Source organism: Podarcis raffonei, chromosome 2, assembly GCF_027172205.1.
Source record: "Podarcis raffonei isolate rPodRaf1 chromosome 2, rPodRaf1.pri, whole genome shotgun sequence".
NCBI lineage: Eukaryota > Metazoa > Chordata > Lepidosauria > Squamata > Lacertidae > Podarcis > Podarcis raffonei.
Genome location: NC_070603.1, coordinates 43278119 through 43416602, shown reverse-complemented (window position 1 = coordinate 43416602; position 138484 = coordinate 43278119). Strand labels below are relative to the sequence as shown.

General features: G+C 46.6%; 5 protein-coding genes across 14 annotated transcripts; 3 read left to right on the top strand and 2 right to left on the bottom strand.

Annotated features, from left to right (window-relative positions):
• The first annotated feature begins 1524 nt into the window (after window positions 1–1524).
• Window positions 1525–39563, top strand: STXBP2 (syntaxin binding protein 2). 3 transcript variants are annotated; one of them, XM_053376282.1, is made up of 20 exons: window positions 1527–1802; window positions 4455–4595; window positions 24057–24106; window positions 25382–25463; window positions 25808–25884; window positions 26268–26346; window positions 27009–27112; window positions 28555–28703; window positions 29204–29288; window positions 31779–31909; window positions 32048–32155; window positions 32740–32797; window positions 33135–33200; window positions 33898–33978; window positions 34198–34336; window positions 34618–34724; window positions 35284–35379; window positions 36807–36892; window positions 37784–37941; window positions 38678–39563. In XM_053376282.1, exons 3-20 carry the CDS (start codon window positions 24083–24085, stop codon window positions 38755–38757), a joined length of 1710 nt encoding a protein of 569 aa, XP_053232257.1. In that variant the 5' UTR covers window positions 1527–1802; window positions 4455–4595; window positions 24057–24082; the 3' UTR covers window positions 38758–39563. The 3 variants fall into 3 exon arrangements, with proteins under 3 accessions (XP_053232259.1, XP_053232257.1, XP_053232256.1); XM_053376281.1 differs by lacking the exon at window positions 4455–4595 and having other exon boundaries at window positions 1528–1802; XM_053376284.1 differs by lacking the exons at window positions 4455–4595; window positions 35284–35379 and having other exon boundaries at window positions 1525–1802.
• A 6016-nt stretch (window positions 39564–45579) lies between these two features.
• On the top strand, window positions 45580–63188 carry PCP2 (Purkinje cell protein 2). Of its 2 annotated transcripts, none has more exons than XM_053376280.1 (6): window positions 45580–45673; window positions 47677–47739; window positions 48024–48200; window positions 57789–57912; window positions 59512–59675; window positions 63020–63188. In XM_053376280.1, exons 2-6 carry the CDS (start codon window positions 47728–47730, stop codon window positions 63023–63025), a joined length of 483 nt encoding a protein of 160 aa, XP_053232255.1. In that variant the 5' UTR covers window positions 45580–45673; window positions 47677–47727; the 3' UTR covers window positions 63026–63188. The 2 variants fall into 2 exon arrangements, with proteins under 2 accessions (XP_053232255.1, XP_053232254.1); XM_053376279.1 differs by lacking the exon at window positions 45580–45673 and adding an exon at window positions 45682–46314.
• A 9705-nt stretch (window positions 63189–72893) lies between these two features.
• Window positions 72894–75347, bottom strand: LOC128407649 (protein PET100 homolog, mitochondrial). Of its 2 annotated transcripts, none has more exons than XM_053376278.1 (4): window positions 75275–75347; window positions 74351–74437; window positions 73293–73325; window positions 72894–73072 (listed from the first exon to the last, which is right to left on the bottom strand). In XM_053376278.1, the coding sequence occupies exons 1-4, from the start codon at window positions 75299–75301 to the stop codon at window positions 72995–72997; spliced, it is 225 nt and encodes a 74-aa protein (XP_053232253.1). In that variant the 5' UTR covers window positions 75302–75347; the 3' UTR covers window positions 72894–72994. The 2 variants fall into 2 exon arrangements, with proteins under 2 accessions (XP_053232253.1, XP_053232252.1); XM_053376277.1 differs by having other exon boundaries at window positions 75248–75322.
• An 89-nt stretch (window positions 75348–75436) lies between these two features.
• XAB2 (XPA binding protein 2) lies at window positions 75437–91178 on the top strand. Its single transcript, XM_053376276.1, has 19 exons — window positions 75437–75625; window positions 76617–76765; window positions 77127–77250; window positions 78166–78363; window positions 79752–79886; window positions 80051–80215; window positions 82126–82270; window positions 82627–82778; window positions 83413–83532; window positions 83932–84063; window positions 84662–84793; window positions 86288–86401; window positions 86896–87058; window positions 87633–87823; window positions 88417–88539; window positions 89068–89239; window positions 89350–89476; window positions 90531–90640; window positions 90980–91178. Exons 1-19 carry the CDS (start codon window positions 75452–75454, stop codon window positions 91039–91041), a joined length of 2688 nt encoding a protein of 895 aa, XP_053232251.1. The 5' UTR covers window positions 75437–75451; the 3' UTR covers window positions 91042–91178.
• Window positions 91179–92241: 1063 nt separating this feature from the next.
• On the bottom strand, window positions 92242–137334 carry CAMSAP3 (calmodulin regulated spectrin associated protein family member 3). Of its 6 annotated transcripts, XM_053376269.1 has the most exons (19): window positions 136924–137334; window positions 118141–118406; window positions 111609–111743; window positions 109780–109878; window positions 109104–109136; window positions 108047–108094; window positions 106178–106316; window positions 105884–106023; window positions 105245–105338; window positions 103674–103725; window positions 101717–101790; window positions 100537–100609; window positions 98611–100339; window positions 97443–97579; window positions 95596–95828; window positions 95313–95409; window positions 95007–95125; window positions 94629–94747; window positions 92242–94039 (listed from the first exon to the last, which is right to left on the bottom strand). In XM_053376269.1, the coding sequence occupies exons 1-19, from the start codon at window positions 137069–137071 to the stop codon at window positions 93737–93739; spliced, it is 4038 nt and encodes a 1345-aa protein (XP_053232244.1). In that variant the 5' UTR covers window positions 137072–137334; the 3' UTR covers window positions 92242–93736. The 6 variants fall into 6 exon arrangements, with proteins under 6 accessions (XP_053232244.1, XP_053232245.1, XP_053232246.1 ...); XM_053376270.1 differs by lacking the exon at window positions 109104–109136; XM_053376271.1 differs by lacking the exon at window positions 108047–108094 and having other exon boundaries at window positions 136924–137333.
• Between the last annotated feature and the right edge of the window lie 1150 nt (window positions 137335–138484).

Below are 138484 nucleotides of genomic sequence, written 5' to 3'. Positions count from 1 at the left end.
AAAACACAAGTGGCACTCAATGCACATAATGCAGTTGCATATTGATCTAGTCTCCTGGTAACTGAACCCTCAAAGGGAATATATATTGTTCAGCAATCACATTTTTAGGGGAATTAAAGTGCTCATCCCGAAGTACTTCATATGGAGGAAGGGAGGATAGATTAATACACTATAGACCTTCTGGGCCCAAGCAGTGAAGTAAAGTCTTCAGTTTGGCATTTATCTGAATGGTAAGGAGATAACAGTAATTGCAAAAGTGGGCCTTGCACTGTTTTCAGGAATGTGGAGGTTCCCAAGGGTGGGCAGGAAGAAAAGTGGTGAAAGTATGTGATTTTGTTGGTGGAGTGGCAGGAGAAGCTGCAGCAAAATCAAGGAAATGCAAAGGCTCAAGAACTGAAATAGGGAAGCAGCAGCTGCTGCTGCTACAAAGAGCAGGAGATCCCTCTTGAGGCCTTGCACTGTCATGAACTGGGAGCAGCTGCAGAAAACGACTCAAGGGCTCAGAAGTTTAAGCAGAAAATGCAGGTGGGAAGCTTAATAATAATAATAATAATTTTATTATTTATACCCTGCCCATCTGGCTGGGCTTCCCCAGTCACTCTGGGCAGCTCCCAGCAGAACACTAAAAACACAATAAAACTTCAAACATTAAAAACTTCCCTAAACAGGGCTGCCTTCAGATGTCTGAAGCTTGTTTCCTGTGGGTTTTTAAAAGTCCTATTTTCCCCCCTATTTACCTCTTTATCTAGGAAAAAGATATTCAAAAGATTCTTATGGAGATATTAATAACAAGTCACAAGTTATTCAAGTCGCAATCTCAGTATATATGTTTTCTCTGCCTCCTTCCTCTCCCTCCTATTTTCCCCAACTACTGAGTCCTCCCCAGGACAATTTTATTAAACACAGACATATACTTAGTAGAAAACAGTCCTTATTGCACTATATTCCGGCCAGGGGTTGCCACCTTCAGTTTTTCAAAATATGCTTTTTACTTCTCTCAGCCTCAAGGTTCCACCAAACCTTGCTGATACATCCCTCTTGTTTCTCTGTAGTTTCCTTTTGGTCCCAATCTTGTCAGCTGTGTTTACTTTTATTGGGCCAATAATGTCAAAATAAAACGTGCCTTTGCTTCATTTCAGGACCTGTGAAACCACCAGATGCACTGATTCTTTTTCCTCACGCTTTTCCTGACCCATATCAAGAGGGGCAGATCATCAGATTTGTATTGATTTAGAAGGGGCAGCTCCCCCTCCGTTCTGCTTGGCTATGCCCATGACGGGGCTTACCCGGACCCCCAATATTTTATTCGTAGTATTGACACCCCTGGACACGTGTCCGCCGCGAGCTGGGAGATGCACCGCGCCCTGCCACGCGTCCTGCCTGGCGCCGCCCCGCAGGCCGCTGCGCGAAGTGCATCTGTGGAGCCATCCTGTTCCGGCATCGGGTTTGTAGCCCGATCCCGTGCACGGAGTTGGGCGGCACTTCACCTGCAAGGGGCCGGCCATCCTGTCAGAGCAGGAAGACAAAGAGAATCAGCCTTACCCCCCAGGACAGGGCTGGCCGTCTGAACCAGCCTGCGTGGTGCGCAGGTGCGCTCGGGCAGCCCCTCCGCGCGGAAGCAGAGCAGCCAGCCCTGCCCGCCCGAGGTGCGCCTCCCGCAGGCCGGCTCACAAAAGGGGCGAGTCCCGAGGTCAGCTCCGCCCGCCTGCAGACGCGGAAGTGTTGGCCTCTGGGACAGCAGGAGCCGAAGCGGGACGCGGGAGTCATGGCGCCGGCGGGACTGAAGGCGATAGTGGGCGAGAGTGAGTGGGGACAGGCGGCGGGAGGAGGGCGCTCGCCCGACAGGGGGCACGACACGCGTGCCCCACACCCTGTGTGTATCCACATATATTTGCGTGCGCGCGCGCGTGAGAGTGCGCGCAGTTCTTGGCTTTCGCGGGGTGGGTGGGAGGATGAAAGGTTGTCGTTTCCTCCCTGTCACACAGCCTTTCGCGGAGAGCGACTCTGCCCAGTCAAGATGGGGGACGCTGCTGGGCCCCATCTTTCCCTCACCCCACCCCATATTTCATATTGTGTCTTCCGGGGGAGGGTCCCAAATGAGATCTCTGCGCTTTTTGGCTTAGTCACAGGTGCCTCGGTGATAGCAGCACTCCCTGGCGAGGGCAGGGTACCGACTCTCTTCTCCTAGAACATGAGAATTGGGCTTTAAAACTCCGGTTGGTGTTTCCTAGGCAGTGCCGTCTGAAGTGTACGCATTCTTCACCTGTGAGACTCATTAATCTCAGGGGGTCAAGGATTCGAGCCCCACGTTGGCCAAAAAGATTCCTGCATTGCAGGGGGTTGGACTAGATGACCCTGGGAGATCCCTCTCAACTCTGATTCTATCCATTTATTCTGAATTAAGTGATCATGCATTGCTAATGTAATCTTCTGTGGTCACTGAACCCTCCTCTCTAAGAGATTCTTCCTTATCTTTTAAAGAGTTTCAGCACTAAACTGTTCTTAGGATGCACCCCCACCTCCGCCACCCTTAGTACACAAGACACATTATGTCTTATCATTTAAAAGCATTTCTTTCTGTCTGGTCTTTAGTTCCTATTCGGAATATGTAATCGTGCTCCATCTTGATGATGATGATCTTTTAAATATCTGAAAACTGCCAAAATGTGTCCCCTCTGCTCAGTTTATCTTTTTTCCTGTACTAAATATACTTGGGGTTTTTTGCCCTGGTATCCTTTGTTTTGCTTTCTCTTCACAGTTGTTTGCTAAATCTTTCACAATTTGGCAGCATCCTTCCCTGAATTGTAGCAACTTCAGAGTGGCACAGTTTACTCGCAGTCTGCTTGAAGTTATCAGTTTACTCTGTTTACATTGAGATGCTTGATGGTATAACAGAAACTGGGACAGGTTGTAAAAACAACAACATCATAGATCGGACCCAAAGTTTCTGTCAACAGCAGGGATTGGCCAGGGTGCTTGTTATTCCTCATTTGTATGATAATTCCTCACAATTAAAAGTAGTTTGAACAGTCAAGGGTGGTTTTACTCCTAGGTGACAGTCCTACTATGCACAATTAACCTTGAGCTTATTCCTGAGTAAACATCTAAGAGTGGGCTATAAGTTTCTTGCTTTCTTGTTTGGCAGCAGGTTAAGACCAGATTTAATCAAGGCAGGTGATACAGAACCAGTTAGCTTGTAATGCTAATTTTACATAAATGTGCTGAAATAAGGTAAAGTACAGTGGTACCTCAGGTTACATACGCTTCAGGTTACATACACTTCAGATTACAGACTCCGCTAACCCAGAAATAGTGCTTCAGGTTAAGAACTTTGCTTCAGGTTGAGAACAGAAATCGTGCCCCGGTGGTGCGGCAGCAGCAGGAGGCCCCATTAACTAAAGTGGTGCTTCAGGTTAAGAACAGTTTCAGGTTAAGAACGGACCTCCGGAACGAATTAAGTACTTAACCTAAGGTACCACTGTAAACTGTTGCCTCTATTAGTCAACTGTTGTGTGAGAGAAGATGAAAGATTGCTCTAATAACTCTTGTACTTTCTTTTGATGCTTGTTACACAAAGTGGCTGCATTTTATGGATGTTACCTCTGGGTACTAATCCCTACCTGCTTGCAGTGGCGAGGGGAAAGGTGTGGAGAGGGTTGGAAAAGAGATAGGGTGAATCAATTCCTGCATTGGTCAGTGAGCCTTCTGAGATCTTAACATTCTGCACTTCTGATGGCTTGTATTGTTGTTTTTAAAGGAGTGTATGCAGGTGTTCGAAACACTTGTTTATAAGCTCTGAAAACACAGGAGGTTCAGTGGGAGGAATGAGGGGAGTGATAGCAGAGACAAATTACAGTCATACCTCGGGTTAAATACGCTTCAAGTTGAGTGTGTTCGAGTTGCACTCCGCGGCAACCCAGAAGTAACGGAGCGCGTTACTTCCGGGTTTTGCCGCTTGCGCAGATGCTCAAAATGACGTCATGTGCAGAAGCGCCGAAAAGTGACGCGCGCAGACGTGCCATCACTAGATACGTTTACCTCTAGATGCGAAGGGGGCTCTGGAACGGATCCCGTTCGTATCTAGAGGTACCACTGTATTTGAATTCTGGACCCATCCAATCCCATTCTGCCTACTGGGGTGGACAGGACACAGGATCAAACCAAATAAATCCAAAGATAATGGTGTGGAACCAAAATATTACTATTTTATTTTTTCCAGTAATTTATATGCTGCTTCTTAAGCATTGTCCAATGAGGTTTTCTTAGTGGGGCACAGCAAGAGAGAGAATCAGGTAGACTTCCATTGTAGTGCTGCAAGCAACTAAATGCATAAAACTAATGACTTATGCAAGAAAGCTTGTGCCTGCGAGCACCCCAAGATGGTGTTTAATTAAAGCATTGTATTAGTAATTGGCTAATCTTGAAACTGTTGCACACTCTGCTAATACTTACAGGTGCTTTGACTGTCATCACTGGGTTGTTCCATGCATGATGCAGCAAATGAGTGTTGCTTCATAGAAATGTGACAGGTAAAAGATAATCTGTAGGATGTTACTACTGCTTTAGAATCCCTGCCCTTCAAATTCTAGTTACAGGTAGGTAGCCGTGTTGGTCTGCCCTAGTCGAAACAGACAAACAAACAAACAAAATTCCTTCCAGTAGCACCTTAGAGACCAACTACGTTTGTTATTGGTGTGAGCTTTCGTGTGCATGCACACGTCTTCAAATTCTGACAGCTTCCCCTGCTACCTGTATGTAGCAACTAGGCCACTGAATTCCCAATGGATGAATGAAGACTGACTGAATTAAAACCCTCCCTTAAGGAAACATCAGGTGATTTCCTAACTCACCTACAAGTAGTAGTATGAAGCAATCTTAATTAGAAGTGTGTCTTACAAAATCCTATTGTTAGTGATAGTGCCATGAAAGATACATAACTGTTGTTGCTATTAACAACTAGGGACCTGAGGTTAAGAAAGAGAATTTTGCTGGAAGCCGCAAAATGAGTCCTTAGGAGAGGTGGGGCTTTAACTGAACCTTCCCAGAGCAAATTCCAGGGCTTCAAGTGCAATGTGAGCAAGGCATGTATTTAGGTTTGTTTTCATTCCTACTGGATATGTGAACAGACCTAATACATTTATTCTGCGGAGAGAGAAGATGATGGAGGTGGTTTATGAGCGTTATGAGACTCTGACCTTTTCTTCCTGTTTGAATTTACTGACAAAGGTTTCATTCTGACACTTATTAAATCTACTAAAGTCTAGCAACTATGATAAATACCAGAATCACAGTGCTCTGCACACTTGACATAAAAAACTGCCGAGAGCCAAACCTTGTGGATTTGCATACTGTAAAGCCTTCATTCTTCATGGCTTATGTACAGTGATAACTACTGGAAGAAAACGAACATTTCAAATTATTAAGGCTTTCAATCAGTTGAAGAACTTTTGTTTGTATAATAGACATGACTTTCAAAATTACTTAATGTCACATGTTTAGAAATGCACATCTTCCCTTTGCACTTTTTTGCTGTAGAAAGTGATGTGAATTTAATAAAACATACTTGTTGTTTGAAGTGTGAATTGGTTCTGAGTAAAGGGGAAGCCTTTACTGATAAGAACAGTCATTATCTAGACTGCTTACACTTGCCGTTAAAGATAATAATTTTGTAAGTCTTGCTTCTTCCTTTGCTGAAATGTCAAGCCAATCACTGAGAATTTGCAGGTGGGCTCTTATTTTGAGACACCAGTTCCATTTGCAAAAGAATAACAGGTATGTGATATGGAGTCCTCAGAATAGTTCTCATCCACTTGCTTCCGGTGAGAGTTTGGTGCAATAACCACTAAATCAAGTTTCAATCTTTCTCAAAGGATTTGAGGATAGCTTTTAGTCTCCAGTATCTAAAGAACGAGAACTGTTGTTCTTCTACTCCATACAACACAGTATAAGTAGCTGAGTAGGGACAGAATGTGGAGCTTACTGTCTGCTGAGTTCCACAGCATAACCGTGTGCCATTGTTTAACTCTGTTAGTTTGATCAGCTCTTCTGTAGATTTTGATTTATTTTTTTTAAGTTTACAGTATTACAAATTCCAAAAGAGTGGCTGATTCTAGAACTTCTCCAATAAACATAGACTTAACATCTGGAAGAGGAGTGAGATCAGACCTAATAAGCTGGTATTAGCTCAGTTGGTAGAGCATGAGACTCTTAATTCCAGGGTTGTGGGTTCAAGCCCCACTTTGGGCAAAAAATCCCTGCATTGCAGGGGGTTGGACTAAATGACCCATGTGGTCTCTTCCAACTTCACAATTACCTGATATATGATTCTGTCACCTTTGTGTGTTCTACTGTGAAGGTCTGAAAAGCCATTCTGTGCATCTAGAGCAGTGATTCCAAAACCTTTTTGGGCCACTGCCTCCTTGGTTCCATAAACTGATTCCCAGTGAGTGCCCCCTACCCTACCATATTAAAAGCATTATTCAGAATAGCAGTTTGTACAACACACTAAGGAAGATAATAACACAATAAAATTCAAAAAGTAACAATTAATTGCCTATTTATTAAAAATCCAGTTTAAGCTATTTAGTTTAATTCAGCAGAATTCATGAATTTGCTTTTCAAAGTCTGATTGTCATTTAACAATGTCTTAAGAGTACCACATATAGTAACTACTTCACTGTTCAGTAACTCATCAGTGCAATGGATGGGCTTGATGAAGTGATACCAGTTTCCAAATGTGTGGTTTAAAGTCACTTAACAGGAGTCTGTGCTTAGTAATCTGGAGTTGATTCCTTTGCTTGGTGGCAAGTTGTATGGCCACACTAAAACCATGTTCCACCAAATATAATGTTGCAAATGAAACAGTGAGTTCCTTAACTACTGTTCATAGTGCAGAATCCTTCAGTAACCAAAACTCTTTGTACAATTTCTTAAACTTTGACTTCAGCTTAGAGTCATTTCGTAGCTTGGTTAGTTCTTCCTCCATTACCCCAACTTCCATTTCCCCCAGAAAATGGATTTATCACCCAATCTGGAATTACCACCAAAAGAACATCCCCAAATCACTCAAACATATATGCAGTATATCCAGGTGGTAAAATAACCTTGCAGATCATCATTTCTTATCCCACCTTTCTCTTCTAGCTCAGACATATATGGAAATTGGTGTCACTCGAGACAGCCTATATTGTGCTTGAATAGAGTTAACAAGAAATATTGACTCCGCATTTGTATCTGTTTCTCTTTGCCTTGCAAATAACAACTCTTGAGCCAAACTTTCATCTTTCATAAAGCGCACATAAGCGAGAAGCAAATATTCATTGCCTGGCGGAATTGACTCATCCAGGAATAATGTGAATTCTGTTGTCCTCAGTAAGCTGCACAATGTCTCTTCAACATTCTCAGCCATTTCATCTATGCGTCTTTGCACTGAATTGTTGCTGTGAAGAATAATCTTAATTATATGGTGTGGTGACTTATGCAAAACAGTACTCGGAACCTCACTAACTGCTGGTAGGAAGAGTTCTTCACCAGCAGTATTTGGCTTTCCAGACTTAGCAATCAACAATGAAACAATCAACAATACATTGTGAGGAAGGTGTTTTGCCCCTCAGGGAGTGGTGCCCACACACTTTGGGAACCATCAGTCCAAAATGTGCTCTTCATGTGACTGGAAACCCTGGGGCAATCCATTTCAGTTTGTTTAATCTGCTGCAGCCTTCTAGAAATTAACCAGATTGTCATGGTATGAGGTTCTTATAGGTAGAAGCAGTCCACTGTCTCCAGATTTATGGACAGTGTTAGAATCTCAGCTATATAAGCTAATCACCAAATGGCACCTTAAACCTAGGTTGTGGTCGCCAAACCAGAATGTCTAGGTTCCTTTTTTCCAATGAGATTTTTAAAATTATTTTATTCATATTATTTCTGTACCACTTTATATTTTAAAGGGGAAAAAATCTCAAAGTGGTTTAAAACATCAAATAAAACAATCCAGAATACAACAAATTCAAGCTTCAAGGGAAATACTTCAGATCCTTCTCTAAGTGACATTTTGCTTTCCCCATATTTATTTACCTTTTTAATTTATATAGCTGCCCCATAGCAGAAGTACTCAAGGAAGCTAGTGTGGTGTAGTGGTTCAAGTGTCAGGCTAGAACTTGAGAGATCAGAGTTCAAAGTCCCGCTCAGTCATGAAGCTCACCAGGTGACATTGGGCCAGTCACAGCCTCTTAACTATCTCACAGGGCCATTGCAAGGATTAACTGAGGAGGGGAGTGAACCATGTACTCCTTGGGGGGAAAGGTGGGATATAAATGCAATAAATAAGCTCTTCTGCTAACCTGCTTAGGAAAGCTGGAGAGGCCAGCCAGTTGGAGATGTCAGTCGCCAGCCTGGCATCCAGAAATCTCTGTTTAGTCGTTTAGTCGTGTCCGACTCTTTGTGACCCCAGGCACTCCTGTCTTCCACTGCCTCCCGCAGTTTGATCAAACTCATGTTGGTAGCTTTGAGAACACCATCCAACCATCTCATCCTCTGTCGTCCCCTTCTCCTTGTGCCCTCAATCTTTCCCAACATCAGGGTCTTTTCCAGGGAGTCTTCTCTTCTCATGAGGTGGCCAAAGTATTGGAGCCTCAGCTTCACAATCTGTCCTTCCAGTGAGCACTCAGGGCTGATTTCCTTAAGAATTGATACATTTGATCTTCTTGCAGTCCATGGGACTCTCAAGAGTCTCCTCCAGCACCATAATTCAAAAGCATCAATTCTTCGGCGATCAGCCTTCTTGATGGTCAGCTCTCACTTCCATACATCACTACTGGGAAAACCATGGCTTTCACTATACGAACCTTTCTTGGCAAGGTGATGTCTCTGCTTTTTAAGATGCTGTCTAGGTTTGCCATCGCCTTTCTCCCAAGGAGCAGGCGTCTTTTAATTTGGTGACTGCTGTCACCATCTGCCCTGATCATGGAGCCCAAGAAAGTAAAATCTCTCACTGTCTCCATTTCTTCCCCTTCTATTTGCCAGGAGGTGATGGGCCCAGTGGCCATGATCTTCATTTTTTTGATGTTGAGCTTCAGACCATATTTTGCGCTCTCCTCTTTCACCCTCATTAAAAGGTTCTTTAATTCCTCCTCACTTTCTGCCATCAAGGTTGTGTCATCTGCATATCTGAGGTTGTTGATATTTCTTCCGGCGATCTTAATTCCTGCTTGGGATTCATCCAGCCCAGCCTTTCGCATGATGAACTCTGCATATAAGTTAAATAAGCAGGGAGACAATATACAGCCTTGCCGTACTCCTTTCCCAATTTTGAACCAATCAGTTGTTCCATATCCAGTTTTAACTGTAGCTTCTTGTCCCACATAGAGATTTCTCAGGAGACAGATGAGGTGATCAGGCACTCCCATTTCTTTATGGTCACAATTGGACCTGCACCAGTCGCAAAACACACCTGGTGCCTGGCTAATTTCTAACACTGTTCATGAAATGAGGCAGTAGGCTTGAGTTGGAAGTACAGTGGTACCTCAGGTTACATACGCTTCAGGTTACATATGCTTCAGGTTACACACTCCACTAACCCAGAAATAGTGCTTCAGGTTAAGAACTTTCCTGCAAGATAAGAACAGAAATCGGGCTCCGGCGGCGCGACAGCAGCAAAAAGCCCCATTAGCTAAAGTGGTGCTTCAGGTTAAGAACAGTTTCAGGTTAAGAACGGACCTCCGGAACGAATTAAATACTTAACCCGAGGTACCACTGTACAGTGATGTACACAGGCCTCTTCTTCAATCCTCAATCTGTATGTTGACTCCAACCATAGTAAACCTGTTTATATTAAAGCCTCTGTGGCATTTTTGTGCCCTTCTCATTGTGTTGCAGTCTACTTGAAAGGGACATTAAGGTCACCTGTGTGTGTTTTCTCCCCTTTGCCTGCCCAGAACAACTCCTCTCTAGCTTAACTCTGCATGAGTGTTCTGTTCAAATCCTTCAGAAGCAGGACAGTATAGAGGGAGCTCCAAGAAGAATTGAGCAGCAAAAATAGATCAGGTCCTAGTGACCTCAGCAGGAAAGGGTCTGACTCACTTAAGAGGCTCTTATTTTAATTTGTGATGCAGCCATTTAATAGATTCAAATAGGTCACCTAATGTACTGTTGGCTTCAGCCCTATTTCTAGCCATTTCCCGCTGTGATTCTCAGAAATGTGGTTTGTTTTGTTCCCACTTCACCATTTTATTTATCTGTCCTCTTTTAAAGAAAATTGGTTAAAACAGCATGCATATATATATATATATATATATATATATATGGGAATAGGCTGCTCCTCATCTCTGCTCCTGCCCAATCTGATTCCTACTCAACCCCCATGTTTCCGCTACTCCCAGGTAGCTGGGACTAGTAGTGGGCATAAAGTCATGCCTGCAGTCTCCCTAGAGTTGCATGCATCTCACTGTAACAAGCCACTGTATCATCTGCATGCTGAACACTATCGCTGGCACCTGCAGGCAGTTCTTGTCTACAGGCAACCAGCTAGGTTATTTTTTTTTAATTGAGATTTGAAAATAGTAACTGCAGAAGGAGCACTAGCTAAAAAGCAGTATTAGTGTTTGTGGGACTTGTCTGAACAGGGAATGGGAGCCTGTGAACTTCCCAGTTTCCATCCGTCTCTGCATGGATGACCAATGGTCACGAATTATGGCAGTTACAGTCCAGCAATATTCCCCATCTCTGAGGTAGAAAAACAAATAGCAGTATCTGGTTGATTCCATTAACATTTATTAAATGAAGATGGTATTTGACTCTCATGCTGCTGTAATAGTGCTATTACGGTTGTTTTAGTTCTTGAAGTTCCAGTGATGTATGAAGATTGTTGTTAGGGTAATACCTCGTTATCTAGTTTTGGATTTGTGTTGTCGAGCTGTTGTTTGATTCCAGACCACAAAAGGGAAGGGTGTAACATAAACGCCAATGTTTTCCAAGTTTTCCACCCAAGCCTCGGGTTTGCTTGGAATTTGTTGGTTTACCCTCCATTGTGATGGGAGATTAGGATTTGTTACTTGCAATTATTCTTTCCAGATTCATCTAACATATAGACTTGTTCAGAGAAGGGTGGCTGTGAATTGAAAGTTTTTTTTTAAAAAAATGAATTTGTGACCAAAAGCTCTGGAAAGTACTGTTGCGTACATACCCTTGCCTTGCCTTTTAATGGTATGACATGGGCCAAAGTGGAGATGTACTGGACAATCTCACATACTGGCTTCAACATACCGTAGATCCACACTAGGCAACCATGGACAGCTTGGGTTATGAAGCAGGCTTGTTTCAACAAATCGGCACCAGAGAAGGGAATGCATGAGATAGAGACTGATAGCAGCTTGTTCCTATGATTGATTGATTCTCTGCCGCTTTCCGTTCAAGTCCATCCCACAGTGGCTCATAAAAAATAAGTATCAGCAGCAGCAGCAATAAATTTAATAATAGAACAGAGAACAAAACATCTCATCTCAATGAGATGAGACCTTTATAAGCTGATTCTACAAAATCATATAATTAAGAATTAACAATAAAACGATTATAAGCATAGCTTACATTATATGCAAATGCAGGCATGGACAGTTTATATATTTAGACTAATGAAGAAGGGTCTTTCTTCATTCAGCTGGTAACATTCAAAGTCCAGACTGCTAGAAGGCGCTTGAGATTGATTGCTTCTTGATAAAGAGTGCATTTTATAGTTATGCATTGTAAATGATGATCAATGGGCCTCATGGAGCAGGCTGCCATCATGCTTTTTTAAAAATGTGAAGGAGGAGTTCCAGTTCTCTGTATGGTGCAATGCAGTCAAACTGGGATCCCCATTAAATGATCCAAGATAGTACCAAGGAAGGTTGGAGGTCTCTAAACAGAAGTCATGGAATGCATTACTTGTGAAGGGAGACTGGGGGAAGTAATCCTCATCTCTTAGCTGGGAGCTGAAGCCTTGAATGGCTTCCTTGTTGTTACTTTGGGACTGTTGCTGGAACTGAAACCAGGCATCTAAAATTCCAGAGGAACAAAATAAGCAGTACCAAAGAAGAGAGAGAAATGGGACTGGGGGAGAAAAATATCCCTCAAGAGGTGCAAGGAGAACAGTTTGTTACATTTCAGATATGAAACTCTTGTTCAAGAGCAACTTCTTTATATATTGCACACTGGTGCTTATGAACACACTTAAATGCTCTTCTAGCATGTAGATTCTTTTACCCCACAGACTAGGGTCAAACCTTTTGTTCCATCATTAATGTCTGAATGTGTCTGGGATGAATATTGCAAGGCTGGCGAAGGGTGGCTGCAATCTAGAGCTTATAATTTTTGGGTACTTAAAAGTAATAGAACGGTAATCAGGACTGAGTATAGCCTGTTCCTTTATCAGTTGTTCCAAGAAATGCTGAAGCTTGGATAAATCATAAAAATTAAGCCAGTTTTTTCCTCCCCCCACAAAAAAATGGTATGTGTATGTGTAATTTGTTCTTTTGCATGCATAATTTAGCACCTCGTCCTTTCTGTAAGAAACATAGTGTGCCAAACCTATTGCTATCCCTCCCTAGAATATCAGTTAAGAGGTGGCAACTGTCCCAAGGCCACCCTGTACATTATAAGTGGGCATTATAGGCCTGGAACTCCCCAGACCAAAATCAGTTTTCTTCTTGCCACCATTCATTGGCTCTCCGGTGCTAGATCTGGGAAGAGGTGCAGGAAGAACAGAAGACAAGGAAAGCTGCTCCACTAGCTGCTGTAATCGCTTATCTCCCCTTGGGCTTCTCAGATTTTTAACATGCATGCATTCTTTCAAGCCTACTTTCCCAGAACTCCAAACTGGTTTTGTTTTTGTTATTCTAGCAGTTCTGCTGAATTGTACAGTGCAATGCTGAAGGCTACAATGCAGCAGGAGCCACATTAACAAATGCCTTGTACACCTTTTAGTTGACAGCACACATTGTTGACAGCCTGCTAGTTTTCTGAATCCTCTCTCAGGGAGTGTGAAAGCCGCTATCATGTGTAAATTTACTGAGAAGGCATCATTTCATCAGGCTTTCCTGCCACAAATGGAAAGTCTTCTGAACACTACTAAGAAATGAAAGAACTTTCTTTGGGCTTCTGTTGCTGCCCTACATTGGTGCCTGTGTAGAGGCTTGCTTGCTTGATAATTTATTTATTATTTGAACTTTTTAGTCACTTGTTACACTCTAGGCAGGGGGATTATGGGTTCAGAATCTTATTACTCTCTCAGTGAAATGTGCATGTAAATAGGCACTTATTTTGGATAAGTAACAGGTGCCTGTTTTAGTTGAGTCAAGAATGGAAAATTCTAGTTGAGCTGCTGAGTATCTGTACTGGGGGGTGGGGGGTCTGTTCTGCTGAGTTCCTGTGCTCAGTGTGGAAGCCAGGCCTGATTCCCCCTTGCCCACCTCAAAACTAGTTAAGTACATAACTGGTTAAGTACAAAATGGCCTCTTTTTCTAACTGGAAAAGTGTGAAGATTTAAATGCAGTTGGCTTCTTTCAGTGGTAATTGGCAAGAGAACTGTTTCAGCAAGATGGTCGCAAGTGGGTAACTGGGAACGCTTTTTTGAGCAGAACCCTTCTTAAGGACAAAAGGAAATGAGACTGAGAAATATGAGAGCTTATTAAGTGCTGGATTAACTTGCCAGCAGAGCGACAAATAATTACTCTAGTTTTCACAAGTCTTACAGGAGAGCTCCATGGGAGCAGGCCTGTCTCAGGCAGAGCTAGGAGAAAATGTGCTTTCATGATTATCAGAAGGAAGACAAGCACCAATTTAAGCCTCTCTCCTGGAAAAATCTGTGAGGTAGATGTTTCCCATTTGATCTATTTTTATATTCCCCTTGGAGTGCACAATACAGTTCTTGAGTCATATTGATTAAGTTATTACACATTTTATCTGGATTTTTGCTTTTTTGCCGTGTTGATGTTTAAATATAGGTTTGTGACCCCCACCCCTTTTAAACTTTTTTTTTGGGGGGGGTCCTTATGTTTGTAAATGCCAAAGAGTCACAATGTGAATATGTATACAAATTGGACTTGTCCAAAAATAGAAATAAAAGCAGGAAGTGTGATATTCTGACTAAATCCAGTGACTTCACCATGAAGGCATAGTTGGGCCATTTTGCATAGTGCCTGTACTTGATTCTGATATTGCAGAATAAATCTGAAGCTTAGTTTGCGCACCAAGTAGGCATGTGAAATGATTTTATACTGATTCACTCCCCTCAGGGCCGGCAGCTCACCAGACTTGCTGCCCATGTAGCCTGGTAATTATTACCTAACGGTGGGCAGGCTAGGAGGAGGTGGAGAGAGAAATTTTTGTACTTGTAAAACAGCTTCAAGGCCACAGACATCCAGTGACTTGAGGCTGGATGCATTAGCAGCAACAAACTGGGCTTTATATGTCAAGGCTAAACCATGAATTTTAGAAGTGATCTTCCCTCACCAGTTTTCCTAGTAAAGCAACCTGCTCGCTCTCCCAACTGGTGGTGAATGAAGGTTTCTTGGACTGAGATGCTTGACTGGCCTCTTTATAGTATTGGTTACTAGATGTTTATAGCAAGAGCTGTTACTGCGTGTCAAGGCTGGCACTGTTGTAAGAGGGTTATTTTTCCTGACATGAGGAAAGCAAGTGTTTGTAAGATGCAGCAAGCAGGCCAGACTGGCCTGTTCCTTTGTGATGATTCACTGTGAGACAAAATTTATTTTACTGGTCTCATACACATTGAAGAGAAGAGAATTGGTGATCAAGGAAGTTTTCTTACATTTCTGTCTGGGGTAGTTTCTCTGTTTTTCTTAATTGGGGACGTTTTTCTTAATTGGGGACGTTTATGTATGCACCTTGGATACAGTGTTCAAGGTTTACCAGGGTGTTGCCCTGTGTCTGCAAATGTTTGTTATCTTGGGTTAAGGACTGTACTAAGTGTTTGTACTTGCAAGCTGATTTGTGGGGTCAACTTGCTCCTTTGTTGCTTGGCAACAAATGCTCTCTCTTGCTTTCTTTATAAGGTATGCTTTTTGTAGTTTTTGATTATATCAGCTACTAAAAGGTTCAGAGAAAGAGCATTCTTTCCCAAAGACATGTTTAACAGATCAGTCCCCAACCTTTCTTGAAAACATCTAAGGAAAGAGAATATGCTGCATAAGTGGCTGCATTTTGAATTTTCACTATAGTATCAATTTGCTTCCCTTTAGCTGAAAAAAGGCTTCTTTCATATGCTCCGTGATGTTATTCACATTGCAAGACTGTGGACAGTCTCCCCATGTCACATTCTGGAAACTCTATTCAGTTGTGATTTAAAAGTAGAAGTTGGAGAAATGAGGCCTTCAGACTTTCTGAAATTTTGTCCCATTGCCATAATTGAAGCTAGATGTGATACACAAAGCCTTTCATTTCCTCCACTACCCACAGTTGTCATCCCTGTCCTCTAGTTGGGATGCAGATAGCTTTGCTATATTAATAGTTTGGCACCAAATGTTGTGGACATCTGCAATTACAAGGTGTTTCCTGGTAGATTATGCAGGGTTAGTGGGTGATCCTCTGGCAGTGCTCTCTGCCAAAGCTGTTAGTGCATTATGAACTTCTGCATCATCAGTCCACCATGCGTGTGCAGTGACGCTGGTGTGATGGCACTGGTGCCTCTCATCTGCCAGGCAATCCTTACAGCACAATCCTATGCATGTGCGCTTGGAACTGTTCAGCTGAGTTCAGTGGGGCTCACTTCCAGATACTGTATTTTTCGCTCCATAAGATGCATCTGACCATAAGACGCACCTAGTTTTTAGAGGAGGAAAACATGAAAAAAAATATTCTGAATCGAATGTGGTACTAAACTATTTAAAGCAGCAAAGCGGGATGCTCCTGTCCGCTTTGCTGCTTTAAAGTGAGCCACGGAGGAGGGATGGACAGGAGCCATGGCTCCCCTTCCTTCCCTCCTCTGTGGCTCACTTTAAAGCAGCAAAGCAGACAGGAGCCACTTACACGTTACTCCTCCATGCAGCATTCGCTTCATAAGACGCACAGACATTTCCCCTTACTTTTTAGGAGGGAAAAAGTGTGTCTTATGGAGCGAAAAATACGGTAAGTGTGCGCAGTTTGTAGCCTAAGCCCCTTTTCGTATCTCTGTCTTATGCTAGCACTTTCTCAGACAGAGAGTAGACCCAGGCTGCCTCTTGCCTTTTTTATCTACATACAGGTGCTTCTTGTTTCCCAGACATGGTTAATAATAATAATAATAATAATAATAATAATAATAATGATTTATTATTTATACCCCGCCCATCTGGCTGGGCTTCCCCAGCCACTCTGGGCGGCTTCCAAAAATATATATTAAAATACTACAGTATTTTACTGTACATCATGCTTTTCAAAGATGCTATGTGAATTTTGCAATTTCCAAAGTCTGATTGGTCTTCGTGGCTAAAAGACATAAAAGAAACAAATGTGTTTCATTTAGAGGAACTTGGTTGCTGTATGGATTCAAGGCTTCTTTTCTACTGCGGTGGAAGGTTGGAAGACTGCCCAAACCTTCTTTCCCTGAGAAGGCCACTTTCTGTTACCACATTTCAAGGTTGGGTCTCTATGGAGAGGGATCTCTTTGTTCACACTTTTTCTTTACTTCTGAATGGCAGTCCATGATTATGTCAGTGACACCTGCTGAGTTGATTTTGAATTGCTTGCACTCCCCATCTCCAGTTTGGGCATGAAGACAGTTAGTTGACTTCCATAGCTACCTTTACTGTTATTTAACATTTTGGATCAGGACAAGAATATGTCATATGGAATAGAACAGATTTGCAATGATATCCACTAGTGGAGAGTAGAAATTGCCTCTGGAAGGCTAGGTAAATCAATTTTCGTATTACACATGCACACATCCCATAGGGCCATATGTCTCTCTTGTCTCCCTTCTAACATCCAGTCAGGGGTGGGGAATGTCTGGCTCTTCAGCTGTTATTGGACTCCAGCTCCTGTCACCCCTGACCATTTTCCAAATTGGCTGGGACAGATGGGAATTGAGATCCAATAGTATCTGGAAGGCCACAATTTTCTACAGTCTGCCTGTAAAAGTCAGTGTGGTTCTTAGTTTCTGACTTGGTTCTGTTTGACGAATACACTCTGATTGGTTAGATTCCCATTGGCTTAACAACTGGCTTCTGGTGTCTGCTTCCTAGAACTTTGTTCCATGTCATTGTTGCCTGTTGAGATTCTGTGCCACTTGAAAAAGCATTTGTTTTTCAACAAACAAGGAACAGATACTTATTTTGGGATGATTTTGGAAGTTTCAGGCTAGTTATAAACATACTTACCAGAGAGTAAGTTCCAATGGGTGGTATACAGTGTTAGTCCTACTTGGAACATACCCAGTTAAATGACTGGACATGGCTAACTTAGATCCTTGAATTTCAGTAGGTCTCTCCTGAGTAGAACTTAGTTTCTTCCAAATTCTATTGGTTGTATCCAACTTCCTTCTGAGTAAGCATGTTTAGGATTGCATTGTGTATGCAATAACTGAGCAGATAAAAATGTAGCTCTACACTTCTAGTCCAGCAATAATCACTTTCAGATGATTATAAGTCACTCTGGAGACATTCCGTTCCAGTATAACAATTCTGGTTTTGCAATATCTGAAAATGTCCTTGGAGAAAGCAACTGTGCATCTCAGCTTCCCTGATTAGCTATGTGGACTGTGTCCATGCCATTATTGCTATGTTGCTATGTTATGTTCTATGAAAACTGTTTGTTGTAGCAAGTTAGCTAGTGCCTTTGGTGGTGATGGCATTATTTATTACATATTTTTCCATTGTGGAACTCAAAAGCTGTGCACATGAGGTTCTGAAGAGGTCTCCCATGCAGCCACTGACCAGACCCAGACCTGCTTAGCTTCAGCAAGGTGGCTGCATCAGGTGCCCTCAGACCATGCCTTGGGACATGTCTAGAGCAGGTGATATTGAAAACTGATCGTACAGGAATGGGAGCATTTCCAGTATGCCTTTCATACTCCAAAAGGTTCAGTTTGACTAGTTCTCTGTTCTGTTCTGCTTATCATGTTGCCTGATGCAATAAGCACTGCAATGCTAGCTGCCAGGTGTGGGTATGATAGCAGCCTTCCCTTCTTTCTCATAAAGCAGGTGTGGAATGGAAACTGTCAAGTAGCAGAGCTGAGCTAATTGAGATTGGAGTTGAGGCTAAACTTGGTTAATAGAAGAATAGAGAAGCTCTTTAATTATAGCAGCATGATTGACACAAACAGTTTTCCATTGCCCCACGTCATTCAAACAAGGACTTAACTGTGGCTTAGAAACAAGCTACAAATTGCATGTAGCTGTCTCTGTGACTGCTTTTCTTGATGCATCTTTGAGATGAGCCCATAGTTGGAGGTTAGGGATGAGAATTGGTCATTTTTCTACTCCAAGCCCCCTCCTACATCTGTTCCCTCTCTCCTCTTCCCAGCCATAAGGTTGCAAGTATGTGTTTACCCGTGTTTTGAACCCTGAGGAAAGGAAACGGATGAGGAGTGAATTTCAGAGGGGGAAGTGGCCAGTGGGGAAAGGGTTAAGCACCCCACCCACTGCTTCCTCGTTTGGAATGCCTCCCTCCCTGCTTTACCAGAAACATTTTGTGTGCAACGGGCAGTTTGTATCTTGCATAGAAGATAGTTTGAAAGAGGATTGCTCATGGGAATTTCTCTGACATGTCCAATTAGTATCACAAGGGCTTGCTATGATTTTGGTTGTAACTTGCGTTATCTGTTCAAGAATAGTAAGAGACATATGTGACGTAGTTAAAAATAAAGAGCAAGGGTGAAGGGCGGATTAGTTTTGGGGAGTCACCTTCTTTGCTTTTCCATCCTGCATCTGATCCATGCTACCTTACAGTACAGTCCTGAAGTCGAGAGGGCCACTCTGTGGCCAGAAAGTCCCATGTTGAGGGCACTTCTTAATATATAGGATGCCCGGGGTTGGGTGTTATGGAACTCATCTTACAAAAGGAGAGTGCCATGTTTTGGGGTTCACGTTTGGAGCGGGGGCATACTTTGCAGACCGTGGGGGAAGACAGCGGAATCTGAAGCAGGTCCTGTGAGCTCATATAGTGTCAAAAAGCCCAGAAGAGTTTTAGCTTCTTGTCAGGGGAGAAGCATCAATCATGAAACGAAATGAAATTATTTTTTTACAAGCCTGAAACGCACTTAAAGGATTGTATTTCTCAGCAGACATTCTAATCAGTAGCAAATACCAAAGTAGTTGATTAAATGACAATTCCTGTGGCGTATTATTAGATGCACAATATAGATGAGATGAATAAACAGTAGATAATTGTATCCAAAGTCAAATTACCTAGCCGCAAGGTTGACATAGGAAGTTGATCCTAATATGCATTTGCTTGTGTTAAATTTCGGCACTCCCCACACACCCCCTCCATTACCAGATGCTCCCCAGCCCCAACTCTTCACTGGCCTAGTCTTCTCACCCAATGCTGATAGGAATTGTCCAAAGTGATTTGCTTTTTTACACTGTCTCTCTAGTCTAGCCTCTTGGCTGCCCTGAGCCTCTTGTCTTCAAGATTGTGATTCACAAGCACATAGTCCACTGACATGGAGCATGAAACAGACCACCCACAGTTTATCCAAATAATGAAGTCTCTCCAGCTGTGTGTGCCTTCTGTGCTGTTCATTTTCAGCTCTTGCCCGCTGCCCAGCTTTGCCCCTCCTGAAGTGTTATGGCATTGTCCTGCTCAGAACATGAAGCTTATAGCCAGCATTCTGAAACAGTCTGCCATACCCACCGCCACTCCGATTCAGCAATAAAATGCAGGGGGAAGCACTGGGACACACACAAACACCACACTCAGACATAGACCTGTGAAGCCCAGACCTGTACAGTGGTACCTCTGGTTGCGAACGTGACCCGTGCTCGTTCACAACATGAAAAGAGCGCAACCCGCAGCGGCGCGTCTGCACATGCACGGGTTGCGATTCACCGCTTCTGTGCATGCACGTGATGTCATTTTTTCACGTCTGTGCCTGCGCGAGCGGCGAAACCCGGAAGTAACCCTTTCCGGTACTTCCGGGTCGCCGCGGGACATAACCTGAAAGAACGTAACATGAAGCATGACTGTACCTAGAAACTCAGCACAAAAAGAAGTGTGGATGAGCCCTAACAGACTTGCTGTTATGATTCTGTTCATCTTAAAGATACAGCCTGGAGTGTGTGCGCAAAGGGGCTGCAGAATAGGAGAGATGAGGAGGCACGGAAATTGGGGGGGTGTCCTGTGCGCAAGGGAAAATTGAGAAATTGAAGAGAAGGAAGAGAAGGGAGTAAAAGGAGTGGAGGTGGAAAGGGGGCTTGCAAAAAAAAAAAAAAGAAGGAGTAGGAGGCACGGGGAAAGGGTTTGAAGATGAAAGCAGGGACATGAAAGGATCTGAAAAATAGGGAAAGTTGGATTCATAATTGAGCAAAGGATGAAATGGATGCTTAGTAATTTCAATGTGTGGGAAGAGGAAAATACATGAATTTACCATGCAGGTGGGGTTGCACAAAGAAAGGAAGAGAGGAGGCATAGCCATGGGGGTGAAGGTGAAAATGGGTGCAAAACAAGGCTGTGGAATAGAAAAGTGGCTTTAGAAATGTGGCTGGGAAGGGGACAAGCAAGGTTAATAGTTGCATGGGATGGGAAGGGGAAGCTCCATGGAGTTAATGTGGCAGGAATGGTAAGGAGCTGGAGAGCAGAGCAAGCAGAGGCACAGCCCCTAGTATATACCTGGGTTTTTTGTTTTTAAAAAAACATGAATGGTTTCTGAGGCAGAACCATTTTATTTGTATTGTCTGTGGTAATGTGGCCGGTGGCATATCCAGGGTCTTTCTGACTTGGTTGCCCCCTTGTGTACTTTTCGCTGCCTTTTCTCAGTCAGTGCTCTAGTTTGGCAGCTGGATTCCTCCAAAGAATTTTCACTTTGTCACAGCTGGTAGTTTTATAGCCTTGTTTTCTTCTCTGCTCATTGTCACAACTCTTTTAAACAAGTATTACCAGTTACTCTTTTTAATTCAACCTGTCCAGTTACTGTGTTTGTGTTCATTTATGTGGTTTTGGGCTGGGTACGTGGAGCATTCAAAGCACCTTGAGTGTCTAATTTAAAAAGTCTTAGCACTCTATTAACATGTGACACTAATTCAGAGGCATCGGTTTCAGGCGTCTTGGATTTAGTACCCCAGATGAACTATGTACACACACACACAGAAGAGAGAGAGAGAGAGAGAGAGAGAGAGAGAGAGAGAGAGAGAGAGAGACATTGTCAGAAAGAAAGGATACCATATCTCATTCCCATCCATTAATTCAATTTTGGGTTTAGATTTTGAGTGAATCATCAGGTTTATCAGCATTACAGCTCATGAGATCTGATTTAAACTGGTGTGCAGTTGCTAAGACAGGAAGCGCTTTTGGTTAATCCGGGGGGAAACTTCTGCCACTTAGAATCATTGAATTGTAGAGTTGGAAGGGACCTCAAGAGTTATCTAGTCCAACCCCCTGCAATGCAGGAATCTCAGATAAAGCATCCATTATTTTTTGAAAATAATTTTATTAATCTAGATTTTCAGGATAGCCTGCAAAAGAGAACCATAAAACAAATATAAAACAGATCAAAAACATCAGAAACAAAAGCAATAATCATAGTAACATTAAAAATACAAAAAAGCAGTAGATATAAAACCAGTTAAAATCCTGGACAATTTTTTTTTTAATGTCTAAAACATGACTCTTTGGGTATCTATGACAGATGGCAATCCAAATTCTGCTTTAAAACTTCCAAGGAAAGAGAGTCCACAACCTCCCGAGGGAGACTTGTCAGTTTATTAGAGATCAGAGTAAGTTTAGAAAATGGAACTGTTTGCTCTTGTCCCCCCTCCCCCCATGCCATGGATGAACTAGTGTGTTGCAATGAGGGAGATACGGTGTGGGATAAGGTCAGCTGAACTAGAGTACTGAAGATCATTTTACTGCAGAAGAAGCATTTTATGTTTTCTGTCATTTTGTGCAGGCTACCTCCCCACTGAGGACATCACTTCCTTATGCCATATGACTGTCACCCGTGTTCGTCAGCAGCATTTATCACATAGCTGATCCTAGAAAACTTTGACCCGTTTTTTGTTTTTAGCTTCTCTGGCTCAGAGGGTTGACCCCACATGCTCTTAGGCTGGCAGTGACCCTTTACCAAAAGAGTGGGTCTGCCCCTCACTTTGTCTGACTGGCTATTCCCTAGGTCAGGGGTGGATAATGAGTGGCCCTTCAGGCAGAGTTGGGCTCCGGCTTGCATCAGCCCCAGCCAGCATAGCTAGAGTAGTCCAACAGTATCTAGATGGAGCACAGTTTCCCCATCCATGGTCTACAGCAGTGAGAACAAACTTTGGCCTGTAGGTCTGCCAGTCCCCTCCATCTCTCCATTTGGCCTTGGAGACTGTGATCTACCTCCACCCACTCAGGTTTGTTTGCTCAGACATCACCAGAGCAGTGTAGGTCCCAGGCAGAGGTAATCAACCACCACACTGCGCCTGTAATGTATGAATCAGCCCTTAGTGAATCTTGCTTAAAAACTACCTATATCTGGTGAGCAGTGCTGGAGCACAACAAAGATGTATTGACATTGCAGTTCTGGGCATTGTTGGCTCTCCACCTGCCAGTCCTCTGTAGAGAGCAGTCAGGCTCATGATTTGTTATCTTTATTGCCAGTAAACTATCTGTAGTGAGCCTTGCTTCTCTCCCACTGATGACCCCAAAGTATAACTTTTGAAGAAGTGTGAACACCTGCAGTTCTTGGTTCAGCATCAAGGCTCTTGGTAGTTTAAAAAAAAAAATAGTTACCAACTGAACACTTAATGAGGGAGAATGCAGAGTGTGTTCCAATTAGAGAGAAGCGCCTGTTTAATTTCCTGGTGACTGATGCGCCTTACTTTTGTCCCATTCATAAGTGGAAATGTCGTGTTAGGGGACTCATCCGATCACTTTAAAACATTTCAGACCCAGATTTTGAATAAAATGTTTTCAAAGTACGGTGCGTGCTTAAAACAGTGATAAAGCAGCAATTAAGCAGTATAGTGGTACCTCGGGTTAAGAACTTATCGTTAATTTGTTCTGGAGGTCTGTTCTTAACTTGAAACTGTTCATAACCTGAAGCACCACTTTAGCTAATGGGGCCTCCTGCTGCCACTGCACGATTTCTGTTCTCATCCTGAAGCAAAGTTCTTAACCCGAGGTAATATTTCTGGGTTAGTGGAGTCTGTAACCTGTAGCATATGTAACCCGAGGTACCACTGTATTTTCTAATGGCAGCAAACTCTTCCAAAGCACCTGGTGTCTAAATGATGTTAAATATGACACAAGCTGAGCTGATAAGGGGGGAAATCACCATACTTGAAGCACCAGCACTGAAAAGGTCCAGCCCCTGGTAGACGCCGCCCCACTCCCCTGGTTCACCTGACATAACAATATGGGAGTAGGCCATTTTCTTAAATACCCTGGTCTCAGACAGTCTGAAATGAGGAAGGCAGTTGCTCTGTGGGAACAGCATATGCTCTGCATGCAAAAGATCCCAGGTTCAGTCCACAGGTTGAGCTGAGAAAGAGACCTGTCTTGAGAGCTTTTCCCAGCTAGTATATGTAGATAGCTAGATGGAGCCATGGTCTGATACTATTCAAGGCAGATCTCTATGTTCCTACTCACTCCACATCTTTCCCCTGCACCTCCGAAACCTGGAAGCTAACTGCTCCACCAGGTTAGGGGTACAGTTCTCCTACTGCCTTCAAAACTGCTGCTCAGAGGGCTCCCCCACAGGGCATGTAAATCCACTTTGTCTTGCGTGGACAGTAAAGTTAGACTCTGCTTATTGAATGTCACAGAAGATGTCTACACTGGGGCGGTCAGAGGCATTGCTTATCACTCTCCAGCCCAGGAGTCAGCCAGTTATTCTAATTGCATCTAGTAGTTGTCTCGGTGCTAATTCAGAGCTTTCCTTCACCTTTCAGAGATCTTGAACGATGTCATCCGCAGCATGAAGAAGGAAGGAGAATGGAAGGTAAAAATGGTTGCTGCAGCTCAGAGCACTGCATGTGTGGGGTGAGCTACACAAAGTCTGACTACAGGGTTCATGTTGCCTACAGATCAATGATCTCTCAGCCTACTAATAAAAATTACCTGCATTTCTACTGGGCACTGCAAAGTTGCTTAATTCAGTCAGACCATTGCTGTCCACACTTAATCTGCAATGTAGCAAGTGTGTCGTTATTATTTGGGCCATGTGTTCACTGTGTCTTCCGTGGCAATTACCATTCCTAGAACTCCCCATAACTTTTGCTGTCATAGGAGGGTGCATTACCAGGTCAGCCATGAAATTACTGGCTGTCAACAGACCAAAGAGGTTATTGGAATAAGCTTTGCTTCACTGGTTCTCCAAGGGCTTGTCGTGACTTCTGTAGAGCTGACTTCTAATTCTTTTCTGATTTCTTCCTCCAGAAAGGGAAAGTATTAGATTTCTCAGTTGCCCCTGTAGACTGCAAATATGACTGAGAGAAAGAAAGAGATCCCTTTTTGCTGTGTCTGATTATGTGTTGCAGCAGCTGAAAATCTTGTAAGGGTTAGAAAGCAGACCTGGGAGTTACCCCCTCCCCACACCACAAACATCAGGAAGCTGGTTTGTGAGACTCAGTGCATCCTGAATTGATGTTTTGTAGAGCTTTCTTTGGTACAAGTGAAAAGGTCTTTAGCACCTAGAACAGAGATGGGGAACCCATACGTTCCATATATTATTGGACCCCAACTCCCATCATCCCCAGCCATGCTGGCTGCAATTAATGGGATCTTGAGTCCAACCCCTTTTGGAGAGCTACTAGTTCCCCATCTCTACCCTAGAAAACCATCTGATGCTCCCATAATCCTGAATGTAAGAGCTGGTGGGGATTCTGCGTAAGGTTAATTCACTAAATTGTCCTCTTTGGAATGCTTTAGCCAGCAGACCTTTTTACAAGCAAAATCTATCTCCAGTAGTCCACAGTGGATACTCCCAACTCCATCCCAGAATATGTAAGAATTGAAAGTTTTCCATGCTCATTTCTAGAAAGAAAGCAGAGTCTTAATAGCTTAGAATGGACAGGATAGGTGGGTTGATAATTCTAGAGCACAGGAAGAAATGGGATGGAGCAAGCATGAACTTGTTGATTCTGCCATGCTGCCTTTTTAGTGGTGTGATTATTTTGATTTTTTTTAAATATCTTTTCTCAGTTAAAAATGGCTTCCTTGTGGACCACCAGATTTGTGTTCACTCCCATTGTTCTTCCCCTCTTTGTCCCTGCAGGTACTTGTTATGGATCATCCGAGCACCCGCATTCTCTCATCTTGTTTTAAGATGTCAGACCTTTTGGCTGAAGGAATCACAAGTGAGTACTTGAGCAAGAGCCTTGTATGTTCTGTTTTAATCCTGTTTTAATCAGAGGCTTATACTACTTTGAGAAATGCCCCTATCCTCTCTCTGGCACTGACACCTCCCTTCCATTCCAATGAATTATATGTGTATCAGTTGAAAGTAAGGTGGATCTGCAAGTTGCTGCATAGTGTAATCCTGGAACAAAATAGAAACCTGCTCCTCTAGGCACCTTCATGCTTTTAGCCAAGTCAGTGAATCTGGTGTCGTCGTTCTCCTCCTTTCTTTCTTTCTTTCTTTCTTTCTTTCTTTCTTTCCCTTCCAAAATTCAGACATCTCAAATACATTTCCTCTCTCCAGTTATTGAAGACATTAACAAGCGCAGAGAGCCCCTCCCCAGCCTGGAAGCAATCTACTTGATCAGCCCCATTGAGACGGTAGGTCCTTAATCTCCGCATACTTGGGCAGACACTGAATTGGTGAGATCCTCCAGATGCCACTTGATAGAGGGGGAATCCCATAATAGTCACCCAGTTCCTTATTTCAACATGTGGCATGCTGCAGGCCCTTAGGAAGGGAGGAAGTTGGTGGGAAGAACTGTGGGCAAGTGGGGCACGTGTCATTGGCTGCCTGCCGCTGTTTCCTGAAGCCCTATTATCCCCATAGGCCAGGAAATCTGCTCTTCCCATAAATCTCTCCAATTTAAGTATTCCTGGTATGCCTGGAGTATCCCTGTTTGTGAAACCAAGGTGAGGGAAGCTAGCGGTGGAAGCTCAAATGCACATATAGCTGTTGCTAACAATCCATTTTCCTTCTGCAGTCTGTGCATGCTCTGATAAACGACTTCAAATCCACTCCTACCTTCACCTATAAGGCTGCCCACGTCTTCTTCACTGACAGTAAGTTCAGGGCCTGCTCCTAATCAAACAGGAAGGCAGGTCAAGGCTTGTTCTGGGAAGGGAGAGAGATGAGCAGATGGTGGGATAGAGGAACACTCCATAATCCTACTGAGAGATTTGGCTTCGGTCCCGTGGCATTTCCAGTCATCGAGGGCATTCCTGGCCAACCTGAAGGCCTTCCTGCCACAAATTCCACTCGTACCTGTAGGTTTTGGATTGTGCTCCAAAGCACATACTGTTGCTTGACATATTATCAACAGGGTTCAATGTGTTTTGGCCCCAGTGAGCATGTGCATTTTGGAAGACTCCAAAAGTATGTCCCTGAGCCTCCCATGTCACATGGCTTGGAGAGTAGTTGATGCTTCTGCTTGAAGAGGAGAAGTCTTGGTCCTTCTCAGTGCCCTATTTGTGAACTTCTTGGAACTTCCCATGAGTTGTCTTGTCAGCATTGGGGAGAAGTAAAGGAAGACGCTGACCAGCACTGCTCAGGGTGGCCTCCAGTTCTGGGCCCACATGTCACACTGCAACCTTTTGTTTTCCCACCTTGGTAGCCGTCAGAGTGGGGTGGGGGGGCTATTACCTAAGGAAACTTGCTGTGCAGTTAGTTTGGTGAGGGGAATGGGGAAGATCAGCATAATTCCTGCCTCCTCCTTGACTTTCAGCCTGCCCCGAGAACCTCTTCAATGAGCTCAGCAAGTCGCGAATCACCAAAGCCATCAAAACACTGAAGGAAATAAATGTTGCTTTCCTTCCCTATGAATCACAGGTGAGGAGACGGATGAGCAGAGGGTGGACTAGAATTGCTTGCAAATGGAGGGGCAGCGGCTCTGTCATTGTAACGTTTTGCATGAGGGATGTTGCCATTGTTAAGAACATGTGGCACCACATGCAGGAATTCTTGTGTGGGAGCTTTCTGCAGTGGCTGTACAAAATTTGAGGTGGCAGCCTTGCAGTTGAGATTTCTCGAGGTGTGTGATGTATATCCCACAGACCTCCCTCAGGAGTTTATACTTTGGCCACATCTTGGTAGCTGGGAAGGAACAATCCAGCTGGGTAAATCAGACTTACCAAACCTGGTGTGCTGCAGTTGTCCTTGGACTACAGTTCCCATCATCCCTGACCATTGCCCATGCTAGTGGGGACTGAAGGGAGTTGGATTCCAACCACATGTGGAGGGCACCAGGTTGGGGAAGGATGGAAGAAGCCATATCTGCTTAAAGTTGAGGACCGCTTGTAGCTTTGATTCCTCCATGTGGCTGGATGCATGCTTGTGCCTGCTCCGATAATGGAAGCTTAGCTGCTAAGTAATTGCAGAAGAAGTATCAGACTGTCACTTAAGCGACCATTTCAGCTAGTAGAGACTAGCAAGAGAATTTATATTTCAATTATTCTGCCAAACTATTGAGAACAGCATCTTGCCTAATAATGCTGATGTTCACTTCTGCTGCTTCTCATAGTTTATTCTCAGTATTGGGGTGCAGGACTAGATTTGAGTGGATGGGTGGGTTAACAGGCAACTCGTATAAACTTTTCTATATTTTTTTAAACTATAGCTATTTTATTAAAAGGTTAACTAGAAGTTAAAAGTTTACAAAGAAAGGGGAACTGAGGTTTAGCAATTACTCCTCGGCTTTCATCAAATCATCTTGCATCTGCTTATAGAGCTTAATATGCTCTCATCACCTCAAGCAAGTTGCCAGATGAGTCTGTCTTGTGCTAGATAGTCCCTGTACAAGGTGATGAATGAGAGCCCCAAAGAGCTTGAGGGAAGGATGCCAATTGGAGGCCTGTATAGGTCCAGGACCTATTACAGCACTTCAGAGGCTTCAGAGAACCAAGAACCCAGCAGCTTTTAATGACCTTAAAGTGTTGCACGTTCAGAGTTCACAAATAACCATTAGCTCTTGCCCCAGTGATGATCGTGTGATGTCCTGGATTATGAGATTATGATGAGATGGATTTTAAGATACAGGTTGCCCTGTCATGTTTGCACCTGTTGACATACAGTGTAGGAGGTGATGTTTTCAAACACAGTAATCCAGGGAGAGGCTGTTTTCAGAAAAATATTTCTTGGGAAATGGTGACTTCTGTGATTTTTCTGGCAGATTGTTGTGAAAGACCATTGCTAGAGCACGGTGTAGGTTCCTGGTGGCTTCCTAACAGACCACTAGTGTATTATTCCCTTTCTCCCATTTTTTCTCTTTCTAGGTGTACACCCTGGACAGCCCACAGAGCTTTCACCATCTCTTTAGCCCTTACTGCAGGGAGGATAAGAACAATCACTTAGAAAGGATGGCAGAGCAAATTGCCACGTTATGTGATACCCTCAAGGAGTATCCTTCGATTCGCTACAGGAAGTCAGTACCACTGCATACTGAGGAGTGGGAGGGAGGGGATGGGGAACGTGCGATACCAGGAGGATGTGGACAGAAGCATAGCAGGCCATAATGCTTTGCAGAGAAGTTGGTGGGGGTCTTATATTAGGAGTTACAATGAGAGATAACCCAACTATTCATTACACCAGCTTTTCCTGGCATCCTGTTCTCCTGAGGTTTTGGAGTACACTGCCATCAGCACAGTACTCCAAAACATCAGAAGAGCACCAGGTTGGGGAAAGCTGCGTTATGGCGTGAGGAAGTGTCCTGCAACTTATTGTTGGAATGGTAAAGAATCCTTGGCCACCTGCTCCGGATGGGGGTTCACTGCCAGGTGCCTGTTCTACTACAGAAAGAGGGGGTGAGAACCAGGGTGCTTATCTGTTGATGAAATAACTGGCTCAAGACCTCGCCTTGTTGCCATATCCAGTGCAGGAAGCAGTGCTCCTCAATAGCCTTACCCTCTTGATGTTTTGTTGTAGCGGCTCTGAAGAATGCTGCCTGTTGGCCCATGCAGTGTTGGCAAAACTGAATGCCTTCAAAGCGGACAACCCCACTATGGGAGAGGTGAGTGATCCCAGCATTTTTGCCACAGCCTGTGGAGCAAGAGGCTGAGGCAGTGGGAGGTCAGCTGCTCTGATACAATTTCAGAAAGCCCTGCAGCATTTCACTAGAAGAGCATGAGTATGATGACTTGAGGAGAGATCTGGGGAAACTCCCTTGAAGTGCAGGAGAATGCAGAAGTGACCTTCCTCCACGCAGAGATGAAAAACAACCTGGGGCAGGGTGGCTGATGGCTGGCTTTCAGCTTTGTGACTAATTCATGGGTGGACAATTGGATGTGAAGCCTGACCACTTTACTGCCTTCCTCTCCTCCAAGCCCTGCCCTTGATGGCTAGCATGTTCCATTTAACTGGATGCCGGGTGTCTTGCCAAACACCCACAAGATGTGCTCTTTGCAAAGGCTGCCTGTGAGAGTTTAAACATGTGCTAAGAACCAAAGTAGATGGGCAAAAAGTTCCCCATCATTTTATTTCCGTTTGTTATTAAAACTAAAACACAGCAGGGGGAGGCTGTGAATTTTATCGCAATAGGGGCTGTGTGTGTGTACAAGTGCATGGGTGTTTTAGCCCCTTCCCCACGGGCCGCCTTTCTACACTGCTCTCCACAACCTTCTTTTTTTCTCATGAGTGAAAAACCACTAAGGAGGCATGTGTATGACAATCCAAAAAAATGGTCTACAGGGAAAGGGTTAAAGCACACACAGTTGCACAGGTGTATACACAAAGTGCTGCTCTGATCAGGCCTCCTGCTGCCGTATTTCATTTCAAAAAAAGGTGAACGAAGCAAAATACCTAGAGAGATGGTTCACATGTTTCCCTCCCTCATCATTTAGTTTGGCACTGAAATGTTCCATTTTATGGAACCTCACTGTTCGAAGGCTAAGATGTCCTGTGCAAGACGACTTCCAGACAGGGCATTTCCCTCTGGCTTTGAGTCCCATTTCTTTCTGATGTTGCTGCAGTAGTTCTAGGCCAGGGTGCCCTCCAGATGATGTTGGACTACAATTCCCATCATCCCTGGTGGTTGGGCTGTGCTGGCTGAGGCTGATGGGAATTAGAGACCAGAACACCATGTTGGCTCTCTTGCAATGATATTCGAATTGCCATTTATAAAGAAAGGGGGCAGACCAGGACTGGTCTTGCTTGCTGGAAAAGGTTGTTTTCCGCAAGTATGTCAGGAAATGTTATGTTAGCAGGAATTAGGGCTAACTTCTTCATGTTCTGGGGATTTCAAAATTGTGTGCATAAGAGGGAAAGGGACTTTTGGCTCACTTCCAGCTGATGTCACAGAAATCATCCGTTATGTTCCCATGACATTGATGGAGCCACCACCTCCAGCCCAAAGGATGTGCTACTGCAGTGCTAGTTGCAGGGAACAATTTGCTTTGAAGCAGCTTTGCCCTCAAACAATAATGATCTCACTGGGCAGGGAACAAGAGGTACTGCCCACGATCAGCAATAGTTCTACCGTTTTGGGAAGACTGAGGGTAGCCTTGACAGTGGCTTCTGTTCTGAAGGAGGTGTGACCACAGCAAAGGTACTGCAAGTGCTTTTAGCCCAGGGGGTGCCTTTCAGGTGTTATTGGACTGCCAACTCTTATCAGGTCCAGCCAGTGGGCAGCGATGTTGGGACCTACAGTCCAACAACACCTGGGGAGCACAACGTGGGCTACCCTTGCTCTGTGTTATCTTCCTTGTCTGCAGTGTTCTTTGATTCATCTGAAAAGAACCATCTATAGGACACTGCTGTGTGTTTGTGTGGCCACCTCCTGGCATAGGAATGTACTGCACAAATGTGTAAAGGCACACTCCTGTGCTCATTCTGACTAGGCTTGAACATTGCTGGGAAATGAGACTTAGTGCTGGGATTTGAAAGCCTGGCTTGGGCTGCAATTTTGGATAGTTTGTTTTTAGCCCCCAAGCTGCTGTTGCCGCTGCATTCATAGAGATATTTTTTCCTGTCGTCAAGGCAGCCTAAATGCTTTGGAATGCAGTGTCTCCTTTTTTAACTTGCAAATTTGGCCTCATCCAAGCTGACTTCTAGTAGATATCTGTGAAAGGATTTATAGGCAGTCCCTGTTGTCCAAGCAAACCCTAAATAACTTTTGTAAAAGAGCACCAGAGGCAGAATTTCTACCCCAGATAACAGGTGGGTCTGTGGCTCACGGTGACGGCTTCTTTCCTTTACAGCGTGCACAGCCTGACATGTTTTGAGTCATCTCTGCACTAATGGGATTGTGCACTGCCAATTGGGAAGGGATTTGGTACATTTTAATAATTGCATTTCTGACCATGCCCTCTGCCCTGAGCTTGCTGGAGAGGTTGCACGCAACTGGTAGCTAGTGCAGCAGGCAGGTTTATGGGGGGGGGGGTGGAGGGAGGAGGCGCGAGGCCCAGGGAACTGGAGCACACAGCCTTTCCTTCTGGGCTGCTTGGTGCTGGCCTCAAATGGCAGCTAATCTCTCTCCTCACCTTCCCTTTTCCACTCTTCTCAGGGTCCTGACAAATCTCGCTCTCAGCTTTTGATTGTAGACCGCAGCTGTGACCTTGTATCTCCGCTTCTCCATGAGCTCACCTTGCAGGCCATGGCCTATGACCTGCTCACCATTGAGAACGATACATATAGGTGAGGTCCAGTGGTGGTGGTGGCAAGAACGCAAAGGTAGAAATCCCTGGAGGGGGAGAATGCCTCTTTGCTCAGGTAGCAGCCATGTGTGTCTTACCAAAGCCTTTTCCCCCTCTTGCCTTTCCTCAACCCTGCCAGGTATGAATCCACAGGCATCAGCGACTCACGAGAAAAAGTGGTACTGCTGGATGAGGACGATGACCTGTGGGTGGATCTGCGCCATATGCACATTGCCGACGTCTCCAAGTGAGAACTTGTTTGTGTTTGCGCGCAGACACACATACGCGTTCTGCTTCCTGGTTGCTGGAAGTAACCCATCCTAGATGTGTCTGAATCAATTATTTTGATAGCTGTTGCCTCACTTCCCAGGTCCACTTGGGTTACAACTTATGTCTACAGCCAGACTGAATCAGGTGGTAATAGCAAATACAGTCTTCCTACACCGGCACTGCTGCTGCCCCTGATATTAACATCCCTTCTGCTGTGGGGAGCTCTGACTTTTGCAGCCTGCATGGAGCACTGCTGTTTATTGCAGAGGCTGAGAGTCAGATCTCTGCGAGTTGTTAGGAACAAAGGTAGCTGCCTTATACTGAATCAGATCATTGGGTCCCTCTAGCTCTGTTGTCTACACTGATTGGCAGCAGCTCCCCAGGGTTTCACGTGGCGGTCTGCCCCAGTCCTGTCATGTTGGGGATTGACCTTGGGACCTTCTGCATGTGAAGCAGATGCCCTACCCCTGAGCTATGGCCCTTCTGCTTGCCCTCTGTTTGGCTGTAGCTCTTCAGAGAGCCCATTCCAGAGCAGGCCATGAATGTGCCTTTCTTCCACAGGAAAGTGACTGAGCTCCTGCGGACCTTCTGTGAGAGCAAGAGACTCACCACAGACAAGGTGAGGCTGCTAGGCTGATGCCTATGTGTTACTCTTCTAGCCGTTCTTCCCCTGGGGAGTTCAGAGAGGCTTCCTGGCAGTGTCCCATCCAGCAACTTACCAAGGCTGGAGATGCTTAGCTGAAACTCCCCACCACTTGAAGTTTCCATGTTCACTTTCATGGAGATCTCAAGTGTTGCTGGCTGGAAGCTCCAGGGTACGTGGGGTTCGGTAAGAGTTGAATGAGTTGGGATCCCCCAGCCTGCAGATGTTCTTAGTGTAGGGAAAGTTGTTTTTGGTCCATATCTCTGATGCCATCTGATCTTGGCATTGCTGGTCTCTCCATTTCCCTTTCTAGGCCAACATTAAAGACCTGTCTCAGATCCTGAAGAAGATGCCCCAGTACCAGAAAGAACTGCACAAGGTAACAGATGCAAGGCACCAGGACTGTCATTTTGCTTTGAATAGTCTATATTCTCACCACCACCACCTTTCCACTCTCAGAGCACCTGCCTCTCATGGAAGTAACAGATAAAAAAAACAACCAGAAACCATTCAGCATCAGTTAGCAGGAATTAAAATACCAGAAGTATTTCAGTACATTTCCAAATTGTTTTTAATTGCTTCTACCTGGCTTTGGAAGGCTAGGAGAGAGCAGGGCCTCCCCAGAAGACCAAAGCATGGCAGCCTCACATGGAAGGTGACAGTCCTTAAGAATACCTAAGATGCTTGCTTGAGGCTTCAGAGTTCAAAATCAGCACCTTGGGACTTACAGATATGCTGCTTGTTCTTTTAGAAGAGCAGTATTTTTATATTTATTGGTTTGTTTATTGTTCTTACTGGTCACTTTTTAAAACAAAAAGTGGACTCAAAGCGACTTACAGTATAATGCAAACATTAAAACAAACATGAAACTAAATAGAACCTAAAAGCTAGAAGCCTTTGCTTACATAAGAGGTGCTCTGTTGCATCCCATCCAGTAAAGGAGGCCCCAGAGATTGCTGCTTGCCCATTGAGGTTTCACTGTGAGGCAAGGAGAAGGGATGGTCAAAGACTGGTTGGCTGAGGAAGTAATCATTGTCCTACCTCTCCCCCCGTTCCCCACCTCCTTCACCCTGCAGTATTCCACACATCTGCACCTGGCAGAGGACTGCATGAATTCCTTCAAGGGCACAGTGGAGAGGTTGTGCGGTGTGGAGCAGGTGAGCATGTTAAAGAGTCTGCAGCAATGTAGGAGGGGCTGGATAGCCTTACCTCCCCTCCAACTTCGCTCACTCAGAGCTCAGGCCATGGACAGACGCATAGAGCAATGGACAATCTCCCCTTGCTTTCTTGAGTAATGTTGTCCTGTTATCTTGGGAAATGGCTCCATGAGAGCAGCCAAGCAGAAGGGGATTGATGGATGTCTTCCCTGTCTCCAGGACTTAGCCACAGGTACAGACGTTGATGGAGAGAAAATCAAAAACCCTATGAAGACCATTGTGCCGATTGTCCTGGACACCAACGTGGCTGCATTGGATAAGATCCGCATCATCCTGCTCTGCATCCTCCTCCAGAACGGTACTCCCTTGTCCACTTCTTCTCCTCCCTTGCGTCGTCCGCAGAGACCTAGGGCTTTCCTCCCAAGACATGGTTTGAGTTTTGCCACTGTTGCCTTGAGAAAAACTGAGGCATGGGTTCATGGGAATATTGTTGGGGCTCTTTCTCAGCATCCAGCAGCACAAGTGGGTGGGTACATATATCTTATGTACAGCTGCTTGGGGCAGGTGCTGGCGTGACCCTGAGGGCCACGTCTAGCATCCTGGAGTGCTGTTTTTCTGAGCCGCATTCTCTCTGCATAGGCATCAACGAGGAGAACCTCACCAAGCTCATCCAGCATGCCAACATACAGCAGGACAGGGACATCCTCTACAACATGCACTGCCTGGGGGCCGCCATCATGCCAGAGGTATCTCAGTCCCATTCTTTGTTGCAATCTCTGTGCAGGTGGCTTGCGGCTGGACCAGCTTCCCCCAACCTGGTGCCCTTAGAGGAGGGCTTGCCAATGTGGTGCCTTCTAGATGATGTTGAACTCCAGATTCCATCGGTGCCAGCCCATCTGGATGATGGGAGTGGTAGTCGGCAACATCTGGAAAGCACCAGTTGAAGGCTGGCCTAAGCTGTTATGGCTGGGTCAGGTTGTGCTTCTGCTGTTGCCGGTGTTCTTTGAGAGTCAAGACAATTCTTGGTCTTTCAGGAAGTAACTTCTGGGTTTCCTGATAAGGCGGCTCTCCTGAGGGAGGGAAGCCCTTCCATCTGTCTGTCTGTCTGTCTATCTGTCTGTCCATCTATCTCATTCTGCTTTGTTGTTTTTCTCTTTTGCCTCTTTGCCTGTCTCTTTGGCCAAACCAGCTGGAGCCTGTTTGGTAAGCAGTTGCTCATTCCTGAATCTCTTTCCACTCCCCTCCTCCAGTGCAGCTGACTTTCAACTTTAATTTATTTTGTTTCACTGATTCCTCACCTCACAGGACATTGGTGCACACATGAAACCTATAAGGAAAGTGCGACTGGAGCCTACCTACCAGCTCTCCCGGTGGATTCCTTTTCTTAAGGATGTCATGGAGGTACACAGACAAGGGTCAGGGTGGGGTGGGGAAGGTCGCAAATGCTACAGGAAAGAAGAGGGTTTCTTTATGCCACCTGCCTCAGAAGTCCTGGGGGACTTCACTGCAGAGAGCATCTCCCTTTGGAGGCAGAGCAGTTGTATAAGAGAGGCCCCTTCGGAGGTGAGGCTATCAAGATGTAGAGCACAGGGCAAAAAATCAAGGCCAGCCCAGCATGGATACCCTTCAACATTTCAAACAGTTTCATGCTCCCAGTCGGGCACTACAGTGCACATCCAGTAACATGGAGTGTACCCTGGGAAAGGCAGGTATCTGTTCCTTTCTTTTCCCCTTCTGTCTCCTCAGACTGGGAGCCAATTATGCAGATGGCTTGCATATCCTGTTTGGTCCCTCTAGAGCATCAAAAGAGCTGCCCATTTTGGTGGGGTTCACTTGATTCCCCCCACAAAAGAGTAGTACAAACTGAAAGCATTCTAAGGCAGGGCCTATGGTGCAGTCTCTCCATATTAGTCACCTGGACCTGTTTTGCCCTTCCTTGTGACTACCATGAGTAACACGTTTACAGTGTGCTAGGTCCTTGCCGTCTCCCATTCCTTCCCCACTTCTGGTCTGAGAATGTGTCCAGCCTAACATTTTGTCTTGTTTTGGGGGCTCCTGTATGTGTTTGTCCTGTCACCAACTTTTGCTGCGGTCACTCTGAATCATGCAGGCCATGGGGTGCGGGTGGGCGTGGCTTGCATTCCTTTGCTTGGGCCAGGCTGCCCTTGGCTGACAAGGTTGCTATTACCCTGACGATTCATCTTGATACTGCTCATTGATCCAGCTTCAATCTGATAGTTAAATCCAATCAAAGGAGCCTTTCAGCTGCTCTCACCCCAGCCAACTCCACGTAGCTCTGTGAGCTGGGCTGCACAAAACATTAAGCTCCCACCATAAAAAGTCAACAAAGGATTAATCTGAAAGTCCTCATTATGAAGCATTCCCGTGTTGTTGTATAGCCCAGGCCCATGTGCCTCTGAGCTGCTGGAGTGGTTTGGTTGTGAGTAATGCTTAGAGGGATGGGGGAAAGGATTTTGATAGTATTTCTGCCACAGAGGAGGGATTTTGGAGTAGCAAATGAGTTGGGCAAATAAGTGGTGATAGTTCAGCATGCCTTATATTATCTGCCCTGTGCCATTTTCTGTGGTGTTATGCCACATCTTCTGTAATGTTGACCAACGTTGTGGTAACTGCCTGGTGGAAATCAACCTTTGTTGTTTTCCTCAGGGGTGCTGAATAATTCACCTTTATTCTTTGGCCTGTTAACAAGCCAACCCCCACCCCAAATAAATAGTCAAGTTGAACAGTGGAATGAGCCCTGCCGCTTATTATTTCCAGCAGAACGAGAAGAAAGAAAGATCTTTTCTTCTTTGTTCATGTTTTCACAGGATGTCATCGAGGACAAGCTGGACAAGAAGTTGTGGCCTTATGTGTCTTGCCCAGCCCCGGGCCCCTCTTCACAAGCTGCTGTGAGGTGAGGAAAAGTTGGAAGTATTTTGTGATGCCTCCTTTCTCTATCCCACCTGCTTCCCAGGTCTCCACAAACACACGGTTCCAGGGCTTGCATCTACATTCCAAAAGTTTATTTCAAGTCCCCCCCCCCTTTATATGGGAACAAAAGGCCATAAATAAATCTTAAACCAAGTGAGAAATGAACCAAGGAAAAGCCTTTTAAAAAGTGTGTGTGTGTTTATCTTCCTGAGGCTTATTGGTGGACAAGATCTCTTCCTTTATAAGGCACAACATGAGAATTCTACAGCTGCAGAGTATGCAGTAGGGATTAATCTTCTCCAGGCAAAGGCAAAGGCAAAGAAGGGGTGATGGTGCCTAAATTTGTCTGGAGGGGCTACAGGGAGGAGTAAAAGAGACTATACACGAGTGTTTGTGCAGCAGGATTGGGTGGTGGTTGCAAGATGAAAGAGATCGAACAGGCACTATTTTGTGGTGCCAAACCTCATAGCGCTGTGATGAGTCACATCAAACCTCGTAGTTCTATGATGCCCAAGTATGATACAGGACCTAATACAACACAAAGAACAAGAGAACTGCATCTGAAACTGCTAGTGCTTCTTTTCTCCAAATAAAACTCCATGTGTGTTATGTTTCCCTGTCCTGCTGTGTTTGATTCATTTTATTTTTTGTAGAAGCCCCTTTTAAGGTTTCCTTTTCTCATTCTTAACTCTAACTCACATAGCAATATGTTGCTTGTTCCCTGGGCTCTGAGACTGTGCAGGAGCCATCCTTTCCGGGAGCAGCAGGCCCAGCATAGAGAGAAAAACTGTGTTTTGCTAGCTGGCATGTACTTAACTTGACAGTCTTCTTGCAGCTGGTGCCCTATACCCACATAACATCTTTTCCCCCTCAGTGCTCGCTTTGGTCATTGGCACAAGACCAAGACAGCCACCGAGTACCGGACAGGACCCCGCCTCATCCTGTTTGTACTGGGGGGAGTTACCATGTCGGAAATGCGCTGTGCCTATGAAGTCACTGATGCCACGGATGGAAAGTGGGAGGTGCTAATTGGTAAGTGTGCTGGTGAGGGGCATGTCCAGGGCACAGGTCACTCTTTAGGCTGGAAACTATTCATAGGCAAGTAAATGATTCAGGAATTTTCCTGGTGTTCCTTGTGACATATATTGGAACACACAGAGCAGAAAGCAAATTCAGACGGGTTTTCTGGAACTTGAAAATGCACTCTTCTAGCAATGGGGGCTTCGGGGTTAAAAGTAGTATACATATAAACATCATCATCATCATTATTAACATTATTGATGCAATGGGGAGATGTAATGCTTCTAGAAATGAATTATTTCTGGCTTAAGATAAAGTTCTTCGCTAGAGAGGGGTTGCCCTGGCAGGTGTGGCTGCTTCTGGCAGCCGCTTTTTGATGCCAACCTATAGCCAACTTTCACTACATGGATTTGTTGAATATCACTTGTGTGTCCTGGAGCTCTTCGGGTAAAATCTGCTCCCGACTGTTGGCCTGGACCTGGGAAGGTTGTTTGCTACATTCTTCTTCAAACCTTGGCTGGAGAAACCAGTTGTAGATTGAGATATAGAGCTGTGGCAGCATTCCTGTCCAGAAGCCGTCATGTGGGAGCTAGCAAGTAATGATGAGCTAGATGCTGACAGAGCACAGCAGCTTCTTAACATGTGGGCCTGTTTGCTCAGTGTGATCTGCAGAATCATATCACACACATGTGATCTGTGATGGACTCCTCTAAGGTTGCCCTTCCAACATTTCTTCTCTGCTACACAGGCTCATCCCACATCCTGACTCCCAAGCAGTTCCTGGAAGAAGTGCGTAATCTGACTGAGCAAGCTCCACTGAAGTCCTAAGAACATCCCACGCCCCTAAGAGACTGTCTGACAGCAGTTCTGTTTATCTGCCCAGATAAACCTTTATTCTCAAAGAGATGCCTTTTCACGCACATACCTGTCTTTGCTTCTGTCCTTTTAAGACTGGCCCCTCCTTCAGCCAGCTATCATGAATGAGCATGACATTGGAGGACCTTGTCTAGTGTCCAGGCCGAAGACAAGGGTCCAGCCACCTGTTACGTGAATCCTTTATTTAACACTGTGATGAGGTTTCTGGTTGCACTTTATTTTCTGTTCCCCTCTTCCCCCCAACCTCCGCCCAGCCTTCCCCAAAAGGAGGGGAAGTGTAAACTGTATATCTGATGGATAAGCATCTCCTACTTCTCCCTTCATCAGTGCAGTTATTTACTCTTTCGAGGGGGATTTCCAGCAAATGAGCTTCTTTGATGTCTACACACGTCCTTGTCTAGACTCCAGCTTGGTTCTCATTCTTCTTCTTTTTCTTTTTTGGGAGGGCAAAGGTAGATTGCTCACTGAAATAACTTATTTTTGGTTGTTGTTGGTTTGAGGAAAAGTTTGAATGGATTCAAGTCCATTCACCCCCCAGTCCTATGTAACGTGTAGAAGCAGTAGCTGTTCCTGGGTGCCCAGTGTTGCAGGCCTACTGGTTGTGCTGACACCTAGTATAAGACGGGGGATACTAGTATTTTTAAAAGACCAGGGGAGATGAATGTATGGGAGGTGCTGTGAACTACTTGCATTGTGAGACTTGTTTAGTTCTGCTGAAGAATCCCAGTGTATATAAATAAATGTGAAAATTAAAGTTGTCTACATAATTTGTTCTGTGACTCAAGCTGTGAAACTTTGGTAGTGGCACAAAACCAAGTTAGCAGGCAGGATGGTATCCCACTTGATGGTGGATCAGCTCACTCCTTTTTTTCCTTTAAGGAATTTTTTGTTTCTCACTAGGAACCTTAAATCTTGTTACAGGTTTATGTGGCCCTGTTCTCTTCTGTTCGCCCTACTTCCTCATGTAAGATGAGGGAGGCCCAGTTTGGACTTGACATAAAACTTTAGTGTTACATTTGCTCCTCCCTCCTTTCGTCTCTTCTAGCGCAGCCACAAGGAGATTGGAAACTTCCACTTTTAAACTAACCAGAGTTCCCTGTTACATTTAAATTGGGGGGGGGGGCTGGTTAGTTTAAACTCTAGTTTGTTCAAACAAGCCAGGGACATAAAATAATGATTTGATCCTGGCTTGTTTGAGCAAACCAGTGTTTAAACTAAGTGTGAGGACCCTGTGACCCTCTAGATGTTGTTTGACTTGATTCCCATCAGCCCCAACTAGCATGGCCAGTGGTCAGGGATAATGGGAGTTGTAGTCCAACAATATTTGGACCACAGATTCCTCACCCAGGGTTTAAATTAATTGAAGTTTGCCAAGTTCAGACATGTTGAGGGAAGTTTTTAATGTTTGATGTTAATCGTGTTTTTAATATTCTGTTGGGAGCCTCCCAAAATGGCTGGGGAGGTCCTGCCAGATGGGTGGGGTATAAGTAATATTATTATTATTATCATTATTATTTATTAATTTATTATGAGCTCTACTTAGTTTATAAGAGGAAACTGATGCTTCTGATCTTATTGTAACCTTGCGTGAAGAGGAGACACGAGTGTGCCAGCCCAATACATTCTTCTGCTTGTTCCTAAAGCACTAGAGTAGGGAGTTTGAGGCCCTCTTGTCTTATGACCAGTAGTCAGGGATGGTGGGACAGCAACATCTGGAGGGCAACAAGTTCCCCATCCCATGTTATGGTGGCACCTCTGAAAAGGTCCAGTGTGGTGCCAGCCAATCCATTTCATGGCATCCTAGATGCAGGTGGAAAGACTCTCTGAGATGACGTTTAAACACCCAACACCAGAGGACATTTGAGGGCAGCTTCACATTTATGCAGCTAACACAAGTTCTTCAAATGCACCAGTGGTGGTTTATGCATCAAATCCAAAGTGTGAATGAAAAAAATGATTGCCTGTAACCAGATTTGTATACAGGAATTTGAAGATGTATGTATTTTACCTACATTGATGGGGTGGTTGCAGGAAGACATCTGTGTGCCACTTCTCTAGATTCAGGAATTGTATTTACCACATAAAGAGTGGAGCCATCCTGACTGAATTATAAAACATAGGAGCAAAATTTTGGCAGTTTTTTCTTTTCTTTTTTGGTGGGGCCTCTTTCACATTTTTTTTGTTATGTATACTAAAATGTTAGATATGAATGTTTCAGACATATTTATCCTGTTTGCGACAGCACCAGCAAGCCAGGATTGGCTGTAATACCTTGCGGTGTGTGCACTCACTGTGTTAAAACTAGGGCTGCTGTTTCTGTAATGTGTGAATAGATATTTGTTGATAACTGTGAGATTCCATGTTCCTCCTTGATCTTTGGGGCTGGGCTTCCTCTTTTTTTGATATACAAGCTAACCAACCGTTGCTTATTGCCTGGTTTCAGCTGCCTCCCAGTTGTGTTGAGTGGGGTCGAGACCCCAATAGCCTAGTAAGGGATGTTTACATGATGTCCTGCCGTAGATCTGCCTCGGACACCCCCAGCCCAATCTGCTGTGTATGGAGCTTTTAGTCCTGATCCCTGCTTGGGAATTATCATCTGCAATTAATATCCATTTGGATAATTGCTGTACAGCAGCTGCCATGTGGGTGGGTAGTGGATTTGGGGTGATGAATTAGTACGAATGTTTGTTTAGGAGCCGCTAGTGCCTCGATGGGTTTTGACCTGATCTTGAGGAGAGGGCTGCATAAGCAAATCAATGCTTAGAGACTAGAGCTCATTCTTCCAAACCCAACTAGCAACTTCCTGATGCAGAAACAGACTCCAGAGCATGAGCAGAGCAATCACCTTGCATCCCTCCCTGCTGGGGCTAAAGGGATTCCTATCTCTGAAAATGTGCCAGCTCTCAGTTTTGCAGGTCCAAGCATGGTCAGTCAAAAACTTTGGACCAAGCTTCTTCATTTTTAAAGGACTTAATAGGATTTGAATGGTGACAAGCTGCCTCCTACATCATGTTCAAAGCACCTTGCAGACTTTATCCCAGTAATTTGTGCAGGAATCTTGTTATACAATTGCATGTTATTGTGGTGGCTTATGCAGACAATAACAAGTGCCCTGCGGTAACACAGCAGCAAAGTCTTCAGCCCAGAAGTGAATAAATAGCAATCCAACCTAATTCTGTAGGTGTTGCCTTGGGGTAGTTCCTCCCTATCTTGCTCAGTGTTTCTTTCTACATCTTTAAGAGCCTCCCAGTGAAAATGGAGGTCTTCCCTCCATTTCCTTGTTGCATTTCTGTAGCAATCCTTAACTAGGTTGAAACCTTACATATCTCCCATGGCCCATGTAGTCCGTTCCTCCTGGAGACAGGCAACAGCTAGTTGCTGCTTTACAGTTACACAACTGGCCCCTAATGCTGGTTAAAACCTTGTAAGCAACCGCTGTCCAAAGCCGTTTCAAAAGTGGCTTCAGAGTTTTTCCATTGCTTGAAATAAAACCTCATTTCCTAATTACTGGACAGGCTCCAAATAACTCCTAACCCCATCTGCTCTGTGTCAGTTAGGGGGGGAAAGCTGACGTGATAGTTACATGATATTTGTATTACCCTCTTTTGTTGTGCTAGCATAAGGTGAACACCTCTCAATCACAGCAGGCATCTGAATGAATCCAGAGCATCTGTGTCCAGTTTGCTAAAGCAGGTATGCTGAACCCTGCCTATAGTACCAGGACTCTGGGTTTCATCTGTCTTGCCCGCTGTCATTAGTATCATAGCTCCCTTTAAAAAGCAGCTACTGGGCCATGAAGAAAGGAGCAGTCAGGGAGCACTTGCACCACTCTGAATTAGCTCACTAGTCTGTTGTGATTGCTCACACCACAGTCCCAAGGGACTTTTCAACCCACTGTTAAGTCGACATGCTATATTCATGAAAACAGTGTTTCCTTTGGCACATAGTTATTGAATGCTGGCAAGAAAAACCAAAGTACAAGCTAGCCTATGCCTGACTGCTGTATTTTGATGGTTCTAAATCCTGTGTTCAGCGGTTGGGGGAGATGCGCTGAAGGCAAATATGTTTGCTTCATATGCATTCAGTAGAAACCAAATATTCTGTGGGGAAGAAATAGATCTAGCAACTTGGAGCCATTTTAATTGCACCTCCATTGTGGCTGTTGCAGCTTTTCCACTAAGGGCAAGCTTGCTGTTCTCTCCCACTTAAAAAAAAATCCCAGTTGAGTTTCCCGGTGTTGGGGTTAAAGGTAAAGGTAAAGGGACCATTAGGTCCAGTTGTGACCGACTCTGGGGTTGCGGCGCTCATCTCGCTCTATAGGCCGAGGGAGCTGGCGTTTGTCCACAGACAGCTTCCGGGTCATGTGGCCAGCATGACTAAGCCGCTTCTGGCAAACCAGAGCAGAGCACGGAAATGCCGTTTACCTTCCCGCTGCAGCGGTACCTATTTATCTACTTGCACTTGGGGTTGCACTCCCTCAAATGCTACTGTCACCCTAAAGCAGGTGTTCTCCTGACATTCTAAAGCTGAGTGTGTTGTGCTTGAACACTCTCTCTCTCTCTCTCTCTCTCTCTCTCTCTCTCTCTCACACACACACACACACACACACACACATATCTTTTGGCTGACACTGCCCTCCTTCAGTGCAAGAGGAGTTTCCAACTCAAGTTATTCTCTGCTTCAATAGGGGAATTCTTTATCTTTCATACCTTCCTTTTAAAGACCATTGAAGACCAGTTTTTTCTCTCTATATCGATCTGTTCCTTTTCTTTTCTTTTCTTTTCTTTTCTTTTTTCTTACCACCGTTCCCTAGAGGAGTCAGGTGCCATAGAAACTTGCTTTGGCTAAGTGGGCAAATGCACTGATGCTAGTGCTAACAAGGCTCCAGGGGCCACGAAACTCCATCCACCCTGCATCTGATAGCGCAAGGAAATGGAGATAGCAGAGGACGGTCTACAAGTAGTGGATGTGAGCATCTCAGGTAAGCGAGAAGAACAAATGGGCAGGCGATGGGTGTATGTGAAGTCATTAGAATTTCTCCATCAGGTTTAGGAAGGCAAACTAGTTCTGGTGTGCCTTTTCCCACTCATAAAGTACATCACACACCCAAAGGGAAGGAAATGGCAAAGACTATAGGTATCTGTAGGAAAATGCTTTCTCTTTTAAGGGAAGGGACTATAGCTCAGTCAGCGGTAAAGTATGTGCTTTGCAAACCAAAGGTACAAATGGCATCTCCATTTAAAAGAGGCTTCTCTGCTGGGAAGCTGCTGCCTGCCAGAATGGGTAATGCAGGCTAGATGGACAAATAGTTTCTCATCTGCTATAAGGCAGCTTCCTCAGTTCCTACAGATAAATATGGTGCTGATAATGTCAAGGTTGCAGATAAGATGGTGGAAATGTGATGTCACACTTACGTATTTGCTCCATTAGCACCGTTAGGGTACAGTTTCTTGATTTCCCTTTTCACATTACCTCTCATATTTACCTGTTCTGTATCACGTCTACAGGTAAAAAACATGTTTGCTGTCTGTTCACAGGCTTTCCTCACCAACTTCCTCTAGCAATTACCTGTTCTTTATAATGCAAAAATTACATGCTCACACGAATATGTTTCAGTTATCTTAAAACTGCAAAACCTTCTCTGGTGTGATTATAATAATAGCTATGTTTTCTCAAACACAACATAAAAAGATTCTTGGACAGCAATATTACTGCATTTAGCAGATGTTAGAAAGCTATCAGTAAAGAACACATTTTTTACATTGACTTCTTACACAATACAGCCATGACAAATGTGTTCAGGGGTGTATCTTGACTAATATGATATACTTTTGACTAAGAGCATCTGTACAGACAGAAAAGAGAGTTAAACTTTTTAATAAGATGATGATAATAAAAAATGTATACCCTGCCCATCTGGCTAGGTTTTGTTAGCTACTTGCGTCTTTTGCAAAGACAAAAATGTAGAATATAGTATAAACATTTTCATAAATAAATGCAGATTGTGTGGTGTTTTGATTCGTTTTATAGACAGTTCCTGTGCATGCATCCATTTGCAACCAGGTAAGATCCTGAAGAAATATTTTATTAGCTGGTTAAGCGATCCAAGCTTTGCTAAAAGATCTAATGGATCAATTCCCTGCAGGAATTTAAATTAACAGGAGAATTTTGACATCACAGAATGTTCTGGATTGGACCTGGGGTTTAGCTACCCCCTGGGATATAACTGGCCAACCTTTTGGGACCAATGAGCACATTTGGAATATTGAGAAAATGCCATGTGTGCCAATCGCAAAATAGCTGTGGCGTAATGCAAAATGGCTGCCACATCCAAAAGAGCAGTAAAAGAAACAGAATGGTGCCTCATCAGCTGGGGGTGGGGGAGAGCACCTACATGAGCTACCACTGCACTTGTTCACAGAGAGAGCTTCTTTTGATGTCTCCTCTGCTCAAAACAGATGGGACTGTGGGTATAAAATCCTGGCTTAAGGTGGGTGAGTACATAAACGCCTTTTTTATTTATTTACACAGTGCCAGCTCAATGTTTTGAAAATACAAGATGTTACAGAGCTGTGGTATATTTAAATTTAAATTTCATTCAACATACTTTAAAAATCCCACTCTTATGCGGCCCTGGTTTACCCATGGGCACCAGTGCCCCCACCAAGTCCTACTGCAGTGCCTACTTCCATTCTCTTTGGGTTATGTCTCTTTGGCTAGGCCTAGAGTGGGCCTGAGCACGCCCATTTGCAATACTAAGTTTTGATTGGATGCCGGGAATAGTGGGTCGTGGTTGTGATTGGATGCCTCCCCTCTTGTCTCGATGCAACAGAGACTTCACTTGGAGAAGAGGCACCACTAGGCTTTGGTGAGCAAGCCATGGTGACCATGGTACATAGAGGTTTGAGGGGACGATGTCAGAACTTGTGAGGCCCACCTCATGCCAGCAGCTGCAGTACTAAGCACTTGCCCAAAGTGTTGTTTTGGGCCTGGCTAAAGGGACTTTTTAAAAAAAAACCTGAAGAAGGGGGTTTAGTTCTTTGTTTACACTTGAGGTAGTGCCAGGGGAAAGGGAGGGACCCCCTTTGCTTGGCTGCCTTCACAGAAGCTGCTTCTCCTGTTCCAGAGCGGACAGATGCTTGTTCACATTTTAGAAAGGGGGTGCCGGAGATGGCAGGGTGGATTCCCACCCACTGGCTTGCCTCCACATAGCCTGAGTGCTTGCTTGCCCCCCAATGGTCACTTTTTCTTTAAAAGGGTTGCTGGAATCTCTGGGGCATGCCTCACTCAGGACTGTTAGAAGTTGCCTTGTACCAGCTCCAGCCCTTGGTATATTTGGCTCAGTATTGCCTACTTTGCTGTTTGGCTGTGGTTTTGCACTGAGGACATTTCCATCCCTTACCTGGAGATGTCAGGGAATGAACCCAAGACCTTCTGCACTCAAAGTAGATGCCTGCCATTGAGCTATGGCCCTTCCCCATTGGTTTGTCCTTCTTCCCTGTGAAAGTGGTATGTTACTGGCTTCAGGATTTCTCCTTCATTTTCACCAGTGTGGGGGTGGGGGTGTTCAATAGAATGAAGTCAGACCTGTGCCCCCTCCACCCTGAACTTACCTGAAATCTATTCATGCAGTATAGCTTCACATGAAAACTTTTCCTTCACAAGCATGATCTTTACGCAAGATATGTCCAAAAGCAGCATCAGGCACAGAACACATCTGTCTCAATGAACTTTGAAAAAATAAAAATTACAGATACGTTGCTCTTTAGCGCCAACCCAAATCTGTGGTGTGGAGCCATATGGATCTTTGTGATCTTTACAAGGACACCCCCCCCCCAAGAAAAACCTATAGACATATAAAATTTGTAGGTGTGGACTCAGATTTGATTGTGGTTTGGAGCAGATGAGAAAATAATAAGAATTGACAAATCTGTGGCATGGGATGCGCTGGATCTCTGATTTCAGTCCATTGCGACAAATGTGATCTGTGATTTGACAGTGCTTGTTGAACATCAAGTATAAAAACCATGCCAAAGTACTTCAGTCTCCCTAGTGTCTAGGTAATTCAGGACAAACTCACTTTTTTTGGTGGCGAAGGAGGTTTCTGGAATATGCTTGGCTGTTTACATACCCATGTTGCAAACATTTTTAATTAGTCTTCTCTGCACCATTTTTTGGTTGTGTCTCTTCTGCTCTTTTAGATGTGACAGACATTTTGTGATGTGTCATGCCCAACAATAGCCACTTTGTGATATGCCACACGCTACATGGCAGCTATTTTGCAACTGCTACCCACATCCCTTTATCAAAATTATAAATGTGTCCTGAAGTTCAAAAAATTTGGCAACCCCTGGGTGTTCACCCTCCCAGTGTGACAACAAAACAACAGCAGAAGGTATTAGAAATATATTAAACAATAAGATGAAGCGACAACAACATTAAGTAACATTAAAAACAACACCAGAAGATAAACTTGTTATTAAAATGGAGTGTCATAAAATCACCCAAAAGCTCACTGGATTTTTTTAATGGTTTTTCTCAAAGCCAGCAAAGTCCTGGAGAGGATATGTCAAACACAGGATACTGTGAAAAGATTGTGCAAGTGTGTTCACAGATGCCACCACAGAGAAGGCCCTGTCCCTGATAACTATTCAGTTAATTTATATACAGTTATGATGTTCTGAAATGAAACATCAAGATCTATAGGGCTATACTGATCTGAATTAACACTATATATTTCTAAACAAAAAAATTTGCAAGCTCCATGGGGATGACCCAGACTGTCCAGGAGGCTCTTGTCCTGAGATAGAGCAACGGTTTCGTTGGGGCTTGTCTTGCTGCCTACGTTGTCTAATTATGTTTCTCTCTCAGCATATCTCATCCCAGGCCATCACTGCAACATCATATCATCAAAGTGGGAACATGTCTGCCCAGGTAGGGATTTTTTTCAAATGAGAGGTTACTGCTGAACTTGGGATATATTTAGAGAAAATGCTTACAATTGGTCTCAGTGGCCTTTTGGGGAGCATAAAGCATAAGCCTTGAGAAGCCCATTCCTGGCCACCTGTATGACAATCACCAGAGAATCCAAATGGCTGAGAAAGCCAATGGGTTTGGAAAGAAACTGGCAAGTATGGGGAGGAGGGCAGGGGGTAAGGAAACCAGCATATCCCTCATACATTTCCCCATCTGATCCTTTGACTTGGACATTTTTGTAGGTGGTGAAGAAGAAGAGTCTTGGGAGTGTTAAGCGTCCACGGAAGTTCTTCCTGTGCTCTTTCAGGGCTCTGTCCATGCCTGGCCGCCAGTACCAAGCCTTGCCTAGTGCCTTTCTTGGTGACTATGATGCCAGCACCCGCTACACCAGCACCAAGAATACCAAGATGCCTCATTCAGTGAGTGAGTGACATGACCCGTCCCCCAAGTCTCTCCTCTGTCCTTCATCAGGCTACCCTGTTTGTTGGTATTTACCATCAGGGTCAATTTCTACTCACCTTACTAGTCATGCGCACCCTATTCTGGACCCTGCTGCCAACATTTGCTGGGCAAGTTGCCTAGAGTAACAATATGGCTCTGCTTTAATCTGGAGGCAGAAGTTAGGGCCACAGTTGCTCTTGCAAAGCTGTACAAATCCCTTGGCATCCCTGCGTCTCAAAAGATCCACATGCCACCTGTTGAACTCAACAGCTGGCCAACTGCACCAGCTGGACCAGGTCAACCTTTGACACTCAGCTGCTCTTCCTCATACTGCAGATGTATTTAGGCTCAGTGGACTGGGCCTGCCTGTGTACCTGCTTTCTCCACCAGCCCTCATCTGCAAATAGTTCATGACTAACAACTTTCCCAGCCCTTTCCCCCATATACTTATTTGCTATGAAAGCCCACCTTTCCCCTTAAGAACCTTACAGCTGCTGCAGATAGTTGTTGACAATCCCCATCCACCATCAACCTTCCAACTTTAACTTCTATACAAGAAAGGGCTTCCCACAATTTAAACACTTATATGCTTCATGCAGCAAGCACATCCAGAACACAAGCTTCTTGGCCACAACTCATATATTTCAGCTTTTATTCCATGGGCCAGAAATAAGGGCATACAGCAATGCTCACAAAATCCACTACCTGGTTCAATTTTATCCCCATGTCCCACTATCAGAAAGGAAAGTATAAAGACAGGATCGAAAGATCCTGCTTACCTCAGAGAACATTGGCTGTTTCCTATTACCCTTTTACTTCTATAGGGGTGTGGCAGAACACTGTCAGAACAATTTCCTCATTTCTAATGTGTGGGGCTAAATATATGAGTGAGATAAGAGCGCAAGAAAGGAAATTCCATGCTCAGATAACTGTTAATGAAGTAACAAATTAGAGATTAATTCACTTTATTGCTACCTACTTAGTACAGGCCAGTGACTTTCTTCCCGTCACTATTGTGCCAAGCATTTATTAGTGTAGGACTCGCAAATGGCCTTTTATATCTCTAGGAAGAGTGTTCACAAATATGTGTAGCAGTGCATTCTTGACTGGACCAAGTCTTACCTCCCATATCACCCCAGAGGGCTGTGAGTCAGCTTGAGCCAGGATTCACAGAGGCTGGCCAAGCACTAAGGCCTGTAGCTGACTCAGCTACCAGGCCCCGAAATGAGTAGTGTCGTATCATGTCAGAGGTGTAGTACATCTGACTTGAAAGTGGACCTCACGAGAAGTCAGATCATGGCTTGATTAGGGCAAGGGAAACAAGGACTGTGCTAGCAGCTTGGATGACGCCAGATCAAAACAAATGTAGTGGAGAGAAGGAAAGGCATGTGCTTTCCTCAGTTTCCTTGTGGTGCAACACATGTGCATGTACACACATGGGAACACATAAGCACACACACACTCACTAACAAAGTGTGTGTTGGCTCTTTTGAGACAATTATCCAGGATAATCTTTATGCAGATTACGGGGATCCGATGGAGGGAGCAGATTGGACGCCTGTGTTTATTAAAATATGGATTTTGATCTCCTGTGTGGAGAGAGTGAGGCTGTGCGGGGGAGAGGGTGGCACTGAGCCGGCGAGGGGGTGCTTACTGCTGTAGTTCTGTATAAATCACTAAGAGCAGCGGGCATCAGGACTGTCAGAGTGGCCAGAGGGCAGGGAAAGTGCACAGCGCCGACAGGTCCTGTACCACCAACTCAAGGGGATAAACAGCTTTTTCGCTGGGGGAAGGAACCTATTTTGAGCAGTATTACAGGAGGGGTGTTTCACAATGACAACAGTAGAAGCCAAAACTGAAGAGGAGGAGAAAAAGGAGCCAGATTCAGCAGCAGCTCCAGCTCCAGAGGCATTGCCAGAGGCAGCACCAGAGGCAGCACCAGCATCCAACCCATCAAGCGGGGTAAGGTTGGCCTGGACATGGTGGGACGGGCTGCAAATAGAGGTCTTCATCCAGTTTTTCCACTGCTGTGGGACTTAGAATGTCTGTGGCAGCCATTGAGTTTGGGCTCAGGGGTGGGGGAATGGGCTGGGGGAGTGGCATTTATCCAAAAATAGGGTTGGCCGATAGAAGCGAAAGAAGTAGGAGTCATTTATGGACAGGTGGGACCCACAATTAATTGGATACCGTTTGCAAAGAAAATGCGTCACACATTCTGTTCTGGTAGCATTCTGACATGTCCATTTCTGATGGCTCTCTCCCACTCCTTTCATTTGGTGCTCAGGTGTCAACCTTCTCTCCTTTATTAGTTTCCTCATTATGTTCTGCCCTTTCCCTCCACATCTGATAGTCATTCTTGGATGGTTGTGTGCAATGGGGCACTTTCTTCCAGTTATGGTTTTCTGTGTGACTACATTGCCAGCGTCTATTTGTCTATAACCCCTGTGTGTTTCTGTCATCCATGGCCTTGCTTTCTTGTGTGACATTGATTCATGTTTTCATGAGCATTACTCAATAACCCTTTCCTTCAGTGACTTCACTTTATGGATCGGTATATTTCTGACCACATTTAAATGTGAGAACTAATGATATAAAGTTGATATAATTGAAAGAAACTATAATATGAACAGGTTGGTTTTTTCTCCAGCTAATTGGCGATTACATGCGAGTGCAGGTACAAACACAAAATCCTTTTATCAACGTTAAAAGTTAAAGAAAAATGCTGTCAAAGTGATACCCAGCTTGATGGGGTAGCAGTTCTGCACAACGAGGTCTAGATTCTTTGGTTCTTGGGACCTTTCTAGTCATATGGTACTTCACAGGCTAAAGCAGTAGTGGGAAACCTGTGGCCCTCCAGCTCTTGCTGAACTACAGCTCTCATGCTGGCTGGGGATGATGGGAATTGGAGTCCAACATCTGGAGGGCTTTAGGTTCCCCACCCCTGGTTCAAAGCAAGGCCACATTCTGAGATACAGGAACACAAGAAGCACCAATTCAACAGGAAAACATCTTGTGGAAACTAGGGATTCTGAACAAGATTAAAGGGTTGTAGTAGAAACACGAATTCTACTTTTGAACATCTAGGGCAACATGGTAGCAAGACAGAGGACAAATGCAATATCTGGTTCGGTAAGGAACATGGCACTTTGAGGTTCTTGAGAATAATATTCTGACCATTCTTTGACCCTTCATTTTGAAGGATGTTGAAAATTCAAGAGTGTTGAAAAAAGCAGCTGTGGGTTTTAGATTTAAAAATAAATGGGCTTGATAGTAAGGAGCTGAATGAAGAGCCTTTGCTAAGAGTGGTTGGGGAAAAAATATATGAGGCAGACTGTTTAGGGAAGAGATGTCAGTCCCTGTCAGTGGTTACTTGAGCCTTGAAGTCTGAGATGGTTAAAAAAAAAAAAAGCCTAGCTGGGCCACATTTATTCATTTGAATCACACTGCCAGACGTAGTGACTAACCTCACGTATAAATAAGCATATCTTTGTAGCCAAATGCCCCCATTAAGTTTAATTTTTCAGTTAGTGCAGCAGGAGGACCAGACCACACGGTTAGAAAGGAGATTAATCCCTTAATTCTGAACACTTGCTGGCTTCGCTCCAGTGCTGACTGATATTCCTCCCTCCCCCTCCATGTCTATCACTTCCTCTACAGTTTGGCCTCAATCCCCTTTGTATCAGCTTAACCCTGCCAATTCTTAGTTGCTGATTTCCAATAGGGTGCTCTGTTCTCTTTGCCCTCTCATGTCTGGTTTCTAAGGTACCCTTGGTGTTTTTTTCTAACCCAAGCATACCCCAGGTTTCCTAATGCGATAGGGTTGGGTGTCTTTCTTTCAAAGCTAATGTACAGATCAAGCACCAGCAACAGGGTGGGCTAGAGGAGTTGCCTTCCAACTCTATGATTCTATGTGTACTGCTTCCAGTTTCACCAATCTGACCCCTGCCACCTGACCCCTAGGGCTAAGATGTTATTGACTACCCATCATCTTTGTATATTGTGTATTGTGCATTCATCTTCCACAATCACCACTCCCTTCCTCTATATACTGTGACCTTGTTATATGATACCTGAGGCCTTCCTCCCTAAGCAACTCCCCTGGTGCATCCAAACACTTCCATTTATTGTTCTTCCTTAACATTGTAGTTGGATCTTTATCCTTCCCCACTTTCCCCTAGTCAATGCTGGAAAGTTATCAGAGGAAGTGAAGCCAGAGCTAGTAAGGTGCCAGGACACCTCAGCTTGACAGTGATTAATTTCTTATCCCTTCACATTTCTGTGTCGTGTAAATGGCCACCTTTGTTGATGGCTTCCCCCTCAAATGATAGCTTATAGATTTGGAAGAAAACATCCCTTCCTCTATATGGTGGAGAAGGGCAAGATGATGATGATGATGATGATGATGATGATGATGATTAAATAATTTGTTTCCTGCCCATCTGACTAGGTTTCCCCAACCACTCCAGCATATATAAAAATATAATAAAACCTTACTTCTAGTAATACCATCCCTTCTCCAGTATATTGATGCCTGCATAGTCAGTAAACAAATAGGCAATCACATGGACAACTTTGCAAAGCTACTTCTTCGTTCTGTCTGCTCACCAAAATGAGTAACCCTCCTTGACACAGAAAAGGCCTACTGTACCTCTTGGATTGGAGCCCTATGACTCTGAATCTTATATATTGGCTTATCTTTGCCTTGAGAACCTCTTGACCCACTTAACCGTGAAATGGTAAATAATGCTTCCGCAGCTGTACAATGCAGTCAGATATTGGTTGAATTGTTTTGTGAAATTGTGGGAGGATGTGGTGAATTCAGTTGCTCTGTCTCAAAATAAGGAAGAGCAAAGGTTGATTTCATTACCAGTATGGCAAGGGTAATAGGCTGCAGTGCTTCCTTGAATCAGTGCTCTCAGGTTTGGAAGAGCAAGTGGGGAATAGACCAATTTAAGATGCAGAGGTTACATGTCTACGTTTGTGGTAATGATTTATAAACAAGCAATGGATGTTGTCTTCCACACATTTATATGTAGATGATTTCCCACCCACCTGCTGTTATTTCCCATCTACCTGCTTTCTGTGTGTGAGTGTACAATGCAATGGAAGAATTATTATTTGATACGATATAGGGAGAGAAATATAAATAGGGCACAATGGGAGAACCAAATAGCAACACTCTTTTTTTTTTAACAGCGAAAAGGGGGTTATGAAGAACTATTTGTAGATAGCTGTAATAGAGACAAAAGTGTGTTGCTGCCAACCCTAGAAATAAGGGGTTTGGGGATTGTTAAATGTTGCCAGATGACTTAGAAAAATGACCTCAATTGTCTGGCTCTTTCAGTAACAGTATATTCTGCATATGGGACTCATGACAGCTTTATGCTGTTTTACGTTATTGTGTTAGAATTGTGGTGGTGTTGTTGTTGTTGTTGTTTGGTGGTCAATGCAATTTTGTTCATGCCTATTTGATGCACCTGATCCTATCATCATACTACAAGAAATCACAGTGCTGTAACAATCTGTACTGTATTACACTTGTACCGGTATACAACCATACGCTGACCCAGTGTGCGACAATGAATGTTCATGAACATTCTGTCAAGATATTTGCAGGCCAGCTTTTCTAATGGAAAACCTTTTATACATATAGGGTCCAGGGATGGGAATAGCTTCGGAGAAACAGATTGAGGGCTGGAAAGAGAACCCAGAAGGTAGGAAAGATTTGGGGTGCCCCGAGTCAAGGTAATTGAAGGAGAGGAACAAAGTAGGCAATGGGCTAAGAAAGGGGAGCCTGAAGAAAGGAGACACCTTCAGGGGGGAATAATCTGAGGCAATTTCACATATTGATTTGGACTCATACTACAATTTTTTGGGTGCAGGTTTTCAGATACTTTGGAATATTATTTATTTGAGTTGATGCAATTAGTTTGTAGCCAATGCGAAGCATATATGCAAAGACACACATACTCATCTTTTATTTAGCAAGTGCAAATGTGGAATGTTTGCTGATGTGACAAGATAGTCACAGTTACAGGTTGGTTGTGTGCTGTTGTGCATGGATAAGCAGCAGGATTACTGTGGTACATCAGACTTTCAAACTTTAAAAGGTGTGAGGTGGTGGTGGATTGCAGGACCTTCCATTCCATTTGCACTTCCACTGACATTCCCTTGCCTCGCAAAGCTATGAATCTCTGAGTTTTTATGGCTCTGGCTGTTTGACGTTTCCCTTTTCCCTGTTTACTATTTTTCCTTACATTCTGTTCTATTTTTGCAAATCTTGGAGCTTCTCCAAACCTGCTGACACCTTTGCCTTGTACACGGCCAGTACCATTTTGGCTACATAAATAATGTCACTCCCAGTCTGAACACTGGAAATAAAGGGAATGATGTGCTTGTGCAAATAATGTTTTCAATAGTACATTATATAATTTGTTTGGGTTCATTTTGGATAATTTATTTTGTGTTTGTGCCTGCTGTCTCAGATTAGGAGCAGGCTACCTCGGCTCCATTGGGACATATTCAAGAATACCAACTAAGGACTACTATTGCCAGGAGAAAGAGGCTGCAGCTGCCTAATTGCTCCACTGTGGCCAGCTACACTATCACAACAAGTCACAGGCTTGTCACACAACAGAGGGTGCTGATTTTAGGGAGTTTTTATTCCTAGGCTCTGTGATGTAACCCCAAAACAGTTCCCCAAAATATTAAGCACAGGCCGCTTCAGTATACAGCACTTCAGTATATAGCTGCACTCCCCTTCTTAACTGAAACAGGAAAGAAGTCAAACTTTGTGTAATGTTGTTTGTTATTCTTCGTACTGTGTCTAAGAAATAATTTTTCTTTTTTAATCTTTAAAAAAGCAAGCAGCTGTGTTGTATCCTGGTAGTGTATCCAGCAGCATTTTTTAAGTAAAGAACAAAGCATGCATTTGCAGACACTTCATTGTGAAAAGAAAAGGAAAAGTCCTAAAAGGAAATTGTATAGATTTTAATCCTTTTTTTAATAGTTTTTGTAAAAGGCTATAGTCTTCCTCATATTCAAGTCAGAAAGAAACATTCTGACCTGCTGGGAGCCCTCAAGTTATATCTAGAAGATGAAAGAGAAGGCTTGTTAAAGCAAGCACACCTGAAAGACTGTTCCAAACCCCGCAACCTCTACACTGCACCTAACCTCAATAATTTCTCTGCCTTTCCCGATAATTCAAACACTGTATAAAATGAAACTTAGCTCCATATAGTATAATAGTTTAATCACATTTAACAGTTAAAACACTGAGCTGTGAATACCCCAATTCAAACTTCAGATCAGCCTTGAACTCACAAGATGGATAAAGGCAAATGGAAGATTTCACACTTAAAAAAAAATAATTTCAAACCTGCACATCCAATTCTATCATTTCTAAAGCCTGAAATCCACAGACCTATGATCATTATGATTTGAAGAAGGAGAGGGAGTGGGGTGGGGAAACCTGCTTTCTGATGAAATAAGCCTCTTAAGGGATGTCATTTGACTATATCAGTGAGAAAAATAAAAAGTGACTTGTCTGAATAAAAGCATTCCAAGAGAGGCTCTAGGAACCACTTAGAAATCTGGTATGAGGAGGCAAATGATAATCAGAGACTGAGAATGGCTAGGAATGTGCAGCAGGGCTTTTTTTTCAGTCTGAACTCCACTCCAGCACCCCTCAGGTGGGTGCCATTGTAAGAGAAGAAGGGCATGCCTTCCAAGATTTCTCCGATGAAAATAGAGATGTCTCATTCCATAATGATAATTTTACTATTTATACCCCACACATCTTACTATGTTGCCCCAGCCACTCTGGGCAGCTTCCAACGTATATAAAAACATAATAAAACATTAAACATTTTTTTAAAAAACCCTTCCCTATACAGGATTTCTTTCAGACGGCTCAGGGGTCGGATAACTCCATACCCTCCAATATTTCTCCAACAGGGACCTTCTAAGGAAAAGTGGGACATTCCGGGATCAAATCAGAAACTGGGACGGCTTCTCTAAATCAGGGACGTCCCTGGAAAATAGGGACACTTGGAGGGTCTGCAAGGGAGGCACCTCTTTTTGTAGAAAAATAGCACTAGTTAGCAGTATTGGGAATTAAGTAATTGAAGCGGTTGCATGGGGAGGTGGGTGGATTCTCCATTGTTCAGAGTTGCTTTAGTCAGACACAGCTGGCTTAGTTCAGCTCTTATGCACCAGAGCAAATTGGGGCTTTATGCTTCTTTTTAGCCTGAACATGTTGGTGACTGAGGAGGCAGCTTCACACATTATGTTCCTTTGTAGGCCTTGTAGGAAATTACATGTGCCTCATCTGTTTCAGTTCCATTACCTGCACATGTGGTAGGCAGCCCCAGTTGACTGTGGGTTCTTGCAGCAAGTGCACACCTTGAAAGATACATGGCTGTATTAGCTGTACAAGACAAGCAGTGTTCTACAAAGAAGTTATAGCCATGCTGGAAATTTGTCACATGTGTGGAGTGTGCTTGAGAGGCCTTGTGTCATTGTGTGCTCCGAGGAGCAGTCCGTCAACAAGACAGTGTCAGTCTAGGTATATGATCCTAAGGAGAGCTGTTAACTGCAAGGATACTTATCTCACAGTGCAGATGGTCCATAACATGATCTTAGGCTTTAGGCTACAAAAAATCCCTTGTTTTCAGACTTTAAACAAAGTGACTGTCAAACATAGGGCCAAGGTGCCTTCGGCTCCCCCAATAAATTATTTGAGGGGGCTGCCCCCCCCCAAGTTGAGGGGCATTGCCATTCAAATAGTGTGCATGCACCACATCATGTGATTGATTATGTGGGGTGGGGCTTACCTCCCCCCTCCCAATATTTTATTCAAGTTGGCACAACGGCTGTCAAAAGATGGGTGGGTGCGCTGATCACCAACCTTCAATCCACTGGAGAATCAGCCAGCATAATGGGGTAAATTAAGGGATGAGGAAACTTTTGCCATACTAAGCAGATCTGGAAACAGAAATTGGCATTATACTGAATGTGATGTGTGCGTAGTTGGGTCCAAAAACATACACTTCGAACATCAAAAGCCAGGGTAAAGAGGCACTTGCAGAGCTGTTGTAAGGGTTATTGAGATGATGTGTGTGAACTGCTTTGTACACTCAAAATACACTATATAAATGCTAAGTACTGCTACTGGTAATGCCTATCTTATGCCTACACATCCCTGTACTGTACGTAAAATGTATAGGAAGCTGTGTAACTTCCTGATTGGTTAAGTTCAACAAGGCAAAGGAAGCTATTTCCCAGAAAAATCCAGCTCTGACAGATGAAGATAGGATCAACAGAGGAAGACACCGCATAACTGTTTGTAATCCAGCACCATATAAGAGGGTTGAAAAACCCATTGGAGGCATGTGTGTGTGTCTCACCTACCTGCAGCAGTTCCTGCTGAGTGCTTTGGCAAAAGTTTGGAAACAACACAGCTTTGCTCCTCATGTTGCTGATGAAAGCCAGCCAGAGGGGAGGACCCACAAGGGCACAGGATAGATGATGTCAGGCCCTGTTTATTTGTTGTCCTTGTTTTGCAGTCGGGTTCCCCAGAACAAGAAGGATTCTTTAGTCTGCTGACCCATGTACAAGGAGGGCGCATGGATGAGCAACGATGCAACATTCAGATTGTTCACAACAAGAGCGGCTCAGACACTGAGAAGAGTGAGTTAACCAAGGCTGGGTGAGAGGGGCAAGTAAGGGGGCAAGTTCTGGTCAGTGGGCACATTTTTGCAAAAGCTAGCACAGCTCTTGGTCCTGACTACCCCAAGCCTAGGTGAGGTCCATCTCTCCTTGGAGGCCGTTTTCTCATAAAACTGCTGACCCCAGTCCTCAGATTTTGGTAATATGTGAACAACTATTATGGACCTGCTTGGGAAATTCTATTAGGTCATAAAGTCTTCCAATGCATTTGTGGATCATAGGTACAAAGCTAGCTGGAAGCATCTTTGTACAATGAAGTAAGGATGAGAGAGAGATTTGATTCAGGGTAGGGCTCTGATATCTAGTCCCATTTATGCGAGCCCACACAAGGACTTCCTCTAGCACAACTGGGCTTCCACCACCCCAATAAATGGTTCTGGGTGGTTTGGGGAAACCCCCAGGACAGTGCATGGGAAGAGGAAAGGGGGGATCGTTCCTCCTGGCAAGCTGAAAAGCTTGCGCTGATGCGACAATTGCCATAGTACTATGCTAAATTTCTCCCTCAGTTTGCATTTAGAGGTGAAGCTGTCTTTGCAATTTTCAAAAGAATACGCAGAGCAAAATGCAACCATCTTTTGGAATTCATACTTCTCCAAATATTGTAATGCAGCTCTCCAGCCAAGTAGCATGTACCAAAAAAATGCATATTTAGGGTAGTCATATTTCAAAAAGTAAAAACCAGGACACCCCAAAACTGTTGAACTTTTGCAAGGAAAGCCCCCAAATTGTTGAGCTTTTGTTTTAAAAAAACACATGCCTAAGATCTAGGACAAAGCGCCGCCTTTTGGAAATTCCCCCCAGATGTCGATTCCACCTTTGAAATCCTGGATATATGGCAGCCGTAGCATAAAGTGTGCATAAAATACATATATATCAGATAAAATATTTAAAAATTCAAATTACGAGAAATTGTTTTGTGAAAAATTGTATAGTAGGCATAAGTGTAATATTGGGTAAATGAGTAACTGAGAGAAACAAAAACTGATACATTTACCCACCCCCAGCTCTGTATCAGGAAAGCTGACTCCACAGAGAGGTAAAGGTAAAGGGACCCCTGACCATTAGGTCCAGTCGTGGCTGACCCTGGGCTTGCGGCGCTCATCTCGCTTTATTGGCCGAGGGAGCTGGTGTACAGCTTCTGGGTCATGTGGCCAGCATGACTAAGCTGCTTCTGGCGAACCAGAGCAGCGCACGGAAACGCCGTTTACCTTCCCACTGGAGGGTACCTATTTATCTACTTGCACTTTGATGTGCTTTCAAACTGCTAAGTTGGCAGGAGCAGGGACCGAGCAACGGGAGCTCATCTCGTCGCAGGGATTCGAACCGCTGACCTTCTGATCGGCAAGTCCTAGGCTCTGTGGTTTAACCCACAGCACCACCCGCGTCCCTTATACTCCACAGAGAACTGTTGTCCTAATGGGAGGGTGCTCTTTCTGCTTGAATCTGATACCAAATACTGACTGCTAGAAGTCCATGATTCCTAAGGGAGGCAAGATCAGTCCTAGTGCTGTGCTCCCTCTGTATGCCTTTCCCTAATGCCCTTTTCCATTTCTTGGGCAGAGAACAGCCCCAGCCCACCCCCAGAGATGGACAACTTCATGGATATGCTGGCGCATACGCAGAGCCGGCGGATGGACGATCAGCGGGTCAGCTTCAACTACCTCCCAGGCTTCCAAAATGCTGACCGTAATGCCAGCAACAAACCGGCCTCTGGGGCCACCAAGGTGAGAGGGAGATGGGAAAGCAGTGGGCAGGGCGGGGAGACTCTGGGTTCTATCTTGACTTAGACATGCTTAGAGCAGAACCATTAAGTCCCAGTTAATGGGACTAACGTAAGTCCCGCATGTCTAAGTCTAGGTCCAGCCCCAAAAGTTACCTGCACAGTATAACTGTAGTACAGCTGGAAATGCACATAAGTCAGGCTATGTCACAGTCACAGCCTGTTTCTGCAAACACAGCTTGTTTCTGGAAACAAGCAATAGGAGTTGTAGAGGCACCGTGGCTCATCGGGCTTGATGTACTTTTAAAAAATGTTTGCCCTGTCTTTCCACTCTAAAAGGTGACATACATAAACAATTCATGCCAATAACTAAAAACCATATCAAATATTGAACAATAACAGAAATGGAGAACAAGCTGAAATGGCAAAATAATGCAAATAATAGCAGTAAAAATCCTGAAAAGACATCACGGTGAAAACAAAATGCGAACATTTCACCGCCAACATACCACCCTCAAAGTTCATTTATTGTTGTGCAAGCATTAAAAAAAACCTGCAGAATATGTTTACTAGAGATGAAAGTAGGAGGATGAATACCAAGAAAATATAATGCATTCAATACCCTGAAAAGCAGCATTGTCTATCTCCAAATAAACATCAGTTTCATCTGTGCCACTACCATGATTTTCGCTTAAAAGACATTCTGCCTACTAGAGGGCAGTATCACTTGTTCCCTCAGGACACTGCACACTAGCAGAAAACTTATCTTTTATTACTAAAATTGTATGTATCACATTTTCTTAAAGCTAAACTAATGCTTAAAGCCCAACCGGTAACTATTGTCTGTTAACAAGAGTTTCTGCTAGTTCCCACATTCACTTGGAGCAACAAGTAGGATTCACTTATTACCATCTCTACACAGAGCAGATGGCAAGGAGTTGACACAAAGTCAGTATCATCATAATTTATTTTGCGTGTCTGCATACTAAGAGGCTTCTGATTTTTGTTTGTTTGTTTGTTTGTTTGTTTCCACATTAATAGCATTCACACTTGACACAAGTAACTCAAGATTTTAATGTGAAAAAGCAGACACGCATGCATACACCCACATGCTCTATTTTTCTCTCAAGGCCACCTTAATTCTATTTATATCTACACAATTGTAACATACAGCAAATGTATTCATGCTTGCATATACTATCATCATCGTCATCATTTACTTTTGTTACCCGGCCTTCACCATAAAGTCCCAGGGCAGGTTCCATCTAAAAAAAAAATAAAAGAGTATAATAAAATAAAACAGCCCCACCCCAAAGTGCCATACAATGCAATATGTACATATCAACAAAACAGACGGTATATGGGGAGACACTAGCAACAATGCTTTTTTCCCTTTAAAAATGTTTAGGGGTACTCTCATTTTTACTCAAGGAAATCACCATTTTATTGTTCAAATCGGGGAAAATAAATACAGTAAATGGACAAAAGTACAAAGATTCACAAAATGTTTAGGAATATGCATACTCCTGCGTACCCCCAGAAAAAAGCACTGACTAGCAATACTGATTCAGCTGTCAAAGGCCAATGAGAAGATGTGCTTCTTCAATGACTGTGTCAAGAAACAGTGTCTGATGCCCCTGTGTAAGGAGGAAATTCCACAATTTTGTAGTCATTATAGAAAAGGCTCTCTTGCGGGCCATTGCCCTTTGTACCTCCAAGGGAGATGTACTATTTAAGTACATTGCGGACTTTAGGGGACTGGGATTAGCCATTACATAACCACTGTGGCCTCCGAGATGGGACTGTGGGCTACTTCATGTAGTAGCTTCTCCTTCTCTTCCTTTCACCCCATCAAGCCACTTGGTTCTATCTACCAGCCAGACCTGCATAAACAAACACAAGGTTCTACAACACTCATTATCTGTAATCAGTCATATTGTGATTCTCATCTTTGAGGGCTGGAGTCAGCTAACATGTCCCACTAGCAGAAGCCTGTGCAATGGGAATTTCCCTCTCCTCCTATGCACTCCCAAATTATTGGAGGGTCCAGGAGAACCTCCAAAACAGCATGCAGGGGGAAGAGAGGGAACATGGTTCCATCAGGCTAGCAGTAGACCTTGCATGGATGGAGCAATCTCCTCAGCACTCTGTTGAATTCCTCCATAAAAACTAAATTACCAAACCTGTTTTCAGTGTCCTTTTGCAAAGTAGCCAATCTATCACTTTCTGCCACTGAGGAAGAGCAGGAACACACACCCTGCAGAGAAGAGCAGTTCTGCCTCAGAAGATGTCCCTCCATACATATCCTCACAATGTCTTTTCCCTGTGGCCCCATTAATACTCCAGAATGATGCACGTATTAAGCTTCCTTATTGAGTCTCTTTGACAGACTGTCACTAACCCTTGCCCTGCTCGGGGTGGCCTTGTGATATTCTCCTTGTTATTCAACTGATTAACTCTTTATTTCTGTTTCTTTCCTGTGTTTTCTGGCTGGAACAACATGAGGCCTTGTCTGTGCCGTACTGTGTCGTGTCCACAAGAGGCATCTACAGGATGACACTTTCTACAAAACTTGTTCATGTCCCGGGGCTAGGTTTGACTTGATGTCATGGATGTAAAGTGAATGCCTAGACACATAGGGCCTCTGCAAATCTATGCACACTTCTTCTGGGCCACAGAAGGGGCCTTACACATGAAGGAGCATTAGCTGAATCTAGCTAAAGAGAAAGACCAATCAGTTGTTGCATTCTAGGATCCTACTTGCCTATTGTTCTAGGATCCAAGCTTAGTACATAACACCAGACAGGGTGGGCAGTAAGGCATGCTCTGCCTTTTGACAACCCTGTGGTCCTGACATCCATGAAACAGTGAAGCAAGCTTGGGAGGCAGCTCTTTAGGTGCTGGAAATGGGTCCAGAAGTTTATGAAAGGCAAAGTTTGAAAAAGCCATCATTTGCCTAGATTACGGTAATCACCCACGAATGCCCAGGGTTCAGGTAGCAGCCCCTTCCTTCCTTCCTTCCTTCCTTCCTTCCTTCCTTCCTATCCTTGGGGTGCTTGGACCTAGGCACTCAATGGCCAAGCCATTCCTAGCTTGTGGTTACAATAGATGGTTTTGGCTCTCTACAGGCAGGTGGTGTCAGGTAACACTTCGAGATGCAGGTCATCAGTGAATATGAGAAACAGCGACAGCACACACTGCATCCACCCACAGCCTCTTGGAATCTTGATGGAAGTCTGTTCAATGTTTCTGTATTTATGTGTCTGTATGTGCCATGGGCAGCTCTATAGGGAGGGAAACGCTCCCGTCCTTGGCTGCACTACCACCACTGTATTTTCTTCTTTGCAGAAATGAGTACCTCCCCAGTCCTGATCAGGGAAGGTGGCAGACAGACACCGACCTAATGCCACCAAGCACAGCACTCCGCCACTCGCCCAATAGCAACCCCTCACTGCAGTACCCGCCCTGCTCATTCTCTGTACATGCCCTGCCAGTCCAATAAAGACTCAGATGGTTTCTTCCTTGTCGGTTTCCTTAGCAGATGACCCTTAGCAGCAGGGGAGCAGGGAAACGAGAACTGCACTCTTGTACATGAAACAACCATTGCAAATAGCATGCTCTCGTGGTGGTAAGAGGGGAGGTAAAATTGCACTAAGTAAGTCACTCCCAGCTGCTCCTGGAGTTGGGATCCTGCCTTTCCCTCTGATGAACTGAGCATAATTCACGAGTGTCCTTCATGTCACAACCACTTCAATAAATTTACACCTAAATACAGTGTCACTATTTTCAAGAAGGCTCTAGTCACATACTGGCAATTTCAGGTTGCACAGTTAAAGCCTGGTTTGGACCTCTTCTGCGACAAACTAGCTTTCTGTTCCCTCCCCAACCCATCCCAAGTTAAACTTTTTGCAATAACTGCTCCAGAAAGTGTGGGATTACATTTGCTTGAAGCAACACTGAACCTCCCTGCAAACAAGTCAGAATGTTCAATAAAGAGCCAACATCTTATAACCCCTTCGCAAATTTTGTATGAAAAAAATCAGGACAAATGCTTAACAAACCGGCCATCTGGATGCAACTCAAGTCCATGTTCCAAACCCCCTGTACCAGATGGGTAATCGGACGTTTTCACATTAGTAGTAAATGAGCAGAAAAATTGTAGGTATAGGAAAAAAGAAAAGCACATGGAGGGCAAATCTTAAAATGAGTTTAATAAAGGACTGTCAGAAGTGGCCCATAGAGTGAAAAGGTAAGTGTTGGGGGCTGAACAGTAACACATGGATGAGTGGGGTGGGATTGTATACACATGTTGACACACACACACACACACACACACACACACACACCCGATCATTGGACCTGTGACCCTCTGGCTGTTTTCATTGATTTCATTGAAATCACTTCCTATGAAACATTCTGAAGCAATTTAAACAAGCAACAAAATATCCACAATGAAAACATATATAAAAACAATTTCAAATCCAACACAAACGAGGACAAAAAAATCCACTTAAAAGGGCTTATTGGAAAAAAACCAAGGTCTTCAATAGGCACCCAAAAGACAGTAAAGACAGCACTTATCCGATGTATAACAGGAAGGAGTTCCAAAGGGTAGGTGCCACCACAGTAAAGGCCCAGTTCCTGTGTTACATGAAATGAACCTCCTGTAGAGACAATAACTGCAAGAGGCCCTCTCCTGCTGAGTAGTGGTGATCAGTTATATATAAGGGATGAGACAATCTTTTAGGCATCCTAGTCCCAAACTGCACAGGGCTTTGCACACTAGTACTTGTCAGGAGTTCAGCCTACACTCGAGTAGGACCCTGGCACAGACACATGCCCAACTGGCATGTTCCCTTCCTCCTGGTCGATCGTTCAGGAGCTTCAAAAGCTTTCTTCAGCTCAAACAGCACAGCGACCGATGCCAACAGACACCGGCACACTTGGGATCCACAGAATCTTCGCAACTTGCCTGACAGACCTCAGCAGCTCATCATTTTTTCTAATCTATGGTACTTTATTTACATATAAACACATACAAAGCACTGCAACATGGCTCCCTCTCTCTCTAGCATCAGACAGCAAAGGGAAAGACAAAGGACAATAGTCCCACTTCATGGAACACAGTAACACAAACATCCTGTCTCCATCACTTCCCACTCTGTGGAGTCAAAACATATACTGTCATGTGATAGACAACAATCCTATGACTGCAGTCACGGAGCAGGAATTCTAACAGTACTAACATCCTGAATTTAGCTTGCTATCTAATCGGCAGCTAGTGCAATCCCTTCAGTACTAAAGTAATGTGGTGGTAATATTCTACCCCAGTAAGCAGTCAAGATGCTATGTTTTGCACCAGCTGCAGCTTCTGGGGCAGCCCCACAAAAAGTACATTATAGTAACCCAGTTTGGAGGTTAATAGTATACTGATGACACTGGTTAAGCTATCCTGGTCCAAGAACAGCTGTAGGTGCCTTACTCTAGCTGAAGTTGCTAAAAGGCAATCCTGAAGTCAACAGGGCCTCTAATGACACAGATGAATCCAGGATTATCCCCAGACTAGAAACCTGCTTCTTCAGGGGGAGTATGACCCTGTCCAAAACAGGCAATTGACCAATTATCCAAACTCACGAGCTGCTCACTTACAGCACCTCAACCTTGCCAATTTCATGGCCTCTCCTGATTCAGATGTCCCAAAGACATAGAACTGGGGATCATAAACCTATTAATGTCACCTCACCTCAAATCTAATGCCCACTCAGAATGGTTCATGTAGATGTTAAATAGCATTGGGGACAAGATGGTCCCTGCAGCATCCAACAGCACAACCACCTGGGAGCCAAAAAATAATCAATCACCCATGCTCTTCTTTGAAGCACACCTCAGGGATGGGATCAGAACCACTGTAAAACAGTCTCCCAAATACCCATCTTACTGAGTTGGTTCATGGTGTCAAAAGTTGCTGAGTGATCAAGTAAGAATAAGAGGATCTACACCCCCACTGACTATGACCCTATAAAAGATCATCCATCAGGGCGATCAAGGGCAATTCAGCCCCATAAGCAGGCCTGAACCTTGACTGAAATGTATCACAATAATCAGTTTAATTCAGTTCATGTTGTTTAGACTCTGATTCCCATCAGCCCCAGCCAGCACAACCAATGGTCAGGAATGATGGGAGTCCAACATCATCTCGTGGTTCACAGGTTCCCTATCTATGCTCTAAACACTAAACTATTAATATTTGTGTTATTGCCCACCCACCCCTGAGAGTTAAGACACACACACCCACTCCACACATTAAAATGGCAGAAGGTGCAAGAAGAGAGGTTGGGCCCCTCCAGACTGGAATTCTTCTCACGTATTGACCAATAATAGTGCCTTAGTGGTAGATTTACACACATCATGCCACTTTACTACCGGTAGTTGTTCTGTGATGCTTCCCTAAAGTTAATGCAATACTATCATCTGGAAGGACACTCTTGCATTATTGTGCACAAAAGCGGGACCGTCCCAGAACATTTGTGGTATAAAAAAGTTACAGGATGTCAGCAGAAAGTTATGGGATATGCACTTATTGGAAACATAGCAGTAAGTCTGCCCCAAAATCTTTCCCGGTCCATACAGCAGTGGCGGACTTTGGGGTCTCAAATTTCAGCAGTGCCCTGTGAGATGCCAAAATTTGGTGCCCCTCCCACCCACCCTCCATGCCATTCTGAATCATAATTGCGGTGTCCCCTGCAGCTCTGTGCCCAGTGCCACTGAACCGGCCACACACACACCAAATCCACCTCTGCATACAGAATTGAAAGCAGGATCGTGTGAAACGGCCCAATACCATCCTAAGTGCAAAGCACCATGAATGCACTATAAAACAGATGCCTGGAAGAACCTTTACAAGGAGCAAAGTAGTGTTGAGCAAGGAAACAGTTACACCCCAGGCTTCTCCACTCTAAATCCCACTCTGTAGGATCAGTAGCCACTAAGCTTCTGTGATGATCATTTGTATGGAAAGTATATGGTTACATTCCCTCCAACGTTTCTCCAAGGAAAATAGGGACGGTCTGTTCTCCATCAGGAAGCATCTCCTGTGCCGGATCCTGCTTCACACATAAACGTCATCTACACATCAACATTGGTCACCTTGAGCCAATTGCAACCTCACCTACCTCACAGGGTTGTTGTAAAGAAAAAATGTGTGAGGGAAGGGATCAACGCCTTCCACAGACAAATGGAATGAAATAAAATTTTAGCTGTAAGCTGCCTTGAGTTCCCGTCAGAAAAAAAGGTGGAACAACAACAATAACAGAAATTCTGAAAATGACTGCCACTCAGCCTGACCTACCACACAGGGGGGTTGTATGGATTGAATGAGGAGGAGAGAAACCAGGTATACCACATTGAGCTCCTCAGAGAAAAAGGTGGACTATAAATGCAATAAATGAACAAATAAAATCAAGAAACATAAACCAGATCCCTGAACATGCACAGGTAGTAACCACTCACTGAAACACAGCACAAGTAGTTGGGTAATAATAATAATAATAATAATAATAATAATAATAATAATAATTAATTTATACCCCGCCCATCTGACTGGGTTTCCCCAGCCACTCTGGGTGGCTTCCAACAGAACACTAAAACACAATAACCTATTAAACATTAAAAGCTTCCCTAAACAGGGCTGCCTTCAAATGTCTTCTAAAAGTTTGGTAGTTATTTTTCTCTTTGACATCTGGTGGGAGGGCGTTCTACAGGGCGGGTCCCACTACCAAGAAGGCCCTCTGCCTGGTTCCCTGTAACTTGGCTTCTCGTAGCGAGGCCCTCAGCGCTAGACCTCAGTGTCCAGGCAGAACGATGGAGGTGGAGACGCTCCTTCAGGTATACTGGAACGAAGCCGTTTAGGGCTTTAAAGGTCAGCACCAACACTTTGAATTGTGCTTGGAAACGTATTGGGAGCCAGTGTAGGTCTTTCAAGACCGGTGTTATATGGTCTCGGCGGCCGCTCCCAGTCACCAGTCTAGCTGCCACATTCTGGATTAATTGTACTTTCCGGGTCACCTTCAAAGGTAGCCCCACATAGAACGCATTGCAGTAGTCCAAGCGAGAGATAACTAGAGCATGCACCACTCTGGTGAGACACTCTGCAGGCAGATAGGGTCTCAGCCTGTGTACCAGGGAGCTTCCCTGGACACAGAATTGACCTGCACCTCCATGGACAGCTGTGAGTCCAAAATGACTCCCAGGCTGCGCACCTGGTCCTTCAGGGGCACAGTTACCCCATTCAGGACCAGGGAGTCCTCCACACCAGTCCGCCCCCTGTCCCCCTAGAATCTTGTCAGGATTCAACCTCAATCCATTAGCTGCCATCCATCCTCCAACCGCCTCCAGACACTCACACAGGACCTTCACCGCCTTCACTGGATAAAGCATGCATAAGCATGTGTGGTTGTGTATGCACACACCTCCATCTTGCTCATACCTCCTTTTTGTGCATGGGTAGTACTGTTTCGAGGTGCAGTAGTGCCATTTTGGCTACATAAGAATTAGCCCTGACCCCTGAACATAGCTAACAGATGGATTGATACTTGGGAATTACATGGCAAGAAGGTGAGCGCAAGGGGTGCATATGCATGCCAACATGTATGTATGGTGTGGTGCGTACATATCAAGTGTGTGAGCAACTACAATAACTAGTCGCAAGTGTAAGTAATGGGAATAAAAAGGCAGGAAAGAGCACACATTAAGCGACTATGTGGATATGCTCCCTGGAATAAATATGGAGTGACGGCACACATATCCATCACAGCCCAACAGAGAGTTAGCCACCCACCATCAGCCTTCATAAGTGCACATAATTTTATGTTGGATTGTATGCACTGGGAATCACGGGTTCCTTGGTGGCTTATGGTTCATATATAAGCAGAAAGCTCAGCCAACAAGTCTGTGATGGCCACGTTCTGATCCGGACTTAAATTTCATGTACACCATGCCCAGGTCAAATCCCACACATCAATGAGATCTACCCATGGGTATACTGATACTGCAAGTAACATAATTCCACCTTCTGTAACAGGATAAGCAGCTGTCAGCCAATGATTAACAGAGTGAGACTGAAGAAAGTGGGTGCAGACTGGCTTCAGCAGCTACCCTGAGCCAGCCATTCCTCCTCTTTTTAAAAGGCACTCTGGAAGCACACAAACATCAGCAAATTAAGTTGGCAGCAGAATCACTGATTGAAACACATGAACACACATTGGCTGCCTGGTGCGTCTTCTGTCTCCATTCCAAGAGTGGATGCATGTATTCAGAGATCAATGTGGATCTGTTCTTGTGAAGAGATTCACCATGTACACTGCTGCTTTGCCATCTTATGTTCAGCAAGGATTAAAAAGGGGGGGGGGGAAAGGCATGTATATAGATGTCTGCCACAAGCTATCTGGCCCAAAGTTAGCTTTGCACTGGGGAAAAAGGGTTTTGCAAATCACCCAAAGCACATTCGAAAGTGCTGATCTCCACACTCCCACGGCACAGAAAGGAAGAGGTAATTATTGCCGGAAAAGGGCAAATTCTACCGCTAGAGCCAGGCAATTTGAGGTTGGGTTGAGAATGTGTAGCAACTCATCCAGATCTGCCTCTGAAGTGTACGACACCTTGATTCCCTGGACAGTAGACAAGATACTAGCTGACAACAGTAATAGGAACCACAGTGCTTCTAAATTCTTTGGCTGCACCATAATTCATCTTCCTTCTTCACACTGTGCTAATGCCTAAGCCCTCCATCCTACTTCAGTATCAGACTCCATATTTGCAAACTATGAATAACTCCTTTAAAACTGAAAGAGTGCACATAATTAAATCTTTAAAGTAACCTTTTTGCTGATCCCCTCAGGCCACTCTTCCCTGAAACACAAACTGTTCCAGACCCTTGAAACTTGAAGGATATACAGATCTGGCCAGAGGCACACGGAAACCTTTTGTCAACACTATACCCATATGGTAGGGATTGCCAACCTGGTGCCCAGGGCCACCACAGTGCCTGAAAGAGCCAATTGGGTGGTCCTGTTGCATTTTGGGTTGTGAAAAATTGGATTTGGTAGGTTGAGGGAATGGCAAGCACTTTACCCATGGAGTCTTTTCTGAATAGGTTGTGTGTGCTCATGTATGCTGTATGTGTGGTTGAAAGAGCAGCACTTGGGCAGAGAAGAAGAAATGACATTTGTAATCTGCATTTATGTGTGGACTCTGAGAGGGAGGGATGCAGGAAATGAAGGCCTGTGGAAACTGAGCAACACTGGTAAGGAACCCAGCTATGGAAATAGTAATTAAAAGTACAGGCTAAGTTTTTATCTTCTGCTTTCCGTGTAATAACAAATGTTGTCATCCATCTCACCTAAACTTGAATCCCCAAAACATACATACACACACACACACATACACACACACACACATACACAACCAGCTTATCAATCAATATATCCATTTACATTTCCCCCTGTTGTTTATCCCCCCTTTCCCCCATGACTTCCCTCAGTTCCTCTCTCCGGTTTCTTTACACATATTATCCTCTGCATATTGTAAAATTGTACATACTATTGCCTTATCTATCATATATTCAACAAATAAATTTGTGGATGTTTATTCAAAACCTGCCAAGGAGTCCAAATCATTTTGTTGTCTTTTTAAATAATTTGTGAAAAGTTCCCATTCTTCCTTGAAGTCACAATTGTCCTTGTCACACAGTTTACATGTCAACTTGGCCAGTTCAGCATAGCTCATCAATTTTTCTTGCCACTGTCCTTTCGTTGGGATTTCCTCATTCTTCCAACTTTGTGCTAACAATACTCTTGCCGCTGTTCTTGGCAGGTCTTCCTACAATCCCTAACAAAAATGCTTCTGGTTTTTTTACAAATGTCATTTTAAACATTTTTTTCAATTCATTATATATCATTTCCCAAAATTTTTTAACTTCTCTACATTCCCACCACATATGATAGAAAGTACCTTCTTTTTCTTTACATTTCCAACCCGGTTTTGTACATTTTTGCTATTTGTACTGGTGTAATATACTATCTATACATCATTTTCATATAGTTTTCTTTCAGCAGAGAACAGTCAGTAAATTTCAAATCTACCTTCCACAGCTTTTCCCAGTCTTCAAACTATATAGTGTCCTATATCTTGTGCCCATTTGCTCATAACTGATTTGACCTCTTCATCTTTTGTTTCCCATTCTAGCAGAATACTATATGCATTCTTCAGCAGCTTCACTTCTTCTTCTATAACTTGTATAGCTAAACCCTTTCTTATTATCTTCCTTGTACATCTCATGTATTTGTCTGTAATGCAGCCAACTCTGAAAATGGTCTTTAATTTCCTCATAATCTTTTAATTTCTATTTTCCTTCTTGGTCTCTCAGTAATCTCTATATGTAGGCCACGTCCCCTTTTTATACCGTTTAAGTAACGAAGCTTCAATTGGTGATAACCACCAGGGTGCCCAAAACGTCTTTCAATAGATGTGTACCTTTCACAACAGACACATCTTTTCCAGATGGTTTGGAAGTGATGTGACTTAATAGACCAGAGTTGCCTGCCCTTAGGAGGACAGAAGACCTTGAGATTCTACCCAGTGCCCAGAGCTGTCGGTATAGTAATGTGGACTGTACAAGTGACAGAAAAGGGTGGATGGTGCTAATGGTGGTTCTGATGGGGAACTAGAGGTTGTTTAATGCACAAAGCTGCTGAGGTCAGGATTTTGATGTACAGGAAGGTATAATCTATGTTCATGCAGGCTAGTCTTAGGCTATCAGGGTCATGGATGAGATTAGATGCCGAATGAAGACATGAAAGAAGAATCTGGGATGAAACTGACTTTTCTCTTTGCTTCAACAGGAGAGCAAGGACTTGGCTTTACCAGAAGGTGCCGCTTCAGATATATCAGTCGTTCCCATTGCACCCATGGATGATTATTTCTCCTTCATCAACCGCATCCATGGCAAGCAGCTTGAAGCTGCTAAGGGCAAAGTAAAAAGTCCAACCCCCAAACCTGTCAGTGCCCAGGATCCTAGCACTTCCTCCTAAAGGCACAGATCTGCAAGACCTCCTCTCCCAAATCTACCATGCTTTGCTTTAACCTCACATTTCCTCCACCCCAGCAGTAGGGATGTAATCTACAAATATTTTTGATAACGAGGTTCTTTCAATGTCCTTGCATGATATATTTGTCAAGTCCTACTACCCAAGACACAAGCACACACCTTGTTTCTCAAATCCACTAAGCCCTGGCACTGCTTCCCCATCGGATGCAAGCAGTACTACCCACAAAGACCTCCTCCCCACATACACATCAGATTCCTCTACTTCTATCCCTCTTAACATGCCTAGCAGTGTTCCTTTGGACATTGAGGCAAGTGCTGCCTCAAATGTATAAATGCAATTAAAAAAGGTTTCTCGGAACAGAATGTAAAATGGGTAGTCATTTATGGAACAGGGTCATGCTCAGCAAGAACAGAACACCGTGAAATTACGCTGGATTTTGAATATTGAACTATCAAGCTTTCAATGCACTGGGTGATTACACAATGGGACTGCCAGAATTACAGAGTACTTGGGGGTGGGGGGTGGATTGTACTTTTAGTTTTCAGAAGTCACAAGAAGGAAAGTTTGACAAAATGTAAAAGAGAGATCACGGCAGGCTGTTCACCTGCAGCACCAAACTACTTTTCTCCCGTCTTCATAAAATTGCATGATACATCCCAGCAAATCAAAGGCCTGTTCAGACATCTGTCTTGCACCCATGCTTTTAGCAGCCCATTCACACTAAACAATAATTTATTTTACTATGGTTTAATGTGATGTGCAAACCAGAGCAATGAGAGAAGAAAGTAGTGCAGAAGGATCCACCTGGATAAAATAGATCTTCAGTCCAAGGAGGACAAGTGAAATATAACTTGCATCTCTGAAGATACCCAGATACCTTTACTGAAAGACATACAGAGATTCAGTCTTTCTATAAAGAACTTTTTATTCAAAGTGACTCTCCTAAAACAGCTGCCAAACTTGCAGACAGGGTTCAGCAGCTTCACCCAGCAAGAGCCAGAAGAACACAAAGGAAGGAGCCTATATCCTCTTCCCATTTTCCCGTTGACGGCCAACCATTATTCAGGAATGCAAAGTGAAACTGCATTGCAATTCCCTTCGTCTCTTAGTACAAAAAGTGTTTTAGAGGGCATTTATTAAGTTAAAGTAGGAGATTTGTGATGACAACTTTCTTGAGAGTGCATCAAACTCTGGGGAGAAAGGGGATGATGCTACATCGTTATTCCTTAGCTGACTGCAGCATCCGCTTCTCGTGTTCCTTCCTCATTCTCTCTTTGAAGTCTTCCAGTTCTTTTCTCTGGAGAAGACAGAAGTGCCAATTTCATCATAAATGATCTGTTCGCTTAGACCGGGGGTGGGCTACTTGTGGCCCTCCAGTTGGAATCCCAATGCCCATCAGTCCTAGCCAGCATGGCCAATGGTCAGGAAAGATGGGGGCTGCAGGCCAGCATCTGGAAGGTCACAGGTTCCCCACTCCTGGATTAGACATGCAGCATTCATTCTTGAGGCATATTTACCTGGTAATTATCTTCAGGTGGATATATCTCTCTCTGAAGGAAAAGGATTAAAAAGGGAATCATATTATTGGAAAGTCCTGCTTTTATATTGAAACAGATTAAAACCACCACCTAAATGGCACCTAAATTACAAGCAGAAAGCAGGCAAATTTGTCAAAAACACCAAGAGGGCAGGGGAAATACAGCCAGCTCGAGTGAGGGAACAAACCAAAATTCTATGAGAACTGAAAAGTCTTCCTAATTTTCAAGAGACTGTCACTGGGGATAGAATCAGAATTGTAGAGTTGGAAGGGAACACTACAGTCATCTAGTACAACCCCCTGAAATGTAGAGATCTTTTGTCCAACCTGGGGCTCAAACCTAAGACCCTGAGATTAAGAATCTCATGCCTAAGAAGAACATTTACCTAGGAAAGAAAGAGATAAGTCCTGGCCTCTTAACACAGTTGAGAAAATCTTGTTTATTCTCCTAATAGTTCAGGTATCAAGTACAGGCAGTAGCATAACCCAAATGGGGCCACCAAGGAACAGCATCAGAATGCTTGGGGTAACCCTGATAGTGGCAGAAGTGGGGGGGTCTTTAAAACTAAAACTGAAAGAGGCAATGCCCCCCACAAATAGCCCAGGGTTAAGAATGCTCATAGAATATAGACTGAGAGCTGAAAAATAAAAAAGGAAGAGGAGAGAAGTGGAAAGCCCTCCTTGGAGGAAATGGCTGACTGAAACCCTGAACGGGAAGCCTCCTTTTAGGCGAGAATATATGCTGCAACATTTTGCTGCAGGTTCCACTTATTATTATTAATTTTGTTTATTTACAGACTAATGACTCCTGCTAAACAGCACACCAGAAGCAACTAGATGCTTGTAGAAGCCAGGCTCCCAGCAATGGCTGTTGAGTAAAATGCAATAAAAGGAAGCCTGGGTTTTTCTTTTCCAATTCCAGAGGTGAAATCAGCATGAGAATTTTAAAAAACCAGATAAAACCTCACAGGAAAGGTTTGGAAATGATTTCATTAGTCCACCCTGTTCTTCCCTTTCTAATTACATGACAAAACTGACCTTCCGCTTGATAACATATTCTTCAAAATATTCTGCCTGATTTGAAATCCAGAACATAGCAACAGGAAAAGATAAATACAGCATCATCTGCAAGAGAAAGGAGATAGGAAGTCAGATGGTAATACAGGTGCATTGGGACACTTTGCAGGGTTTTATTAGATTTTGCCCAATCTGGCCCTTGACGGCAGAAGCTTCCTCTCATCCCTTGCTAAAAGGTCAGAAGGACGACCATCATATGGTAGAGGTAAAGGTAAAAAAAGGTAAAGGTAGAAAGGAGAAATGGCAGAAAGGAAGAGAAGCACATCTAGGTTGCAGGCGAAGTTATTGTACACCAGGATGCGGAGGGAGAGAAGGAAAGGATGACTGGCAACACCAAGGGCTGTGCTTCTAGGGCGAAGGAAGACGCAGGGCGCAGCGGCACCTCGGGCACATCAACGAGCAGCGCATTTCACCAGTTTCCGCATTGGAATTGTAACCACCCCGACCTGCTCTTCCTGGAGGACAGACGGCATTTCCCTGCAGATACCCGCGAGTAAGGGCAACCTGCTCTTTCCTACGTGCTTCCCAACATTATGCATGTATGAAACCTAACAGATATTCAAAACTACATCTATTGCCTTGAAAATAAGATCGAGCGATCGAGCTGCCTGCCCTTCCAGTTATATATTTTAACCCATAAAACCGAAGCTCTCCGAGGCACGTGAAGGGCTCCAAGGGGGGAGGATCTTATCTTAAACTCGTATGTTGGCCAGCGAGCCCCCAAGAGCGAAAAGAGAGCCTGCCGGGGAGAAGGTTTTTGCCCCGGGGGGAGCTGCACAAGACTTTTTGCCCCGGGGTTTTGCCCCGGGGGAGCTGCACAAGACTTTCTGTCTGCGAAAGAGAAATCCCCATTCCCACCCCAGGAGGACCCCGCTTGCCACAGACCCGGAACACCTCCAGCTTCACCCCCATGGCGCCGCTTGGCCGATGCTGAACGGGGCCCCGCCCTCCCTCTGGCACCGCCCACCCTCGCCATATGCCACGCCCCTAAAGTCTTCCGAAGATGGCGCCCGCAAGCAACATGGCGGCCGGAAGGCGGAAAGGAAACGTCCTCCCTGTCGGATGACCAATAGGACTGTTGCTGGCCAAGTGACGCAAGCGGAGGAGAGAGCCCGAGCTCTGAACCGCAGATGTGCTTGTGCGTCATTGCCGTGCGCCTCGCTCGCTCGCTCGGAGTGGGAAGCGTCCAAGATGCCGGAGCTGGAGACGGTGTTGGGGAAGCGGGAGCTCTTTTTCGTGAGTAGGCCCCGGTGGGAATGTGTCGGGGGGTGAAATGCTCGGACGGGTCCTCCCTAGGCCGAGCTCCCTTTCGCCCACAGAACTTAATTCCCCCCCCCCTGCGCCGGTGAAATAAAAGGCGAGGCTTGCTTTGAACATGTGCAGAGTTCTTTCCCCTCAAGATTGAACCAAGTCAAGGAAAAGCGATGTAATCCTTCTAATAGGGAGTCGCTGGGTGATAGCCTTGCACAATAATTCTACTTTGCATTCGTGCAGCGAATTTTAAGTGTTCAATATGTCCCGTGTACCGTATGGTATTTCATGGCCAGGGCAAGTGTTGTTACAATAGAACCGCTGTCTCTTTGTGCCCTTTGACTCTATCCTTCTTGTAACATTTAATACCCAAAAATATTTTGATATGACATCATCATATTGCTTCTGCTAGCCTATGATGTTAAAGTGGGGTGCTTATTATGATGTCACTCTGTTATTTTAAGTAGACATTTAAAAAGAAAGAGGCTTAGAGTGACAGCTGTTGTATGATTCTTTGTAATAGCCTTTCTCAACCTTGGGCTCCCAGATGTCATTGGACTACAATTCCTTTCATTTCTCGCTAGCAGGACCAGTGGTCAGGGATGATGGGACTTGTGGTTCAGCAGTATTTGGGACCCAGGGTTGAGAAATGCTGCTCTATAATATCTGCTTTGGTCGTTACTAACTTACAGTAGTCCTGTAAGGTAAGATTGTACACTCACACCTCAATATTTGAGCTTAGAGCTGGGACCAGAGACTTGGTAAAGATTACTTAGTGAATTTGTGGCTCCAGTAAAATATGAAGTGATGATTTTTTGGTTCATTTTTCATATGCTCACATGTAAAATTAGGTAGCATTTTTCAAAAACCTGAAGATAGCATTGGGGTGCGTAAGTTATAACGGTGCTGCACAAAGAAATATAATAATACATCCTCTCTCTAAATTTATATCGCCTTGCTCCTCACCCCTACACAGGAAGAGGAAGACTTGCAATATGAAGAAGAAATATTGCGCAACCCCTTCTCTGTCAAGTGCTGGATCCGCTACATTGAGTTCAAGCAAAATGCTCCCAAGCATATCTTGAATCTGATCTATGAGAGAGCTCTTAAGGAATTGCCAGGCAGGTATGCACTTGTGTCTCTTTCTTTTATGTAAAGTTCTTTAGCAAACTGCATGAAGGTAGTAGGGGAACCCTTTTCAATCCAGATTTTCATAAGGCATTGTTGTATAAAAAATGTAAATGAAAGGCTAACTCTTCTTCAGAATTGAGGGGAGTTTCTTATGATCTGTTTTCTGGTCTCTTCTGAAAGCAGACAGGAATACCCTCAACAGATGGAACCCCTTGCTGTCCCTGTTGATGTTTCCCTGGTTTATTTCAGGAGCAAGGCACTATGATCACCCAACTCCCCTCGTAATGAGAGCTGGGAGCAACATGGCAAAATCTTTTACTTTAATGTTAATAGTTGCCCCCTTTGTGTTTTGCAGCTACAAGCTATGGTATAATTATCTTAAGCAGCGACGGAAGCAGGTAAAGAGCAAGTGTGTAACGGATCCCAGCTATGAAGAAGTGAACAACTGTCATGAGCGTGCCCTTGTCTTCATGCACAAGGTACAGTGGTTGGTGATATGCTTAGAGGGCTGGTAACGCCTGGGAAAAGTGAGTCAATCATAATGGCTGCTATTATGGCTGGTTATGACGATGTCTATCTGAAGGCCTCACATATGTTTTCATTTCAGAGCTGTATCTCAGAAGTGTGCGTATGTGGAATGCAATAATGGCTTTAGTATACCACTTTCAACTCTCTTAAAAACAACAATCTTTAGCCTAAATCTGTGAGTTTGTCTCAGAAACTGTTGTAGATGCCACATAGCAATGGGAGGGAAATGATAAAAATAACGGGGGAGCTCCTTCCTTAAGAAGAAAGCCTTAATGAAAATCACTGAAGGGTTTGTAAACTGATGAGCCATTCTGTAGAGAATTTTTTATTCAAAACACTAGCACTTGAGTCTCCTAGTGAAATTAGAGATGTGTATAAGATGCCCCCAAATTTTGGATATTATTTTTTAGGGGGGAAACCTAGTCTTATACACAGAAAAATACGTTAATTGATTGCAATAGGTTTAGGATAAGCAAAAAGCAAACACACAAAAGTTGTTGGACACTGTTTCGGACTACTGAATGCTGGTTATGTCCAGGAAATTCCAGACGCATGGCAACCCTAGTATTACAAAGTGTGGAGTTTGCAAGTACCGGTAAGTTCATTGGCTTTTTGAATAAAGAAATAGATAAATTAGTGGAGTCCATTAAGCAGAATTTCTTAAAATGGAACAGCTGTATTCAGAGGCAGTGACTTGCTTGACTGCTGCATGCTAGATGCAAGCCACTGTTGTTGTCATAGCCCACTTGCGAACTTCCTAGTCACATATGTGTAGCCACTATTAGAAGCTGGCTGTGGGACAGTGTTAACCTTTGGTCAGATCCCCAAAGGGAGTTGCTATTTTCTTATTATTTGTCTGATTGTAGATGCCTCGGATATGGCTAGATTACTGCCAGTTTCTTATGGACCAGTGTCGGATCACCCGCACCCGTAGGACCTTTGACCGAGCACTCCGGGCCCTGCCCATCACACAGCACCATCGTATCTGGCCACTCTACCTGAAGTTTGTGCGCCTGTATCCATTACCCGAGACAGCTGTGCGGGTCTACCGCAGGTACCTGAAGGTAAGGGAGCCCACATGTCCCCAACTAATTTGTCTTACCAAACTCTTCCACCTCTGAGCCATCTGCGTAATCTTTGTAGAGAAAGTGTTGTCTTCCTTGTGCAATGACTGCCTAAATGGGTTTCTTCTCTTTTAGGCTCCTTTTCATTATTAGCACTGAATGAATTCTTGTCCTACTTTTAGTCTTGTGCATAGCCCTTGCGAAACCTACTGGAATATTATACTGTATTTGAGTTGGGTACTCATAGTGTTTGGAAGTGGCTAGAGAGGGTACAGAGAGATCAGAAGGCTGTGGAACAAATTCTTCAATAGCACCAAAATATTTGATTGATTTCATTTATGACAGAGAACAATAAAATTGCTTTTTCAGCAAAGAGAAATCCCTTCTCAAAGGGAGAGTATTGGACAAAAGTGTTATTTAATTGGGTACCTCTCTAGATTAGATCAGGGAGATTTTCCAGAAATACTAATGCACCGAGGGCCTTCTCGATAGTGGCACCCACCCTGTGGAACACCCTCCCTTCAGATGTGAAGGAAATAAGCAGCTATCATATCTTTAAAAGACATCTGAAGGCAGCCCTGTTTAGGGAAGTTTTTAATATTTAATGCTGTATTGTTTTTTACACTTGATTGGGAGCCGCCCAGAATATTCTTATTCATTATGTTAACTCAAGAACTGTCCTTCTGCTGGGAGTTGAGATGCAGAAACTTGTTGTAAATTACATCAGTGGCGCCCAATAATTTTATTTTTTCTGTTATTTTTAAAGAAACCGAGACACCAGATGCAAAGGAAGCCACAATCCCTTAACCTTCCGTAGTTTCGCAGAACAGGAAATTTCAGCAGGGACATGTTTTTTGCAGCCCTACATGACAAATTCCAACTTTTACAACTCCCTCTTATATACATCTGGTAAAGATTCAAGGTGCTTGTACGTTTTTTGCATCTGAACACCCTACAGCGAGGATAAATGAACATATGCCAACTCTTAAGTAGATCCTGCATTGCAGATGGACTTAAAGAGGGGTTCTGGGTCTGAAACCCTTTGCTTAGGACTCCTGAACTAGGACACCTCTTTACAAAATGTTGTCTGCTCTAAATCTGTAGATAGTAGTCTGTTTAATCTGCTGTTTTTCATTTTAATTTTGGAATAAGTGAAAATTTTGTCATGTTGCCTAAAAGAAATCACACTTGTTCCCCCTGACAAATCTTAAATAGCTATAACACACTGTGCACAAAGGGTTGTAAGCTACTCCTTGTATTCTTAGCTAACCTTGAGTTGGCACTTCTAGCAGTGCTGCAATTAATCTACATTAGCTCTTCTACTGCCACTGTTTTGGTCTTGTCAGCATTCTGGTGGATTCTGAGCTGTACGCGTTTTTATGTTGCAGCTGAGCCCGGAGAATGCTGAGGAATATATTGAGTACCTGCGCTCCATTGACCGCCTGGATGAGGCTGCTGTCCGCCTTGCCGCTGTGGTGAATGATGAACGCTTCATCTCCAAGGAGGGGAAATCCAACTATCAAGTGAGGCTCATGGTAGCTGGCAGTCAGCCCTCCAAAATTATGTGGAGGATCTCTCTTCTCCTTCATCCAAAGATGCCTGCTGCAGAACAACCTGTACACTTGATGCTTTTCCTGCCTCTCAGCGTTGCCAAGATCTCTCTGACACCTTGTCCTCTCCGTTGCAGCTGTGGCACGAGCTCTGTGACCTCATCTCGCAGAATCCGGACAAGGTGAAGTCGCTCAATGTGGGGGCCATAATCCGGGGCGGCCTGACTCGCTTCACCGACCAGCTGGGCAAGCTGTGGTGTTCCTTGGCAGACTACTACATCCGCAGTGGGCATTTTGAGAAGGTAGTCACCTGGGCCTGAGGGTTTGTGCTGTGATGCAGGGACTTGGCTGGAGTCATATCCCAATCCCAGGGGGAACTTCAAAATGGCACAGAGTGTAACGTTCAAGTCTTTCAGCTATTTCCTCTTAAATTCCTTATTCATCTGGTCTGAGCAAGACCTCACCTTTATTTGGTGAAAATCTTGGGTTGGAGACAGACATTAATTTTTATGAAGGGCTGAAGACAGTTTGAACAAAAGTCTGCTAGTAATGGTAAATACGTGCCACCCACATGTACCTCTACTAAGCAGACTTTATAGGTGTTTCTATTGTTCTGAAAACCTTTTTCACCAGAAGGGAAGCCTCTTTTAGATCACTTTGAACTCACTTAAAAAGAGCTATTGTCTGTCTCCACTCTTCTCCTAATTCACTCTTTTAAATAAGGCGTTTACTGAGCTTGTAGGGATCAGATAAGGAACAGTCAGCAAAATAAGCAACAGAAATCCTTACAAGCCACCAAACAAAAATGGAAATGGAAGAATCTGGAAGATTGGCAGTAGAGGAAAGTTACCTAGCATAGAGGAGCGACAAAGGATAGGGGGAAGTATCTCCTATGATTTTCTTCTTTTATTATATTATTTCTGTTCTGCTCTCTCCCCATCAGAAGATTCATAGTGTCTCATAATACATGAAGTGTTCCAAGTTTGTGAAAAGTCACTAGGGAAAACAAATAAGAATCCTAGTGCTTTCTGGGGTGACTGTACATAACAAGCAGGATTTTCATGTCTTAATGTCATGCCGAGTAGATTTTTAGAAATCATTGTTTGTTTGCTTTTTTAATTGGTACCGAGGTCAGCAAACTGGTGAAAAAAATGTGATGTATGGACAGCTGGAGGAGACTGAGAATTAGTACTCAATAACGTGTTTCCTCCTTTGGGACATCTGAACAAGCCCTCAGTTGTTCAGGTTTAAACTTCTGGGTGATCCTGTAACTTGATTCCTCCTCAAATTAGAATCAAAGGCAAAGGCATTTAGCCCAGAGGTTTTCAACCTTTTTGAGTCCACGGCTCCCTTGACCAACTGCATTCTTTCCGCAGCACCCATGTAGGGCTCAGGAGCCCAGTTATGTCACCCCTTGCCTGCCGAGCTGGCAGCCTCTCACCCTTTTTCGAACACCCTCCCTTGTGGAGTGTTCCCTCAGCCTCCTCTCCTCTGGGCAGCTGCAGCTGCCACCCCTGGTCTCTGAGTTGCCCCTCCCCAAGAGAGATGCCTCCTCAAACTGCCCCACAGGGGCCTGGGAAGCAACCCCTGGCTGGCCCCAGAGGCACCATTCGCCTGAGGAGCTTGTAGCCTGGGCTGCTGCAACAAACAGCTGTGCAAGCCTTTGGGAGGCAGAGACACAAGAGGGCATCAGGAGGGAGGGAAGGAAAGAGAGACAGAGGCCAGTGTTGCCCACGGTACCCTGACCATCATTCAAGGCACCCCAGGTTGAAAACTACTGATTTAGCCAATAGACTTTGGATTTGATGGGCAACCTAGTGCATGATTTTCCCCGGCCTGAACATCCCTGTTAAATATAGGGTTGAGCTCTGAAAGCTGTTAGAATGCAGTTGTCACTTTGGACTGAGTTGCGGGTACCTGCTCTTTCTTGGCATAGGAAGTTTATGTTGCCTGTTCCAAATAACCTATTTGTAGATCAATTTCATCCCAGAGGCAGTTCCTTTTGGCACACTGTTTCCTCCCACAATAAGAAAAAGCTTTGAGTTCCGTATAAGTGGATACGTCTTGAGTGGTGATCTGTGCTTTCTTAAGAGCATTTCCCATGAAAACCATTAGAGAAGTCGAAGCTGCTTGGTAGCCGGCCGTGGGAACAGAGACCACAGGCATTGCTTTGCAGACTGGAACAGTAATCCCTTCACTCTCTCTGTCTTAGGCTCGCGACGTCTACGAAGAAGCCATACAGACTGTGATGACAGTGCGGGATTTCACTCAGGTGTTCGACAGCTACGCCCAGTTTGAGGAGAGCATGATCGCTGCCAAGATGGAGACCAGCTCTGAGATGGGACGTGAGGAGGAGGGTAAGAGCAGCTCAGGTGGTAGGAAGCAGGTGCTGCTCCTCCTTACCTTTCAGAAGAGAAGAAATTCTTCTCCAGACTGCATCTAAGAGAATGCATGCCACAGTTGCTGAGACTCCTGAGGATGTCTCAGTTCTCCCTAAACTTTTTCAAGTTGTGATGGATGCTTCTCCCTGGGGTTGCATCATTGATAAAGCCTTATATTAAAAGACCTTCCCTTTTCTAAAGGAACCCAGGGCGTAGCTGTAGGTATGGAATGTGTAGGTGAGAAAATAGAGGGGGAATTTCAGCTGCAAGTAGCTGCCTTCCTGCACCATCTCTCATTCCTGCTCTTTTGCCCCCCCCCCCCGGGGAAACAGATGATGTGGACCTGGAGCTGCGCCTGGCTCGCTTTGAGCAGCTGATCACACGCCGGCCCTTGCTTCTTAACAGTGTCCTCTTGCGCCAGAATCCTCACAACGTCCACGAGTGGCACAAGCGGGTGAAGCTGTATGAAGGCAAACCTCGCGAGGTAAGGAAATCCCCACAGTAGGGATCGCATGAGCAGACCCAGCGCTGGGAACCAGGGAGCTGCTGGACTTTCAGGCTAGCGTGTTCCCCTTCTATTAAACACTGGATTTCAGCATCAGTGATGAATGGCGAAGTTTTGGGTATGGAGCTGAATCTGAATACCCTCCAAGGAGTTGCTGCCACCCAACGTTGGTCGTGTCACTGATGGAAGTTGACACAGCATTTCGTCCACTGGGGCTCCCTCCACCCCAAGCAAATTTCATGAAGTTTCAAAAAGCTTCTGTCTACTAATGGGTGCTCAGCACATTGGAGTTTCCACATTTGCTCAGAAGGGCATTCATAGACGGGTACTCATGCCGGTCTAATTAAGCTGCTGCCTGGAAGGCAGGGCTGAGCTGGAAATGGAGAGCCAGTTCTCCCACTTGTCACCATCTAGTAGCCTTCTAGATCTACTGAGAAGCAGGCTGTTTTCCAGAAGAAAAACTTCATTGGGATTGTACTAGTTGGCACTTCTCACTTCCTCTGTGTTGTGCTTCGCAGCTACAGCCACCAAACCGTACAGGAAGGAAGGAACCTAGGAACCTGCCAGAGCTCAATCTTTTCTTTTCCTCTACCTCTCTCCCTGCTTCCTCCAGATCATCAACACATACACAGAAGCGGTGCAGACTGTCGACCCCTTTAAAGCCACCGGAAAGACACATACGCTCTGGGTTTCTTTTGCCAAATTCTACGAGGTCAATGGACAGATCGAAGACGTGAGTGATGCATGGGTTTGGGAGGCTGACGCTGCTCTGTCCTTGCCTTTCAAAATGTTTCCTGCCTTACTTTCCTAGCTGCTGCCCAGAAGCACAACAGAGACTCGGGTTCTGTTGCAAATGCCCTTCACCACAGCTGCCTCAGGCTTAACTCCATGCATTTTTGTTACTGTGTTTCATTCTTCTTGTAAATTGATTCAGGGATTTTCGTTGTGGTGAGCGAGTCTTATATCAGTCAACCTAACCCAAACTCCGGGAAGCCACCATCCTTGGTGATGCAGTATTACTCGGATGACCTGCCCCACCACATAGCCTAGTCCAAGAAGAGGAGATGCTGAAACTGGGGGCTCTTTCTGGCCCTGCTTTCCCCCTCACCTTGCCTACGTTACTTGTTCCCAGGCCAGAACCATTTTTGAAAAGGCTACCAAGGTCAACTTCAAGCAAGTGGATGAGCTGGCCAGCGTGTGGTGCGAATATGGCGAGATGGAGTTGCGGCACGAGAACTATGACCAAGCGCTGCGCATCCTGCGGGTGAGCAGAAACAAGGCGGCAGGCATCTGATAATCCAGAAGTGTTGCTTTTTGGGTTCCCAGACGATTACTTCGGAGTTAAGGGCGTATAGTCACGCAATCAAAAACAAGACTCCTTTTTTCTGTCTACATCACCCTGAATGGAGTTGGAGCTCTAGTGGTTGAATCATAGGGGAGCACTGTTATTAGCTGAATGGTGCGGTGTGGCTAAATAAGAAAGCAGGAAACCAAGATTTCTAAGCTTTTGTATTTCTAACAATGTGAGGCCACCCAGTTTCCTGTCTGCAGAGATAATTTATATCTAAAGAGAGAGATACATTCTAAGGGTGGGATTCAACCAAGTTGTTGCAAGCGCAAAGCGATGTCTGTTCTCACAACAGGATTCCTCTGCACGCACACGCGCGCGCACACACACACACACACACACCCCAAAAGAAATTCTGCTCTGGAAGTTGGAGGCTCCTCAGAACAGGTTTCGAGGGCACACGGGGAGAACGGGGGACATCTTCTTGTTTGAGCAGGCCTTGTTCCCCATGTGCATACCCTACTTAGTGCTATGTGAATTCTACCCTTAATCATGTTTTCTCTTGTTCCTTCAGAAAGCCACAGCCATCCCAGCTAAGAAAGCAGAGTATTTTGATTCCTCAGAACCTGTGCAGAACCGTGTCTACAAGTCCCTCAAGGTTTGGTCAATGTTGGCTGACCTGGAAGAAAGTCTTGGCACCTTCAAGGTAAGTGGCCTTTCCTGGCCTCCATTGTCTGCCAGAGCCTTCTGGAGTTGTGGAAAGGGCAAGCGCCAACTTTTCCTGTCTGGAGCAGCCATAGAAGCCTGCCTCATCCAGACACGAAAAGCATTAGCTTTGGGTTTCTGTTCTTCTTTCCTATCATGGCACTTCTCTCTGGCTGTTTTAAGTATTATTCAATCAGCTTTAATCGCCTTCTGTCCAGAAGTGTCTGAGAAGTATCCAAGGAAGCAAGTACTGTGGGCAGTAAATGTCTCCTTGAGCTAGCAGGGAGAGACAGAATAAGGGTCAACATCTGGGAATTAGACTAAAGACAAATTAGAAACCCGGCTCTAGTTTAGCAGGCAAAAGGATTAACCACTGGGACAAGCTGTGCAGAAAGTGAATGACTTTTTGCCACTTCAGCAGCCCTCCCAAAACAGTCATCTTCTTTTTTAAAAAAAGCTTTAGCTAGGCACAAATGAGCTGGTTTTTGAATTGGCATTCCTTGGCTTTTGAGTGGCACAAAATCAGTGGTTAGGTATTCCGTGGACTTCTTGGTTTGCTAGCTAATGCTATACTTGGAGATCTTCTGAACCACCCAAAACGACAGACCCTCACTGTTTCCTAGTCATCTTTAAGCTATTCTAGAGACTGCACCCTCCTCTCCTCCCCTTTCACCATGGCTTTGGCTTTGAAATAGTATGATGCTGACACAGGGAGAGGGGGGCTGTGCCTGTCTAGAGAGTAGCATTAGGGCCCAGAGAACTGGCTCTGTTTCATGGAGCTGTTGTAAGTCGGTAGCAGAGCAGCCTTGCACAACTCAAGCCCCTGACTTCCCGTTCCCTGAAGCGAAGTCTCTACTTCAAGAAACTGAGTGGGTTTTGGTACCCATAGCTTCTTTCAGCATATTTATCTGTGCTCTCCTGACTTCTTTCCTGCCTTCAATGTTTCCCCCTTTTATTCATGATTATTTCTAGCTAGCCTTTTAGAAGCGGCTGGGATATTTTTAATGCATTTCCCTTTTCTCTTGGTTTTAATGTATCTATGTGAGGTTTATTGTCTGTTTGGTTGCAAGTCGCTGTGGATTGCCTTGGACAAGATAAAGTAGTTGACAGATTTAATCGACAAATAAAACTATGTGAAGCACACAGCAGTAGTACACTACATGTGAAGTAGTACACTACGTGAGAAGCACTACAGTTCTTGCTCCCATCTTTTCTGACAATCCAATTGGGGCCTACTGATTCCCTTTGATGGTAATAGGGAGCCTTGTTTACCGCTTGCCTTGAGCAGCTGTGGGCAGCAGCCCTGCCAGCTCTGCATTAAAAGGCCTGTATTGACCACAGGGACTTGTTTCCTCCCTCCTGATCTCCTCCCTCTATATCTCTGGGCATAGCTGGGGAAGGGACAGTGACTGAGAGACCCAAGCTGTCTCTGTAACTCGGCTGTCGCTTTGTGGTTCAGCCTAATATTGAAGTTTCTTTATGTCCCCACCCCTAGTCTACTAAAGCCGTGTATGACCGCATTCTGGACCTGCGCATTGCCACCCCACAAATCATCATTAACTATGGCCTCTTCCTGGAAGAGCACAGCTACTTTGAAGAGAGCTTCAAGGTAAGTTGGCCGTATCAATACCTCTGTCTGCTCTCACAGCAGCTGGGGGAGTGGGAAGTTGCCCATCTGGTTGGTTTGGGAGCCACTGAATCGTAAAAGCTGCCTGCTGCAAGCTGTGGAGCTTGAGAGGGAGGACCTTGGGCTCAAAATATCTACAGTGTGTGGTGTACTTCTTAGGTAGCAGAGCGGAACTCTGCAGATCCTACATCTCTGTAACCTTTGGAAAGATTAGCATGAAGGGTAGGATTCAGCTAATGGGTCCCGTGATTCATTCCTTGGCATCTCTGGTTTAAAAGACCCTCAGGTAGCAAAGCTGGGAAAAGGTTTATCTATTTTGGAGATATTGGGTTGCTGCTGTCAGCCAGAGCAGATAGTACTGGACTGCATAGACCACAATCACCTGGCTCAATATGGTGGTTTTCATATAGGCAAGAGTATACCAACTAGAAGAAAGCTTTTGCTGTCTTTTTCATACCATTCCTTCTCTCCGGCAGGCGTATGAGAGGGGCATCTCATTGTTCAAGTGGCCAAACGTGTATGACATTTGGAACACCTATCTTACCAAATTCACCGACCGCTATGGTGGCAAGAAGTTGGAGCGTGCACGGGACCTCTTTGAACAGGCTCTAGATGGCTGCCCCCAGAAATACGCTAAAAGTAAGCGGAACTGTGCTGTGTTGCAAGGGAGCAGAGGCAGTAAAAGCCTGGGGGTGGGAAAAGACCAGTCCTGTTTTCCTGGGCAACGGAAGCTGAGATACAGGAAACAGCAAGGCCAAAGCTAGAGGACTTGCTCCCAAAGCGAGCCAGAGGGCACCTGCATCCATAACCCAGTGGTTGCCATCGTGGTGTTCTCCAGAGGTTGTGGATTGCAGTTCCCATCTGTCTCAACTGGACTGGCTTAGCCAGTAGTCTGGGGTCATGGGAGTTGTAGTTCAAAACATCTGAATGGCGCCCCCCTAGGGTAGCCAATCTGTTTGAGGCCTGATAAGTTCCTGTCCAGCAGGAGCCATTGAGATGGAGAGAACATCTCTGTCACATCCTCTTCAGTGCAAGAGGGCAATCTCAATAATTCTCCCTTGGGGCAGTGCTTATTAAAAACTTTTCCTATGGTATCTGGAGTGTCACTAACGTAGTCCATACAGGGCCAAAATATCTTGGTGAGAAGAGTTGACCCAAAGATTGGGGGTGGGGGAGGAATGTAGTTTTGCTTTAATTTCTTCTCTGTTCACAGCTATCTACTTGCTGTATGCCAAACTGGAGGAAGAATATGGGCTGGCACGCCATGCCATGGCCGTGTATGAGAGGGCCACTCAGGCTGTGCAGCCTTCGGAGCAGTATGACATGTACAATATCTACATCAAGAGAGCAGCTGAAATCTATGGGGTCACACACACACGTAGCATCTATGAGAAGGCTATTGAGGTTAGTTCCTTTTTTCCAAATAAATAATCCTGTGTTTAAAACTCCAGGATGTCTCTTGCCCTCGCCTAGAGAGGAAGTAGTCTGCTAGGTAATGGCTGAATGGGCTTGTGTTCCCTTATATGATATGGGGTAAATACAACTACAGCGTCTGTAATCACTATTACAGCTATGAGGATATTGTGCAATATGCTGTTTTTGCTCTTATTCAGCACAGGTCAAAGTGTTGAGTGCTACCTTTTTATAAAGCCCTATACAGCTTGGGACCACTTCCCAGAGATACCTGCTTGTGCCCTGAGGTCCACTTCAGAAACAGGGCTGATGGATAGCAGAGAGTGAGCCAGTCCCTTTGATTACGACCCCCAACCTTTGGAAGGCTGCCCTTGGGGATCCTCACTTGGTGTCCACACAAATCTTTGTCATCATGCAACAGGACTGCTAACATCAATTCAACTTGTGTCTTTTTCTGCTGCTGTGCTCTTATTGCGTCCCTTTCGGTTTGCAATATGTGTTTGGGTGCTTTTGTTTTTAACTCGTTAGCCGTTTTAGAAACATTGATGGTCGGGGTGCAGTTTTAACACGTATCCCCATTGCAGGTGCTGACAGATGAACACGCTCGGGAGATGTGCCTGCGCTTTGCCGACATGGAGTGCAAGCTGGGCGAAATAGACCGAGCTCGGGCCATCTATTCCTACTGTTCGCAGATGTGTGATCCCCGAGTAAGTCACCTGGTGGGCTCTCCTTTGTGAGAAGTTTCTAATTAAGTTGGATGGCCATCTGTCAGGGGTTCTTTAGCTGCGATTCCTGCGTTGCAGGGGGTTGGACTAGTTGACCCTCGGGGACCCTTCCAACTCTACAATTCTATGATTCTATGATCTCTTCCACACACTAGAGAACTAGTCATACGTCTGCCTGAGCAAGGCCTTTTAGGACCCAGTGTGGGAAGGTGAGAAAAGCTAGCTCTCCATCATGTTCAAGGATAACTCTATCGGCATTATTATTATTATTATTTATTATAACAACTTATTTATCGCAAAAATGCAAGGATTTTAATTTGTGGTGCAGAAGATACACTGCGCAACTCATCTCTGTACACAGACACACCTCCATGTTGCTTTTCCCATAGCAGAGCTCAGGGGAAAGGCTAGTGAAGCAGGAAGGAGAAGTTCCGCTTGATCTGTTGAACTTCGCAGTGACTGCCTTCTTTCCCACCCCACCCCTCAAAACACTTTTTCTTCTCCTGCCAGACTACTGCCAATTTCTGGCAGACATGGAAGGAATTTGAGATCCGGCATGGGAACGAAGACACTATCCGGGAGATGCTTCGCATTAAACGAAGCGTGCAAGCAACGTACAACACACAAGTCAATTTCATGGCCTCTCAGATGCTGAAGGTGTACAGCAATGCCACGGGCACAGGTAGGTCTCACCCCCCGCACCCTGCACAGAGAGGGGTGTCTGCCACTACATCTCCTTTTCCGTTCTAACCCTTCCTCTGCCCTTCCCTCCTGCTTGTCTTTTGGTTTCAGTGTCTGACCTGGCACCTGGGCAGAGTGGCATGGATGACATGAAACTGTTAGAGCAGCGGGCGGAGCAGTTGGCAGCTGAAGCGGAGCGAGATCAGCCCCAAGCTAAGGAGAAGATCCTGTTTGTCAGGTGAGTGTACTGCAGGCCAGGGAGACTTGCTTAACCTCTTTGCTGTAGGTCACCACCCAGCATGCAATACACCAGGGGTCATATTTCAGGTTGGGCAAGAACCAAGCTGTTTGTTGTAAGCTTGGAGAGTTGTAGAAGTAGGGATGGTCGCACGAGGTGGCTGCTGCTGGAAATGGGAAAACATGCAGTGTTCTTGCCGTGAGAAACTAGGCAGTAGACAGAATCTATTTGATGTGCAGTGTACATTACTTTTTATCTTAATGCATGTATGTTCTGGTTAGAGGTTATAAAAATACTTCCCCCTGGAATTTGGGTAGTAGAAGAGACACAGAAGTATAGCCAGGGCCACAGAAACCACCTTGTGCCTACTGTCTCCACTACTTCAAAGGGTTTTTTGTGGTGGTTGGGCGGGGGAAGAGATATTTTTAAACAACTGCTCAGTTTGTCCACCTGCTGTGTTAAAATTCTGTATGTGTCCACATGCACTGAAGTTGGATAGGTAGTGGAATTCTAGTTCTTATCATGATTAAACTTGTGTCTCTGTTGGGTAGTGGCAGGCACACACTATCAGACCCAAGCTGGGCTTTGTCGCTACATGACTTGATCCTAGAGTCTAAGATCTTGACATTAGACTAAAGCCTGAAACTAACACAAAACAGGATTGAGAGAGTTTGCATTTCAGGGTAGAGGGAGGAGTGTAGCAATGGTGTGACTTATGTTTTAACTTCCATTAGCCCCTTCGCTATGCATTTTTGTTCTGTTTTGCCTTGATGGTTGTTACAGTGAAGCCAAATGCATTTAATGCATTTACGGTCATGCGGATAGTGAAGCTGTAGAGTTGAGTCAACGCTGCAGGTTCTAATAGTTGGTGTAGCTTATCTAGTGGCTTTCAGTTGCAGCCTGCAGTGGAGAAGAGAGATGTGAACCTGTAAAGCCAGCTTGATCTTCTCAGGATGGACCTGTTTCCTGCAGTATAGGCATGGGGCAGTCACTGTGTGAATAATACTGTGCTGGCTCCTGTACAATTCACCAGTTTCTTGTTCCTTATTTCTAGGAGTGATGCTTCCCGCAGCGAGCTGGCTGAACTCTCCAAACAGGCTAATCCTGATGAGATAGACATTGATTTGGATGATGGAGATGAGAGTGAGGATAATGAGCCTGACGGTAAGTAAGAGAGGGTGCTGTATGGTCTAGTTTCTGAAGCAAATAGGCACAAAGTAGACTAGGGTTTACCAGTAGATCTCCAGGTGATTTGCAACAGCAGCAAGGATTTCTGATCTGCCAGGTCTCTAAAAAGTCTCCACACGTGAAAAAGGGGGATTGCTGAAGATACTTTTGGCAAAACTATATTTTTATGTGAAAAAGAGAGTTCAGCTTAGTTCTGGCACAAATCAGAAATGGTTGCTAGAATGCTGAGGTTCAACCCAGCAAAGTCATTTCTCTAAGCCTGACATCTGACTGTTCTTGCTCTATATTGATTATCCCAAATCTTCTCTCCTACAGAGGTGCAGCTGGAGCAGCAGAGTGTTCCTTCCGCTGTGTTTGGAGGCCTTAGGGATGATTGAGTGGCTGCAGATGGATGAACTGCTTTTGAACTAGGGCTACAAGTGTCATATAAGCTGGGTTGGTGTAATTTGTTTGTTTTCCTTGATAGTATCCTTTTCTATTCTGTCATGTTGCTATTTATAAAATCTTTTTATCATATGTCTGGTGTAGGTCTGTATGGGAAACTAGCTCAATTGGTTAGAGCATGGTGTTGGCAACACCAGGGTTGCAGTTTCAATCCCCGTAAGGGACAGCTACCAATTTGTGCATTGCAAGGGGTTGGACTGGATGATTGATCCTCTATGAGAAAGGGGGGCCACAATGCCAGCTGCTGTATACATGAATAAGTAACCTGCACTGTCAGCTGCTAGTTCGGCATACTTTTCATTACTGAAAGTCTAACTCTCCTAAGCTTAAAAAGTGTAATAAAAGGGGCTTCTTCAATTTATGTCAAACACTGCTTTCAGTTCAGTGGCATGTTCAATACAATGGAGTGCTTAACCCCTAGCTTCCTAATGGAATTTCCTTAACTGTGCTGCTGATAAGAATTCATCCTCTCTCACTAGCTTAACAGTTACTTCATAAGATCCTGGCAGCTTAAAACAGACATGTGAATAAGCTCTTGATGTTTAGGAACAATGAACATTAAGGAAAGGGGGTTAAGCAGTAGTGATGAGGTTGTTACCACATACTTTCCGTGAATGCCAATTTGTCTTTCCTGCTATATAGCAGTTTCTCCCAAGTCCTGTTCTTAAGTATATTCCTGTCCTGCTTGGTCATACTCATGGGGGAAAGTCCAACAAATAGCTGGGTGGAAGAAGGAGAATGACCTTACTTCCTTCTACCAACCAGCACCTACCAAACCTCCACTGCTTTCAAGGAAGCAACGCTTAATTAAACCCAAACAAGGAAACAGCAGCTGGTCACACCCCAGTAGTTCTAACCCTGCATTAAACATGGAACAAGTCCACAAACATCCCACAAAAAAGGCTTTAAAATGGCTAGACTCCTATCTTGCCCGTGCCTCTGCCCTGCTATCCAAAACAGCTGAGTAATGGGCACAGGCTAAAGCTGAAGGCAGACACTTGCAACATAAAGCCAATTATAGAGAGAAAGGAAAGGCAGGCTTTCAAAACCAGAGACACAATCTGCCTCCAGTGTCTTTTATTCACCCCACTCTGTGTGGGATGGAAGTACACCAAGTAATGACCAGCAAAGAGTTCATTTAAGTTACTTTATTAAGCAGCCAGGGACGAAGTTCCCACCTGCCCTTTTAATTTTTTTTAACACCAACCCTGCACTATACTGTATCCCCAAACACCTACATGACATTCGGTCATCAACAAGCAACCACGAGAGACCTGGAATAAAGTTGAACAAGACAGAACCCCAAGCTGAACAGGACTGGCTTCCCCCAGCTCCCTCCTGCACTCTGCTTTGAGAGCAACTGCTACCCCAAAAGAGCAGGAGGCGGAGGAAAAGACCCAGACAGCAAGTGGGCCGGGTAGGGGGTGGGGGAGAAGAGAAAGAAAAGAGGGTAGAAGCCCCTCAGTGCCCAGGCCTCCTCTGGCTCTTGGGGAGGACAACTGAAGGAGCAGCCTACATTCACTGCCTGCTACAGCCCAGAGGTGCAGCTCTAAACTGGTAAGGAAGGAAGGAAAGAAGAGGCTAGAGCCTGCTCTCTTCCTAGAGCAGGTAGGAGTTTGCTTTTTCCATTTGGCAGCTCAGTTCAGGATCCACAGAGGCCTGCTCTGTGACTACAGCAACTCCCAGCTTCCAAATATTTTGAATGAGAATGGCCAGCTGAAGCTTGCCGAATTCGCAGGCTCCCTGCCATCCCCAAAATGCCTGCTAAAAAGTTATTACATGTAAACAGCCCTTGCCCATCCCTACACCAAATAGCCCTTGTGAACAAGGGAGCAAGAAAAAAAAGCCCAAAGGGGAAGTGGGGAAGGAAGGAAGACAAAACGCCAAAGGAGGAAACATCCATCCACACACACAAACCTTGTTCTGTGCTACCCTCCCCCCACCATGCCTATCTCCATATACAAATTCACCCTGCCCCACTGTTCCAAATGCAATTTGTTCCTTTTTATATACAAATAATTGAAAAATCATTAAATAGCTCCAAGATATATATATATATCTATATATATATGTATAAGTATGTATAAATATAAACAGGGGCACCCAGGGAAACAAGAAACCCCGAATAGAACCAAGGAAGGCCTGGGCCCCGTTCCCCAGGCAAGCAGGAGTCAGAAAGAGAGACCCTTCATTGCTGTGGTGGTGGACCAACATTCAGGTGGTGGCTGGAGGCAGAGAGAGCATGCAGGAGCCCAGACGAGCGCACACAGGCCGCATGTAGGGCAGTGTCACTATGGCAACTCTGAGCCTCTAGATTATCATGGGATTTGGCAGTTTCCAGAGCATCTGTCAACAACCCCCCCCCCAAAAAAAAAGTAGTCTCCTCTTTAGAGCAGGCATCAGAACTATGCACAAGACTCCTGTGTGGCTCTGATCCAGCCAGAGATAACGCTGGTCCAGTACAAGATGTAGCCCCCTGCTTAACAGACCCATCTCCACAAGCCACCCATTTTGGAAGGCTATGTGTAGGGTTCCATGTATCCAACTTAGGCCGGCAACCTAACAAGTAGCAGCTCTAAAGTCCAGGCAGAGAAAAGCAGTAGACGGACTGAGGTTGGAAAGGCCTGGCTATTTTGGTGTGCCTGGCTTCTTGGGGGTGCCTGGCTTCTTGGTCTGCCAGAGGTGTCCTTGGATGGTGAAGGCATCCACACTCATGGACATGGTCTTGCTGGGAATCTGCGTGAAGCGCTTACGGTCAGAGCTGTACTTGTAGATGCCCTCGATCATGGCCAGAGTGATGGTGCGCGGCCCGTAGCCTGCCAGGCGCGTCAGTTCCTCCGTCTCTGGCGACAGGGTGTACAGCGCCCGGAACTGGCAGCTCGAATCACGGAACAGGATGAGGAAGTGATTGGCTTTGCTCTTCTCCACTTCCTAAAATGGAGGGGGGGCAGGGAGGAAGATGCGTGTAAAACAGGAGTAAGAATCAAGTCAAGGCACATAAAACATTCCAACATTAGAAATGTCTGCAGAACCAACAACAAACACGTACAGTTCTAAGTTCTTGTGAGCCAGCAGCTGTCACACATGATTTTCTTCATCTCCACTGAGAAAAGGGAGACTTCTTCAGAGGGTAGGGGGCTCTCCTACCTTCTGACAGTACGGTTCAACTGCCACTAGGCTCACAGCCAATGAAGGTGACCAAGCACCTTTGCACATGGGGTTCTATGATTAACATCTCTCAGTGGTGCAGCCAGTGTGATGCTTTTATGCCGCTATATTCTAACAGCGGAAGGTGAGGCCTTGCTGTATAAAGCAAAGGCAAATGTCTATAGCTACAAAGCCCATGCAGAGTCAGGAGCTGGAGCCAACATGATGTTCTTCCAAATTCACAGAGATCAGAGGAGGATATCTACATGATGTGCACAGTTCAGCAAGACGAAGGCGAAGGATGCATCTTGCCCAGCCCACAGCCATTTAATAACCTGCCATCCCACCCCATGTTATTGCCCCCTTAGCTTACCTCCAGGATGCGATTTTTCTGGGGTTCATTGACTTTGCCAGCAAGGCAGCAGTGAGACAGTGCATTGTGAATAATGTACTTATTGGACTTGGCACTGGGCTCCTTGTACAGCTTGGGCCCTGCAGAGAGAAGAAGAGTTCAGCAGAGAAGACAGGCTCACAAGGCTCCCTAAAGAAGGCAGCCCTGGCAAGACAAGCAGAGATGCTTCACAAGGCAAAAGATCTGGAGGTCTCTTGATGCCCTTGCAGAGCAGGCACCAGATCAAGACACTTTGCCAGTGCATTTGGAGAAGGAGATCTAGCAGAGCCCCCTCTGTAGTGTCACAGGAGGAAAGCTGGAATTTTCTTGAAGGGAGGACTGAGACAGCAAGAGGTTTACCTGTGTACTCTGGAATGGAGGCTGGCGAGGAGGCGGTCGATGCGTTCTCCCAGTCACGCTCCCGGTTCTGGTTGGACAGCAACCGGCTGGGGGACATTGGCCCAGAAGGCGACGCAGCTCTGCAAAACAGAAGTGCTCACCCTTAACTTCTGAAAGCGCAGCACAAACCCATTTTCCTTGGGCCTACTACTAGCTAGAAGGCCAACCCAAATCCCACCCACCCTAGAGCACACTGCCAGGGTTTTTGCATCTCCCCTATACCCTCTTAATGCTTTAGAGTAACAAGTAGAAGTACTACAAACTCACCGAGAAGACCTCTTGATGGAGAGGGAGTTGCCAGGATCGTTGGCCACCGTAGAAAGCGAGAGAGTCGACTGGGAATACACCTTGCTGAGCTTGGAGCCTAGGAATAGGCAGGCACATGATCAGGAGATGGGGGCAAAGTTTACATGGCCACAGCTGTCCCTTTCCTGAACCACGGTCCCTTTGCATTCTAGCGCCACCTTGACACATGGCAGCTGCGTTTACAAGTTTTCCGCCGCCCTGCAGAGCGTGCCCAGCTCCTCTCCCAACTAGCCACAGCTCTTACCAAGGAGGCCTTTCACGGGGCTGCGCGCGAGGGCAGAGTCGTCACAGAAGACGGTCTTGGGCCGCCCCTTCTTGAGGGCGCGCACAGTGGTGGGCTTCTGCCGCAGCACCTTGTCCAGGTCCTCCATCAGCTTGAGCTGATGGCGCCGCTGGTATTCCAGGCGGGTGAAGTCACCGCGCCTCGGCCCCACCACTTCCTCCTCTTGCCGGGGCTGCTCCTCTGCCTGCCGTTGTCTGGAGAAGCACAGTCAAGAACACAGCCAGAGGTTAAAAGTGACCACAAGCCCACCAGGCACAGAATCTGCTATTAACCCAAAATCCACCGGGCATTTTGTAGTTATAGGAAGAAAGATTCAACATCATACTAAAATGCACTGCAGCTCACCAAGTGGGCTGATCTCTTCTCTCCAGTTTTAGGGTGTGCAGCGGGGGAAACCCTGCTGTGCAAATGAAAGTCCTTATGCAGGGCTTCCGCTGATGGGACTCATCAAATGAATTCTGCCCTTAGTTAGGTAAAATGAATTAGTTTTTCATCTGCATTCTGAAACCCACTCCATGGGTCCTTAATGGGGGCGGGGGTATGGTATCCACAGACAAGCCTCCCAGAACTACCCCTCCTTCTCTTGCAGTATGAAGCAACAATGGGAGGTGGTTGCATTCTCAGCTCATGGATCGTAACAGCCAGGTCCAGTAGGCACAACTGATGCCCTGTGTCCAAAGAACATTCCCTAAAACGGGCCAGCAAACTTTTTCAGCAGGGGGCTGGTCCACTGTCCCTCAGACCTTGGGGGGGACGACGACTATATTTTGAAGAAAAAAATGAACGAATTCCTATGCTGCGCAAATAACCCAGAGACGCATTTTAAATAAAAGCACACATTCTACTCATGTAAAAACTCGCTGATTCCTGGACTGGCAGTTCGGCCGGATCTGGCCCCCAGGCCTACCCATGCCCTAGAACAAGGTGGGGGCTTGTAGTTCAGCAGTATCTGGAGGGAACCGCATTGGCTATTCCTGGTCTAGAATATATCCCCTAGAATCCCCTGCAAATTATTCCCACAATGTCCCAAGACAATGGTTCATCAGGTCAATGCGGGAATGTCAAAATGGTGGTTGGCTCACAAGCATCTGCCAGAGGTTACAGCGATTCCTCTGCCCTCCATACCAAAAGCAGTGAGCTCCGCTAGGGGAAGGTGCAAGCAACAGATGACACTTTGCCAGGTTATTTCCTTTACTCACACACACCTCTGGTGCCATCTTAGAAGAAAATCAGTGAATTGAGGGCCAGCAGGAACTTATTTTGCACTAAACAATCTTGCTCACACGCAAATCTCATTCTAGGCAGCAGGGTTTGTATAGGAGAAAGTCCTTGAAGTTGGCACTCCAAGCAGAGTTCTTTCACTTGGCTCTACATAAGGTGGGCACATTTTGCTCCAGGAAAGATCCAGACACTATCCTTGGAATAAGTGCGACCAATCTGCATATTATATTCTGAATGGCCAGGCCCTGAATCTTGCCCCTTTTGCCATGGAAGATTGAGTGAAAAGGGCCCCATTCACACAAGGCCCCACTGTGACATGAGAGGCAGTGAGAAATCCCAGTGCATCAGAACCAATACAAAACAAATGAAGCAATAGTTATGGATGTATAAAGCATTACCTGAGTGACTCGATTTCTGTAAGTGTCGGTGTAGCATGAGAACTGGAGAAACCAAATAGAGCTATGGGGGTGTGTGGAATACTGGAAGCACAAGGCCTCCCACCACAGCAGAAGCACCTACCATGGCCATGCCTAGAAGGAGGGCCAAGAATGAGAAGGACCCTGTGGCTTCCCCCATCCCCACCTCACCTTGCCTCCTCCTCTTTCTTCTCCTTCTCCGCCTCCTGCCATTGCTTCCTGCGCTTCGCCTCCTCAGTGCGTCGCTGCTGCCTCTCTAGGAAGCTTGCACGCTTCTGCGCCATTTCCTCCTCAGCCTTCGCCTCATCCTGAACAAATGCAGCGAGTCAGTAGAGAGAAAGGGTGGGTGAGTCCTCTAAGATGCAGGGTCACTTTTCACTTTCAGGACAGGAGTCGCACAGCAGCCAGGCCTGTTCTTATGGTTGGCTACAATGTCAACTGGATGCTGAACTAGATTGGTCGGATCCAGCAGAGCTCTTAGGTTCTTTTTCTACCTTCCTCTGGACTGGAGCCAACTGCTCTCAACCCCCCTGGAAATGCCACTCCATGTATCCTGTGTGATCCTGCCAGCTATAGATAGGGCTTGCCCAAAATGGGGTTCCTAGCACCTACAGATAGGATCAGAATCCCAAAGGTGGGTGATAGAGAGAAGGAAAAAACTTCATGTGATTTATCGATGCCTGGAGGTCCCAGGATTATCGAGCCTCAGAATGAGGTCCAAAACTGGCAGAAAGCTCAGGAACTGAGACCTCGAACTCCCACTGCAAGTCCCAAGTCAACCTGGCAGAGGTCATTCTGTACATGATCCACACTCGACCCTCTCTTCATTTGAGGCTGAGCTCTGCTTCTGGAGCTCATGCTTATGGTCCTATCTTTGGGCCAGTCCAAGATGCTGCAGAGATCTGCATCGCCACTAGAGAGCAGCAGCAGCTGGTGTGATTTAAGTCAGCGCGGTAGATAAACACGTCTGAAAAAAGATCTTCCCTGACCCACAAGGATCTCAGAAAGGAGATGTCCGTTTGAAGTTGGACACACGCACACAGTGTCTTTGTTCAAGCACTTGGCTTGAGCAACCCCACCTGCACATTCTGCATACGCTTCTGCCAGTCAAAAGGGGCCCCTTGGAATCCCTGTCCCACTGCAGGCCGCCTACTCCCGTTACCTTGAGCCAGCCAAGAAAGAGCGAAGCAGCACAGCCACCTGAAGCCCAGCCTAGCCCTGGCTGGCTCCAAGGGCCTAGCCATACCCAGCTCCCTCTTGCCCAGGCTCCAAAAGCTCTTCTATAGAAAGTGCAGAATGCCAGTCATGAGTGTTAGCAAACTCCGCTTCAAGCGCTTACCTTGAAGTAGAAGCCCATGCCAGCCCGGGCCGGCTCGGAGTCCAGGGCCTCGGTGATGGATCCCTCCAGCGAGTCGTCGCCATCTGCATCGTCGTCTTCCTCCTCCCCCTTCAGGCTGGACAAGGGGATTTCAATCAGGCTGCTGCGCCGGTCGCTGGGCGAGGAGACGTCACTGGTGCCATCCCCCGAGACACGGCCATTGCCCCCCTGAGGGGGCACCGAGGCCACAGGCCGCAAGTTCCCCTGGGCCTCCGGCACGGGCAGCTCCTCGTCCTCGGCAAAATGGATGGAGGAGCGGGTCTGCATGGTCACCTGGCTGGGGGAAAACTTGCGGAGGTGCGGGAGGGTGTCCACGTTGTGGGGAGGCGTCAGGACCCGTGTGAGGGGGGGCAGCTTCAGCTCCACTGGCCGGGCGTGCCGGGGGCTCTTGGGCGGAGCCGGGGCAGGAGACTTCTTAGGGGTGGGCTGAGGGGAGCGGGACTTGCGGGAAGGGGAGGGCGACGGCGATGGGGAGGACAGCTCCAGGGAGGAGCGGGGAGGAGCCCCCTCACGGCCGGTCCTTGGGGCTGGGATCACCCAGGCCTGCACGCTAGGCTTCTTATCCAGCAGGAGGCGCTGCTGCTGATCGCTCAGACGCTGCATGTCCAGCTGCAGGGAGCTCAGGGCGGTATTCAGTTTGGCCACCGCCCGGTTGTAGTCGCCCAGGTTCTCGTCCAACGCTCCGCCCTTGGTGATTTCTGGGGAAAAGGTCACCTGCTTGTTGTCTAGGCGGGCCCGAGGGCTTCCGGCCTCTTCCTCGGCCTCCAGCTGGGCAAGCCGCTCCTCGAGAGCAAGCCGGCCATCCTCCGACTGGCCCTGGGTGTCTGGGGCCTTCTGTAGCTGCAGGAAGGCACTCTTGCCCAGGCGCTGGCGGTGCCGGGTGAAGATGGCCTCAATGCGCTTCTTCTGAGCCTCGATGGCCCGGCGCTTCTCCTCCAGCCGTGCCCCCAGCTGGCTCATCTCCGAGCTGAGGGCGGGGCTCTGGGCGGGGCTCTCATCTGGTGGGACAGGCCCAACTTCAGAGCCCTCGGAGCTGATCCCACTGGACTTGCTGTCTGTTGCTGCCAGCTTCTTCTTGCGCTCTGCGAAGCTGGTCATGCGCACACCAGAGGCGGACGAAGCCGTGCTGTCGGGCTGCGAGCTCAGCGAACTGACGCATGAGGTGGAGTCGTCTGGGCCACCAGGGGCCCGCGTGGGCTCCTCGGCATCTGAGTCTAAGCTGCCGTCCTGGGCTGGCTCGGCCCCATTGGGGGGGCCATTGTGGCAGCGGTAAACAGTAGCCATGGGTGCCTTTTCTGGCACAGAAGTTTTCGGCGGCTCTGGAGAGTGCAGGTAAAAGCCATCGGGCGCTCCCTCGGGGAGCAGGCGCTCGCTGCTGTGGATGATCTGCAGGGCCTCCTCGATGGTAGGCAGGTCGGGGTAGCCGTCGCTCAGCCCGTTTTCCAGGGCCAGCCCCTCCTGGGCCTTGGGTCCAGCCCCGTGGAGCGGTGTTGTCACTAAGCCATTGGGGGCCTCAACCACGTCAGTGGACCGTGGGCGCGGGGAGCGAGGCAAGGAGGAATAGAGGGCAGGGGCCAGGCTGTCTGAGCTGACAGAGCGCAGCATGCCCACCGGGTTCCCCATCACAATGTCCACATCGCTGTCCAAGCCAAAGGGGATGCTGAAGGAAACCGCCTGCGACAATGGGTGGCTAGGGAAGCGGAGCAAAGCGATAAGATTAGGAGCAAAAGAAGGACGGACAAGCTGGGACATTTCAAGCCCACCTTCCACTCACAACCTGCTGGTACTGCTTCTCACAACTCTGTATCCCAAGTCGGTGGATAAGCAGAGGTCTGGGAAATTGTCCCCTCCTCTGGCCATATGAAATCCACCCCCCATGCTCCTCACCTGAGCTGCTTCTTGCTCCATGGTTTACCAAAACCCTCAACATGGGACATGGATGTGGAGTGATGCAGGGAGCCTAAGGACACAAAAAGGACCCAAATCAGAGAAACAAGAGAGCCGAGGAACAAGAAGATACAGCGGGGTTGTCCTAGAGACTTGGTGGCAGGAGTCAAGGCCCTCAACTCAAGGGGTGGGAGGAATCCAAGCAGCATGCCAGATGTTTCAGACTCCAGCTCCCATCCCTCCCTGACCATTGTCCATGCTTGCTCTGGCTGATGGGAGTGACAACCCAAAACATCTGGAGGGTTCCAAGTTGGCCCCGGCTGTCCTTGGGGGACAGTATCCTCCATGTCAAAATAAGGAGAAGCAAGCACACAAAAGGAGAGCCGCTCTACTTTGACAAGGATCCTTCACAAAGCATGTGTTTGAAAGGACACCAAAGGCCCATGAGGGCACGACGTCATCAGCACAAACTCCGATGACGTCAGATATATCTCAGGCTGTCTAGGGCCATCTCTTGAGGTGAGATGTAGATTAAAACCTGCCTTCTCAGAATAATCTTTTCCCATGATAGGACAGTTTACACAGTACAATTTTGTGCATGCCTATTCACAAGCAAAGTTCCAGGTGTAAACCAGGAAGGAGGAACCTGCAGCCCTCCAGACATAACTGGACTACAACTCCCATCGTCCTTGGCCTTGGGCTATGCCAGCTGGGCCGGATGGAAGTTAGGAGATTCAAAGCACCCAGAAGGGCAGAGCTTTCCCCTCTCTGGTTGCACAGGGTTGCAGCCCTTATTGCCTTACAAGAGGTTCAACAGAGCTCACCCTTACTCATGCAATGAATCTAGCATACTGCGCCTTTACCAAAGCATCTTAAAATTGTGCCATCTAAGGCAGGCATACTATGGTTCTGTTGCTCTTGAGAAATGTGCAGCAGCTGCTGGGTGAAGCTGAACAGCTATCCAGGACCAAGAGCTTGGGAAACCACAGAAACAATCCCTTGGGGATGCCGACAGTCATGATCATGACGCCTTAAGAAGGACCTCCAAGAGACTTACATGTGTTTTGCTTAACCTTTTACCCCCAACAGAACTGAAAGACTCCTTTTCTTCCCCCACAGCTTGTATGTGGTTTGTATTGGTGGGGGGTGGGAGAGACTAGACAAAGCAGCAGCACCTTACCTAAAGAACCACAGAGCGGAGACTGTGCCTGCCCTCCAGGCAGCAGTGGGTGGCGGAAGCTGAAAACTGGGGAGCTACTGGGGGGGATAAGAGATGAGATCAGATTAAGAACATTGCTACAAAACTTGTTGTCACACAGAGAGAAGCAGATGCTGCTGCACACTGGTTAGGCCTCCAGCCACAATCCTCTGGCAGCACCAACACAGACTGCACTCACACAAGCGAAGTCAGCAGAGGGAAACTGGGTGCTGAAAGCTAGTCCTTTGAGGAAATAGGACTAGTTTGGTGTGGGTTGTTGCGTTTGTTTTTTTTAAAGGGGAGGGGTGCTAGAAACCCAAGAAGGAATTTGCACAACACTAGAATCACTGCATTACATTATACGTGGAACATGTAGGCACTCTGCTAAGTGTTGATTCCGCTCATTCGTTTGGCAAATGAAGTGAACAGACTTGCAGGAACAAGTTCCTTTAATTTGCTGCCTAAAGGCATTCCCATAACTTGCACATGGGAGGAAAGCTGTGCCTACCTTAAAGATCAGAAGCTTGCCCAGTCACACCCCCACCCACCCACCTGCCCTGCAAGAAGAACTACAATTTCTGCTGGCCTGGAGCAAAGGGAGAGCAGCTGCTCTGGCCAAAAGTGCTTTCCCCTTTACTCCACCAGTGCAACTCAATCCAGGTAAACCACGAAGACTCCCCTGATCAGCTGCTACAGCTGATCAGGGGAAGGGAGCACCCGACCCACACACTGACAGTGCCAGGGACACAGTTTTCTCCCCAGAGCAAAGGAAGGCCCAAGCCTCCTGAAACATAAGGAGGCACTGAGCCACCACAAAAAACATAAGGAGCTCTCCCCACCCTGATTACAGGAATAACTCCTTCCAGATCACGTTTCCCCAAAGACTGTCTAATATTAATATGTGGAGAGGCCCCCTAGGCAAGCAGAGAGGGGGAAAGTCAAGCTGTGGCACTTCGGAGTACAGTACTAACACATCTGAAGAGCAAGTTGCTGAGTGGAGGGTTTTTTTAAGGAAAGCAAGGACTCTTATGTCAACAGCACTGAAATCGTGAAGGACCTCAAGGACTCTCCCAGACCTCTGCCAGCTGCAACAGCAACATTGCCCCTTTGAAGAGACAATAGTTAACTATTCCTAAAGGGATTCACGGTTTTTGAGCACTACTGGGAAAGGCTCAGTTAAGCCACCAGCAGCGTACAACTCCCATCATTCCTGACCAGCAGCCACATTGGTTGTTGCTGGTTGGAGTCCAGCAACATTTTGAGAGCCACTGGCTCCTTGCCTGGAGTCATCTGTCAGCAACATCATGGCTTGTGGACTTGCAGGTAGCAGTCTGGACATGACTCCAGTCTAAGGCTTCCCAACAGCTTTGATTCATACACGGGAGACTGGCTAGCCACGCTGCCAGACAGGGAAGCTAGTGATAGCAACACACTCAGGCTAAAGCAGCTTCGTTTTATAAGCTGGAACTGGAGCTGACATGGCAGAATGCAGGGACCGTCCTCTTGGTGGGTGAAAAGGTAGGGAACTGGTGCCCTGGAGAAGACAATCCCTGGCATCTCTAGGTAGGGCTGGGAGAGGCTCCCTGTCTGAAACTACAGCTCCCATCATTCCTGACCAGATTCTGATAGCTAGGGATGATGGGAGTTATAGTCTGAAAACGGCTGGAGACCCAAGTTTGGGAAACCCTGGTGTAGACAACATTGATAGAGGTGGGTCAATGGGGTCTGGTTCAGCATAAGGCAATTTCTCATGCTCCCACATCATCATCCATTAACAAAATCCTAGCTCTGGAATGAGGCACCAGAGAGAAAGAGCAGCCCACAGACACCTTCCTTGCAAAGCACAGCATCCAAATCTGACTCCCAGCATGGGCAAGAGAGGGCAGGCCTGGTTTCAGGCTCCAAGTGGCGGTGGTGAGAGTAGCAGAGGCTCCCTTACCTGCTGTTGTTCCCACTGTTGGGCGTCAGGGAGTCATTCAGCCCAGGGGAATCTGGAAGAGAACAGCCACTTTACTGAACAAGCTGAGAGGAGAAGGGAGCAGAGAGCTCACGCTGAGGATTAAGTCACTAGAAGGTCAGGAAAGGGTGGGAATGCCAACCACGTGTACCAAAGGGCAGGAGAGGAACCTGCTCCCATCTCGGCTCACACAGGAGGCCATTGTTCCAAGGCTGGAGCATGCCAGCTCCCAGCAGCCCATGCCTCTGCTCCACTTACTCAGTGGGACAACTGATTTAGGGCGGCGGGGGAAGTGTGACAGTGATAGGCTGCTATCAAATACCTGTGTGCACAGACAGGCTTTATAGCACAGCCTTTACTTTTCCTTATTTTTCAGGCATGCAATTTACCACCTGATGTACAGAATGCACAATGGGGATTAAAGGTATCTTTTCTTGCAGCAAGACCAGAAAAGCGTTCGCAACATCAAAATGCAAACTTTCCAGGAAGGGCCAAGGTTTTAACAAGTATTTGGAAAAGCCGTGAACGCTGGTGAAGATAAAGCCAAGGCAAGCACAATCTAAATCCTGCAACAGGATCCATTGACGCTCCACAGACAGAATATGTTTGTTCAATTAATCAGATCAAAGTGACTACAAGGTGTGAAACAAAAATACCAGTCACCTTTGGTTTATACCACGTAATATGGGAGGCATATGCTATACCCTCTTTCCATCTCCCCCTTAAAAGGAAGGGAGGACCTGATTGCCAATTATCTAGTTCAAAACATTGTACGAACTGTAACAGATAACTTGTGGAAGACAAATTTCCTAAGGCTTTAAGAGAAGCTTTTCATTCTCAAAATTAAGAAAAAGCAGGTGCGTGGGCCCCAGATTTGCAAAATGTCTGGAAAGCATGCAACTAGTAATAATGTCTTCAGAAACAATTAGATACAGCTGCAATTAAGATGTTCTGCGCTTCTTCCTTTCTCTCCCCATGTCGACTGTGCTCCCTCCTCTACTCTAATTATCCCACCAGCATTCCATATACTTCAAAAATCATAATTCTTGTGTTCACATGTATACAAACAATTTTTTTTTGCCATATATGCTACAATTATTAAATGGGGGTAGGTGTTAAGTTATTCGGGGGGGGGAGGTAGTTTGGGTTTTTCTGCCTGCTCAGCACAATGGAAATTATCAGCACATAGTATACAAAATATAAGAGTCTGCCCATAATGAATGTACCGACAAATATCTTGCAATACTACATACCCAAAACAGCACAGCTCTGCAGGCTGGGAATGGACTGCCTCATTCCTATCCTGGGTTAGTTGCTCCTCAAGCTAACTGCTACCACTAAGGTATGGAGGGTGAGGGGAACCATACCTTAGACTCCAGCATCCTTGGCATCTTCAGGTAGGTCAGGGGGAAAGGCTCTGGACCTGAAACCCCAGAGAGGCACTAGCAGCCAGTTTACACACAACAAGGAGCAAGCCAAAGCAGTGCGAGCCCGTGAACCTGGGCAGCTTCCTGGGTGCCACAGACATACAAGCACACCTGCCACCTTCTTACCTTGAAGTCCAGGCAGCTCCTTTGGGTGCACAAAGTCAGGCTTAAGCACCTCAAAGCACAGGAACAACTCTGCCAGGAACACCCCGACGTTTATCTGGGGATGAAGGGCAATGAGTTAGCCAAATAGTCTCTGGAGGAAGCAGCCTTCATTCCCCTCACTTAGCCAGAGTTGGGTCCAGAAAACAAGGGGGAGGAGAGGACCTAGTCTCTGCTCCACCATCTCCATCTGCAGGTAGCACTCCTGAGAAGAACTCTTCCTGGTGCCTACAACGTCTCTCTTCTGACCCACCGCATTCCCCGCCCCCAGCACTGCCCTGCCACCCACTGCAGAAGGGCCTCATTGTTCTTGCACGATCAGCCTCCAATTAGTGCAGCCGGAGGCCCCAGCCAAGGCTCATTAGGGCCAAGGCAGGCTGGACGCTCAGACCAAACACTAATCCCCACTTGCTCCACATGAGCAGCCACACGGGGCACGGAGCAAGGCTTCCTTCTGCCATGCCAGGGCTCCTTCCAAGCAGCTCCTTGGCCCTGAAGCTCTGAGGGCTTCCCTTACTGTAGCCAGGGCAGCCATGTTTTTATCTCTAGAGGTACAGAGGGGCTGGAGGACTGCCCCACCTCCTGCCCAGTCCCAGCACTCACCCTCAGCATAGGCGGCATGTACAGCAGGTCCTCCAAGGAGAGGAAGCAGGAGCCACCCAAATAGTCCGCAGAGAAGCCCTGGATCAGCTGCAGGTTGTACAGGCTGTCTGCCACCGACATGGTCTCCTTCAGGCACACGTCTACCGGGCAAGGGAAGCACACAATAGCCATCAGCGTGCGGGGTGCATGCGTGTGCACAAGCACATGTGCGAGTGGAAGCGATGCGCACACAATGGCTGCAAGCTCTGAGCAGCCGTCCCATCCCTCCACCCAGGACCCAGAGCACCGACTTACCCTCGAGGCGCACAATCTGGGGGCAGTAGTAATGGATGGTGGCAGCAATGGCGCCCCCGCTGGCCAGGTCCTTCATGCCAGTGATGGCAGGGAAGCAGGGAGTCTGCTTGGGCAGCGCCTTGTCCTTCCGATAGCGGATCTGTGCAGGGCAGAAACGCAGGAGGAAGTCAACACAGCGACGGAAGGAGCCGGTCCCCACATGAGGGACCCTTGAAAAAGCCTGAAGAATGCACCCCCTGCCTCCTCTTGGTCCAGGGCCTCACACTCTAAGCTCCTCCATCCCACCCTCAACTTCACCACCATGCAGAAGCCCTCATGAAATTCTTCCTGGGAATACCCAGGGGGTGAAGAACCAGCCAAGATTAACACCCTCTTTCCCACCCCAAGAATATGTGTGCACAAAATATGACACCTCCCCCACCCTGCCCCAATACCAAGAGCAAAGTGCATGCTGGGAGGGAGGCAAAGGATATAAAGCGGGGGGGGGGGTGCAAGCGAGTCCCTCGAAGGCACAAGTCCCTCTGTGTCAGCCAAGGAGGAGAAAAGCAGGAGGGAAGTGAGGAGGAAGCAGCCAGCATAGGAGGAGAAAAGGAGACACTCTCCCTTCTGTAGCAGCTCTGAGTGACCCCCAAGACCAGCTGCCAGCTCCCCTCACTCTCCCCACCACACAAATGTTCCAAGGGGAGGTTCTGGCCTAGTGCTAGGCCCAGTGGGCTGCAGCGCCACAATGGCTGTGAGGGGTGCTAAATGGGGGGGTCGGGGGTCTGCCCTGGGTAGGAGAGAAGACAGAGGAGCCAGCAAGTCAGTCCTGCTAAATAACTGCATTTCCCACTCCAAGGAAACATGCTTGTCCTCACCCCAGGACACAGCAGACAAGACAACAAAAGGCAGCCCCCACACCAGAGACACACACAGAGCAGGGCAGGCCGTGCGCAGACATTGCACAGGGCAAAGGGAGGGGGCAGGGGGTGCACAGACAGACAAACAGGCACAGACACCCAGCAGGCCAGCAAAAAATAAAAAAGGGTGGGGAGAAAAAAAAGAGAGGGGCAAATGGGGCACCTCCATTCCTGCTGCAATGAGCTGGAGGGAGGTTTCAGAGGGAAAGGGCCATGTCCCTGGCGGCGGGGAACAGTTGGCCGTAGACAGCAAGCTCTGGAGACCAGCTTGACAGGTGCTCTACCCCTTCCTCCACCACTGCCGAAGCCAGGAATTAATGGAGCAAGCCTTCCCCCCCCCCACTCACCACCTGCCAGCCCAGGAGAGACCCAAAAGGAACCAAGGGAGGAGGTGGTCACCTGGCCCCAGAGGCCAAAACAGGTCAACTCTCAACACAGCAGGAGTTTTGGTGGGCAGTGGTGGTAATGAGAGGGTTTGTGCTGATGGCTGCACCCACATCTTTCCCTTCCTGACACCTTACAGCTCTAGAGAGAAAAGTCGGTGGACGCCCCCACACTAAACGTCCTAAAATAGAACAAAAACCAGAGTGTCTAACAAAAACAAGAAATGCAACCCCGGATTTCTGCAGGCTCTGGAAAGGCGAGGGGCTGATTGTGTTTGGAGGGTGAGCAATGAGATGAGGCGAACTCCCAAGAACTGAGGGCAAATGGCAGGTCTCTTGTGGGCATTGGAGGCGGCTGTTGGTTGCTCTGAACGTGGAGGGAGGAGGACCCTGGAAAATGTCCACAGCGGAGAGGGAAGCTCGCCTCTCCAAGCCCCAGGCAAGTTGGCAGCTTGTGGGGCAGGGGAGAAAGGCGGCCCAGGCCCATTGCAGCAGGAACGGCCCAAAGTCCTACAAAACAGCAACCCGGGTGGATGGCAAGGTGGTGCAGGCGGGCGGTGGGAGGCACGCGCCGACGGATACATTACCACAGGAGGCTTATTCCCCGACTCCTTCAAACAAAAAGCGATGGCATGCTGGATGCAATAGCAAAGAAAAGAGAGAGCCTGATCAATGCACCCGCAAGGAGGGAGGAGAGAGGAGGAAAGGGCTGCTGCTGCTGCCTTGCAAGGCTGGGGAACAGGGTAGGGGTAGGGGGTTGCAGGAAAGGCCTAGCCAAGGCCTAGCTTTCTGCCTGGGGTGATTAAAGCCTCCCCAGCATGCACCTGGGGCTCCCGAGAGAGCCCCCTCTCCCTTCCGGAGCACCCCACACTCCTGAACACTAAACGCAATGTAGCATCCAGGCCTAAGTTCGGACTAGTCCGCACTCTGGGCTGCACTGAGTACAGCTGGGCAGCAAGCAAATGGCGGGTTGGAGGGGGGGGGGGACAGAAGGCAACACAGAAGGGGGGAATAAAGGAATGTCATGTAACTAGCATGCTGTTCCTACTTGGCAGCTCCAGGCATGAGCTGCCCTGCTCTGGCTGTCTCTTAACCCCTCTGCACAAATGAAAACCGGGGCTTCTCGGTTGATCTCTGAGGCAGTCCCTCTTGCCTGTCCGTTAGACCCCAGGGCACCTGTAACCCCAAGGAGGTTGCGTTATTCAGGGCAGGAAGAAGAGATCCGTTAAGCACCCACCGCCACCGCCAGAACCCAACCCTCATGTGCCCCAACACACGGAGCTAAGAGAGAGCAAAGCAGGAGTGGGTTGCGGAGGGAAGGGAGATGAGAACAAAGGATGCTGGGATATACCAGCATCCCAGCAGCTGGTGTCTCATGTGGGAACACGCCTCCTCCTCCTCCTCCTCCCGGGACAGGGTTCCCTCTGCCCTCAAAGTCTCCCCAAAGTTCAGGCAGGTGCCCATCCCACAGGGAGCAGGGCAATGTCGTCCCCGCAGCCTTTCCCTCACTGAAACACACACACACACTCAGGTATCTCTGCTCCAAGGTCCTAAATCCCCAGCATCCTTTGCTCTGGGTCCCCCTGGCATGCAGCGCAGGAGCCAAAAGCAGCAGGGAGATAATAAGTAAAGCCACCCACTTACAGGAACCAGTTTCCAGTACCACCTTGTGGGACACTGAAGCAGAGGAAAAGATGCAGAAAAAGACAGCTCTGTCACATAACACACCGTGACGGTATCGCACTCGCAGCACAGAAAGCCGGAGGGGCAGCTTGGGCTGGGATGAGGCCTTGTCGTTGGGCCCATCGGGAACATGAGCGGGACAGCTTCTCAGGCAGGCAACCCGCCTCCGCCCCCCTCAATATGGTCTGACCGTTCTGGCCAACAGAGCCAGTGAGCCAGCCCCACAGAATGGATTTGGGGGAGAAGTCAAGGATCTCTGGTTGCCCACAAAGCAAGGACAAAGCAGACAGAGGCCACCTCACAGGAGGAGGGCGAAGCAGCAGATTTACAAGGGGGGGAGGTAGGGAATCCTTGGGGTGCAGGGACTTCCCAAACATGAGCTAGATTTGGGGGGCAGGGAGTCAGTCAGAAGGGAGGAAGCAAATTCTATCTTCGAAGGAAAGAGCGGGAGGGAAAGGGTGTGGCTCGTACACAGAACAAAGCCGGCATGGATAAAGCCACCCTTCTGTCGCCACGCTTTAGCTACTGGGGCAGGGCCCACAAATGGCCTCCCTCCCTCCCACTCCAGCTACGCCACAAGTCCAGACTCCCTCCCTGCTCCATTCAGAAGGAAGCTGCACGAGCCAGGCAAACGCACCTTGGGACCGCTGTTGGAGGCCTGGGTCTGGCCGTCTGTCCCCAGAGCAGCCCGCTGAGTACATTCCTGCTCGCTGCTTTGCTGTATCTTGTGGATGATCTGGAGGGAGGAAGCAAGGAGCATGCCGTTGTTGTCTTTTGTTTTGCTTTTTATAAATACAGTCGTACCCTGGAAGTCAAACAGAATCCGTTCCAGAAGTCCGTTCAACTTCCAAAACATTCAAAAACCCAAGCGTGGCTTCTGATTGTCTTCCTGCAGCCAATCGGAAACCCCGTTGGATGTTTGGCTTCCAAAAATAGTTTGCAAACCAGAAGAGTCATTTCTGGGTTTGCAGCATTTGAGAACTACCATACTTTTCTGTCTATTAGATGCCCCCCATTTGGGGGAACTCAGTTTTAAGAAAATGAGGGGAGATGGCCCAAAGTTGTTGAGCCATCCCCTCCCCATGCAGCTGTGGGCAGGAAACACTCCCTAGATCATTTCCCGTGATCTAGGGAGTGTTTCCCTCGCACAGCAGCATTGAGGGAAATTGTGCTCCAGCCAGCCAGCCAATTGGCCAGAGGACGTGTGCGCAGGCAACGATCCAGGGAGTGCCTCCCACACACAGCAGCATCGGAGGAAGCTGCATGCCACCAGCCAGCGCCTCCAGACCCCTCCCCGCGTGGAGCGGCACCCCCCCCCCATGCCACTATCCGTGTATTGGACGACCCCAGTTTTTTTACATGAGTTTTGTGTCAAAAAACCTCATCCAATACACGGGGGAAAACGGTAAGCTGTTCCAAAACCAAGGTATGACTGTATTTTCATTGATTTTTTTCAGCAGTCAAACTAATTTAAAGAAAATATTTTTTTTTTAAAAAACGTGTTGAAAAGAGGCACACACGCCTTACCAATCCCTGCACATCCCACCCACAGACCACTTTAAGATGCTGAAGGTCCCTCCTCTGCTATTCTCCTCTCCTTCCCAAACAGGTCATGTTATATGTGTCTCCAAAAACATGACTGCCTTCCTGAGTCCCGGCCAAAAAGAGAGATAAATGACTTGTGACACCTTATTAAAGATGACAAATGTGTTACGGGGATAAACTTTCATGGATTAGAGATCCCTTTATCAGATGCATGAAGTTAATCCCCCATTGGCATGTGGGTGTAAAAAAAACTTTTGTTGGAGAGGAAATGGCAATGAAATACAACTCCACTTGAGCTTAAATGTACGCAAAGTAAGCCCAGCGCCCCTTCACAACAGCAGCAAATTAGTGATAGAATGAAACAGGCCGGAACAGAATCAAGGAACTGCCCCTTTTATTTAATATTTTATCCCAAGTTTCTATGAGGTCATATTCAAAACCAATGAAAAAAACTATGTTTATTAACCTGCCCCTATCCTTTGGGCTCCAGGTGTGATTTTATAGCAATTTTTAGTAGCATAAATCTATGTCCCCAAAGGGCTCACAAATCGTAAGTAATCCATCCCAACCATTTTACTCCAATCTCACATTTTCCATGTCAGAGGTTGGATGGTGCAGCTGGGCATGGACTAGTGCAGATGTGGAGAACCTCTGGCCCTCCAGATATTGCTAAACTACAACCATCACTGGCCACTGGCTATCCTTGCAGGGGCTGATGGGAGTTGTAGTTCATTGACCTCTAGAGGAGTAAAGGTTCCTAGAGAATCAAACAAACTTGCTGTGTGAATAAAGTGGGACATTAACTCCCTCTATGCCCACCTAAGTAATCTGGAGGAAGCACAAATATCAAGAATAGCTGATTGGTTGGTTGATTGATTGGATTGATTGATTGATTGATTGATTGGTAAATAAATAAGGTACCATGTCTATCCAGTGCAGAAGTTTCTGGTCCCAGGAGATGGCTGCCAGATCAGTGCCTGGCGTAACACTCAGTGAGCTGGTGGCTTCCAACGCAAACGCTGTCATCAGTGAGTCAATCAATGCCAGGTGCGCACCCTGTACGTGTGGCAAGAAAGAGAGAGACAAGTTAGGCAACCTGTGTTCAGCCATGAGGGTATCCTTACCCCACAAATGGAGCCAGGCACATAGTTGGGGCCAACCCTAGGTGTGAGATTACACAGGAAAAGGGAGAACTATCTTCCCATTGTTGCTGAGACAGGTGCAAGCAAGCTCTAGCAGTCCTCAGGATGAATTACCAAGTTCAGCTTACTTTTCTCCCTGCTTCCTAAAGTTCAGAGACACAGACCAACTATGTTCTGCTCTCCTGTCACAGGGCAACAGGCTAGCCCTTCATGGCATAAGCTGCTTTCTCCAGTGTAATAAAGCACACAGAGTGCCAGGGGCATGCTAGAAGGACAGCGTCTTGGCTGGGGTGAATAAGCAGGAATGACTGAATGGAGTTACCACCAGATGCAGGCTGGCAGCACATAAATGTATTTACTCTGGAAGTGCATACTCGATTCTGACCAAACTAAGCTTCCTGGTGTATATTTTTTGCTCTAGGGGGCTTAGTTTGGTCAGAATCTAGTATACACTTTCAGAGTTAATGCTAAATACATTACTTCTGGTAAATGAGCCACAATAGTTGCTGGAGGGCTGTGCAAATTTGTGTCCTGGGCTTTTTAGCCTCCTCTACCCATGTACTATCTGAAGCCAAAAGGGTGCATTGGTTGCCAGATGTGAAATATATTGGCATTCTTTTCAGCTCTCCCACCCCACTACAAGGACTGGAGTCTTGGGCCAGATCATGGTAACACGAGAATCCCCCTTGCTGTGCCCGACTGAGCAAGCTCAGTCCCAGTCTTACACCACAGGAGAGCAGATTAGTTGCCTTAAGCTTTTAATGCTGTTAAGGAGAACCTGGATGAGAGCAGCCTGGGGGCAAAGGGAACATGTGCTAGGTGCAGATATTGGGCTTTATTACCAGCATCGTCATCATGCATGCAGTCTGCCTGCCCCCATGTTTCCCTCCAAATTCTGCATGCAAGATCGCTCAGTGCCCCAAGCCCAGGAACTATGGGTCCAGGAGCAACAGCCTCTTCTGCTTCTGGGCAGGTCTAATAGGATAGCCTACAAGCCAATTATCTCTGCGAAGACCCTAGCAACAATGCCAGCTGCCTTCTGATATTCTAAAGTGGCAGGGGGAGATGGAAGACAGCATCTTTCTTGATAGGACCCATTTGCAGTCCACAGTGGACTTGCAGTGGTTGACAAAGGTCACAGTTGTGATGTACAGACATGGGGAGAGAAGCAGCAGATAGAACATTAGACTGAAGACCCAAAATTGCCTGTGGTCTCTCCAAGCAAAGCTGAAATCCTTCTAGCCAAGAGGTTTAAGCAGGTGGGATAAACTTGAGCCACTTCCTATGGAAATATGAAGGAAGGTCCCAGGCCCTGAATAATGGTACTTTTGTCTGTTAAGCTCCTGAACAGAAAATGTGACAGGGAACTCTCCCTCCTACAACCTCACCCCCATGGCAGAAGCAGCACTAGAAGATTTTCTGCCAGCAGTGATCTGCTAACAAGAAATGGAAAAAAGTGAAGTCTCTGCTGAGTCAAGGGGGGAGGGGAATATCCAATGCAGCATAAAGTGAATGTTCCATCAGCACGGGGATTTTTGCTTGTGCAACGGAATGTTCTTCCCCTCTCCTCCCCCTGCAAAGCTGTTCCAGGGGTTTCTCCAACCCTCTGGAGTAGATTTAGGGAGGGTGCATGGCACATGCAAGGCAAAGGTGGTAGTGGTAGAAGCCCAGTTGCCCAAGTGGAAATCCTTGTGCCAACAGGACAACTGAATACTGCTCAAGGCTTGCCTCACAACAATATGAGGATGGACAGTTTATACAATCAGCTAAATTCAAGTGATGAAGGTTTCTCTGGATTGTACCTCTTCAGGCTGCATGGAAGGAATTGCAAGTCTGAAGCCTTTTCACCATGAAAATAAAATGTTGAACTAATGAAACTAGACCAAAGGTAGCCAATGTGTGGCCTTCCAGAGATGTTGCTGGACTACAACTCCCATTATCCCTGACCACTGGCCATCCTAGTTGGGTCTGATGGGAGTTGGAGACCAACATCACTTGGAGGGCTAAAGGTTCTCTGCTCCTGGACTAAACTGAACTCTTCTCCCTGACATGCTCATTCTCTACATGCAGGTATGGGATCAGCATTCAAAAAGGGACAAACTTTGCTACTCAGTTCTGGCCAAACTGGTGCACCCTGCACAAAGTTTTTACTGAAACCCCTGCCTGAACAAGTTATGGAAAGTCAGCCCACAACTGTAAAATGCAATGAAAGCTCCCACCCATCTTTAATGCAGATCCTAGGACCCAAGTTTTGTCATCAAATAAAACTTACTGCTACCATGGCAAACGTTTTAAGAATGGGCTATGTAGTCACACAAACACCGCAAGTCTGTTTGGTTATTCAAATGACTACAGCTTTAACCTGATCCAGGAATGGGGTTTTTTTGTGAGGAGGTAGGTTCAAAGGAAGAAGAGCAGGAGTATCAAAATGTAAGTTCACTGAGTGCCCAACAGCAACTGGGTCCTTGCAAGCAAAAGGCAGCAAGCAGGCCAGATGCAGGCCTCTAGGTACACCACACCCAGCCCTTCCTGGCAGCCTGATTTTCTGCACCAGCAGAGCGGGAACTGAAGCAGAGGAAAAAGCTGTTGACTCGACAGTGAATCAAGCTTGGGTGTTAATGGGGCGCTCGTACTTGGGAGACAGAGAGAGAATAATGCAGAATAAGGGATGTGCCAAGCCTGAAGGGAGAAGCCTGAGAACAAGCCTCTCATTTCCCTTCAGAGCTGGGGCCACACCTAGCATACCTCAGGATGGGGGACCTCTGGCTAAAAAACCCTGTTCCCCTGGTTTCTTCTTCCCCTCCTTCAAAGACAAGGCCCAAAACAGCCACGCTCCCTCTAGCTGCTTGGGCCTCAATAAGGCCTTTGTGGGATAAATACACTGAGGCCGTGTCAGACGAGGCCAGGGGAGTCGGATAATAGCCACACTGCTCGGCTCTGGCTCTGATGTCTGCTTTCCAATATCATTGCTGGCAGAAAGCCAACATGGCTGCCACCACCAGCTCCCTCCACAGAGCAACTAATCCGCTGCTTTCCTCTCCCATACTCTTGGAGTTCAGGGTGTGGCGGCAGCCTAGCTGTGTGCTCTCTAAACATCTTGTCCCATGTGGCGCGCAACCTACACTTTCCTTGGGAGGGGCTCCAAATGCCCGGATCAAAATCAAGAGTCTCCATCATTCTCCTCACCCTCAACCCTGGGCAAAATTAAACCTTCCCTTTTCAATTGCTTCCATGGGCACCATTTCCCCAGCACTCAGCTGGGAGCAAGGGAGATAGAGGACACCCCTCCCTCCAGCTAGCTGGCGCTCTTGCCTCTCCTCCCGGCTTTGACAGAATCACCAGAGCAAAATTAATAGCAATCAGAGATACCCGCTCAGCGCAGAGCAATCCCGCCGGGCACCTGCCAGCAGAGCCGCACCAGCAGCGGGGATTCCCCCCCCCCCCGCCTCCCCCTCCCATTACACAAGCACCAGGCGGAAGAATGATAATTGCTGGGCCCAGGGAGCAGAAAGCAGAAATCCCCAAGCCCCCTTTCTGGGCTTTAACAATTTGTACATCCTTCCTAGCGCTTGCTTTGTGTTGCTTCCCCCATATTCCAGGTCTTCCTCTGCTCCACCGCAAAAGCAAACTCCCCCCACCCCCAAAAAATATTTTTTATTTGCTTTTCTGTTTTCGCCATCAACACATACATACTCTGTTACATTCATGCACAATAGAAAAGAAAAACATGTACTAATAATAGTGTCATACACACACACACACACACACACACACTCCTCCAAGCTGTTCAAATCCTATATATATTTACCTTTACTTCCCTTCCACTCTTTCCTTGGTATCCTAGTCTTTTAACTGAGTTTTCTTTCTTTTTTCACCTCCTTTGTTGCCAGTGTATCCATTTGGAATTCTCATATCAACACCTCAACAATTTTCATTTTTAAAAACCCTCATATACAGTAGGGTGGGCTTCGGTGTGAGGGACAGACAGACTCCAACCTCAGCCTCCTTCTGAACCCCCCTCTCTCTTCTCACACACTTCTTGCCTTTCACACCTAAATAAGTGTACGGTTCCCACCCTTCACGGCTCTCTTTTTCCCATCTGTTTTCTTGCAGAGGGGAGAGGGAGACACCCGCAGTGTTTCCCAACCACATCCCCTCCTCACAACAGCCCTTCCTGAAAATAGATAAACTGGAAAGGGAGATAGGATGTGGAGTTGTCAGCTATTGCAGATAAGTTCCCCCAAGTTCACTTACTATTGCTCAACCTCACACTCACTCCGAGCCGGCTAGTTATAGGTGCTTCTAAAAGGGGACACACAAAGCCAGGCCCCTGTTTCGCCCCTGCAACAGTAAACCAGAACAAAAAGAAAGAAAAAGAAAGCACCCTTCATTCTAGGATATTATCCTGTTCTCCCTCCTTCTTAGGATTTGCTATACTACAAACCACTAAGGTCCAACCCAAGTTAAAGGAAACCTGAATTCCCATGTGCTTGTGTACAAGTGAAAAAGGACTAGCCGCTTGTACAGAGGACCTTCCTTCCCACACGTGTACAGATGTTTGTGCATGCCAGGCCTTAGACCAACAGTAAATAACTTCCTTTGCCAGCAGTGGGTCCCTGGTTCAATCCTTGGGAGTCTCCAGGGAAGGAAGAACCTTTGGAGTGCTGCTACCAGTCAGTGTAAACAACACTCAGCTGGAGGGACCAGCGGCCTCATCTGGAATGAGGCAGATGTTCCTAATGCTGGCCATCTAACCTTTAGAGTGCTGTGGCCCATCTTTTCTCCTTGATAATATCAGCACTTTAGAAACCAAGGGGGTTTCGAAGGGAGCAACAGGAGGCTTCAGCTTCCCAAGAGGGAGAGTCAAAAGACCTTAGGGTGGGGGTGGGGGGGTAGAAAGAAACTTCTCCTGTCTTTAGCCACACCTCAGCCCTCCCCACCCACAGAGAGATGAGGGAAGGGGTTCCCACGGGGTGGCTGGGATCTAAGCTTGTAAAGGCTCCACCCTGAAGCTGTGGCGCCACAGAAGACGCTCCTTGTATTAACAGAGGCAGGCAAGGAGGGAGGGAGGAGGGAAGGAGTTTTGGGGATTTGTCTGTCACCCTCAGGGCCTCCACCATGCCACTGCACAGGACAGGACAGCGCTGGGGAAAGCAGCATTTACACAAGGCCGTCAACAGGAGCAGCGAGCGTCCTCCCCACAATTCAGAGCCTGCCTTTGGGCTGGTGGGAGGAAGATCCTTTCACAGAAAATCTTTTTCTCCACTGCCCTCTTCCCCAAACCATCAGTTACATCAAACATATGCCCAGAACAGCCTCTGTACAGCAGCGCCCAGCCACTAATGCTGCCTTCGCCATCCTGGTGCCTTCCAGATGCTGTGGACCACAACTCCCACCAGGCCCAGCCAGTACAGTCGCTGATGGGGAATGGTGGTCCCAAACATCTGGAAAGCACCAGAGCTAGTGAAGCCTGTGCTACTGTCATCGTGATCACCAGATCACAGAGCTCCAGGCATATATATATCTAGGCGATGACTGCACCCATTTGAGCCAACCACATTTCAAAACTACTAAATTCATGCTTCAGACTAATTTTGAATGCTTGCGCGGGAGTTACATTCCGGGGATCATGCCTAAAGCCAAAATCGTGTATCGTCAAAACACCGTGGGTACAATGGTGGGTGGGATTGCCAAAGCATTTTTTCCTGGACGTCTGCTCCCTTTTCACCTCTTTTTTTAATTTTTTGCCAAGTGCATAAAGCTGAATGCACACAAGTTAAATGTGTGCAAGTTGTGGGTATCCTGGATAGCCTACCACAAGCGCGGCTTCTCCCACCACACTGTTGCAGTACAGTGGGGAAACCGAACATGATGAACTTAGCTCTGCTCCTGAATCCTCAAAGAGCAGGTCCTCCAACTCACATCAGCACAGCCTGCAGTTGTCCACATCTTGCCGGACTCCCAGCTCCCATCACCCCTGACTGCTGGACATGCTAGCAGGGGCTGATGTGAGATGGAGACCAACAACAACTGAAGAACCGCAAGTCAGCCACCCCTACATCACAGCACCCCACTGAAATTTAGAAGGAACAATCCTACCACATTCATTCTGGAAAGGCACTAACTGAGCTCCCACCTCTGCTCCTGGTTTCAGCTGAGAGTTGGAGGGCAACTAATTTCTTTCCACTTGCCAGCAACCAACACCAACACCCACTCCAGTTTGAATAAACAGTACACTCCCCCCCCTCCTTCTGCAAGAGCACCAAGTCAAAATGTTTACCCCTGGGAAGATGCCAAGCTTGTGGACTTACCAGTCTGATTGGTTTGTGGTGCAGATCTGTCTCCTTGATGGGCTTGTCTTGGAAGGTGGGCACCAAGCCACGATGGGCCAGAAGCTGGAGCAAGGCAGCATTGTCCTTGGGGGAAGGGGCGCCATCAGCGCCCGATGGCAGGGCCCGGCGCCAGGCACGGCAGTAGATGTCAGACGAATGCAACAGGCGGATGAGAGGAGGCTTCATGTGCTCCTGTTCATACTGGTCTGTATAGAAGGGTTCGCGTAGCTCAGCAGGGATGTGCTCTGTACACAGAGAGAGAGAAACAGTCACATTATTCCTTGCGCTCAGCAAGCCTCTCTAAAATATCCCATCTGCCTCACCGTATCTTTTGCACACCAACCGCCAGAGCCTCCTGATCCTCAGTACCCCTATTAGTTTTCTGTCACCACTATCTGCCCCAAGTCAGTGAGCTGCAGTGGCTAAGAGAGTGGATTTTGGTTGCAATAAATTCAAGTATAAATCCTCAACCCACCCTGAATCTCAGATACCAGATCTGCGTCTTCCCACCAATCTGGTGCCCTCCAAAAGTTGTTGGACTACAGCTCCCATCAATCACAGCCTGTATGGTCAATGGACAGTAATTATGGGAGTTGCAGTTCTGGGGGGCATCTAAAGGGCACCAGGTTAGGGAAGCCTTGACTATTTTATCCCACAGGAACTGTTGTGAGAAAAAGATATCCTATGCACGTTGTCCCCTGTGTTTTCCTAATAAAGAAGGGGGTAGAAATGCAATGAAAAATTATACCAAGAGAAGAGGTGCTGCAGATATAATGATGTTGTCCCCCTCCAGGGCCTTTTGCTGTCTCTCTCACCTGTCCCCACAGGTCTGTCTCCAGGGTTAAAGGGGGGAAATAGTTCCACAGATGGAGGTGGGCTCAAGCCCAGGCACACAACAGGCAGGGGATCCTGAAAAGCCTTCCAAATGCCAAGGCCAGCAGGTGATTCTTAATGATATAGGTTGACTCTTTTACTCCTCTCAGTCTGGGTGTGGGGGGAATCAGACAAGTTAAGAGGCACATACAGTGGCTCAAGGCTGCATCAGGGTGAATCCCACCGTTCAGGACCAGGGCCAGAAGCAGCACCCAGCATCCTCAAAGCAGCACAGGAGTCAGCAAACTTTTTCAGCAGGGGGCCAGTCCACTGTCCCTCAGATCTTGTGGGGGACCAGACTATATTCTGAAGGGGGGGAGACGAATTCCTATGCCCCACAAATAGCCCAGAGATGCATTTTAAATAAAAGGCCACATTCTACTCATGTAAAACACACTGATTCCAGGACTGTCCACAGGCTGGATTTAGAAGGCAATTGGGCCAGATCCGGGCCCCCGGGCCTTAGTTTGCTTACCCATGCTCAAGCAGCTACCAGGCCCAAAGCATCATACCAGGGCCCACCAACGTTGCTGTTTGGCCCTCCCACTTACCCAGTCCCTTGGTCACAGATTTATGACAGTACCACCAGCAGCTAGGAATCTAGGGCAGAAAAGCCTCTGGCTGATCATGGCAAATGAGGGGTATGTGAGGGCTGGCTGCAGTGCCTGGCACGTTCCTGGTCCCTTGCGTAAAGGACTTACAGTGGAAAGGAAACTGCCCCTCATTTTGATTTACTCACAGCACATGAGAGTGCCCCAAGTAGTTGGGCTCTGAAGTGGGAAGGGGGGACCTGTGGCCTACAAACATTGCTGGGCTCCCAAAGTCCACCAGCCCCAGCCAGCATATCCATAGGTCAAGGATGCAGTCCAGCAATGTCTGGGGGTGGGCACAGCTTCCCCAAACTTGCCTTGGCATACCTGGAGGGTGGGCTGGTTGAAGGTTGTTGCCGATTTCAGGAAGTGGAAGGTTTTCCCTGCATGGCCTCTTCCAGCCCTACTCAATGGTTTGGGGAAAACTTACACCAACGACGTCACCTCCCCAATTGTGGAAAGCCAAAACATACTACACAGATTCGTTCCCTGTTAATATACTTTCCCTAATTTATTCCTGGCCTGTCTATAAAGAACAATAGCTTCTGAAAAATAAAATAAAGTCCCAGGAACTTGGACAAGTCTCCTCTTCCCAAAGTCTTTTCCTTAGTGCTATCAAGAGCTTAGAGCAGAAACAAACATTCCTGATGGCCAAGGCTGGCCATGATGGCATCACAAGTCACCAAGCCGTATGCAGCCCACTGTGTGTTCCCAAGCTACCCATTCCCAATGCCAACTGAATTTTGCTGAATTTTACTACTGGGGGAAGTATGTAAACTGTGCTACTCAAAGCACAGCACATAGCTGCTCATTCTGAGGTGGTAGTTGATTATTCTCCTCTGAGCCGGGAAAGAAAGCAAGCATCATACTTGCTAGCCACCACAATTGCTGCTTTCAAAGGATGTGTGCACTTATCTCTGTGGTGATATGTACATGTATGTAAGCACCCACCATCGCTGCATGTAGCCTCTGGGGATAAAAAGACTGTCCATCCCTGGAATGCATATGAGGCAACTAGGGAAAGACTAATCCCTCCTTGCCCTCACTTTACAAGTCTCCTGGCATCATAAAACATGCACACACTGGAACAGCATCCCCAGATGGATGCGATTTGGCAACACTTGTGATTTTGAGACAAGGGGTTTCCCCCTTCATGCACTTTCATCTCCACAGCAGAAGCACTGCCTCTTTTGAGCACCTTTCCCCTAGCATGCCAAGAGGACAAAGGCAGAAGCAAGGAACAGCATGGCTAGGAGCCAGATTCCCTTGAATGCTAGGCGAGTGCTCCCAATCTTAGATAAAACCTTACAGGACAGAAGGCAGAGATGGAGCCTCACAGGGGCAGCCTTGGCTGTGCATCCGCTGGGGACTTGCACGCAAACCACACACCCCAACAAGCAAGTGCAGAGCAGACAAATAGCTTGGGGGCACCCACTGCAAGAGCTCTGGCATCCAGCCGTAAGAGGAGGGTATTAATTTCTACCCTGACAACACGATTAACATCAGCAGGCTCAGACACATCCTCCCACTGCAGGCTTACAACAGAAAGGGGATCCACAATGTTATCACAGCACTATTTCAGGGGGCAGTGGAGTGTCCGGAGGCTTGGAATCCTGTGTTTAGCCTCTGGATTGCAAGAGGCAAATTATATTTAAAGGGTTAAGCGAGAAGTCAGGCCAATTTTTGCTTTGGGAAAGGGGCAGGCCTTTGGAGGAACTGGGAAGCAGGCCTCCCACAGGCTCAGTAATAAATGGCAGCGGTACAAGCGTCTCCTTCGGAAACTGTAAGCTCTCTTCCTCCCACTGGGTTTGCGGTACTCTGGCCTGCGGATGGCAGGTATAGGGAAAGCAAGACATATTAGCGTCTTCCTGACAGGAAGATCATGCCAAGGCTTACACGCACGCGCTATACCAGCTGTTTCCTCAAGAGGTGAGGCCACGAGACCGGAGATCTACGTGTCAGCTCCTGCCAGTGAGCAGGGCTGGGAGGGACGGGACATTCCTGAGCGCGCGAGTGTGCAAAGGGGAACAGGTGGAACAGCTTCGCCAGCTGATTCAGCAGCACCTGATCACAGCCACAACTGCACGGGACCAGACTTGTGGCTGCAGTCCCAGCTCCTTTCCCGCCCCATGGCTCAGAGCCCAAACTAACAAAGCCCAGCCACCCCTCCTGGCAGAAAGCCCATCCCACCCACCTCCAAGTCTTCAGGGCATCCAACATTGGGAACAGCCTACTTTGGCTGGGAGGGATAAGGAGAGTGGTGGGACACACACATACCCAAGTCCCTAGTCAAATCTTTTAGGCTGTGAACAGCACAGCTTCCCTCCCAAGCACAGCTGAACTTGTGGCAGGGGGCACATGTTGCTCCTGAGAAATATAGTCAGAGCAGGTAACAGAGCTAACAGGGGCCGCAGGCCAACGTTGAATTGAAACCTCACAGCATAGAACTGTGGAGCTGGGAGGGACCATGAGGGTCATCTAGCCCAAGCCCCTGCAATGCAGGAATCTTTTGCCCAACATGGGGCTCGAAACCATGACTCTGAGATCAAGTCTCGTGCTCTACCAACTGAGCAATCTGTGAAATGTCTGCCAAAAGGTCCAGCTTTTCACGTGTTCACCAATATTGGCATAGACACTAAGATCATTACCAAACTTCTTGTTGGAGGGGGACAAGCACAAAGCAGAGCCTGCATATAGTAGCCTAGAACCTAAGAGAGTGCAAAGAGGTCAGCCTAGACATGAATGGCTATGGGTCCCTGCCACACAACACACCCACCACACATCAATTATTGCCCAGGGCTAGCATAGTTGCTAGTACTGACCCATGTCCTCTCCTGCCCCATCTGCAACCACAATGGGCGGCTTCTCTGCACAACAGGCAAACCCAATATTTGGGGTGGGAAGTAATGCAGCTCTAAGGATTATGAAGCCAACAGGTTTTACTGTCTCTTCACATTCTGTCCTGGATGCCTTTTCAACAGTATCCAGAGCTGAGAATTGAAAAGGGATCAGCCCCTTTTCACGTGACAGGCAGCAACGACCACTTTCCCATTGCAAAGAAACTTAAAATGATGGCAGCTTGCTCACTGCACAGAACCATTGTCAGAAACTCCATGACTGGAGTACAGAAATGGACTTGCTCAGTTACAAAGGGAGGAGAGTTTGCTCCAAACCAAGGTTGATCTTTCGAATCTGCATTCCTTACCCCACCAGATGTAAGGGAAGCACAAAGGGGAAAGACTAGATATGGTGAAAGTTAGATAGAAACTGTCACTGATGCTTCTCAAGAACTCACATGAAGAGTAGCTTAGTCCTGATTCACCAACCTCAAGGGGGATATTATTGTTTTGTACTTCACAACAGCTGAAGGGACTACTTGATAAGGGGTTCTTGCCAGCCTGGGGACAAATCAGATGTGACATTTGGCACTTGGCTTCAATTCGTGTGGCTGTTAATTTGAAATAAACAGCACGTGCAGAGGGAACAAAGTTGAATAGAAACCATGGTGGGGGTGGGGAGGGCAGGGGGGTGTTAACCCTTTGTCCCCACTAGGGTACTTACTAGAATCAGGTCCTCACACCTGCTATTGACAATAGAAATAAGGTAGCAAGCAAGGAAGGACTGTGAGGAAAATAGGCATCAAGAGTTTTCTGATTTTTACAAAAACCAGATATAGAGAGGGATTATTCGCTAACTCCAAGCAGGACTGTAGTGGGAGGCAAAGGTTTAAAGCCCCTCTATCTCCCATGCCATGGTCCCAATCTGCGTAGAGTCTCCCCCCCCCCCAAAAAAGGTCATCATTGGCTACTTCTTGTTTTAAAATCAGACATTCAAGTGAACAAATGTCACGTCTAGTTTGCTCTTCACATTAAGATATTAATCTGACACCCAATGAGATGCTAGAAAGGTATAAGCCCAGCTCTCATGACAGGGAGTTACTGTGCCACATAGGCCACTGACTTAATAAAAAGAATCTGAACCATAAAGAGCAGACCAAACAACACAAGCTCTCCAACAATTATATCCAGGGCCACTGCTCTTCCCTTGCCCCCAGCCATCCTGGCATGAGCTTTTGCACTTTTAATGAGCAGCAAAAATGATGCTAGGCAACATCCCAATGTGGTAAGCTTGTAGCCACAAAGGACACAGAGAGAAAAGCATCATGGAGACATAATTGCAATGGGAGATGAGTGGCAGCACATGATTAGGATCAGCTTTGGGCCCGCAGGTCTTAGGGGGAAATGCAGGCAAAAACTTAATAAAATAGGGACACGCCATGGTGCAACGAGAACACCTTCCAAGTGAGAGCCTCATCATGTTTCAGAGAAGTGGGAACTCCCAAGCCTGGGAAAGGAAGCTAACAGTCCTTGCTCTCAGCCTCAGCGCTCCCAGCAATGTTGTGCTCTCTCAACTCCAGGTCTAATTTTTATTTTTAAATTCAAATAGCATCACAGGTGAGGGGGCTGTCAATTATTGTGACAGTACCAGAAATGGAAGGGGAGCTTAGCTAGTCCTTTCTTTGCTGTGGTCCTAAGACAAATATTCTGAAACAAATATTTGCATTGTGGAAAGATAGGAAGCCGACTTATACTGAGTTAGACCACTGGTCTACCTAACCCATGTTGTCCACCTTGACTGGCAGTGGCTTTCCAGGATTCCAGGCAAGCGTCTCCCAGCTTTACCTGGAAATTCAGGGATTGAACCTGTGACCTTCTGCATCTAAGGAAGATGCTCTGCTGCTGACCCTATGGCCTACCACTGAGCCACAGAAATCCCCCACTGGCATATTTAACACCACATGCCACGATGCACTGAAAGCCACATCTAGTTTGGCTTTCAGACATGTGCATCTGAAACCCTGCAGAGGGAAAAGCCTTGGTGGGGTGGAGAGAAAGATTTGGACAGCCATGAGAAAAAAGGATTGTCTCTCCCAAGCGCTTTCAGTAGCCTCCACTGGAAACTGAGTGTTTTCCCCTATTCCAAAAGGGTCCCTGAGCTACCATTATACATGTTTGAAATTAGCACACAGTTTGGGCCTTAGGTAGCAAAGACTCATGTGGTTAAAACACCTTGAGCACTTACTAATCCACGTTAAGTCATGACTTAATGATGGGAATGTGCCCTGAAGTGCCTCAAATGACAATTCTAGCACAGGTTTAGCAGTTTGTTGGGACACAGGAAGTGGGCATTATTTGCAGGAACCACATTCCATTCAGAAGTCACTGGCACGTGCCTCACAGATCAGGCCCCAGTCCCAGCAGGTAAGGCCAGAAAGGAAATGAACCAAGGAGCCTTGCACCAACCTCTTGCGCAGCAGCTTCAGACTGCCCCACCACAGAGCATCCATAGGCCTCGGCAAGCCTATTCAGCTGCAGTCTGAAGCTGCAGGGGCTTGTACAATTGCACGTGACAACAGCGCCCCGGGAACTATGCAAGAGCCAGAGGGGCGAAGGCAAAACCTGTCTCCAGCAAAGCACCACACCCCCACCTGACAACAGGCCCCAACATGCAACACAGGCTCCAGGGTGTAAGTACTGTGCCCTGAAATGACATCAGTGCTACATTACACACTTACAAAACACATCCTTGCCGTTATCCATCAAGCCTTGTGGTCCCTTCCAACTCTATGATTCTAGGCTTGCAACCCAGTACAGGGTGCTTCCTCTAAAGCACTCGTCCATACAGCAACCCTGGTGAGAAATGATTACACTGATGCAACAGCACAGCCTGCATCTCAGGAAGGTTAGGTCTGAACAAACTACGAAGAGGGCGAAACAGCATAGTGAAAACTCATGAGGAAAGATGGAACTTGCAATCACCAGGAAGCAGGCAAACATGAGGCAAGATTCAAGTAACTGGTCCCACTAGCAGAAATCCAGGCAAGGGTTTCCCCGCTATCATAATGGAGCTTTTCCTCACCCCCAGAAATAGCTTGGGAGGGATTGGGAGAACCCCAGAACAATGTGCAGTGGAGCAGAGGAGAGATTAAAAAATGCTTCCTCACAGTGGCGTAGCGTGGGTTGTCAGCACCCGGGGCAAGGCAAGTAATTTGCGCCCCCTAACCCGTGGATTTGCGCACCCTAACCCTAACCCCCAGATGTTGCGCCCGGTGCGGCCGCCCCCCTGCACCCCCCATGCTACGCCACTGCTTCCTCAGACTGAACAATCTCCTTAGTGTGACATTGAATTCCTCCCATGGACGGCCTGCCTCCCCAGCATGACCACTGAAGTGGATGGGGACATGGGGAAGAAAAGGTGACTCCTCTTACTCCTTGTGTTTTTGGACTACAACTCCCATCATGCTTGGCCACTGTCCATGCTGGCTGGAGATGAGAGTGTTGGAGTCCAATACAGGGAGCCAAGTTTGGCAAAAGGCTGCTACACTACAGCTTTAGATGGCAAGGCTCTGTGAAAAGGGAGCACAGAGTCCAAACAAATCAAGGAAAGATATACAGTGGTACCTTGGGTTACAGACGCTTCAGGTTACAGACTCCGCTAACCCAGAAATAGTACCTCAGGTTAAGAACTTTGCTTCAGGATGAGAACAGAAATTGTGCAGCAGCGGCGCGGCGGGCCCCATTAGCTAAAGTGGTGCTTCAGGTTAAGAACAGTTTCAGGTTAAGAACGGACCTCCAGAATGAATTATTAACCCGAGGTACCACTGTATTTGTAATGTTAATCAGCAGGACTCTTGTTTCAGAGGAACTGAAAGTCAGATATGCAGACTAGATCAATACATAGCAAGGGACTGAGGTGGTCGAGTCTCAAGGTGGTAAAATAGGGCAGTGCTCCTTAATAGATATGGAGGTTTTACATCTTTGAATGCTTTGCCATTAAAAAAAGAAACCCTTCAGGCAGAAAATTAGCACGGCAGAGAGTTGGAGATAGGCTAGAACGTCTCCCCATAATGCCCTTTGTTTTTAACCTGCAGGAGATTTCAAAAATTGTGCCCTGCTCAATTTATTCCTCAACAAGTATAGTCAGTTCTCAATCTCTTTCCCGCCCCCCAATGGACCACTTGAAAATTGTTGGGGATCTTGACAAACCACTTCATAAACGTCTCATCCTTCAGGGCTGGCATTCTCAAAACCAGAACCTGATCATAAAAATAATGAGCCATAGGTCAAGGCACTGAGAAGAGTCCCTTCAATTGCTGTTTTAAGGTAAAAATGAGTGAACTGCACCAGCATCATATAATGAAAATCACAGGCCTTAAGCCAGGACATCATTGGACCTTATCCGCTCCCGATCAACATGGCCTCACCTTCCACTGCCAACAAAGTATAAATCATGTGCAGGCCAAAGTACAGACATTCACAATCGTTTCATGGTCTACCTCAATGGCGCTCATAGACCACCATCTGAAAACCTGTAGCCAACTCTGCCCCCACATTCTACTGTCCCTGTAAACAGGGGCCTAAATTTCTCGGTCCCAACACAGAATCAAGTTTTCAGAGAATTACAATTATTAATGTCTTTTCTTGATAGAAAGGCAGAATAAAAATATTCCAAATAAAATAACAAATACGAGCAAGATGAGTGAGGGAGGTAATTTCTCCCTGCCGTAAACTTCATGGATAAGTTTATATTCTAGAGTAGGAAAGGGAACCCCGTGCCCAGGGGCCAAATGTGGCCCTTTGAGCCTATCTGGCCCTCAAGACTTTTATCAGGGTGCCATGCTCTGTACCTTCCTTGAAGGTTTTTGTATGGCTAGAATGCGTCCTTGAGCTCTGATAATGCCTCTTGTCTGTTTGAATGGAGGACAGAGAAAGGTGTAAGAGTGCACAGAAACCAGCCTAGTGTACATATGGGCAGGGTATGAATAATAAAATTTATTTTTATTATTATTACATTTGTTGCTCTACACACATTTGCCTGTGGCTCTGCTCACCATTGGGATGAGGCTCTCTGACTGAAGAAGTCTAGAGGGTGTTGGGCACAGATCAGGAGCAGAAACTGACAGTACACTGAAGGAGGCAACAAGCAGAGTGTGATACAGGACTCAAGGGGCAAAGGCGTTTGACTCAAGCCCAGAAACCATTCTTGAGGCAGGGGAAACCTGCATATGGGAGCCTTAGCCAAGCAGCCGGATTAAAGAGAAAAACAAGCAGGGCAGCCGCCACCGCCTCCCCCACCCTCTCAGACGGCCAAGGTCGCAGCTCAAGCTCTGTGGCAGGGTTACAGCCAGGCAAGAGGGAGGGGCACAGAGGCAGCCAGCAGCTTAAGGGGCAATCTTATGAAATCCAGAGGCATGCCAGCTGCAAGACAATGTCAATAAGCCTGCACAGGATCAAGGCACATTTCATGTAAGAGCTCTGCTGGATCTTCCTGTTTCCCCACAGCGGCCAACCTGGGAAACCCACAAGCAGGACATGTACCCAATGCCACCCTCCCGCTTATGCTCCCTAGCAACATATTCGGAGGCATGCTGCTTCCAATATGGGAGATAATAAAGCCCTCGTGACGAGCAGCCATTTAAGGCCTTATCCGCCATTAATTTGTCTAATCCCCTCTTAAAGCCACCCAAATTGGTAGTCCCTCTTGTGGGACCAAATTTCATAGTTCTAGCTATGCACTGTGTGAAATACTTTCATATCTGTCCTGAATCTCCCATCATTCAGCTTCACTGGACAGCTCCAGATTCTAATATTACGAGAGATGGAGAAGAACTTATCTCTCTCTCTCTCTCTCATGCAAAAGTGTTAAAACACCTCTATCATGTTCCACGTTACTTGCTTCTTTCCTCAGCTAAAAAACATTCTCAAATGTTAGAAACTTTCCTCATTGGGGACTTGGCCCAGCCCACTGGTCATTTTGGCAGCCCTTTCTTTGAACAAACATCCTACTACGCAGAAAATGGTTGGGAAATATCCCCTGACCTGTGGCCATCCAGATGTTGCTGAACTACAACTCCCATCTTCCCTGACCACTGGTCACTCTGGCTGGGGCTGGTGGGAGCTGGAGTCCAGCAGCACCTATAGGATTGCCAGGAGTGGGGGTGGAGCAGAAAATGAAAAACTGCTATGCCAAATGCCACTCCCTAAGTGAGGTCCTTGACAGAAGTGGGTGTGCGCTGCATTTTGGGAGAAGCTCTCGCACCATCTCGTACCCAATCAGCACAGCAGCGAAACAAACCCACCCATTTTCCAGCAAGCACCAGGAGGCAAAGGCTGTCAAGCTCATGGTCATGTTAGGTGCCTCCAGCAGGTTAAACTAGATTGGAGGCACAGCTAAGAAAGGGGAGTTGCTGGGAAATGTCAGGCAACTTCCACCCCACTCTAGCTGGCATGACGGAGCAGAATTCAAACCTCTTCCCACCTGCAAGGATGTTCTCCACAGCTACAAATACATGAGAACCTTGTTCCCATCAGTGGTTTCTGACTTCTTGCAAGAGAGAAAGTCAAGGGACATGGGAAGGAGACTAAGCAAACAGGCAAGGCAATCAACAGCAGGGGCACAGACAGCACATGCACACAGGCAATTATAGGCAAAGTTCAGGGTTACGCTGAGTTGCAGGTAGTAAGGTGGGCCTGCCAGCACCTGCTGAAAGTGAAGAGAGGTCAAGCAGCAGGTCAGCTTCTACAAAGCATAATGTTAAGAGTGAGAGCCCCTTATGATGTGTGCATGCCATGTTCCAGTGGCGGTTCTTGGGCTTATGCATCCCAACAAAGGTGGGTTGCATAATATGGTACCACAGGAAGTAAAAGTGAAGGTCCAAGCTGCAGAAGGGAACTGAAGGCAGGCTCTAAATGGAAAACAGCTACTTCAATAGCAACCAACAGTTTTGCTAATACCCCAAAGGTTAACCAAGGCAAGCCCTTTGTTGTGAAGTGTTAATTTGGGATCTTGTTTCTCTTTCCCACCCCTTGCACAGTGGTGAACATCAGGCCTAGGGGGGGTCAAATGTGGCCCCCAGACTTCTGTATCTGGCCCTCAGAACTCTCTCCAGGCCAGATTTCCCATGGCACCGCTTCACACACAGAGCTTCTGCCTGGTTGGAATGTGTCTCCTTAATAACTCCTCTTCCTTGTCCAGACAAAAGAGGATTGTATGTGGAAGCTTGCCTGCTGTACAAAGGTAACATTTACATGTGCTCCTGCACCCACCGTTGCCTCCAGACTCACCCACCACTGACAACCCCCTCACAACAGATGGGAATGAGGGCCTTGGACTGGAAAAGGTGCCCCATCCCTGATACATGGCAATATGGATGTGCCTGCAGTCATAATTCCTGAGCCAGATTGAGCACCTGAAAGATACAGAGTATCTCTGGGTTCTCAACTGTTCAAAGCCTAGCAGACGTTCAAAGTTCCTCAGCACAGGATTTACAGGGCATACATGGCTGTGCATGTTGTCAGGTCAGTGCTAGGCAGGGCCAATGGGGAAAAATAGGCCATCAGCAGCTAGCATCTATGGCACAGTTAGAAAGGACCAGGTGATCTCAGGGAAGTACCAACAAGGGACCCTACCAATAACTGACCTGGCACCAGTTCAAGCTACTATAGCAAGCACTTAGCAGAGGATTCGGTTTGTGCCAATCTAGCCTGACATGGTAAGGCATTGCCTACCAAAATGAGGTAAAATGGTCCACAGAACAGGATTCCATAGTAGATGAATACACAACTTCATGGTCAACAAGTGAAATCCAACGGCACCACAGGAGACCGCAGCATACCTGTTTCAGTCCTTTTTCACAAGAAGAGTCAAACTCCTTAATGCTTGCTTCACTTGAGTTTCCTACACACACACATGGCTGCCAGATTGGATCAAAGAGATGTGAAAGGAATGGCAGAACTAGTTAATATCTGCATCGATCTCCCAACAAAATACACCCTTAAATGCTAAACGAACTAGAAGTAGAAACCTCAAAGCTGCTAACAGTCATCTTTGAGAAATCTCTCAAGACAAGTGAGGTTCCAGCAGACTAGCAAAAAATAGCTACCACATCTATATTTAACAGGGAGAATAGGAGAAACCAGGAGATTACAGGCCCAATGTCTACCTATAAGATGTTATGAGAACAAACTCATCAAAAAAGAATACAGTGGTACCTTGGGTTACATACGCTTCAGGTTACAGACTCTGCTAACCCAGAAATATTACCTCGGGTTAAGACACTTTGCTTCAGGATGAGAACAGAAATCATGTTCTGGCGGTGCGGCGGCAGCAGGAGGCCCCATTAGCTAAAGTGGTGCATCAGGTTAAGAACAGTTTCAGGTTAAGAACGGACCTCCAGAACGAATTAAGTACTTAACCCAAGGTACCACTGTATATGTAATGTAGAAGAAAATGAGGTGATCATTAACAACCAACATGGTCTTGCCAAGACCAAACCAATGTGGAACATAAGAAGCTTCCTTATACTGAGTCAGATGGTTGGCTGATCAGGCTCAGTATTGTCTACACAGACTGCCAGAGGCTCTCCAGGGTTTCAGGCAGGGAGTCTCTCCCAGCCCTACCTGGATTTGCTGGGAATTGAACCTGGGGCCTTCTGTGCTCAAGGCAAATGCTTTACCACTGAGGCATGACCTTGCCCCATCAATGTCACTCTGTGGTAGGTTAGTCTCTAGGAGAAGGTTCCACACAGTTCTACAGAATATTCTTTGGCAGGTAGATCAGAGGGCACTACCATGAGGAAAGCAACCCTTATTCCTTCAAGCTGCACAAGAACAACCAATAAGGCATTAAAAAGTATGTGGGGGGGAGCCTGGAGGCGTTGTTGTGTGATGTCCAAAAGGAGTTATCTCCTAGGGGGTAGTGCTATTCAGCATTTTCATTACTTGCAGAAACAGGTAATATGTTCAACTTTGTAGATAATGCAAAAGTTCAAAGGAATTTGGGACGCCACAGAGGGCAGGATTAAAATGAGTGTCCTTGACTAATTGAAGTGCAAGCAGTAAAATAACATCAGTAGACCATTTTCTGGATCGGTTCCTATTTCACTCTTCGGGGGTTTTTTAATGCTTGGTTTTAATGTTGTTTTTTCTAAGTTGCTTTGAGTCACTTTTGTGAAAAAAGTGACAAATTAAATAAATAAGGTTGATATTTTATGCTGATGACAAGGCACCGCCCCCATCCAGGGCCTCTAGTAATTGCACGCAGCTCCAAAGTAGCTTTACAAAATCAAGGAACAAGCAAGGCACTCAAAGAATCAAAAGGAGGACTTAGACTTTTGAATCAACTAAATAGGAATTGGCAATGAGGTGTTGTTGTTTTAAAAAACATAGCTTCACTCACTGAAGCAAACCACAAAGAAGTAGTAAAAGGTTCTACTTAGAGATTACCTTCTAGGAACACAAGGGCAAGATTCAGAGGAATGTTCTGAAGGGCTAGCAAAATAATATATATAGAAAGGCTAAAGAAGACAATCATTCTACAGATGGAAAAGGAAGGTTTTTATCCTGTCCTTTTTTCATATAAGAAAGGCATCCCCAAACTCGGCCCTCCAGCTGTTTTGGGACTACAATTCCCATCATCCCTGACCACTGGTCCTGTTAGCTAGGGATTTCAGGAGTTGTAGTCCCAAAACAGCTGGAGGGCCGAGTTTGGGGATTCCTGATATAAGACATATATATGTGACTTACTTATCTGCATTTCTAAGCCATGTCCCCTCCCAAAAGAAGCACAAAGCAGTGTTCATGGGTTCACCCATTTTATCCTCACCATAACTGCATCAGGTTTGTTATGCTGATAGATGATGATGATGATTTCCCCAAAGCCAAGCGGGGCCTTGAACTCAAGAGCTCTGCAGTCCCAAACGCCATATACTAGGAATAAGACATTGAGAACCACCCAAAGAATAGGTACAGCCACCATTCACCAGAACCAGGAATAATAAATAGCCATGGGTCCCAGTTGCCACAAAATGGATTTACAGAACAATGGACAGCAGAGCAAGCTGCCCAGGCTGGTCTCTGAAACATCTTGTCTGACTAGCACCAGGCAGGGACTGAGTTAAACTAGATGATCCAAGCCTCAGGTGCCTTTCTAGGGGGGTAGAAAGCATTCATGTACCTGGGACATTGAAGTACAGAGCACTGCTGTACCCATGCATCTTCCATCCCGCTGCCTTAAATGTTGTTTCTTCTCCCATACTGGGCTTTGTGTATCACATTTTAGGCCTTCCATTCTGTGGTTTCAAGAAGACTCCAGGTAGTTTTGCTAAAGTGCAAAAAGCATCCGCTATGGCTCAGGACTGGGTGAAATTAGCAGGGTTTGATTTGTATATAAATCGCCATTTGGGGGAAAGGGGCAACATTTCATTTCACATGCCTGCACCACAGACCAGGGTACAGTTTGGCTGAGGGAGCAATGCAAGGATAAGCTGCCCATGAGTTGAGATTTTGCTTTATTCTTGGTGTCTTTGGTAGAGGAAGAGCTTGCCACTGGGCAAGGTGAGACAGGAGTCAATATCCAGACAGCCACACCTGTTTAACCTACAGAACGGCAAGTGAAACTGAATCAGCGGTTAATGGGAGAGCAGGGCTCAGTCCTCCTAACTGGATTACCAGGAACACAGAAATGTGCCTTATACTGAGTCAGACCATTGGTCCATCTAGCTCAGTATTCTCTACACTACTGGCAACAGCTCTCCAGAACTTTGGGCAGCAATCTCTCCCAGTCCTACATTGATATACCAGGGATTGAACATAGGATCTTTTACATGCAGAGCAGATGCTTCTGTCGCTGAGCTATGACCCATCCCACTAGCCAAGCAATAGGTGTGTAAAGGTAAGGTAAAGGACCCCTGGACGGTCAAGTCCAGTCAAAGGCGACCATGGGGTATGGCGCTCATCTCACTTTTCAGGCCAAGGGAGCTGGTGTTTGTCCACAGACAGCTTTCTGGGTCATATCGCCAGCATGACTAAACCGCTTCTGGCGCACGGAGGACCATGACAAGTGCCAGAGCACATGGAAATGCTGCTTACCTTCCCGCCACAGTGGTACCCATTTATCTACTTGCACTGGTATGCTTTTGAACTGTTAGGTTGGCAGAAGCTGGGACAGAGCAACAGGAGCTCAGCCCGTCACGGGGATTCGAACCGCAGACCTTCTGATCGGCAAGCCCAAGAAGCTCAGTGGTCTAGACCATAGCGCCATTTGCATGTGTACACCTATCTCAGCTGGTGAGCCTCACTCTGGTCACTCCCACTCCTCCTCCATTTCCTGCCCCACCCTTTGCCACAAACCCTTGAGGGTGGGGATTACCCCAGTTTGTGGACGAACACAAAAGGGATCACAGGTAATATAGGGAATTAACCTCAGGGTGCTACAACATTGCACATAATTACTAGCAACTGCTTTGGGTGTGCAACAAAACACAGCAATGCCAATCAGGACATCTGACAGAGGTTAGCAAGTTCCTGACCCAGTTATGGGAAAGGGACCAGTTGAGGGATGTATCAGCTGAGTAATACATAGCATTGGATCACAGGCCCTGTAGCTACAGGTTGGGCTGAGGGAATTCCAAGTCCCTTCCTCATTGGGCTTTCAGTAAATTAAAAGCATCTGGCTCTTTTACTTATTGGTGAAGAAATAAGTGCAGGCAGCAGTGTGTCTAGTAAAGCAAGCTGGCACTCAGTTTCACTTGCAGATCTTTATTTTCAAATGCATACTGAAATTACTTAAAATTTAGCCGTGTAAAACTTGAAAAAGCCACTTCCATGTATTTCTTTGCCATTTCACATTAACTTTCTACAGCCCCCACACTGTGCCTTTAGATCATATAGCAGTCGCACAAAATCCCTGGCTAGAGGCTGACTGATGACTCCCACCATGACCAGTAGCTTATTTCAGGAGCAGATGCTAGCAGTGCCATGTGCATTTTCTGACGTGAGGCAAGCAGGTGCCGCTTCCATAAAGGCTTGCCTTGCAGGCTGAAGGGGTTTTCAGGCTCTATTCGGAAAACTATGGCAAACCCTAGCAAGCACATTCTCGACACACTTCACTAGACTTTGAACCCAGCACTGGCGGAGCAAGGCTGATCACCCTGGCCTCCATCCAAGGCAAATGACAAGGCTCTCTCCTTTCCACCACCAAAGTGTACTGTTTGGTGTGTCATCGGGGTGACAAGGAAGGGCAGGGACAAGGGGAACCTGTTCTCGCTTGGGCTTGACCAGATCCTATATTTACACTAACTCCAAATGAGAGAACTGGTCGTCCAAATACACCCCTGTGAATACACACACAGAAACACACACACACAAGGCACTTCAACATCCACCAAGCACAGCAATTCACTGTCCTCCTGTTGCTTCACGGAATGGTGGTTCCCACCTCAGCCCAGAAGCAGGGTACATTTAGTCTCTAAGAAGAAAACAGCTTCTGGGCAGAAAGGCCCTCAGTTGCGGGAGGGAGGGAGAGACTCTAGTTATTCATTGTCACACAACCTTGCAAGCCATTCCTGTTGCTCCCAGCTCCGGAGCTGGCTGTGGACCAGCAGGCTTCAAACCCTACTATGTTACTTTCAGGTCAACAGCCTCAGAGGAACACCCGTTGTCGTCATCCTCTCCTCCCCTCCCCATAGCAGCCCATACACAATGAGGAAGGCCTGTCACACACTAGCTGGTAGCCTCCTGTCTACAGGTATGCCAGCAACATGGAGCTCCTTATACTTTTAGAAGCCACTGTCAAGGGCCGCCTCACTTACCCACACCTCCACCTTGCCATGTAAGTCGTGCTTAGGCTACTTCATCCATAGAATGCTTCCCCCCCCCCCACTCTGCAAATCCTTACAAGTCTGACAGTTGTGGAGCAATGCGAAGGAAGCATAGCTTCTCAATTAACACAAAGCGCACCGGCTGGCCCACCACCCTTTTGGCAGCAGAGAGGGCGAAGCCAGGAGAGGGATCTGGGTTAGCAGGGGCACCAGAGCAGCGACAAAGAGCACACACTTCTATGAAGCAACAGCAAGAAGGTCAATCCCCCACTAGGGATTGTCTGCTCCCCCCTCCCCTCCTCCTCCTCCATCATGCATGAAAGCAACGCCAATCTGCAAATCCTCACAGAACATTAATTCCAGGCCTGGCAGAGACAAAGGGAACAGCGGGGAGAGCCCAGGGTTGCCAAGGAAGGGAGCACAGTCCTGGGCCCAGCATTGCCAAGGAGCTGAAGAGGACCAAGCTAAGGATGCAAAGTGGTCCTTGAGTAGTCCTTACCGAGATGGCAAAAGCAGAGGATCAAGCACAAGCCCAGCAGCCTCACTAGTTACCTCCCATCTCTCTCTCCCCCCTGCCTTCCAGCTGCCACAGCTTAGCCTCAGAATACAGCTCCACAGCTGGGGCCGTGCTGGTGGCACCCATTGGCAGGGCTTCCCCTGGAGGAATTTAACGCCACAAAATAATGCCACTTAGCAAAGGTAAACACCAACAGCAGTGCCCTGCTCTGCTTCTGCCAGTGAATGCTGTCACTAAGCAGGGTGGGGCGGCACTGACACCCTCAGGCTCTGCAGACCAGCTGGACCCCAGGGAAGAGCATGTTTGGGCTCTGATCTCACCTAACAGTATGCTAGTCATGCAGGTGCTGCCAACACTGTTAACAAAAGGCAACACAAAAAGCCAGGGAGGAATTGAGCTTAGTGAAGGGGAGGGGGGCTGAGGCTTACCCAGGGCTGCTCTTAGCAAAGGAGCTGCAGCAGACATGGCAGAACACCTACCCACCCCTCCGCTATCATGGCAGCCTCCCCCTCCCCTCACACGCCCCACTTCGACCTGCAAAAAAGGCGCCCTCCCAGCCCAGACGCCAACTCCCCTCTCCTAATCACAGCTCCGTCCACACCTGGGGAAGCCCGGCACCTGCGTGGGGAGAGACATTAGGCGACCCTCGCCAGGAAGAAAGGAGCAGACTCGAGTCGCTCCCCCCTCCACCTCAGCCCCACCCGGGCTATCTAGTCGAGAAGGCGGCGACCGAGCGGAGCCCATTGTTAGCGCTGAAAGGGTGGGATGGAAGCAGCAGGGCTGGTTGCCAAGGCAGCCCACCCCATCCCATGCCTCCCCGGGTGCTATAGCAGGTAGGGCATCCCACGGAGCCGAGCGCGATGGGGAGGCGGACATATTATCCTAGCCGGGGAGGAGCAGGCAGAAGAAACACAAACCCAGGAGCCCGCCAGGGACGGCGAGATCGGGTGGAAGGCGGGAGGGGGGACGGGAATCACGGCTTCCTCTCTCCTTAACTCACACGCAGCCACTGGAGATTCCGCCCCTCCTCCTCGGAAGGGAGGTCAGAAAGGGAAAGAAACCCCGACCCCGCCGACGGGCTGCCAGCTCCCCGCTCCCCTTCCCGCGCGGGGCTCCCTCCGTACCTGCACCCCCGTAGCCCTTGGCGAGCACCCAGGCCAGGCTGGCGGCGCTGCGCGCCCGAGGGAAGTCATACTGATCCAAGGGCTTGATCTCGGGCACCAGGAAGCTTTTCCTCATGGCCGCGGCTGCAGCAGGGGCAGCAGCCACCATGGCCCCTCCACCGGGCGCAGGAGCTGGGTTCGGCCTGCTGCGGCGGCGGCGCAGAACGAGCTGGTGGCGGTGGCGGTAGCGGCGGCCCCAGCCGAGCGCATCCCCGTCCGGTTTTCCCTCCCCTCCAGCTCCAGGTGCGAGCGCCCGCCCCGGCGTCCTCCTCCTCCTCCTCCTGCTCCTCTTCCCTCTCCCACGTGATCCGGGCCGTCAATCAGCGCGGGGGCGGGGCTTGCAGACAGGTAATTGCCCCGGGTGCGCGGTGGGGGGGGGGAGGAGGAGGAGGCGGTGTAAGAGGGTTGGGTGGAATGGAGCTGCAGCCCGGGGTGGGTGGGGCGCGTGCGCGCCTTGCAGTAAGCAGGCCGCCTGGTGCTGGTGGGGGGAGCCTGCAGCTCCATTGATCTTACTTACAAACACACGCGGCAAAGAGGAGGCTGGGATTCCTCCTGCTCCCTCCCTCTCTCCCCCCAACCCTTTCCTCCTGGCATAACGCTTTCTCTTTGCCTAGGCTGCAAGCGAGCGCCCCAGCCCTTTTCTCCGGGAGAGGGAGAGACACAAAGGAGCCGCAGCCTCGGCTGGAGCAAGCGAGAGCGCGCGCGCGCCCGCCCTCCTTCCCATGCACACCTCCACCATGTTGGGAGGCAGGCATGACCCTCCCACGGGGCGCGGGGAAAGTGAGGTGGCCTCCCGCGCTGGCCCCTTCCCGCAAATTCTCATTTATCCAAGTAGTACGTGGTGCGTGTCCGGCTCTGCAAATTCTTCTTGCTGTCCCCTGCCCGGAATTAACTTAAGCCCAGTTCTGATTCTCTTCCGCCCTTCCCAACAAGGATGTTTTTAAAATAACAATTTAGAAGAAGGTTCACCCAAGTGCGTTGGAGCACATTCACTCCAAGGAAAGGCTAAACGTTTTGGAGTGCTTTGGTTTAGAAGAAGGGGGAAATGATAAAAGTGTATAAAATTATAAATGGAGGAAATAAATTTTTCTTTTTCCTCTAAGACTAGAACTTGGGTTACCCAATGAAACTGGGAGTAGATTCAGATAAATATTTTTTTTTTGGAATTGACTCCCCAAAGCTGGCTTTAAAGGCACACTAGAAATTCATTGAGGATAACACTGCCAATGGCGACTCACTAGAATGTCCTCCCTCCTCTGTCAGAGGCAGGATGCCTCAGAATACCATTTGTTGGTGATCACAAATGGGGAAGAGTGCCTATAACACCAGTGTTTCACATCAAATATAACTGATCTGTAGAACAGATTCTACGAATGGAAAACAAGAGACACTGTAAATACTTTTGTAACCCAATAAAACCTTTAATAAAAACTTTTTTTAAAAAGTGGAGAAAGTGCTGATATGCTTCATGTTCTTGCAATGGTTTGCCACAGGAACCTGGTTGGCCACAATGACAATGGGA

What these genes read in the sequence shown, in the direction of transcription:
- LOC128407649 (XM_053376277.1), bottom strand. Translation starts at nt 75,301, where the DNA reads ATGGGGGTGAAGCTGGAGGTGTTCCGGGTCTGTGGCAAGCGGGGTCCT. An exon ending in GCAAGCGGGGTCCTCCTGGG is followed by an intron (nt 74,438 to 75,247) that starts GTGGGAATGGGG and finishes TTTCTCTTGCAG; the next exon opens with ATGATGCTGTATTTATCTTT. An exon ending in CACCTGAAGATAATTACCAG is followed by an intron (nt 73,073 to 73,292) that starts GTAAATATGCCT and finishes TGTCTTCTCCAG; the next exon opens with AGAAAAGAACTGGAAGACTT.
- STXBP2 (XM_053376281.1), top strand. Translation starts at nt 1,766, where the DNA reads ATGGCGCCGGCGGGACTGAAGGCGATAGTGGGCGAGA. An exon ending in CCTTCGATTCGCTACAGGAA is followed by an intron (nt 28,704 to 29,203) that starts GTCAGTACCACT and finishes GTTTTGTTGTAG; the next exon opens with CGGCTCTGAAGAATGCTGCC. An exon ending in AGAGACTCACCACAGACAAG is followed by an intron (nt 32,798 to 33,134) that starts GTGAGGCTGCTA and finishes TTCCCTTTCTAG; the next exon opens with GCCAACATTAAAGACCTGTC.
- PCP2 (XM_053376279.1), top strand. Translation starts at nt 46,255, where the DNA reads ATGCCTGCCATTGAGCTATGGCCCTTCCCCATTGGTTTGTCCTTCTTC. An exon ending in CCTTCTTCCCTGTGAAAGTG is followed by an intron (nt 46,315 to 47,676) that starts GTATGTTACTGG and finishes TTTCTCTCTCAG; the next exon opens with CATATCTCATCCCAGGCCAT. An exon ending in CGGCTCAGACACTGAGAAGA is followed by an intron (nt 57,913 to 59,511) that starts GTGAGTTAACCA and finishes TTTCTTGGGCAG; the next exon opens with AGAACAGCCCCAGCCCACCC.
- XAB2 (XM_053376276.1), top strand. Translation starts at nt 75,452, where the DNA reads ATGACCAATAGGACTGTTGCTGGCCAAGTGACGCAAGCGGAGGAGAGA. An exon ending in CAGCAATGCCACGGGCACAG is followed by an intron (nt 89,240 to 89,349) that starts GTAGGTCTCACC and finishes TTTTGGTTTCAG; the next exon opens with TGTCTGACCTGGCACCTGGG. An exon ending in GAGAAGATCCTGTTTGTCAG is followed by an intron (nt 89,477 to 90,530) that starts GTGAGTGTACTG and finishes CCTTATTTCTAG; the next exon opens with GAGTGATGCTTCCCGCAGCG.
- CAMSAP3 (XM_053376269.1), bottom strand. Translation starts at nt 137,071, where the DNA reads ATGGTGGCTGCTGCCCCTGCTGCAGCCGCGGCCATGAGGAAAAGCTTC. An exon ending in CGGGGAATAAGCCTCCTGTG is followed by an intron (nt 106,317 to 108,046) that starts GTAATGTATCCG and finishes TGCCCTGCACAG; the next exon opens with ATCCGCTATCGGAAGGACAA. An exon ending in TCCGCTCTGTGGTTCTTTAG is followed by an intron (nt 100,610 to 101,716) that starts GTAAGGTGCTGC and finishes TTGTGTCCTTAG; the next exon opens with GCTCCCTGCATCACTCCACA.